The sequence below is a fragment of the Cydia pomonella genome, chromosome 20 (assembly GCF_033807575.1).
Source record: "Cydia pomonella isolate Wapato2018A chromosome 20, ilCydPomo1, whole genome shotgun sequence".
Taxonomy (NCBI): Eukaryota; Metazoa; Arthropoda; class Insecta; order Lepidoptera; family Tortricidae; genus Cydia; species Cydia pomonella.
This window is the reverse complement of record NC_084722.1, coordinates 1,894,931-2,029,729: the sequence shown is the minus strand read 5'-3', so window position 1 is coordinate 2,029,729 and position 134,799 is coordinate 1,894,931. Positions and strand designations below refer to the sequence as shown.

At 37.5% G+C, this 134,799-nt stretch overlaps 6 protein-coding genes across 24 annotated transcripts; 3 read left to right on the top strand and 3 right to left on the bottom strand.

Moving 5' to 3' along the window:
* Window positions 1–23,652: 23,652 nt before the first annotated feature.
* LOC133529425 (mitochondrial fission process protein 1) lies at window positions 23,653–27,183 on the bottom strand. Of its 2 annotated transcripts, XM_061867154.1 has the most exons (4): window positions 26,505–27,183; window positions 25,651–25,778; window positions 24,742–24,839; window positions 23,653–23,850 (listed from the first exon to the last, which is right to left on the bottom strand). In XM_061867154.1, the coding sequence occupies exons 1-4, from the start codon at window positions 26,551–26,553 to the stop codon at window positions 23,673–23,675; spliced, it is 453 nt and encodes a 150-aa protein (XP_061723138.1). In that variant the 5' UTR covers window positions 26,554–27,183; the 3' UTR covers window positions 23,653–23,672. The 2 variants fall into 2 exon arrangements, with proteins under 2 accessions (XP_061723138.1, XP_061723137.1); XM_061867153.1 differs by lacking the exon at window positions 26,505–27,183 and having other exon boundaries at window positions 25,651–25,944.
* LOC133529419 (prestin) lies at window positions 25,698–76,284 on the top strand. Of its 16 annotated transcripts, none has more exons than XM_061867132.1 (18): window positions 27,280–27,473; window positions 41,096–41,230; window positions 49,388–49,488; window positions 50,342–50,503; window positions 51,366–51,511; window positions 53,774–53,849; window positions 54,206–54,282; window positions 54,878–55,042; window positions 55,874–55,978; window positions 57,358–57,491; window positions 59,915–60,077; window positions 61,788–61,868; window positions 62,365–62,528; window positions 63,358–63,438; window positions 65,075–65,198; window positions 68,524–68,724; window positions 70,249–70,375; window positions 71,692–76,284. In XM_061867132.1, the coding sequence occupies exons 2-18, from the start codon at window positions 41,163–41,165 to the stop codon at window positions 71,838–71,840; spliced, it is 2,124 nt and encodes a 707-aa protein (XP_061723116.1). In that variant the 5' UTR covers window positions 27,280–27,473; window positions 41,096–41,162; the 3' UTR covers window positions 71,841–76,284. The 16 variants fall into 16 exon arrangements, with proteins under 16 accessions (XP_061723128.1, XP_061723116.1, XP_061723119.1 ...); XM_061867135.1 differs by having other exon boundaries at window positions 41,086–41,230; XM_061867134.1 differs by having other exon boundaries at window positions 41,067–41,230.
* A 2,315-nt stretch (window positions 76,285–78,599) lies between these two features.
* On the bottom strand, window positions 78,600–109,541 carry LOC133528764 (protein adenylyltransferase SelO-like). Its single transcript, XM_061866223.1, has 12 exons — window positions 109,169–109,541; window positions 107,760–107,923; window positions 106,313–106,393; window positions 105,256–105,419; window positions 104,141–104,316; window positions 98,166–98,265; window positions 96,136–96,296; window positions 95,362–95,483; window positions 94,550–94,679; window positions 83,464–83,590; window positions 83,252–83,364; window positions 78,600–78,836 (listed from the first exon to the last, which is right to left on the bottom strand). Exons 1-12 carry the CDS (start codon window positions 109,358–109,360, stop codon window positions 78,714–78,716), a joined length of 1,653 nt encoding a protein of 550 aa, XP_061722207.1. The 5' UTR covers window positions 109,361–109,541; the 3' UTR covers window positions 78,600–78,713.
* LOC133528766 (cytochrome P450 6B2-like) lies at window positions 86,617–91,392 on the top strand. The gene is made up of 2 exons (XM_061866224.1): window positions 86,617–88,392; window positions 90,584–91,392. The coding sequence occupies exons 1-2, from the start codon at window positions 86,955–86,957 to the stop codon at window positions 90,754–90,756; spliced, it is 1,611 nt and encodes a 536-aa protein (XP_061722208.1). The 5' UTR covers window positions 86,617–86,954; the 3' UTR covers window positions 90,757–91,392.
* Window positions 109,542–109,838: 297 nt separating the features above from the next.
* On the bottom strand, window positions 109,839–117,792 carry LOC133529421 (protein adenylyltransferase SelO-like). 3 transcript variants are annotated; one of them, XM_061867148.1, is made up of 12 exons: window positions 117,469–117,792; window positions 116,743–116,906; window positions 115,592–115,668; window positions 115,093–115,260; window positions 114,617–114,789; window positions 114,012–114,111; window positions 112,935–113,095; window positions 112,441–112,562; window positions 112,232–112,361; window positions 111,927–112,053; window positions 110,595–110,728; window positions 109,839–110,029 (listed from the first exon to the last, which is right to left on the bottom strand). In XM_061867148.1, exons 2-12 carry the CDS (start codon window positions 116,829–116,831, stop codon window positions 109,907–109,909), a joined length of 1,404 nt encoding a protein of 467 aa, XP_061723132.1. In that variant the 5' UTR covers window positions 116,832–116,906; window positions 117,469–117,792; the 3' UTR covers window positions 109,839–109,906. The 3 variants fall into 3 exon arrangements, with proteins under 3 accessions (XP_061723132.1, XP_061723133.1, XP_061723131.1); XM_061867149.1 differs by having other exon boundaries at window positions 117,473–117,792; XM_061867147.1 differs by lacking the exon at window positions 117,469–117,792 and adding an exon at window positions 116,969–117,404.
* Window positions 117,790–119,548, top strand: LOC133529422 (dolichyl pyrophosphate Man9GlcNAc2 alpha-1,3-glucosyltransferase). The gene has a single exon (XM_061867150.1). The coding sequence runs from the start codon at window positions 117,884–117,886 to the stop codon at window positions 119,483–119,485; it is 1,602 nt and encodes a 533-aa protein (XP_061723134.1). The 5' UTR covers window positions 117,790–117,883; the 3' UTR covers window positions 119,486–119,548.
* Window positions 119,549–134,799: the final 15,251 nt, after the last annotated feature.

The following is a 134,799-nucleotide window of genomic DNA, read 5'->3' as shown; positions in this document are numbered from 1 at the left end:
AAATCAAGTTTTGTATGAAAATCTTTAATTCGCTGTATTTTTTTAACTATTGTATCTTTTTTTTTATGGTAGAGGAGTCAAGCGAGCAGACGGATCACCTGATGGTAAGCGATTACCGCCGCCCATGGACACCTGTAACACCAGAGCGGTTGCAAGTGCGTTGCCGGCCTTTAAGATGGGAGTACGCTCTTTTCTTGAAGGTTTGAAGGTCGTATCGGTCCGGAAATACCGCAGGCGACAGTTCATTCCGCAGTTTAGCAGTGCGAGGCAGAAAGTTCCGAAATATCTGAGGCTACATAAACGAATTACAGGCCTAGATATACCTTATCTTATTGTAAGTACAAAGTTTCAGAGCAATCTACCTAGTCATTAAAAAAATTATAGCATTAGGTATTAGTCAAAGTCAAAGTCAAAATATTCTTTATTCAAATAGGCCTAGCAACAAGCACTTTTAAATCGTCAAATTTTACAAATATCATCTTAATCTAAATATCAGAGCAATTTATTGATGCAGTTATTATTGTTCTAAAAAAAACATTGAACTATTATAGATATGGTAAACTTAATAGTAAGAATTTCACAAAAAGATCGTCAAACATCAAAATTGTATAAAAATACTAGTCTAGAACCTTTCTAGAATAAAATCTAAATGTCAAAAAATACGGTATATATATACATTGAATTATCAATTTCATCATTAATAACATAACAATAAATAATTCATTCTTTACAATCACACTTAATCCCACGGTGTTTCATCATTCATGTAGTCTTGTGTGCTATAATAGGCTTTAGAGATAAGCTTACGTTTTACATAATTTTTAAATTTACTAACAGACAATTCAGTTATAATATTAGGAAGTTTATTGTAAAATCTTACACAATTACCCATGAATGATTTCTTAATTTTATGGAGCCTAGTGAAGGGCACTGCGAGCTTATGCTTATTTCTAGTATTAATATTATGTATTTCACAGTTTTTCTTAAAACTGGCAATGTTTTTATGTACATACAGAATATTCTCATAAATATATTGACAGTGCACTGTCATTATGTTAATGTCCTTAAACTTATCTCTAAGTGTGTCTCTATGGTACATTTTATATATTGCACGAATAGCCCTCTTCTGCAGAACAAAAATGGTATTTATCTCTGAAGCACTACCCCATAGTAAAATACCATATGACATAATGCTATGAAAGTAACTAAAGTAAACTAATCGAGCTGTTTTCACGTCTGTTAACTGACGGATCTTGCTCACTGCAAAAGCTGCAGAACTCAGTCTATTCGAGAGATTAGCAATATGGGGACCCCATTGTAGTTTAGAATCTAAAGTTATACCAAGAAAAACTGTGCTATCTACTAGTTCCAATTCCTCATCCTTGACAATGACACCTGTTTGCTCATTCCTTATGTGACTTGTAACAAACTTAATGCACTTAGTCTTTTTCTCATTTAACAATAAATTATTAACATTAAACCAATTTACTACTTTAGAAATAGCATTGTTTACATCACTGCAAGCTTGTTGCTGTCGTTTGACTTTGAAAATAAGTGAGGTATCGTCTGCAAACAATACTATGTCATGGTGGGTCTTTACAAGGTAAGGCAGGTCATTAATGTAGATAAGGAACAGAAACGGCCCCAATATTGATCCCTGCGGTACACCCATAGAGACCAATGACCCCGGTGATCGCTGTCCACTCACATCAACCCTTTGTATTCTACCGTGTAAGTAAGACTTTATTAAATTCAGTGCCGAGCCTCTTACTCCATAATAGTGCAGTTTCCTGATCAATGTTTCATGACAGACGCAATCGAAGGCCTTAGATAAGTCACAGAAGATACCTAAAGCATCCTGTGACTCCTCCCAGGCATCGAAGATCTGTTTAATTAGCTCAACACCAGCGTCGGTTGTTGAGCGACCCCGTGTAAAACCAAATTGTTTGTTGTGCTTTTGTATGTGTTTTGTTTGTGTTTTTATTACTTTTGTATGAAAAACCGAGCTTGCTTGGAACCCTTGAAATAACTACCTAAACTGCGACGTATGTCATAGTTAATCCGCTAAGGTTATACGAAGCGAAACATATTAAAATTAAATACCATTTTGTTATAAAACAAAAGACATCGTTTAATAATAAGCTGCGTGAATAAATACAGTGAAGAATGAGATTCGGTGTGGAACAAACGATGATACGGTCGTCAATCAATTCCATGACGTTACCAATAATTTAGGTTTGTAAAATGTAAACGTAGGTATCTATGTAAACACTGTATTGTAGGGGAAGGTGGGGTCATTACGAATACCTAAAGCAGTTTTGGAATAAATCAAAAAATAGTATTTGCAGGTTAACTTTAATAGCCTTTTGGGAGACGTCGTATCGTACTTTTAAATAGGTACTGCAATCAACAATATAAATTTCTCTTTATTTAGTCAACTCTTATTAACTAAAACAAACCCATTCAATTCGTTCGCCAATATCCACCAAAGTAATGACAAAAAAATGTTATGTACTACTAATTATTTTCATTTATGCAAATGGGTTATGGGTTACCTATAAGAGACAGGCTGAGCTTAGTGTAGAAGCCAGTAAAAAAAAAAAAAAAAAAAAAAAAAAAAACAAGAAAAAATGTGTGTAATTTTTAACGTAGAAAAGCCCAAGAAGAGGGCAGCACCCGTCGTGCACCTAACGAATATCGTCGCGTACCTCAACTAGCAAAAACACGCTTAGAATAGTCTCAAGACTACAATTTTTTCGCTCTTATATTGATCTTATAGCATCGTATAAGCCCGGATTTGGGCACAAATTATAAGCGTATTTATTTTAATATCGTTCTAATATCAGTCTAATTGAATGCTGCTTGCATTTACAGTAATCTTTCCAAAACTTATTTAAGCTACCTTAGGCTAATATCGCTTTTACGTAAGTATATTGTAAGCCTACATAGGCTTATATTGGTCCAACGTTAGAATCTTATGAGCCTTAATAAGCTTATTTAGATTTTTTGTAAGATCACACAGAGAGTTGAAACATTCTATTTGTGAAGTATAAGTGTACGAGTGAAATTAAATGCAGCAGCGTGACATAAATATGTTAGTGTAAGTATTTATCTAACTGTTTATGAATTATGTTTCAATATAATAACGTGCTCGTTATCATCGTGTTTGTTTATGTTTTACGGTATGTAATCACGTGGGAAAATATTATTTACTGTAAAGTAGACCCTGTTTTCCACTTCAAACTTCATGCGCCTGATCAAATATGGTATTTGTATCCGTTTATAATTATTTTATTTCTTTATTTGTACTGATAGTCAGCCATAGCTGTAGGTGTATTATTAAAGCGCACTATTAGACTATTATAAGATTATTTACACTAAATTCTGCATTCAGAATACAAATGATATGGCCATGTTGAATTAATTAGGGTTCCTTGGTTTACTTACTAAAACCCTAAATACATTTGTGTATCCTTACTAGATCACTTGACACATACTAATAAACTAAATGTTTTTTTTATTTAAGTGACAAGATTGGTGATGCAAAATGGTTGTATTTATGGATATAGACCATTACTTGATGAAGAAAGACTTCCGCATGTTAAAACATTTAACATGGCCTTGGGAAGAAACACAATATACAAGTCTTGTTATTAAGCTACTATGCCAATACATTCCAGGAGACAACTCATTAATTTGCACAATCTCTTTGTTTGTGTTAAGCAGTGTCCTTGCGTCCTTTGGTAGAACATTATTTAGTCTTCTGTTTAAAATAATCAGCAATCCATTTACTGCTGCATGAGGGATATTAAATTTTAACGCCCATTTTTGTAATTCACTTTTTAAGGCAAAATCTTTCTCATAATCTGTTTTGTCATCGGTCGAAGATTCTTTTTCACTAAAATCATTAATTTCACATACTGAAACTTTGTCCTCAACCTCTACATATTTCATGCAAGCAGAACCTACAGAACCCTCACTAATATTTTCACCAACACTACGTTGTCTTGGCAGGAGCTGTATATGTATTTGATTTACTTATGATTTTTTTGTACTTCTGAATTTTCCGCCGATGACCATCACTTCTCGAACGTTTTTTCCAGTTGTCGTAATCCATACCTATTTAAAATTACACTCTTACTTTAAATTACAAAAAAAAAAAAAATTAAATATCATACTTACAAGTGTTCCCAAAATCGATTTAAGATCAAACGATCTTATATTGATCTTGTCTTTTGTGATATAAGTATCTTTATCCTATATCACTCTAATGTCTTACTAAAGTGCTGCTGTTGATCTTATTATGCTTGTTTATAGCTTTAAATAAGATCAGAAAAGTACGTACTAACAGTGTTCTTATGCTATGTTGATATTAGTCTTACATTCTTACAATAGCATTTAGAAAGTCTAATATAAAATCAAATGAACTTAGAGAATGGGGATATAAAACTAGGTACTCTCAAGTTCAATGAGACTTCGTAAATGTTATTGTAGGACCAAGAGGCTTATAATAGTATTATACTATGTTGATATTAGTCTTACATTCTTACAATAGCATATATAAAGTCTAATATAAAATCAAATGAACTTAGAGAAAGGGGATATAAGACCAGGCACTCTCAAGTTCAATAAGACTTCGTAAATGTTATTGTAGGACCAAGAGGCTTATAATAGTATTATACTATGTTGATATTAGTCTTACATTCTTACAATAGCATTTATAAAGTCTAATATAAAATCAAATGTACTTAGAGAAAGGGGATATAAGACCAGGCACTCTCAAGTTCAATGAGACTTCGTAAATGTTCTTGTAAGAGCAAGAGGTTTATAACAGTATTATAAAATGCTCTTATATACATATATAAGACTAGGTAATAAGACTGACCTTACTAAAGCCGGTACTAGCTTGTCTAAGACTAATATAAGAGTGATGATATGTTCCAAAACAATAATAAGAGCTCTATAAGCTCATCAGTCTTATAAAGTGCGCAACCTGAGACTCTTTTGCTAGTGTACAATATACCGGCTGTTTCCTGTAACATGAGCAAATAATTAAACCATATATTGTACTCCTAAAACGATATAACTTTTGATTAACAACTTTTAAAAACTATGAAATCTTTAGATTGTATCTTTTTCATACAAATTTTATTTTCAATGTACGCTGACATCAGCGTGTTTGACGTTGCTTGTCACGCTTTAAACATAACAAAATTCGCAATACATTGCGTCTTCGAATTAACTTCAATGTGTAATAAAAATTAAAACTCATGGGAGCCTGGGGTCCGCTTGGTAACTAATCCCGAGAATTACGAAAGCGACTGCCATCTGACTTTTCAACCCAGAGGGTAAACTAGAGCTTATAGAGCCGGGGTTTGATTTGCAAGTCCCACGCTCTTACTGCTAGGCTATCAGCGCTTACTACGGGATTAACCCCGAAATCGCGAAAAAAAAAATTGCTGTTTCATACATTTTGGCTGTCTGATTTTGAAATTTTATATGTTAATTTTTTAAAGTTATTTTTTTTTTTCGCGATTTCGGGGTTGGTCCCATAGTAAAAGTTGTTCAGTATGATCTATATATTCACCCCGTAAATTATTGCAGGTGAGCATCTCTATGTTTTACCCAATACAGGTACACAACATTGTTATTGTGTTTTATTACATCAAATACATAGGTTAATATTAAAATAACCATAATAATATTCAAACACTTCCCTTCCCTCTAAGTAAAGCGGCCATCGAAGCCTATGGGGGCGTTACTCTCATAAGATTTAGTATAAACATAATTAGTTCAAGCTCAAATAAGCATTTCCTCTCGTCTCAGGTTTATGTAACGGTTTACTAATGGCTACAAGTCACAGGCGAGAGCGTTTTTATATATTGAGCGCGTAATGACCTATTGAAAGGTAATTTGGACCCATTTACTATAATTATTTTCATACTAAGACCATGAAGGAGACACATTTAGTCAGTTGGAGAAACTGATCTGATCATGAGACAACTGGTAATTATAGATGACCAATGCAAGTATGGTGTGGGTCATTCTCCAGATTTGTACCTGCGTCTAAACTCCGTCAAACTATACTAAATGTATGAACAGTTTGACGGGGTTGAGTCTGACCGCAGTTATACAATTTATAATAGAATAGAATAGAATAGAAAAACGTTTATTGCAAAACCATCTACAAACAGCACCACATAAGAAAACAAAAAAAAAGTAAGAAAGAAGATTATAACTACTCGTAACTTATACTAACATGCAATAGTTACAGTGATGATGCTGTAATAGAGGCTACAATTGGACACCACTCAGCATATGCTCTAACATATTTATGCTACAGCGCTGGTCTTCCGTGGAGCCCAGGGCAAGAAGATAGCTCAGAACAGTAAAGGCAGTGTCAGACAGTGAAATCTTTATGGGAATTAACTTTTGCCTTTTTACATTGTAAAATCGCTTATTGTTTATAAAATGAACACCAAAACTAAGTTTTTATTGAAATTTAATGCTTAAGTAATTATTGTTACAAAACTGACAGTGATTAACTTTTCTTAACCTTTTGACCACCAAAGACGTCATATGACGCGCGCGTCTACAGCCCAATATCAACTTTCATGCGTACCGACAAGGTTCAAGATTACGCGCCGCGTGCGATAGGCGTGGCGTTCAAAAGATTAACAACTCACGCTAATAGGGAGTATTACTGAAATGTTCTGCCGCCAGAGTGCAGCACTAGCACCTTAGTAAACCATAGAGTAACTTATACATACAGTGCCATAAACTGTATTTTGACAAGTTTTCACAGATAATAAAATACGACATTGATGCATCAAGGCGGTTTGTTTACAAAGGACCTACCGGGAAACGCGAAAATCTAAATTTAGTTAAATACAATACAATACTCTTTATTGAACACCTCACATAGTTGACAATAAATGTACAGAACAAACAAAGACAATTTGATAGAGGTTACAACTGGCGGGCTTATCTACGTCTTAATCGCTCGAATATGCAAGACTGATATAGAGGTTAGATAACGAAGCGGTAGCGGTAGACCCTCAGATTTTGAGGGATTGTGGTAGAGGCGCCCCCTATGCAGAGGTTCGCGTAATATTCCCCATTGGGTGCACTATTTTCTGAAAACTCCCATAACTCGCTCATCGCTCCTCGCTTGCAACTCTCCCGTATCGCCCGCTATCGCCTACTTGTAGCGATCGCTCAGTGCCGGCGCAGCCGCGATGATCGATGACCGAACGCTGCGCACACGCAGTTTGCGCGAAATTTCCGACGCGGAAGTGTTAGTGTTAAGAGGTAAGTTTCATGTTTGGCTTTAACCTTAACCTCTGCTTATGAGGTTTTTCGCACTGTCAAGGTATTAAATATGGACACTGAAAAAGTGCCAAAAATATGTATACACGACCTTATTGTCCATACATTAGTGTGTAGTGTACATATTATTGGCACTTTGTCCGTGTCGATATTTAATACCCTGACTGTGCATCGTGCGGTTTTTTGGTGCGGGAATTATTTCGTGTATTTATAACTTTGTTTCCACAACCGTTCTGGCCTAGTTTGAGACCCTGTCTGTGAAGCCGATTGCCCCGGGTTCGACTCCCAGTAAGTGTATTTATTTGCGTGATGAACACAGATATTTGTTCCTGAGTCTATATATCTATTCGCCTAGTATTCCCACAGTACAAGCTTTGCTTAGTTTGGGCAATGGGGCCAGGTCGATCTACAAGATTGTCCCCAAATAATTATTATATTTATTTGTTTATTGTAAAATAATTACCAAACTATGAATTATTTAAACATAGGAAGTAAGCTCCAAATAAAAAATAAATATTATAGGACATTATTACACAAATTGACTAAATCCCACAGTGAGCTCAATAAAGCTTGTGTTGAGGGCTAAGGATGAGGGTATGTAGACAACGATACATATAATATATAAATATTTATAAATACTTAAATACATAGAAAACACCCATGACTCAGGAACAAATATCCATGCTCATCACACGAATATATTTATTACCAGGATTTGAAGCCAAATGTGCTTAGAAATGTTAAAATAGTATCGCTTTTTACAGTTTTTGCCTAGTGTAAAACATCCCCGCACCAAAAACCCCGATGTATGTTTATAAGACCCATTGGCCTATTAAGGCAAAAAATATGTAAAATCAGGTTTTTAAGCCGATTCAGACCTTATATTGGAACCTGAAAATTTAAAATAAGTGTCTTATTTTCAAGATATTCATTTTTTAACTTGTCCTAAAATAGAATGAGCCTTAGTACCAGGTTTAAACTTTTAAAGCTTACCGTCACTAATTATTTTTTGGTACATAATTTGATGCAAATCCGATCGGTAGTTTTTTTTAAGTTTATCACGAATATACAGGTTCAAATTCTGGTAAGGGCATGTATTCGTGTGATGAGCATGGATATTTGTTCCTGAGTCATGGGTGTTTTCTATGTATTTAAGTATTTATAAATATTTATATATTATATACATCGTTGTCTAAGTACCCTCAACACAAGCCTTATTGAGCTTACTGTGGGACTTAGTCAATTTGTGTAATAATGTCCTATAATATTTATTTATTTATACAGACAGACGTGGCGGCGTTTTTGTTTTATAAGGTTTAGTACACAAATACACGGCGTTTATTCAGTCACCTGCACATTTTACGGGGTGAATATGTATAGGTCATACTGAGCAACTTTTACTATGGCACCAACCCCGAAAATGCGAAAAATTCATTTTCGTCATCGTTTCATACATTTTGACTGTCTGACCTTGTCATTTTCTATGGAAGAGTAATTTTTTTTCGCGTTTTCGAGGTTGGTCTCATAGTCAAAGTTGCTCAGTATGACCTATGCCATCTCGCGTCGTGTGGTAGGGCACAGCACAGCGGATGTCATTCCAGATCTAGAGCAGAGCCCAACTGGGGAAGTACCTCCGCCTTACAGAAAATCGCAGCCAAATAACACTAGACCCTACTCATAGTGTTGTGTTCCTGCTGGTGAGTAAGGTTGCCAGAGCTCAATGAGGGGTGGGAGGGGGTTAGGGTCGGCAACGCGCATGTAACTCCTCTGGAGTTGCAGGCGTACATAGGCTACGGAGACTGCTTATCATCAGGTGGGCCGTATGCTTGTTTGCCAGCGACGTAGTATAAGAAAAAAAAACCTATATATTCACCATGTAAATTATAGCAGGTGACCAAATAAACACCCTGTATACGCGGTAAAGTTAAATTAAAGTGTAAGGCCCTTCTGTTTCCGAAACTCATAGCCCTTTTATCCTAGTCTGGAGTTAATTATGCCATAATTAACAATACTATTTTCTTTATAGCAACTCGTAAACGTTCTCTTGATTGTTCAAAAACTGATGAGAAAGTTTCTATTTATCCACAAGAGTGACAATAATTATTTGTACAACAAGAGAGGAAAGAAATTCAACATCAAGTATAGTTAACCACATTTATTTACATTCATGAAAGAAAGGCATCATCATTATGACGAAAGCTTGTCTCACTCCCTGGAGTGAGGAAAGTCGCATTTTCGTCACTCTCCGGAGTGACGAAAGTCGAGCTGCTGAGGTGAAAAGTAAATTGATGCAAATTTTGAGTTGTATCCTTATGCTGGCATGGCTGTAGAAAATTTTAAAATATGATTTTGAATGATAAATATTGATTAACGTTAGACTTAAATCAACCGCGATATAAATCGTGATTACATATTTATTTATTTATTTATTTTAACAACAAAATTACACAGCATTACAGTATATACTAATGCATTGCGAAATTTAGGACAGAAAGTATATTTCGACGAAGGTTCGGTTTGTATCCCGGTCTATTTAAGTCTAGTGTAACCGTGAATCATTCAAAACTGTTCATTAACGTTCATTTGGATACCACCCTCCCCCCTTCTGTACCTGCCTACGCCCTACAGGTTACCCGCGACTAGGAGGCCAATATACTAACTACACTGCGCTGCCAAAGTCAAGGTAAGTTTATCAACAGCATTATGCAATTCAAGTGCAGCAAGGTTTCACATGCACATATCAGTCAAGTCTGTTTCCGGCCCGAACTTGGAATTAATCGATATAACCCTGACTTTAATTCGAATGCCCTGAATGACAAGAAACACGATTCAATGTAAAACGATAATTTATTTCTCGTAATACGTAATATCTCGTAATAAAACTTTTACTGTTGGCCAACGCCGACATCGCGAAAAAAATTGTGTTTCATACATTTTGGCTGTCTGACCTTGACATTTTCTATGGGAGAGTATTTTTTTTTTATAAGCAGCTTCCGTAGCCTATGTACGCCTGCAACTCCAGAGGAGTTACATGCGCGTTGCCGACCCTAAACCCGCCCCCCTCGTTGAGCTCTGGCAACCTTACTCACCGGCAGGAACACAACACTATGAGTAGGGTCTAGTGTTATTTGGCTGCTGTTTTCTGTAAGGTGGAGGAACTTCTCCAGTTGGGCTCTGCTCTAGATCTGGAATGACATCCACTGGCTGTACCCTACCACACAAAGCGAGATGACATTCACAATGCCCATACCTCTCTTTTGGACGTAGTTTAAGGACGTACCCGGGTCCATTAAGGACGTACCCGGGTCCAAAAGTAATTTTTTTACTACTCGAGTAATTTTTTTACACTACAGTAACTTTTTTTTTCGCGATTTCGGGGTTGGTCCCATAGTAAAAGTTGCTCAGTATGACCTATTTATAAACCCCGTAAATTATTGCAAGTGACTAAATAAACACCCTGTATTTATACAAGATTTGCTCGTATAAAGGTACAAGATTGACAAAACAGGAGAGATGACTTCGTTTAGGTACTCATTTATACCACACAAAACTAAATTTTCAAAAAAAAAAATTAACAATAAGATCTTTAAGAATTGTTATATACAGGGCGTCCCAAGACTACGGGACATCAAGGGAAAGTACCTTAAATATAAGACAGGATATTTTGCTAAAAGGAGACTTTATTTTATTTTCAAAACTGAGTAATACTTTATTCAAAGATTAAAAAAAAATAAGTTACTTTGTCTGGAAATCAAACCGACTCAAATGTAAAAAAAAATCATTTCTGATGCCAATCGAAAGAATGCATAAAAAAATAAGTCATCTCAGAAATATGATATCGCAAAAGAAATGAATAGAGTAAATTTTTTGATTAAAATTTCAAGATTCGGTTTAATTCCCAGAAAAAGTAAGCAATTTTCAATTATTTATTTTGAAATTCTTTGAATGCAATATTACTTACTTTTAAAAAATAAAATAAAGTCTTCTTTCAGCAAAATATCCTATCTACGATATTTAAGGTACTTTCCCTTGATGTCCCATAGTCTTGGGACAGTATATCACAGAAATAATAATAAATAGTACTACCGTACAGAAACGATACTTCCTACAAAATACAAGTTTGACAACGATTCAGGGCCGAATCATGTTGTCCCTTTCTAATGTATGGCGCTATCCCTTTCGTATATTTAGGGTTGTCAAAATTCAAGTAATTCTCTTCTCTAATCTGTTCTCTCTTCTGTAATCTGTGGTTGTGCAAGTGCAAGTTGTGCCAACCCTAATAAATGCTCGGAGCAATTCTAAGCCGAGAGCGCCACTGCGCCAGAAAGGTCGAGTATTACCCCACTGACGTTATACAATAAAATAAGTAAAGTAATAAAAGTGCGATCACTAAATTGACATTTTTAATACCGGTTTGGCCTAGAGGGTAGTGACCCTGCCTACGAAGCTGATGGTCCCGGGTTCAAATCCTGGTAAGGGCATTTATTCGTGTGATGAGCATGAATATTTGTTCCTGAGTCATGGGTGTTTTCTATCTATTTAAGTATTTATAAATATTTATATATTATATATATCGTTGTCTAAGTACCCTCAACACAAGCCTTATTGAGCTTACTGTGGGACTTAGTCAATTTGTGTAATAATGTCCTATAATATTTATTTATTTATTTATAATAAGTTAATAACAAAACTTCTCGGAATGGAGTGAAACATGTCGAGCGTTTTTGACTTAAAATACGTCAGTGACCCGTTTTAACATATCTAAATAAACATTCATTAAAAAAATTTACAACGTTATTTAAAAAAACTTAATTACGATAACACAGATGCATACGCACACATACATAACACACATTAGTTGTACGCTTGTCAATGTGACAAAAAATAATAATCATACGTTTTTACATATACCTACTTGTTTACTTCTAAGATGGCAACGGCTGCAGTCCAGATGTTAACAAATTGTTCACTATTCATCTTTTGTTTACCTTATCGTCATGTTAAATATAGTTTCTATTATCTTGTAATACCAATCAATGAATGAAGCAAACTACACAAGAATGGCACCGTGCGTAGTGCATGGTGGGGGTAAGTAAGACGGTCGCAGCGCATAAGGTGGTAAAAATTAGAACTAACTGCTGATAGCGTCTTTAACATTTCGTACAAGTTATATGGCTCGAAACCACTCGAAAAGAACTTTAATTTACGATTAGTCCTGAAATATTCGTTTAAATTGTATGGTGTAAGGGCCCATTGTAATCTGTATGAAATGTTTAATATAATTAACTTATTTAATTTGATAAATATGAATACTGTATCCGTGTAAATAGCTTTGTAAATACCACATATTACGCAATGTTATTGTAGAAGATAAGAATGGGTACTTTTCAATTTCAATATCAAAAGTAGGCCAAAATTTATGGCGCCATCACTCGAAACGATGCCGCCATACCTTTGCCATATAATCTTTTAGATGGCGCCACTTTTTGATAGGTATTTAACAAATTTAACACATATCAGTGAAATAATAAGGATCAAAATCAAATGGCGTTCTAAAAGTTTTAATCATCACAGATAAAATAATGACATGCATTTTGACAACCATAAATAGCCGAAAGAGATAGTTCCATACATTAGAAAGGAACAACATGATTCGTCCCTGATTCGCTGTCAAACTTCGGTTTTGTAGGAAGTTTTCTTTCTGTACGGTAGTACATTATTTAGTCGGTAGGTGGTATAGGGAGCGTGCATGAACTGTAGGAGGCAGCACAGGAGCCGTCAGATTTTTGGCGCGAGGCGTAAATCTGATGTTCTTTGTTCCGATGTAGCCCACAAGATGGCAGAACCTACTATGCACAAGAAAACACGTGACGTGTAAATGTGCCTGTTTATGGTTCCGATTCAGGCCACAAGATGGCAGACCCTCCAACGCGCACGGTCCCTATGGAAGCTTCCAAAATCAGCACGTCACAGAGATTTTTTTTTTTTAATGGCTTCGCGCTCCTAGCCCATTCAGCCAGACGAGTAAAACGGGTAGGACGGAATTTTGGAAAAGGATCAGGAAAAGGTTAATTCAAATAATTTAAAGTTTAATGTTGTGACGTGAAATAAATGAATACAATAATTTAAATATATATGGAGATGAATCATTAATATACAGGAGTGTTGTAATAGATGTGGGAAACGGAACTTTTAAATCTGACAGCTGTCTTAATAATATAGAACGGTCATATAGGTTACAATTACCAGAAAAAAAGATATGATTAAGATCAGCGGGATCAGTTCCACAAATACAGGCAGAACTGGCCACACGATTTTGTAGTTTCAGGTGTTCCGGTGTACATACGTGGCCCAATCTCATACGAATCAACATACTAGTTGCAGGCTTTAGATATGACAGTTATCGTAATGACTTGACACTTGACAGATTAAATAACCCGAAACAGGCATTCTTGTTTACCGAGCAAACTTTACTCTTTATCTCTTCATTGGGAAAATATTTTAACACATTCACTGCCGGGAACCCACCTGGTGGGCGCTCGTGAACTTTGTTCAGATGCCGGACAACCCGCTGGGCGGGTTGTTTTGTACGCAGCTATAGACCACCGGTTTCTGGGGTAGTGCGCCGTTTTTTGTCTGGCAGTGAATGTGTTAATATCTCATATGACTACTTATGTACATTTTTACCACCCAGCTCGTTAATTGTACCTAAGTCTCTCATCAGTTTTTGAAGAATAAAGGGAGCTTTTATTCTTTGAAAACTGATAAGAAAGTTGCATTTTATCCCAAATTTGATGCAAATTTTGAGCTGCTTCCTTGTGTTAGGTGGTAATTTTTTCTTATATACCACGACGGTGGAAAATAAGCATACGGCCCGCCTGATGGTAAGCAGACACTGTAGCCCAGGAGTGGCCAACAGGTCGATCGTGGCAAGGCAAAAAATATAAATACGTAGACCAGCTTCATTTAAGGTTTCAAGAAGTATGTAATTGGTAGATCGCACAGGGTTTCGGTAGTAAACAGGAGATCTTGGGTCTAATCAAATTGGCCACCCCTGCTGTAGCCTATGGACACCTACAACTCAGTGTTATCTGTACACTCCTTTTTTGAAGAACCTCATATTGTAGACCCTCGGGAAAACCTTGGCAGGAGGCGGCTCTCCTTCCACAGCCGGAGCGAATTGACTTTCAAGTGATAAATTTGAATGATAAATATTTCATAACGTTAATTTGGATTTGACTTGTTATATTCTATGGTGTTTATCCTCGCGTTGGCGTAGGGCAGGGATCGGAACCGGTTTTTTGCAAAAACATCGAAATAACCATATATTTCGGTTTATTTTATACTCAAAATGTAGGACTCAGTTGTGTTTTTAGATAACGACGGTCAGACGCCGCAGAGGGGCATACATTGTATGTAAAATTTAAGCTCTAGGGGGCCTAAAGAGAATGAGAAATTAAAAAAAATAAACACATCAACTAAAACCGTGCGCCTTTATTTCTTTAAAATATCTTTGCTATTGATATTTTCAAAGGAGTTTTAAGCGACTCCACATTCTCGTCAAACAACAAGAGACTTGCCGAATACGAGAGTGTAGAGTTAGTATTCGTCCATGTTCGTATTGTCTCGCGTATTGGACGCTCTCGGTTTCGCACGGTTTCGGCAAAATCGGTCTCGTGTAGTTTTGCCGAGAATGTGGAGCCTATATGGTCGCAATTAATAACCACAGAATTTTAACAGCACATTTATTCAGCAACAATAACAATACTATTCTTAATTTTAATATTATACCTAGGTGTATATATATATAATTAAATAAAAGGTGTATTCGCGTAATTCCAAATACACCTTAAATATAACAGAGCATTTGAATGAGATTCGTTCAAAGCATGTCAACAAAATATTGGTTTTATTATGAAATTTAATTTAATTATGGTATAACATTTTAATAAATTAATAAATAATGCCATTTTTCTCATACACTTAATTCAAAAATAGTTGTTACATTTGCTTATGAAATTTTCAATTTCAACAAATTTATTGCTTATTACTTTGTATTTAAACATACCTTGCATGGGGTCTTTCGACCCCATCCCGAGTGTACGTGTTCGAACTCTATGTACAATTCTTTCGACTCGCTATAACCGATTTTTATACTTTTTTCAATTTTTAATCACACACATCCAACCTGTCAGTGGAAAAAGGCGCGAAATGTAAGTTTTCTATGGGAAATCGACCCTACGCGCTACATTTTTTTTATATAACACCTTTTCTACTGACGAAGTGGATGTGCCCGAGTATAATTTGACAAATTCTAATTGCATTTTCTATTATGTTCTACAACATGCCTACAGAGCTCCTAGATAACTCCTAATATGACCATTAACTTACGTGTGGTCGTACATTTGCTGCAAAAATTGGCTATATCAGTCACCTGAGACGACCAGCGCTCAGCGGTACGACTGCGTTCTAAAACGGCTGGTCGAAAACGGCTAGGAGATGATGATGAACTTACAAGGAAAGGTACCCGACTGTCCGGTTCCGATTTGATTTATATTTATATATGTTATAGAGTAGTCTAAAATAACGGACACGTATTTTTTTATAGCTGCCCAAACTCAACCTGTCGGGAGAAATTGTCCTCCAAAGTACTAAAAAGTTACTAAATCTTCTAACTCCTATAGAAAGTGATGCTCAAGCAACTTGGGAAAACTTGAGTTTAAGCAGATATAAAAAAACACGTGTACATTATTTTTTCCTGTTCTCAAACATATACTCAAACAAGCCATTAACTTGCAAGTTGCTTGAGCATCACTTTCTATAGGAGTTAGAAGATTTAGTAACTTTTTAGTACTTTGGAGGACAATTTCTCCCAATAGGTTGAGTTTGGGCAGCTAACAAAAAATACGTGTCCGTTATTTTAGACTACTCTATAACATATATAAATATAAATCAAATCGGAACCGGACAGTTGGGTACCTTTCCTTGTTAGAAATTATTACAAATGTAATTAAAATAAAATCAAACAGCAACATACATTTTACAAGCGCGTCTAATCCTATGGAATTATTTAAATTATCACAGCAATGACTAATAGAGAGTAGAGGGCAATAGTTCGTCTGCAGCCGCCCAGAGACCTATAAAAAGGTCTCCCATTCCATTATATTTTGAATCTTTACTTTGACAAATCAAGATTGAATTTGGCTTGGCAAGTTTTGACATCTGGTATTAAGTGGCGTACTAGAAGAGAGGCCATGCTCAGCAGTGGGCGATAAAGGGCTGATATGATGATGATATATCTGATGGTGATGGCCACTGTACAAGAATGTAAACATTTCTAATCTTTTCAATCCTGTATAACACCATTTCAGACATAGTTGTAGAGCACCTCTCTACTCTCTTCTACGAACAATTCTAAAATAGTTCCTAACTTGCCCGTATTGGCGCTAGTACTACATTTTACAATAATTTTGAGCGATATAATAGTTAGTTTCTAATTTCTAACCCATGGCAGTGTTATAATATTTAGTTATAAATAGGTGAACCTTAGCATCAACTCATTTACTTTATTTTTTCGCAGCAGACTTATATATTAACAAAATTAAACATAGAAATAAAGAAAAATGGTAAAGTTGCCTGCTTCGGGCGAGATTCGATCTCACTTTGGGAGACTGGTCCACCGCTTTATGGAGGCAAAGACAGTGCAATGGACTAAAGATCAAGCATTTGTTTTAAGAGAAAATATTATTTGAGCCTCTTTTCAGATTTAAGAAATTTAAATAAATGTTGCCCGTCTCGCAGACGCAGGCGGAGCTTCAAATATGTGCGATAAGGACAACTGCAGCTCCATCCAAAAATCCGTTGGTTTCGTTCTCGACATTTTCCTCCTCCAAAACTTAACCAATCGGACTGAGAAATTACTAGTGGACGGAATGAGAAAGAACTTACTAGACTTAATTAGACTGGGATATGAACCGTCACCAGGGATCGGAAACCGGTTTTTTTTGTATGGGAACGAAAACGGTATTTTTTCGTTCTTTGTTAATTACTTCATTTCTAATTAGGCAATCTAATAATACGAAGTCGTTATCTGAAAACACAACTGAGTCCTACATTTAGAGTATAAAATAAACCGAAATATAACATGTTGCAGGTAGTGATATGCTATGGAGTGTGATCTGTAACTTTAATGTATTTGAGCCCGGTCCATGTTGTTCATCTAAATGCGAATATAAGTTGTTTATCTTAGTGTAATTTCATAAGTTATAAGTGTTCTTACTTATTGCTCATATCTATTTCTTGGTCTCTCTTTTTATTCATTGTAACCTTGATATATTTCATATTGTAATATCTTGTGTCACATGTGCTTTTGTATCTAGTGTGTACTTTGTAATTATATATACAGTTTCTATTTGTGAGTTCCTGTAATTGGCTCTGTACTACTATCAAAAAAGTTTAATGTATTTTTTAAAGCTGTTGGAATTCCTTGTATAAATAAATAAATAAATAAATATGGTTATTTCGATGTTTTTGCAAAAAACCGGTTCCGATCCCTGACCGTCACTACCTTTTATATTGTTTATGAGATTCCGATATTGCGACTTGCAATCCGGAGGTCGCGGGTTCAAACCCCAGCCCGTACCTTTGAGTTTTTCGGAACTTATGTACGGAATATCATTTGATATTTAGCAGTCGCTTTTCGGTGTTTGAAGTTCAAGCTAACCGTGAATCATTCAAAACTGAGAAATAAATTATCTGTTTCTGACCGTTTTTTATTTTGCATTTATTGTTGCCGATTTTGTATGCTAGGCGTCTGTTTATTTGGACGTTTTTAGCGTTGTTTGAAGTAACCTAGTTCTTATAGAACAAGAATATCAAAGACACTGGTACTGGTAATATTGAACTCATATAAAAATATTCATATAAGGGCCAAATTCCAGAGAGGAAAATGTCGAGAACGTTTGTATGGAAAAATGACCACTAACGTTTCCTCTTAAGATGCAGAATTGCAGTTGTAGATGGATACGATAGTGGAAGTATCTTATGGTGTTTTTCATAAACGCGTTACTGGCCAGAATTATCTATGAATCGTTTGTCTTTATCTGTCATTTTGACTTCTGTATTTGCCAGAAAGGGATAAACATAATTTAACAAAATCAGGCCCGTAAAGTTTTATGAATAAGGGGGTTAGTATGGTATAGTATAGTAAGCCAAGAAATAGAATGTACTGACTGAGTTAAATTTGGACTTTTTTTCTTAGACCTAGATGTAGTTAAGGCCACTTACAATTTTATTTATTATAATAAGACAAAAACGGAGGACGCGCGCGAAATAAACGTAGTCCTCATTTTCCTCTCTGGATATTCATATAATTGAAAATATTTTGACACATTTGTTGTAGAGTTTGTGAATCTGGGAACCATGTCTCAACGAGGGGGGGCGGGTTTATGGTCGGCAACGCGCATGTAACTCCTCTGGAGTTGCAGGCGTACATAGGCTACGGAGACTGCTTACCATCAGGCGGGCCGTATGCTTGTTTGCCACCGACGTAGTATAAAAAAAAAATGTTCACTAGGGACGGTAAACATGATGAAGACATTTAAAGGAGAGTGAATGCTGGAAATCGTGTGAATGGGGCACTCAACGCTTTTATGAGCAGCCAGAAGGTGACGCAAAAAGCACGGTTGGCTGTGCATAGAGGGGTGTTGATGCCTACACTTATGTATGGTAGCGAAAGATGGGTATGGCAAAAGAGGCATCAGAGTCAAGTGAATGCAGTGGAACTGAGAGCGTTGAGAAGTGTGTGTGGTGTAAAATTACAAGATAGAATTAGGAACAGTGTGATAAGGGAAAAGTGTGGACTGAACGAAGATGTAGTGACAAAAATTGAGAAAGATATGTTGAGATGGTTTGAACACTTGGAATGAATGAGTGAAAGAAGGTTAACAAAGAATTAACCACAGGTATGCCTCTACGTTTGATTTTTGAAGTGAAAACTTCTTTGGCGGCGCTGTGCACTTTTTGTGATGGGGAAAAAATGTTAAACTCGCGTCAGGTCACGTGATCGATAGATTCGTCAGATTGAAAATTCGTAAGACGGACACGTGACCTGATCGGAAAACTGTTACAATGTTATTGAAGCCAGTAGACCGCCGGCGCAACTTGAATAATAACGTTGTGCATTTTTAATTTTAAATAATTGTAATAGTTCTCTGAAGTGTTAAATTGTGTACGATAGCGCAATAAATGAATATTGTATTTTACCACATTAATGATAGTACTTTTATACTGATAATTAAAGCAATTCGTGCAAAATTATTCCCTAACCATTCCAAAATACCAAAAATGCACAACGTTAAATATTCAAGTTTTCACTTATGCCGGCACTCCCGGAGTGCAACCCGTTGTTTTTTTTAGTTAGAAGCATTTAAAAAAATGTATGAAATCAGTTTTTCGCTCCTCATTTTTAGAATAATAAAAAAATCTAAAAAAGTGAAACGTATGGGCATAGCTATAGTTATTAGTTATTATACATCGCATTATGCAAAAATATTTTCCATAATGTCAACATCCAGAGAGGCAAATGGGGATTACGTTTGTATGGAGAAACAGCCGTCCCCTTTCTTCATAACATTAAAGTCCTATATTAGAAAATTCTTTTAGAAAATAGGATTTCTTAAAAAATAAATAGCTATTATATTTTACATGGTATTGTAGCAAATAGGCGAGAGGCATTAAATTTGCGCGCTAGGAACCCTAGTGGCCACATACATGTAGCCAACGTTCGAAACAATCAAACGATTGATTGCGGGGTTTATATGAAACCCAATGTTTCAAACAATTGAATATAATAGTGTATTTAGTTTTTAGTTGACAGACAAAATTTGCGTTATTTCGAAATTGCTCGTATAAAACTGACAGGCTTTTTTTACAATTGTGTGAAGCTCATCAATGACATTCAGTGCAAATATTACTTGTTTGATAATCTGTATTGTTATTGTACAAATTATGTAGGTACTATGACAACAATCAAAGAGAATTGTTTGTAAAAGAGAGGTAGTCTAAGAAAAAAACGTACTCCTTAGTTTGGCACCCAAAACAGATGGCGTGGTAGTTTAGCTGTCAAATTCGAAGCACGAAATTGTCTTTGATTTTACACGTCTTTGCTACTATGTCATATCTATAATTATGTAGGCAATTGTGGTACAAACTACAGCCCTATTACCAACCAACCACCAACCACCAACCAACCAACCACTAACCAACCAACCAACCAACCAACCAACTAACTATTTTCCTAAATGAGAGGACTAGGTAACCTATCCTTTTTTAGGGTTCCGTAGCCAAATGGCAAAAAACGGAAACCTTATAGATTCGTCATGTCCGTCTGTCTGTCCGATTATTTGATCATCAATTCTATAACTTTCATGTACTTAATTAATTTTGGTAATTTCTATTAATCATCTTAAAGCCAACAAACGTCTAATATTGAGAAAGCGAGTTTCTAAAGATATACCTTTTGCACATCTAGCGTCTAAATGCATTTTTACAAGCTTTATTTTTTTTACTTGCAATGTACAGTCAACCAATTTGATTCCTAGGCCACTATAGAACCATGCCATAATGACTTCTACGACAGTGCTTATTGAGTGATGCGTGTCATGTATAGAGTAGTTAAAGCGACAAGGTTCTATAGTGGCCTAGGATTCTAATTGGTTGACTGTACCTATGATGTATGTACGGGTCAAATCTTGCAAGTTTAATTTGACCCAGTTCCCGACTTCCAATGAAGCTAAAAATTTGCATACATATGTAAGTTGGGTGACAATGCAATATTATGGTACTATCGAGCTGATCTGATGATGGAGACAGGAGATGGCCATAGGAACTCTATGATAAAACAACGCAAACTAATTGTGTTTGGGGTTTTTAGAAATGTCTCAATGAGTATCAGTTGCCTGTAGAGAAAAGTAGTCAGCGATAAAAGTTAGTACCAAAAATGACATTTTTACCAAAAACTTATTTCTTCATCATTACAAGCTTTTACTCGCAATTTACCTATGTACGGGTCAAATCTTGCAAATTAAATTTGACCCACTTCCCGACTTACAATGAAGCTGAAAATTTGCATACATATGTAAGTTGCAATGCAATATTGTGGTACTATAGAGCTGAACTGATGATGGAGACAGGAGGTGGTCGTAGGAACTCTGTGATAAAACAACACAACCAACGTATTTTGGGGTTTTTAGAATTGTCTCTATGAGTATCAATTGTCTGTGGAAAGAAAAGTACAGTCAGCGATAAAAGCTTGTGCCAAATATGTCATTTTTGCCAAAAACTTATTGCCTTCAAATTAAATTTAAACCTACTATCACTATCTTGTTTTAAACCTCGATGCAAAAGAGAGGTAAGTAAGTAAATATTCTTTATTGCACCTCTAAGAAAATAAATTTAAAAACAGATTTACAATGTAAAGAAAGGTAGCAACAGGCGGTCTTATCGCTGTAAGCGATCTCTTCAAGACAACCTTAATTAATTATTATTCATATTAATTATAGGTGTTATATGTTTGACGCCAATGTCTGTCTGTCTGTCCTATGGACCGAATACTATGCGGTTTTTTTTTACTTTTTAGGTTTCCGTACCCAAAGGATAAAACGGGAGCCTATTACTGAGACTCCGCTGTCCGTCCGTCCGTCTGTCACCAGGCTGTATCTCATGAACCGTGATAGCTAGACAGTTGAAATTTTCACAGATGATGTATTTCTGTTGCCGCTATAACAAATACTAAAAAGTACGGAACCCTCGGTGGGCGAGTCCGACTCGCACTTGTCCGGTTTTTTTTACTATTACCTAACCAACCTATTCTAGCGCCATCTGTTAAATAATTCGGCCGGCCAACTCCATTATTTCAGCACCTTTACTGGAGACGCCTTGTCTGCAATTTTCTGTACAAAATTCTGCCGATTATTGCGAGGGAAGGGCACTTCAAATACATGGCTATGTGTACATAACGTACAAATAGCCATGTCAGACAGACATAGTCATACATATGGCCATTGGCAGAGGTTTTCGTGAGAGGTAAGACGACTCCAGTTGTTAGATCCTCCAATGTGTATTCAAATAATTGACGTGAAGTGTCAAGCAGGCCAATTCGAAAGTACGCTGACACGGAATGACATCAGTTAGATGCCATTAAGTATGGAAGGCAGAGGCAAGGAACAGAAACTCCTTAGGCAGAATTGTTGCAAAATTGTCCAGCTGTCAGCTATAAATAATAGTTCCAAATCTCTCCAGAGTAGCGCTAGAGTAGCTAAGAACCTAGGCGTTATTGACGGAGTGAAGTGCGCTGTCTATGATTAGATTTTTTTCTCAAGTATTCTAGGTATTGTAGCGCCACCTATTTATGATTTTTTGTCGGACACTTTTTGGTATATGGAGATTTTGTTCCTTGCCTGTACCTTCTATACCATTCAGGTTCCTCCTCCCGCAAAATACCGTAAACTAAGTTACTCTGAACCATTTTTTATATTAAATATTACACTTTTCGAGCAGAAAAAATATATAACAATATACAAGATAAAATATATAAATATTTTATGAGCAATGTAATGTTTTTACCTGAAATCTGTTTTAATTTAAATAAATGAAGAAAAAAAATCTTAAAGTCACCTCTATTTCTTTCAGTTGGATTACTTATTACTACTGCAACTTTTATCGAAAATATATGAAACTTTACAATCTTTCTCACAAAACACTATAAAATTATTTGGTTTTCTTGCCTTTTTTCAAAATTATAAAACAATATGCCTAAATCCCGCCTAGGTTCCTACCATTACCCCGCTCTCCTATAATTCCCTTTAGTTACCTATAATTAGATAAACATCAGTTCTGATTGTCATATAGATTTAAGAGCATGTAAGATCTGTTGGTAATCCTAAATAAAGAAAATAAAATAGTCAGTGCGGGGCAAGTCGTGTTGCTGCGTTGCGCGCGCGAGCAAGCGAAATTCTATTCCAAACGCATAGTTTTGCGCGCTCGATCTTTCGCAGCGGGGGAGCGCTGAGGGGTATAAGCTCCGCCCACACGCGCGAGGTCGTTAGCGTCGGGTGCAGCCTTAATCAAGACGCACGATAACTAAAAGACATATCATTCTGATATCAGTATACGTTCTAATTAGCCTGAATGTCAAGTTTAACTTTGTTGATTTTTTCACGAGGTCAGCCTCTACCGCACTTCTCATTTGTTCTAAGATAAAAAATACCAAGAATATTGTGAGATTTTAAAAAAATCATAGTGATTCATATTCTCAAGTTGAAGTTACCTGACTCAATAAATGTTTAATGGTGGTGTCCGAAGATAAGTCTGTATGTGGCGTTCATGAACATGGAAACTGCCCGGTCGATGGGAGTGACTATGATGGGGATGCAGGCCAGGCCGACTGCAACAGGCGCGAACCGCTGGACTGCTGGAGGCACTGGTTTACCTTTGAGTGCTCGGCCTGTATAGAAGACGATCCTGGAAAAAATAGTTAGGTATTTGTTTTTGTTATTGTTTAACCGCTCGTGCTAACATTGATATCCGAGCAAGCGAAAGATTTCAAAATTGAACCACGAGCGTAGCAAGTGGTTCGGGAAGTGGATCTTATTTATTTATTTAATCTTTATTGCACAATACATGATGGTACAAATGGCGGACTTAATGCCTTAGGGCATTCTCTACCAGTCAACCAATGGGTCAATCCAGAAAGATCTTCAATGTTGTGCGTTGCGAGGGTTTCAAGTCTCAGTCGGTTGTCGGTTAAACAAACTTTGCCTCCGAGTGCAACACAATTTTTTTATTGCTCATATCATATATTACATTGAATACAGACCCTGTAAGGGCACAGCCATTTATTATTATACAATAAGTAAGTACTTATACTTAAAATTATCTTATTAAGTATATTGCACAGCTATGTTGGTAAACTAGTAAGACTATAAAATATATATATATATATCCTCTAAATCAGGCATGGCCAACAGGTCGATCGCGATCTACCGGTCGATCGCAACTATTAATCCAGTCGATCGTGGCAAGGCAAAAAATATAAATACGTAGGCCGGATTCATTTAAGGTTTCAAGAAGTATGTAATTGGTAGATCGCAGAGGGCTTCGTTAGTAAACATGAGCTCTTGGGTCTAATCAAGTTGGCCACCCCTGCTCTAAATTATGTATTGTACATGATGGAAAGGGCTTATACAAACCTTAAAAATGCATGTTTGGTTATTTGTCATAAAACCAGGGGTTGAGAATATAACCATGGCAATGAGTGACAAGAAAAAGTTGATTCACCCAGGATTCTTGGCCCGCAGGACGTAGTTCGGACACCTCTGACATAGATGTGACATAGACGATGGTTTCTCATACCTGTTGATGGTGACTCCGGGGATGAGGATGGAGGCCAGGGTCTGCCAGATTAGGGCGTCGCCTGTGCCAATAATCATGCTTGAGATTTTACCCTCCCTCTGAAATATAAAATTAAAATATATTATTTTTTAGTTGATAATAGAAAGTGGGTCTCTATATAGGAGGAGATAATGGGTTCAAATCCTGGTAAGGGCATCCATTTGTGTGTTCATCACAGATATTTGTTCCTGGGTTATGGATGTTTCCTACTTCCTTCTGTATTTATGTATATCTATTTATTAAATATATAATCGTCTAATAACCACAATGCAAGCCTTATTGAGCTTATTGTGAGTTTGTGTAAGATTGTCCTATTTTTTTTTATAATTACCTACAATAACCTTTTAAGTGTAACAGTGTAAACTCTATATGTGACGTTATCTATGAAAAGGGACCTTATTGTCGATGGCGCTTCCGCCGTAATAAACGATGCTCCGATAGAAATACAACGCTGCGCGACGCAGTGCGGCGTAAGCGCCATCGACAATAAGGTCCCTTTTTCTAGAGCGACACTCAAGGGACCGGACGTTTTTTGACGCTATTGAGAGTTTTCATTATATTAAAGTAAAGCTACTATAGCCAATAAATGTCGATGCTATAGGAAGTGAATCATTATATGGAGTGACGTTATATGGAATTACACTGCACCTCCGTCCGTCCGGCGGTCTTTATCAGACCAGCCATATTTGTATGATTTAGGAAGCTTATATTTTTTTTAAGCTTATATTATACTAAAATTACAGTATAATTGACCAATCTATTATTATGATTAACACTTATAAATGATGATTTGTGATAATAAGCAATAACTTGGCCAGTGAAACTGCTATTTTATCGTTTGAGATATAAAGTACAGTTTTATACACTTACCCATAACATCTTCAAACTTTTGTCAGCAGTGTCAGCGAGCACATAAGCCCCGGCCACCTTGTAGCTGAGGTTCACCGCATTCCTTGACACCAGCGGCCGGAACGCCTCGCCAACCTCATTGGCGTAGCCTGCAACATGAATCTGTTCAGTGACTTTTACATCACCAGGGACGAACAGTGAGTAATCCGCATTTGTATCTGTTATTGTTATTTTATCACGTATCATAAGCACTCTGTAATATTTTACCATAAATAATTGTGTACCATAAAATTTATTAAGTAATCTATGGCAGCTAATATTTCAAAAACTGGATGTATTGCAAATAATATAAATAAATATACATGGTACAATTCACTTCACGAATTTTAATTACTTGTAAACAAATATAGTTACAAGTCTGGTTGACATAACTGGTCACCGAAGAGCTGGCAGCTTCCTAGCACAACATATCAGTATTGCGATACAATGTAGAAATGCCGCCAGCATACTTGGTACTGTCCCCCAAGGGCTTATTTTACATTTAAGCTAGTTATAAGATTTTATGAGTCTGAAATAAATTATTATTATTTACTTATTTATTTTTTATAGTAAATCTTTTCTGCTTCGCCATAAGGTTGACTGGTAGAGAATGCCTCATGGCATTAAGTTCGCCTTTTGTACATCAAGTTTTTCTTTTGTGCAATAAAGTTTTAAATAAATAGTAATACCTCTGATTATCCATTATGTATATTGTTATTGTAAATAAAATTTGGGGAACTGGGACTACATAAAACTTTTAGGTACCTAATCTAATATTTACTGCCTACAAAAATTATTAGGTATACTTAAAAACTCTAAAGAACAGGGAAACTTACCTAAATACCGCACTTTAGTATCGCGGAAAAAGTCCCCATCGTTACCCATACTTAAATGGTATTATATCAGGACCAAATCAACTTCCGTCGTGTCGTGCTCAGGCGGCGTGCACTGGTTCAATTCATTGACCACCTTCAAGGCTGTCTCGTATACTAATTTATTTATTATTATGACCATTTACGCTATCAGATGTTAGGTAACAGTTTTCAATCCATATTTGGCTTTTAGATAGTTTCCTTTAGAGTCTTATGTAAGCAAAGATTTAATGTTGAGCATGTAATTATTTTGATACGGGTTTATGTGAAATATGTTACATATTTTGTAATTTTGAGACTAATCTTTTTGAATTTTGATAATTTAGTGCTGTCATTTTCAATCAGTGAAATGTCGTATCTGAATAAAACTATTTTAACTCATTCAGCTATAACTCCTCATTATAAAAGCAACTCTGTATGTTTACAAATAGGGTGTAGTTTTTAGTAATATTTTATCAGCAAATAAATCTAACAAGCGGCCAGCAGCCTGCGTGTCATTGTGACATTGCCATATCTTAAAAATACGTAATTTTATTGCCAAGCTATATTCATATTTTACAATATTAATATTTCTTATGAATTAAAATCTAATCTAATTATATAAATGAATATAATTCACAACCACTTTTACCCATCATGCCTAGATTTTTAAATGAATAATATATATTTCAATTTTAGTTTGAGCGAGAAAAGAGTGAGTAGGGCACCAAATCGTAGTCAAAGAGCATATAATCACTACGTTATCGTAGTAGCGCAGCGATGTTTTGCATTTGCAAAGTCAAAAACAGCTGTTTGTGCGCCCTTGACGGAGGTGCTTGTGTGACAATGACTTAGGTTATGTTATTAATTTGCAAAATATAATTAGATTACTAATGGATTTATAATAAAGACTATCAGTGCCAGTGAAAATAAGTGTTCTTATAAATTAGTTCTGTGCGTATACAATCATGGTCATTCATCCACCATTTATTTATTAAGTTAGCTATATTTCGCGTCTTAAGCCATTCGATCTTATTTATATGGTGAGTTTTCCGTATTTATTGTTTCAAGTACCACAATTACCCTATTGACCAATAACCAGCTTGTGCCAACGTTTTATACAATTTAATAGCAAGTAACTATAACATTTTGAGATTTAGTTAAAATGATAACTTTTAGCATGCTTTGCTTCTCCGCAATAATATGAATATTTATTTTACCACTTTAAACGTTTTTGTGGATATTTTAACATAAAACTTTTAACTCTTCAGTATCCCTAAACAATGTCTAGTGATGGCCAAAACGCTCAAAACTATGTAGTAAACTTAGGTACGCATCTATCGATAAAAATCCGCCGAGATCTGATACCGTGTCTTCCGTGTTAAAATTGTTGATCAGCCTACAGTAGAGCATTACTATTATGGCTAGTGTATATTAGATTCACATGGTTAGGTGGTATTCATTATGATGCTGCTACGATATTCTGCCATGATTGAGCTGCTAAAGCTTGCATTGCATTGCATTGGCGTGTGGGGTGGCTGGTGGCTCCACTAGTTTAGCATTTCTAGCGACTTCCTTCTCCCTCCACTAGCCTTCCATGCCCACCCACAAACACATGCCAGCACACACTGTCAATTTTTTTGTGCAGTCTTTTTCTTAATGCTGTATGTTACCGGAGTAACTAGCATTTTTTTTTAACTACTTTTTTGAAACTGAATCTGGCTGCCCCATGACAGGCTAGCCTAGTGTGCGGCCGCAGGATATCTTTTAAATGTTGATAAGGTTTCTTCGTTTAAATAAACAATTCTAATTCTTTTATTCTCACATTAGACTAAATTAAATCACACCATATTAGCCATAACTTGAATTACATTATGTATAACAAGTAATTTTTTACAGAAGTCCCTTACACCTAAACCTGTGACATATCAATTGCTATATTACATACCTACACTTGTAGTCGCGTAAAAGTAAAAGACTAGCTGAAGTATACATCCATTACACTTATGCAAATATATTTAATAAATATGTTATGTGGACAAATTGTGGTGATTTAACACTTTGAATTGTGTATTGGCTAATTCCTGTCAGGTGCTGTGCGCTGCACTAACAGATAACATTATTGATCTTTCATCAGTCCCTTTCCCTTGCGAAGTTGCGATAGGACATATGCAGCAAGTAGGTATACACCATGTTTTTATTGAATTCCGTTAACTTGGGGGTATCGGTAAGAACGTTAAGGGAAACTAAATGGCATAGTTAATTAAAAAAATAAAAATAAAGTTTTTTTTTTTATTAACTATGCCATGAACTATGAGATATGGGTATAGACCCGTTGACCTAGAAACTATGGAATTTGCCAAGTAATATCTTCTTTCACTACAAATACTGGTAAAAATCTCATAACTATAAATTTGTAAAGTACTTAGTCCTCGGTGGAAGACCCCGATTTTTTTCTTAAAAGACGAAAGAAGAAAACATCCTCAAATTGGAGATCCACATCTTGATCTATCAATAGTCTTCCGTCTGCCAGTGGGGCGACACTCCTCCTGTCGGGCATTCTCGGCTCCGTTCGGCTCAGCATCGCTCCGAGCAATTATTAGGTTTGGCACAACTTGACGTCCCTATGCGTGCACGATCACAGATAAAATAATGACTTGAATTTTGACAACCCTTAATAGCCGAAAGGGAAAAGCCATACATTAGAAAGGGACAGCATGATTCGTCCCTGAATCGCTGTCAGACTTCGGTTTTTTAGGAAGTGTAATTTATGTACCTAGTATTATTTATTCTGTGCGTCTGCTCAATAGTAGCAAGTTTTTAAATAATAGCCAAGATGAAACTCCAGAGACTAAACAGGAAAAAACTCTTATAATTATTTTAATGCGATGTATGATTCATATCTCAAATATTTATGCGAAATGACCGCGAATAACCCGCTTGCATTCTTTATTCATTTGTTTTTGAATGACGTATTAAGAGATAGGTATTTTAGCCAAGTCTGTGTAAGATTAGGAATGAAATTACATATTTTAAAACTGCTAAAGGCAGCCAAGGTATAATAAGTTTTTTTTTTTTTTTTTTTTTATTAGCCTATTTGTGTGTCCCACTGCTGGGCAAAGGCCTCCCCTCTAGCTTTCCAATCCTCCCTGTGCTGAGCAAGGTCCCGCCAGTCCCGCTGAAACGCATCCATAAACAACATATAATCTCAAGTTTATCTGAAATCGTTTTATGTACATATTATTTGCTTACGTATTTCTCAACATGTTAAGTGTGGATAATGTACACTGTATCTCATAAAACTAGGACTAAAAGATACGCTATAATAAACAACAGTTAGATTACTTAGGCCCATTATCTCAAGTTTATCTGATTGCAAGAGCCAGATAGTCTCAAGCCTAATAAAATCATGTATAAATCCTACTTAAGTACATCTATTCCACATTTAAATCATAGAATTGTCGGATTAACTATACTCTTAAGTAGAATCTTTAAAATTCTAAACGCGATTAAGTATATTTCTTCAGTTTAAAGAAATCCTTGACATATATCTAAGGACGAGTCTTACGGACAATAAGAAGCACTACTGCACTGCACTGCAGTTTGGCAGATTAGTAGTTTAAGGCTTTTTGTAATCTTCTTTTGATTCAAAAAAAAAAAAAAAAAAGAATGGGGCCAGTACAGCGGTGTCACGCACACGAATTCTATACAAACATGCAGTCTAACGTCACAACGCGATTGATTGATGAGTTCCCATTAAGCGCGCGATTGGTCGCAACTAGTTGCGTTAGACTGCACGATTGGTTCGAATTCGTGAGTGACACCACTGAACTAGAACCATTCTTAGTGCCAGTAAGACCTGTTCATAGATATAATATATCAGTGTTAGAATACATTTTATTATTGACGTTGACATATATATTACTTCGAAAAAAAGTGGCTGTGACATAATCGGACAGACAGACGGACATGACGAATCTATAAGGGTTCCGTTTTTTGCCATTTGGCTACGGAACCCTAAAAATTGGACCTTACGGCACTAAGAATGGTGCCAGAACAGCGGTGTCAGTGGCACCGCTATCCACGAATGCGAGCCAAGCGTGCAGTCCAACGCAACTAGTTGCGACCAATCGCGCACGTGATGCGAACTCATCAACCAATCCCGTTGGATAATTCCACCGAGACACACCAAACGAGTATGTTCCGTTGGAATTATATGAACGATCCTACCTTTTCTTTTGAAATCTTTGATAATTGAATAACGTTATTTGGTGTAGACTAGAACTTATTTAGTAGAAAGTTATCGTTTTATATCGGTCTCTAAATACAATTCAAATCGTATAGGATCTACGAAATCACTCAATAGTAGAAATAGTAACAAATGAGCTTAATTTAAAATCAAATTTGCTAGTGCTCCTAATGAATATTTTTGCGAGTTGCAGACCGGTACATACTAGATATCTGATTACAGTGGAATATGGTATGGCGACAGCGTAAACTGATATGTGATCCCTTTCAAGATAAAACACACTATTGAATTGACTTTTAACAGCGATGCATTTACACTTCTTCATTAAGTAATGCCAGAGAACAACAGCATCCCACCAATCTTTCTTTAGCTAGTCAGCCGTATGCAATATCGGACAAATGTCATTACCGGTTGTATAATCGGTTATGACCAAAAAATAAACAATAATCGATCAAAAAAATGGTTAATATGCAAAATTATCTAACGTTGCACATTTTTGGCAATTAGACACAAAGTATTTTTTACATTTCAAATATTTTTAAAGATGTGCTGATATTCCGTGAAACGGAAAACGATTATCAGGCCCGACATCGGGACTGATTTCGGGCTCGATATCGCGAAGTGTGGATGTAATTGGCGCTTTAGAGCGACAACGTAATGTACATAGTACACAACATATGGGTGATGCAGCTGATGCAACACATGACATGCGTTTGCATGTATACGTTTAACCTTGCATTCTTATAGTGAAATTTTCTATAAATTTAACAATGTTGTTATTCATATTGCTACGAATTATCAAATTGCCAATTTGGACATGTACGATTAGTGTGGTTCAGTTGCTCACGCTTCAAGCCACGTTAATTGGGTTCAAATTGCTATGTAATCTTAAATAATCACACGAGTGCAAGTTGATATACATATAAGCTGTATAGACGTATAGCAAGACGTAAAGCCTGACCAGTAATATATTAACACGCGCCATATTGCGGAATTTCATTGGAACTATTTTTTTCATACTAAACTGAACTGTCACCCTATACATGAGAATAACAGCGCCCTCCTGACAATGATCATATATTTCTGGTCGGGCTTTAGGTGAACCTTTTTAACACCTAGATGTGATAATTTACGGAAACGCTTGTGACAATGTCAACCAATGTGCTAATTTTCTGGTATAAAATCTGTAGCATAATATACCTGCTTCGAACATGAATAGATTGGATAGGTATCTGCTAGTTACCTATTGATATTTAATCCTAATTATTATATGTAATTACATTGACTTATAATTACTACCTAAAGATACTCGTAGTACTTACAGCACAAATTCGATATTATATTTGTGTCATGCACAAATTCGAACCCATCGTGCAGTCTAACGCAACTAGGTGCGACCAATCGCGCCCGTGATGCGAATTGCGAACTCATCAACCAATCGCGTTGTAGCATTCCCCCCAGGGACATCAAACGAGAATTTTCGATCAGAATTATATTAACGGAAACCCGGAACGGAAAGGAAATCGTCGATCTTCGACCCATTTGATACCATCACCTATATAAGTCCATACAATTCGTGATTTTGAGATAGGCATTGGACCCGGGTATGTCTTTAAACTACGTCCAAAAGAGAGGCATGGGCATTGTGAATGTCATCTCGCTTTGTGTGGTAGGGCACAGCACAGCGGATTTCATTCCAGATCTAAAGTAGAGCCCAACTGGGGAAGTACCTCCTTACAGAAAACAGCAGCCAAGTAACACTAGACCCTACTCATAGTGTTGTGTTCCTGCCGGTAAGGTTAGCAGAGCTCAACGAGGGTGTAACTCCTGTGGAATTGCAGGCGTCCATAGGCTACGGAGACTGCTTATCATCATGCGGGCCGTATGCTTGTTTGCCACCGAAGTAGTATTAAAAAAAAAGACATCTTTACTTTTTAAAATCTTTGTATAATTATTATTTAAATGGATAAATATTAATTATAATGGATAAATATTTAATATAATATTATACAAGGTGCTCGTGAGCATTGCGAGAGATTTTAACGGTGCATTCCTGATGGCAACAGAAGCAAAAAATGTTATATGACTTTTTGTGAAATTCGACAAAAAAAAATTTTTTGTTTTTTTTTTTCCTTTTTTTGAACACTCCTGTACATAAAACGTAATTTTTATTGATAAACACATAACCTAAAATTATCTAAAAAGTTTTTTTTTATTTGATAAGTTCGATGTCAATCAATAGGTATGTCCAGACTAGACCTTAAAGTGGCAATACCGCAGTCAAAAATGTGTTTTGTACCGACTTATGGCGAAAGAATGATTTCGAAAAACATTTAATTATCTCTGAAACTAAGCCTAATCCAGAAAATTGTATATGACATTTTAGTTTCTAAATATTACCAGGAATGCTTAGTTAAAATGTCTTGCAATGCTCACGGGCACCTTGTATATTGCAATGCAACCCAATAATTTCAATGTTGCCTTTGCATAATCAACAAAAACAATAGAATGACGGCTCCTACCGCGAAATGTGTGACGTTACAAAGATTGAACCGACTGCCGCTTTCCAATGCTCTATAATTAGTACACAAGGGCAATGTCGCTGCCATTGTGCCTAATATTATCTGCGACGTATTATAAAAAACAAACCCGGCAAACACCCATTGACGAAGAAATTGCGACACGGAAATGGAGATGAATAGGACATACTATTCGAAGACGGGAAACGAATAATGCTACCATAGCTTTCGCGTGGAAACCGCCGGACGGAAACCGTGGCTCCGGGCGCCCTGTACACTCTTGGCAACGGTCCGTCCTAAGAGAGCTACTAGCGGTCGGGTTGAGCTGGAGCGAGGCCAGAGGACGAGCTGAAGATAGGAAGGCGTGGCGCGAGCTTGTGAAGGCCCTTTGCACCTCTGGGGTGCTTTAGGACACAACATACACATTATAAAAACGAGTTTCTTAAAAATATGTCATGTAAAAGTGCCTTTGTGGCCTATTTAAATATTATGGGACATTATAGGACATTATTACACAAATTGACTAAGTCCCACAGTAAGCTCAATAAGGCTTATGTTGAGGGTACTTAGACAACGATATATATAATATATAAATATTTATAAATACTTAAATACATAGAAAACACCCATGACTCAGGAACAAATATCCATGCTCATCACACGAATAAATGCCCTTACCAGGATTTGAACCCGGGACCATCAGCTTCGTAGGCAGGGTCACTACCCACTAGGCCAAACCGGTCGTCTATTTGCTGAATAAATGGTTTCACCTAACCAGCTCGAACAAGCCTACTTTCGTCACTCCAGGGAATGAGACAAAGTAGCTTTTTAATTTAGTGAAGGCCATGAATACATGAATAATTCTAGAAGCTTTCGTTATAATGATGATGCCTTTAACATGTTCTCACTACTGAGGTGAAAAGTTGTATGTGTCATACGAGAGCAAAGTTGTTTACGTCTCGTGTTTTTGAGTCACTCACCACGCTCAAGATTCTAACTTAGAATCTTTTGCTTACTCGGGACTCTAAATCAACACTCGCAAGAAAAACCAACTTTCCTTTCTTGTTGCACAAATAACTATTGTTTGTTTGTTTGACGGTTGCTTCCCATCACTACACCTTATTATTTGTTTATTTGTTTGTTTATTTATTTAATCAGTTTACAATTGCACCTTAACAGCTAAAGCCACAGCGGCACAAATTGGGAGACAGTAATTGAGTACAAAAGTATCTACATAATCACATTATATAATACTACTTACAGGCATCTCTCGCTCTATCACTCTCTTACACTCAGTCATCAGTCGTCCGATTGCACTCACAAACAAGTCACACTCCGGGTGTGCCTCGAGCACGGAGTTGAGTAGAGCGTGCGCGCGCGCGACCGGCGCCTGTGCGTGCGCCCGCGTGCGCGCGCCGCACCTTATAAAACAGGCTGATCCTAGTGTGGGGATCAATTGCTGCTCATGTAATGCCAAATTCTTGAAATAAATATATTATTCAATAAGAGTTCAAAATATTGTTGAGGCGACGCGACGGCAACATAAAGGTTTTTGCTAATTATGTTATTATTTGTCACCAAGGTCAGACATATTGTGTGGCTATTACAGTAATATCCTAGTGAGCATACTAATTGGTCTCGTATTTTCCTTGTAGACACACTAACTGTACCCCTAGTGTAAATTTAGTCGATAGCGAAGCGGTTTTTGAACAGCGCGCCAAGCGGGACGTTTTGGAAAGTCAAAAATCTCATACAAAATGACACTTAACGCAAACGCGTACGTCACGTTTCGCTGTCGAAAATATTTACACTAGGGGTACTGATCTTACTAGAACTCTAACACGCTAAGATATTCGTACATAAATTAAAGTCGTACGTGTGACAAAAAATGAGGAGATCCGTAGACAAACTAAAGTCACCGACATAGCCCACCGGATTAGCCAGCTGAAGTGGCAATGGGCAGGCCACATTGCACGCAGGGGTCGAAAAGTGCTCGAGTGGAGACCACGGACTAGCAAGCGCAGCGTAGAACGACCATCCACAAGATGGACAGAGGACCTTATTAAGGTCGCCGGAAGACGCTGGATGTGGGTCGCTTCCGGTACATGTGGCGGTCCAAGGGGAGGCCTATGTTCAGCAGTGGACGTCTTATGGCTGAGATGATGATGATGACGTGTGACAAACAAACAAACACATTTATTCAGCAAATAGGCCACAGGGACACTTTTACATGTCAAATATTTGCAATGAATAAAAATAACAAAATACAATTATAAATATGGAATGGAATCAATGAAATCAAAGAACTGAAATGCCTTTGAGACTGTTTTTCTGTTTCACTTTTTAGGGTTCCGTAGCCAAATGGCAAAAAACGGAACCCTTATAGATTCGTCATGTCCGTCTGTCTGTCCGATTCTGTCACAGCCACTTTTTTCCGAAACTATAAGAGCTATACTGTTCAAACTTAGTAAGAGGTTTCTAATATCATTTTTTTCTAAAATGAATAGTTTGCGCGAGAGACACTTCCACAGTAGTAAAATGCGTGCCCCCCCCCCCCCCCCCTAACTTCTAAAATAACAGAATGAAAAAACTAAAAAAATATATGATATACATTGTCATGCAAACTTCCACCGAAAATTGGTTTGAACGAGATCTAGTAAGTAGTTTTTTTTTAATACGTCATAAAATATAAAAAAAAAATTCATCAAACCCATACGTGTGGGGTATCTATGGATAGGTCTTCAAAAATGATATTTAGGTTCCTAATATAATTTTTTTCTAAACTGAATAGTTTGCGCGAGAGACACTTCCAAAGTGGTAAAATGTGTGTCCAAAGTGGTAAAATGTTGAACAAGATCTAGTAAGTAGATTTTTTTTAATACGTCTTAAATGGTACGGAACCTTTCATGCGCGAGTCCGACTCGCACTTGGCCGCTTTTTTTTAGACGTTGCTAAGGTGGCATATTGTAGTTTCAATTTACGGAAGACAATTTCATAATGCATATAATTTTTATCAAATCTTGCTCAGATTAACATATAATTGCTAATCTGAGTAGAAATCTTATCGTTATGAAATAAGTCTATCATATGTCGTAATATTAATCGCCTTTCAAGTCGTTCATTACATCTTAAATAAAATTTAATGTTTGAAGTTCCGTGGTTTAAATATATTTAAAAGTAACTATTATACTTCGTTTTTTAGCATTCGAAAGACGTACTTGTCTTCAATGTACGATAACAGCATTGTGATCAAGTGGTAGCATGTCAACAAACTCAGCTAGATAATGCAAAAAAACGGACTAACTTAAACACCGGTTATTAACCTAATAAATATACCTAAAATTGATTAAGAAGACCAGTTATTAAGAAATTCTTGAAAACCTAACAATTTTTGGCCGTTTTGTGTACATATATAACTAGATGTCTGTTTGCCTAAAACACATAAGAAAAATAACGGATTTTCCAAATGTAAGAAAGTTGTTAGTGGTATTCTGTAAATTCAATATTTAAATTATAATTATATTGGCTTACTCAGAGAATCCAAATAACAAATCCTAAATAAAAACACACTATCGGAAATATTTGAACAGAACCTTAAAACTATACATCTTATTTCCTTGAAAAAGAAATGTGTACATTTTGCATATAAATCCCTGTGATCGATACGTCAATTTGCCGATTTTAAGATTGCAGAAAAGTCACATCATATTGACAGTACACGGTTACCGCTCGATAAGGCGGGACGTCACTACTCGGTCTTATTTATCGCGCGCTTTTTTTAAAGTGAAATGTTTTTTCAAGTTCGTATATATGTGACAGTTTTTTTTAGCGATACATTTATTGTTTTAGTAATTTGTATTTAGGTTTCAAATGTACGTGTGTGATTATTTAATAAAAGAAGGTCTTTGTTAAATTATGATGCTACAGTGGACACAGTTAATAATTTTCACTAAAATGCCTGTACCCCTAGTGTAACTAAATTCGATTTCCAAACGTGACGTACGCGTTTGCGTTTAGTCTCATTTTGTATTGGATTTCGAAAGAGCGCGCCAAGCGGGACGTTTTGGAACCTCAAAATCCTATACAAAATGAGACTTAACGCAAACGCGTTCGTCACGTTATGATGTCGATCAAAGTTACACTAGGGGTACAGATCAATATTTTTTATTAGGCATTCTAATTTAATACAACATTTGAAAAAGGAATTAGTGAAGTGAATGTATTAGGACTTGCAAATGCTGTGCCCTAAAATTTAAAACCTGTTCGTGAAGGCTGAGTTTAAGAGGAAATCTTTTGATCAAAAGGCGTATTTAAAAAAATCTTTACCTTATAGTAGAGGTGATCTCACTTGCAAGGTGGAAATCCCCGTACATACAGAATGGTCAATATTTATCCAAAGTATGTGGTTTTACAGATGTGATGTACGGTCAACCAATTTGATTCCTAGGCCACTATAGAACCATGTCATAATGACTTCTACGACAGTGCTTATTGAGTGATGCATGTCATGTTAGAGTAGTTAAAGCGACAAGGTTCTATAGTGGCCTAGGATTCTAATTGGTTGACTGTACATATGTGTGTAATAGGTATTATCAATTTATATTTATTTGACAAAGAAATTGTAATTTTCTTTCGATACGTATTTATAAAAAATCTTTTTTTTTATACACATACCTTATACCTACTAGAGAAGCGCTGGTGGCCTAGCGGTAAGAGCGTGCGACTTGCAATCCGGAGGTCGCGGGTTCAAACCCCGGCTCGTACCAATGAGTTTTTCGGAACTTATGTACGAAATATCATTTGATATTTACCAGTCGCTTTTCGGTGAAGGAAAAACATCGTGAGAAAACCGGACTAATCCCAACAAGGCTTAGTTTACCCTCTGGGTTGGAAGGTCAGATGGCAGTCGCTTTCGTAAAAACTAGTGCCTACGCCAAAATCTTGGGATTAGTTGTCAAGCGGACCCCAGGCACCTATGAGCCGTGGCAAAATGCCGGGACAACGCGAGGAAGAAGATACCTTATACCTACTAAATATTTATTGTACTAAAATATACTCAGCAAGCTTCGTTGCCAAAACACGGTACTCGACTGAAAAGCTCTCTATTATATCACGATTGTATAATAGTACATTACGATACGAGTGCGAAAAATAGGAAATTTGAAACGAGTGGCGATTAATTAAAACACAACCGAAGGGAGTGTTTTAAATCGACACAAGTTGTTTGAGGAAGGAGATTCCGAGGAATGACTGTAATGAGCTATAAATTTAAAGAGATGTAGTTAATATGACGGAAATATGAAACCTTCGAATTCGCAAATACAGGTCTTGTATTTTTTCCTTTTCTTAAAGAGTTGGATCTTGGTTGAATCTTGAGTGTTCTTGGTTAGTTGGTTCAACGCCTTTTTTTCTTTTTTAAGACATGAAATAATCATGATCATCCTATTTTTATTATTATTTCATTGGAAGTTTGAGATAAGCACTATTCAAATCTCGGCGAGAAACGGGGTTGCCGGCCGCGTATCCCTATCCGATCGCGCTACGCTCGTCCATCTAGGTATATCTACTTGGCCTGCAACCCTTCGTTTCTCGGCCTCTATAGTAATGTAATATTACTGTACACGCAAATGTCAGAGTAATGAAAAAAATGCCAAGCTAATAAAAAAATTCTCGTCGGGACATAATTTTATTACTTATTTAATATGCTATAAGTTTCAGAGCATTCAACTATTGGTTTTGCAATTTATTTATTATTCTTATCGTTACTTTTATCGGAAAAAACAGTTCTACTCTCTAGAGTTTAAAATACAATCACCTAGATATCCTTTCCCGATAGCTACGGTAGCTAAACATATGAACACGGTGTTTTTTAAGTCTGTTAATTCCTGAGCTTAAATTAAGTAAGTTTCTCAAAGAAACTGGTATTCTAATTAACTCCATTTTTGAGATAATCAATGTTTTTTTTTTCTGATAAGGCCCCTACGAGCGTGTACACTTGCCTTATGGCCTGTTAAGGGGGTCCCTAACGCCAATGACCTTCGATCTGAATCCCTTAGTTTTCTAATGTTTTAGTAGCTGATCATAGTATCCCATATTTACTTCAAAGTCTAAGTCGTTATCTTCGAGATATTTGGCATCAAAGTTGAAGAATTTTAGGCCAAAAAACTGGTTTTCTGGCCATAACTTTTTTGTGAATTAATTTAAAATTAAACTCTCTGACAAATTTTTAGAGACGTCAAAGACGAACCCAAATATGTAGATCTCATATATGTAAGATCCTTCATAGCAATCTAGTTACGTAAATAGTGTTTGTTTAGACAATGTTTATAAAAATTATAAAAAAGTAAGTATTAATTTCTTTCAAAATCCGGCAGACAAAAATAGAGATAAAAGGTTAAAGAACCGATAGCCGTTTGTCTTATAATTCTATCTGTAGTGCAAATAAAGGAGTAACGACTCAAAACTCGCCAAAAATCGATGAAAACCGCGGGGAGCTCTTATATCGGACGATCGATATTCGGAATTTGATCGTTTTTAATTGTTTAGTGGATTTAAATATGATGTCCGTGTTACAACAACGCTATTAATTACTTTTTTATTTAAAAAAATCAATGCCATTCAGTTTCCCCTTCTCCGAAGTGTAAATAAACGCTGCGTAAATAAATTTTGTCATTGATAAATGACAGAAAGTTGCATTGACGTCAGTAAATCTGTTAGGTACAAAATTAAATACGGAATCGACAAATCGACAATTTCTGGTATGTTGAGTATTTATTTAGAGCAATAATTATTATATTTTAGTAAATCAGGTGGCAACCAGAACCTCACAACCTTGTTTTGGTACTACTACGGTTGACTAGGGCTCTGAACATGTAGGGCTTAGGCCCTCAGCACACGGAGCGTAGCGAAAGCATCGCGTCAGCGTATCGTTAAAACGTTACGAATACGAGACGCGTAGAGTTCTGGGCACCAAGCTTCGCGTAACCGTCGCGTAAGCGTAATAATCGTTTTATAAGTGAAATCCTCACTAGTTGAAATCTTGGCGTCACTGGCGTCTGATGTCTTCGGTGGATGTATCGACGAGCTTATCAGCTTACTCTCTCGTCAGGTGAAGATTTTTATTGTTTGATTATGTCAGAACTGTCAGAAGTTTTGTTTTTTACGCCTGTATCACGCCACGCCGGTCGTAATGATGACAGAAGTCTCATACGCTACGCTACGACGACGCTAGTGCGGACTTATTTGAACTTGTACGTGCTCGTAGCGCTCTCGTTCTACGCGCGTATTACGATACGCTTACGCGTCTCTTACGCTTACTTACGGCTACTTACGCGCCGTATGCTGAGTGCCTTAGTAATTAGTGAATTTTGGTGGTTGGCTCGTTGGTTGGACGACATTCGGAAGATTGCGGGTCACTTCTGGATGAGATTGGCTCAGGGCGGCTACCGGGAAAATCGAAATTCGTCAAATGCGGGCATTTTTCTCTGTCACTCTGATTACGTCTTACTAAGAGTAAAAGAGAAAGATCTCCGCAATTTGCGAATTTCGGTTTTCGCGGTAGGCCCCCAGGACCGGGATAAGTGGCGTTCCGGCCGCGGTCACATATGTGGTCGTATTAAACATGCTATAATTAACTATATACAGTATATACCTAATCATATCAATGCTATTTTATATAAAAAAAAATTTTATATCTTTAATAAACTCAGCCTCCATTAATATTATCATTGTTTATTAAATTCATGCGTAATCTGAATCACTTAAACACGTATAACACAGAACTACTTATAAAACTCAGTGTGTGCTAGTCAACATATAGTGACTGATGTGTTTAAAAAGAAGAAAAGTACTTATTCTTGAATAAACCAAGCCAAAATGAGGAACGGCAAGCGTTCTAGCAAAGATGAAGAAAAAGAGGAATTGAATCCCGACAAAAATGGATGGTGAGTAAAACCGTGTCGTTCTTAGCTCAAAGGAACCATTGCGTAATAGTTATTAAGTTTAATGATCTTCACAAATACGCACTAAGGTCACCTTTTCATTGGAATCGCCTAATCGTAAGCGGTTGGTGTAGCCTGCGGACTCCTCCTCTAAATGAGGGCGTTGACTCTCAGTGTATTCCTATTTGTCCCCGCTCTACTTGACCGCCGCCATACATAAGGTGGGATCAAGGGCGTAGCCAGCCAGTCAACAGTGGGGGGCAAATTGATATCTTAGAGGGCTAGAAGGGCAGACGCCGCAGAGGGTATGCAATGTATGTAAAATTAGAGCTCGGGGGGGGGGCTGCCTCCCTGCCTGTACCTGCCTACATGGAGCGCCTGTTCCCATCTGTGCCCGGCGCGGCGGCTACAAATTGAAATACCCTGATCCTCTAAGTAACGATTTGCTGTGTAGTACCCTTAGAAAACGTTCTAACGTATTCGAGTTGATTTTTGAAATTTGACTAGGTATTTTCCCTTTCAATAAAACCTTCTAAGGTCGGATCGGAAACTTTCATACCCAGTCTGAGACACTTGATAGTTAATCTATAATGTCAAGTGCACCGCCCGATATGCGTATTATCTATGAGATAAGTACGCACACGTTGTCGCACTGTGATCGTCTGATCGTTCACGTGATTCTTCTCATGAACACGTGCTATTATTTGTTGTGTAAGAAAACATTGCGTTGCACGTTGTATTTGTTTCTGGTAGCTGAATTATGAAATGTTAACTTTTGATAGGTAGAACCCAAGGATATAGCCAGCCAGTGAACTAGGGGGGCAAGTTGATATTGCCGGAGGCCTAGGAGGGGGGCGGGGCAGACACCGGTTTATTCCCATAAAAATAGGCGCTACATACAAATCATTCCCATCTGTGCGCGCCTCTTGTGTGGCGGTGGTCACAGATGGGAATACATCCAGACGCCACAGAGGGGCATACATTGTATGTACAATTTGAGCTGGGGAGGATCTGCATCTGCCTACGCCCATGGTAGAAGTGTTGACCAAATCAACCCTTCGTGTAAGAAAATTTTAATATCTCGCCTTTTTCTACTGACAAAGTGGGTGTGCCAGAGTATATAAGGACTATAGTAAGAAATTATTATTCGGACAACTAAAATATTAAACACGAACTATCATTTAAGTTTAAGTACGTTATAAGTAAGAAGGTTTCTATTGTTAATTATTTATTTATGCCTTAATAAAGATACTGATTACTTATTAGGCGGTTATCATGCTGCCGCTGCCGCAGCATCTTTAATTTAAACCGCATCAATGTGATAACCGCCTTAAGTCGTTGGAACTGGAATAATTCCTATTGTTCCAAGTAGTAGTATTAATTAGTTCACTGTGTCAAGCAAATACATAAATCAAATATTAATAGCACCTATATATTTTTTATATAAGCGAATGGGCAGTTTCTGCAGCAGATATTATCTATATCCAGTTCCAACGTCCATTAAATAAGTTATCTTTTGAGAAGAATAACGACTGTCCTTATCATTTTCACTCTTTTATCGTTATATGTTTTGTCGATAAATCAGCGCACGTCACTATAGTAGACGCAAACCAAACTGACGACCGAGGTCATATCACTATCTCTCTCATCCTACCTACGACCACGCGAGTGTGAATGAGAAGTTTTACGACCCCGGTCAGTTTGGTTTGCGTCTACTCTGCTTCATTGACAGTTGGTATTATCGACAAAGTCATGATGCGATACTACGAGATCACGCTCGGCGAATGTTGACAGCTCGAGTGAAAACAGCGTGAGATTTTCACGTCGCGCGCGAATCGCGGGATATTTAAAAAAATTGTATGTGTTTACTGTGGTAAATTACCGACGTGACGTGAATGAAATTGTATGAATTAAATTAATTATATATTTATTTTTATTTATCTTTCATCTGAGGCTAGGTTTTTATAATATGCATATAAAAGTAAAATACAAAAGACATATAAACATGTCATAAAAAACCTAACCTAGGGTGCCGCCAGCAGCGGGGCAGGGCCGAAGCTGCCGGTGGTCAGGGCCGCAGAGAGAGGAACCGCCGGACTATCCGCGCCTTGTTCAAGATCACCGCCTTCTGCATCTGGCCCCTGATCCAGCCACACAGCGAGAGTCTCTCTAGGTGTTGGTCGAGACTCTTCGCTATGAAACCGTTCGCTGACAATGATATTTATTACTGAGTGAGTGATCTCTTCATACAAATCTGTACGTAAACCTAATATATGTTTTTGATGACAATTAAACCTACTCATGGGATTTCCACACACGATGCAATATTGCCAACAAAGCTTGAGAAGCAGAAATATGACTTTGAATGACGTCACATGACGCAGGTGAAGTGTTGAAACTTGCTTCGTAGCTACTTTCAACAACTTTATTTAGTATCAATCGCAAAAAGTCAAGAACGTCATAGTCAATGAATGGTGAATGTGAATTAATTATTCGTTATTTTAGCTAAATACCTTGAACGATCTTTTCGATCTTGCCAAACGACTATTATACTTGCTATCGAAAGATGCGAAAAAAACTACATGACATGTTGACAGGCCGTTTGCGTGAGCGAGACACGTATGTAGCGATGTCCCGCTCGCACACCCAAGCGGCGTGTCCATCCTTCCGCCTAACGTATAAAATAAGAAACAGAAGTTCCTTTATAAGAAATTAAAGAGAGGCAGTAAAATCCGCTAAAGAAGATTCTGAAGGGACCAGAAATGCATCTTAAGCGGTAAATCGTCAAAAATGCATGAAAACAAGTTGTAAAATGGCGGATTACACGGGAACTCGTATTAACCTTTTGACCGCCGAAGACGTCATATGACGTGCGCGGCTACAGCCCAATATCAACCTTCATGCGTACCGACAAGGTTCACGATTACGCGCCGCGTACGATAGGCGTGGCGTTCAAAAGGTTAAGTGTCCCCGGTAAGCTCGGCCGAATTTCACCTTCCCATACAAACGGAGTTTCGTTCTCATTTTAAAACTACATGTTGAATTATAATGAAACTTTGCACATAGAATGACATGAGGTATATCTAGGCCTAGGCCTCCCTGATGCACAGGATATGGAACAGCACCAACAGCATCCTGAAAGCCATTGCGGAGAGATGGGACAATCCTATCTTATTTTTCTGGGTGAGAAAACACATGCTGTCGAGTTTTATCACCCGGAAAATATTGTTATAGGATTATTTATGTTTTATTAAGTTAAATCTAAATTTATTAATTTATTGATAGTCATCATTGTTTACTAACCATTTTTCTACACGTGTAACTGTAACTACTAACAAAAATATGGATTTGAAAAAGTCTGAAATAAAATAAATTCATTCATTCATTCATAATGAGTAATGAGTTTATATGGCTCCAGTTTATAAAACAAACAAAATAGAGCAAAAACAAGTTTTGTATGAAAAATTGAAATTCGCTGTATTTTTTTTAACTATGGTATCTGAAGCTACATAAACTAATTACATGACTAGATATACCTTATCCTATTGTAAGTACAAAGTTTCAGAGCAATCTAGCTAATCGTTTTAAAATGAAAACGTAACTACGTTTGTATGGAGAACCGAGCTTGCTGGGGACCCTTAAGCAGGTTCCCATTGTGTAATTGCGTGAAACAGAGAGCCTACCGCGACGCGAACACGTTCGACGTCTTGCCTCTCTGTCGCACTTGTAAATTAGTACGTAAGTGTGACAGGGAGGCAGCGTGTAAAACCTGGTCCGCGGTAGGCCCTCAGGGCCCTGGTCAATACCCTTGTAATCGCAATAGTCGCAAAGGTTAGCAGCCGGCAATATAATATTACTAATTACTTATTTATATGTATTATATTTGTCGATACGAAATCACATGACTGGGTAAATGGAGCATATCTAGATAAAGGCAGGGATCTGCAACCCTCTGAGGATATCATCATTTTACGGACAATGGATTCTAACTTAGAATGGAAATAGGGTTGTTTCCAATTTTTTGAAACGCTCGTATTACGTTCTATAATAACTAAAAGTTGCCCTAAAATTCAACTGTTATACTAAAAACGGCTTTAAATATGTTAAATTAACTAAATATATTTTGACAGATGCTTTCGCGCCCAAAACGCTCTTTGAACATTGTGTGACGTCAGTTTACGGTTTGACACATAACTACATACGCACGTAGAAGATACGAACTGTCAACTGACATTTGTCATTTGTTGTTTATCGCCTAACTGTCAACAGTGTCAATCTGAGAGTTGTGACGTCATCAGAATCTTCAATGACGTTTCGAGTTTGGTCACGTGACGTGTGCCGAAAGATATTTTAAATTCAATATTTACAAAAATCTGGTCATTACAGGTCCCCTAAAAGTAGTTTAACATGTTCTTCCAAAAGAATTTATTGGGATACAATTCTGCCCTAAGATTTGTAGATGGAAACAACCCTATTACGCGCAATGTATATCGATCATGATGATGGCATGTGGTAAACGAGTAGACGAATCGGTTGATGGTAAGCAATTACTGGTCACTTGCAACACCAGACGGGAAATTTGTAATTTTTTTGTAGAATTACATGAATACTTATCCAAAATTAATCTCTAAGTTTGGTAAAAAATCGATTTGGTGTATAACTAGTTTTGTTACTCTGATGTGCAATTATATTACGCCACATTGTCCGTTATAAAAACCAGGCGCGGATACAAGATTTGGCTTAGGGGGGGCCATTTTGAGAAAATCATATATTTTTGCACAGAAAATAAGGTAAAAAAAAATTTACTCAATTTAGTAATGTGAGAGCCAGGGTTTTAGGGGGGGGGGCCATTGCCCCTATGGCCCCCCCCCTTGTATCCGCGCCTGATAAAAACTTAGGCATTGGTTTTTGCCAGTTTGTACGAAACAGGCTTACATGATAGGTACTAGTCAATAAAATTTACAAGTGCTGGTTTATAAACAAAATAAATTTACGATAAAAAGCTCTTGTGATATTTAAATTGTTTTTGGCTAATAATATTGTTAACTTGCGTATTTTATAATAGGTACAATTAATTTTTCAAATTCTTTATTTATATATTTGATTTTTTTGTGAAAACCAATCGCAATACAGTGAAAAAACTAACAAAAAATTTACAATGATAAATGACTATTATACTTTTTTTTATATAAGTAATTTTAAATTGTTAGTCAACGACCAAAACCGGAAAAAGCTTTCATACCTAAGTACTTAAACTAAATTATTGTTGTAATTTGTGTTGTGTTCGATACGGATCGGCAACCGGTAGCCTTAATTATTATATACTACTTATATAATATATTATTTCCTTTTATTTTAGTATATGTATAAATAGGTACTATTAATCGCATATAAAAAAATCGTTTTAATTTTTGGAATGTGTGTAGCGGTCTAAAATTGTGGGTGTAAAGTGTTCAAACCAGGGATCGGAACCGGTTTTTTGGAAAAACTTTGAAATAAACATATATTTCGGTTTATTTTATACTCCAAATATAGGACTCGGTTGTGTTTTTAGATAACGACTTCGTATTATTAGATTGCCCAATTAGAAATGAAATAATTAACAAACAACGAGAAAATACCGTTTTCGTTCCCATACAAAAAATACCGGTTTCCGATCCCTGGTTCAAACATCGGTCTTGCCGTACGGACCAGAAAAAAATGTCCTCGAAAAGAAATGGATTTTTTTTACATAAAATCTGATCAGGAATCCTTGTCACAGATGAGAGGTCGCCGGAAAAAAAATCCGACAGGAACTCCTCATTCTGGGTGTAAAAAACAATTTAGGACAAATAATAAAATGTACCGTCGAGTTAAGAAAATTCGTAACTCAGGGGAAGATTTTGTAGGACATACGGTGAAAAAGCACTTATATTATACAGCAGGCGTATTATGGATGGCTTTATCCACGTGATAAAATAACCGTCACTTTTTAACACCGCGGGATTGAAAGAGACAGACACCATTTTATCACGCTGTCACGTAAACAAAATCGGCCATCATATCCGTACACAATAGAGAAGTCTATCTATTCACCAACTTTAATAAAATAAAAATCGACCTACCTATATGTGTACAAATCGTGAAAGTTTAAATTAATATTTAATATTATTTCCGCCCATTTGAACATAACATGACCTTTATCTAAATTGTAATCGCTGGACCAACAGTTGCTCGTCCATCCGCGACGTTGCGTTATCGACTGCCTTACTGACCACTAGCACACCAAATCTGCCCCAGTTATACACCGACGGTCTCATTAATCGCTTAACTTTGCCCGCTTTACGTAAATATTAATAAATAAACAAGGACCTAAAAATGTGCCCGACTAATCTAATTTTTTCGTAAAAAATTATGTGAAATTTTAAGTGTTAAATAAAGTTAATACAATAAATAGCCAGGGTAATTCAAAATTGCAAGAAGTGAAAAATTGTGTGTGTTATTTTTGGCCAAATTAATTTAAACAGGATCGATTTATTTGCCGCGAAAAGTTGCGCTTAATTTTTGGACATAATTAAACAGTGTAAATAAATAAATAGTTCTCAATTGTAGTATAAAATATCAGTGTTTCTTAAAATAAAACCGAGTAATATTTTCTTTTATATAACTCGTTTATTAGGATAAACGAGTTTCGTTCCTTAAATTGTTGTGTTTTTTATATAAACTGATTCAGAGTGATTAGAAAATTACGTATAAGAATTGTATTTTTACGAATTTCTTGAAAAAAAAAAATAGATTTTATGTTCTTTTTTCATATCAAACCTGTTTATTTTTAATCAAGTTTGTCAATAATGCGTATGAGAAAAACGTTTATATACTTCGAATCGGACCTGAACCGTTTCGGGGAGAGAGAGCCGCTCTTACAGGATTGCGAAAATGATTGGCAAGTTACTTCAACACTAAGTTTAGCTAGCTACCTACGAGTATACACGGTGTAACACGAGGACACCGAAAGAGTTTAACCACGCACTTTTGAGGCTGAAAGCAGGAAAAAATGTAATATGAAAAAAAAAAATTTTTTTGAATGTACATAAAAAGTTGATGTTATGGTAAAACGGGCACTAAAAATTTTTTTTTTAAACCTTGTTTTTACGAAGGTTACTTGTCACTTTCTGTCATTTATCAATAAGAATATTTAGACTACGCCCCATAATGGCATCATCGTAATCAAAAAGGCGTTTCGCATTAAGTTACAATAAGGTGTTTTTTTAATTGGTATTAACTCTGAAACTAGGCGACATCCAGAAAAGTTTATATGACATTTTAGTCTCTAAATGTGTGTAATACACTGTTAAAATCTTTCGGTTTCCTCATGTTACACGGTGTATACCTGCAATAATATGTTTCTTTCTGAAGGCCGCAATAATATCTTATCTAGCTCTTATGGCTCTACAAATAAGATCGTGTCAGATATTTTTGCGGCCTTCGTTGTGTAACATATTATTGCAGGTGACTGTACATAAAGCTAACAATAAGAAGTTATTAAACAATAAAAAAAACTTATTGTCCTCGTATAGCGTGCTTACTGATACGCCGAAAAAATCTTTCAAATATTACGAAATTTTCAACATGGAAGAAAGACGAAAAATGTTTCCATGCAACTCAATTTTCTTCTTGCAAGATGAAAAGTTAATTTTTTTTTGTAAATATTTCCAGGTTTTTAAATACCTTTTCCGATTTTTTTCATTCTTAGTTTTATCTGAAATCTAAATTTCTTAGTTCGTCCGTTTATATCTCGTAACTCTTCCTCAGATCCAAATGCGCGCTACTTTCATGCTGCGCATATTCTCTGTGATTTTTCGCTGCGTAGAACACTTTGATTTGTAAGAGTGTGTGTGTGGAGAATATCATAATATTCTATACAAAAATACTATCGGAATCAGTGCCCCTAGTGTAAATTTAGTCGATAGCGAAACGTGACGTACGCGTTTGCGTTAAGTCTCATTTTGTATGGGTTTTTGAACAGCGCGCCAAGCGGGACGTTTTGGAAAGTCAAAAATCTCATACAAAATGACACTTAACGCAAACGCGTACGTAACGTTTCGCTGTCGAAAATATTTACACTAGGGGTACAGGTTTCCTGTATTCCGCTGATGATATTTTGTTTTTTTTTTGTCCCAGGGCACGAGTTCGTCCAAGCCAGCAGTTCAACGTCGTACGGCGCGTGTACCAGCAGGACGCGTTGAACGAAGACGCGGACTACCACGAGCCTGTTCGACCATGTAAGTTTCATGATCAAAATACACACACCGGTGATATTTTTAATATTTTTTTTCAAACATGCGTTGAAATATAGTTATTACGTTTGTAATAGTAGGCTGCAAAACGTCGTATTGAGCGCGGTTAAGCGAAAAGCGTCAATGACAAAGATTTCTGAAGTAAAGAAACATTCTCGTTTGGTGTGTCTCAGTGGAATGCTAGAACGCGATTGGTTGACGAGTTCGCATGACGCGTGCGATTGGTCACAACTAGTTGCGTTGGACTTGACTTGAGTGATCTGTCGATACCCCCCGTCAGGGGGGTATGAGGGGCCGCTACCGCTCCATGGCTGCGGCGGCTGTCGCGGGTCGCTTCCCCACCCCCGCGACTGGTGGGGTGGTCTTTTGGCCGTCGTTTTGGGGACGGTGTGGGTAGCTGGTGTAGGCCAGCTCTTCGCTACCGATCGTTCTCCAACCCCACGGCCCCTAACCTGGTGATACCGTTTGAGCGGGGCCAGGTTATGGAGCCGCGGAGAAGGCGACCGGCAGCTTAGCTGGCGTGTGTGGCGTGTTGGATTGGACTGCACGGTTGGCTCGCATTTGTGCACAGCGGTGTTCCTCGGCCGCGATAGACTTGCCGGCCTTGTGTTTATAAAATATCATGTCACTATTTCCCAACCTTGAAGTAATGTACTGTTGAAATAGTCCAATCTATTGGACACAGCTGCTGTAGCTGAAAACTGACAACTCTAAGTCTAAGTTTGCTAGCCAAAAAACATCCTAAGTGCTTTAAATTTAGAATTGTTTTTTTATTTTCCTTACTGATCATATCTCATCAGTAGAAAGCAAGGGGTAAAACCAGTCTTCTCTTTTTCAGGGAAATACCACGTGAGGAAATGCGTCCGCGACTGCGGCATTGCAAAATGCATCTCCGGCGTACTTCCGATCATAGATTGGCTCCCGAAGTACAAGCTCAAGGAGTACGCGCTTGGAGACTTGACTGCTGGAGCCACAACTGCCGTCATGCATATTCCTCAGGGTAATGTACACTCATCATAAGACAGACGGAATATTTATCCTTCCCATCATTAGGAATCATTATATAAGCCGCGAGCAGGTATATTGATGTCTAGTGGTGTCCATTAATTCTTAGGGACCTGCGGAATAAATTCTATGCTAAGATTTTCTCAAAAAAATCACATTATGGGGTTTCTCAAAAAAGGATTGTACAAAAATTTGAATGTGATACCTGTGTTACAAATGCAGGGAGATTTAGGGTTTAAATAAACCCTAGAGAAGATACACGCAGGTATAGCCACCGGGTATTTATACGTCCATCATACGTACTCAACTACCTAGTACCTATATGTGCCAGATTATTTGGACATACCCATAAATCTTTGTTATTACAAGTAATATATACGACCGGTCTGGCCTAGTGGGTAGTGACCCTGCCTACGAAGCTGATGGTCCCGGGTTCAAATCCTGGTAAGGGCATGTATTCGTGTGATGAGCATGGATATTTGTTCCTGAGTCATGGGTGTTTTCTATGTATTTAAGTATTTATAAATATTTATATATTATAATATCGTTGTCTAAGTACCCTCAACACAAGCCTTATTGAGCTTACTGTGGAACTTAGTCAATTTGTGTAATGATGTCCTATAATATTTATTTATTTATTATATATTTTTGAGTGGCATGTTTGTAATTAAAAATATTGTTTTCTAGGTGTGCAAATAAATTAAAGAGATACAAACCATCTGTGCAAGTATTATACAAATATTGTTGTTTGTAGCTACATGTACAGTCGGTACAGCTGTGCACGCCTGGCCAATTGAATGGCATACTATTGCTTACTTTTGTACCATCATTGACATTATGTATATAATTTATTTCAGGGATGGCGTACGCGATGCTAGCCGAAGTAGCCCCAGTCTCGGGTCTATACATGGCATTCTTCCCAGTTCTGATTTACGTCCTATTCGGGACTTCTCCGCACATCTCGCTGGGGACCTTCGCTGTCGCATGTCTTATGTCTGGGAAGGTATATTTATCAGCATATTTTTTCATTTTTTTTCATAAAAAGTAATAAATAGTGTTGATGTGACATTGACATATTTAATTCCACCAAACAATTGAAAACTAAGTGTGACAAATATCAATGGCATTTTGAATATCGATCGTCCAAGGGGGTTCTACTAAACTAAAACCATTTTGCCTTACTTATCCTTAATTTTCCATACAATTTTTTTTGACAGTTTTTTAACGGTCCATACAACATGTATAGTTAACTGCGTTACAAAACTGACAATTAATAGCGGGACACTTTTTCTTATTGCTTAAATCGATAGTACTCGTGACTCTGAGTAGAAATAACCCAAAATTTGTTAGGTATAAAAAATATACAGGGTAAACTTTTTTTACATCTTGCGTTAAGTAGCAAATGTATAAACTCATACTAAACACTAATCAATATATAAACAATCAAATGAAAAAAAATCTTTGATAATAAGAATACCGGTTTCTTTGAGAAAGTTACTTTAATTTAAGGCCAGGAATGCACTCTTGAAATTAACGGACCTTAAAAAAACACGGTGTAGGGATTAAAAAAAATTACTGTACGCCTTTTAGTCACTAAATTGTCAAACGTCAGTTTTTGACAGCTGGCCTGCTAGCATGAATTGCGTTCTCGCGCGATTCCATACATCTAGCGCGACTTCAAATGGACTCGCGCGCGAGAACGTAATTCATGCTAGACGGTCTAGAGATACAGCATGAAGTCGGAAGACGTACAACGATCTACATCAGCAGTCAAATAGACTTAATACATTTTAGTCCCTATATATCCATATATAGCCTGTCAAGCCATTTCCGTCAGTAGAAAAAAGGGGCAAATTTAAAAAATGTAGGCGTGAAGGGTTATCGTATCTTAGAAAATTTAAAATTCGCGCCTTTTTCTACTGACAAACTTGTTTGCCCGGTTATACATGGATTTTAAATTAAAAAAAAAAAACAATTAAAATTTAATCTGTTTATTTCATACCAAAAAAACATGCATTTTTCTAGCTTAAGTACTAATCTTAAATTAAAAAGATTTTTTGAGTTAAGGAGTCTAGGCGTGTAGAATTAATTATACAGCACATTTCATCTTTATAAATGGTGGTATAGTTTAATTTTCAACCTTTTCGCCGCCACGCCAATGAAGTAATACAGTATCATCAACGCCACGTCAAAAATTGCACGTATACAAACCTGACCAAAAACACGACTTGATATGAAGTCGTGGCGTGTGAGGCACCAAATGTACTGACTTTATATCAAGTCATTGGCGGCGAAAAGGTTAAACACGGATTAATTTGTTAATATGACCTCTAATTAATACTTACTTACTCCGTTGGGTCAGCAACCCAAAATGTGACTTATTGGCCTCCGACACAAGACAGGGCCACTTTTCTCGGTCCTGTGCGACCTCTCGCCAATTGGCGAGAGGTCTAATTAATAAATAAATAAATATTATAGGACATTATTACACAAATTGACTAAGTCCCACGGTAAGCTCAATCAGGCTTGTGTTGCGGGTACTTAGACAACGATATATATAATATATACATATTTATAAATACTCAAATATATAGAAAACATCCATGACTCAGGAACAAATATCCATGCTCATCACACGAATAAATGCCCTTACGAGGATTTGAACCCGGGACCATCGGCTTTATAGACAGGGTCACTAGTCACTACCTACTAGGCCAGACAGGTCGTCAAAATCTAAAAGAATATCAGGATTCAATTCTTAAAAATATGCAGTTTTCATAGTAATTAATGATGATACCTAACTTGTACTATAACTATCTGTGTTACATTTTATTTTATGTTGTTATATATTTTTATTGCCCCAGTTAAATTTAATAATTCATTATACATGATATATGTTTCTTGTTAAGTAATAAGGAATATTGCGCGAACCTGCGTAGGGGACGCCACTACCGCAATCCATCACATTCTGAGAGTCTACCGCGAAACATGAAAATAGAAATTTCGTTATCTAACCTCTCTATCACTCTTGCATATTCGAGCGATAAAGAGGCAGATAACTACATTTCGCGTTTCCCGATAGGCCCTTTGTAAACAAAACGCCTTGATGCATCAATGTCATATTTTGTTATCTGTGAAAAACCAGTTTAAGGCACAGTATGTATAAGTTACTCTATGGTTTACGATAGGTTGCTGCACTCTGGCGGCAGAATATTGCAGTAATACTCCCTATTAAAATAATAGTTTTCTTGAAAATCTCTTCCAGGTTGTGAACACGCACGCCAGGATGCCGGAAATAGATAACATTAGTAATATTACAAATGTAACGAATGTTGTGACAGGTAAGTTAAGTAATTCATATTTGTTTGTATAATAATTGTAAGGTTTGACAAAGAGAATTTGAAAAGGAAGTTGATTGACACAGAAAACTTTGTAGCCACAGTAAATTTACTGCCATCTTTCGACACATGATTAAAACTTTTAGAACGCCATTTGACTTTGATCCTTATTCTTTCACTGATATGTGTTTAATTTGTTAAATATCAAAAAGTGGCGTATTTCTGTTGCCGCTGTAACAACAAATACTAAAAACAATAAAATTAATATTTAAGAAGGGTTCCCATACAACAAACGCTTTTTTTCAATTTCTGATTGTTTAATTCTCATAATTGAACAGTATTTTATGTAAACATTACAGATTCAGGGAACGGATCTATGGAGTACACTCCAGAGCAAGTTCTCAGCGTATTATGTATAACTGTCGGTATTATGCAGGTTAGTATAGTTTGTTACACTATTCATAGAGCATAGACGGTCGCTAACTCTCCATGCTATGACAAAGTGTAATAATGTCAACATTAGTGTCAAATTTGTATGAAAATATGGCATTTATATGACACTCTTCACTTTGTTTTCTTCACGTCAGTGCGAAGTCAGGTAAGACGGACTCTAGGGCGATAGTTTTATATTATTAAGCGCTGAAAACGCGTTTAAAAGCAAAAAATTCAGAAAACTTCTACTAATATCTGTGCCGTATTTTATATAATATATCTTTAACATAATAACTTTATCCAAGCCAACGGGAATTTGAAATAGGTGCATTGTCAAAGTAAACTTTGTAGCCACAGTCAATTACTACCATCTTTCGACACATGATTAAAACTTTTAGAACGCCATTTGACTTTGATCTTTATTCTTTCACTGCTATGTGTTAGATTTGTTAAATATCAAAAAGTGCCGCCATCTACTAGAGCATAGGCCAAAGGTATGGCGGCATCTTTTCGAGTGATGGCGCCATAACCTTTGGCCTATGCTCTAGTAGGCTAGCGATAACAGCTTAATTGTACCAAAAACTTCTGTTTTTTTTCAGACTTGTATGTGGATATTTCGACTCGGAGCTGTATCCACGCTGCTCTCTGAGCCGCTGGTGTCAGGGTTCACGACCGGCGCAGCGTTCATCGTAATCGCCTCGCAGCTGAAGGACCTGTTCGGTATCAGGATACCCAAGTTGTCGGGGAACCATAAAGTTGTGCTTGTAAGTCGAAAATCCAAGTCTTTAACACTATTACTCTTTGTAGTACTTCTGACCATTTTTTGTCTTCATAATCTATACTCTGTCTCTCTCTCTCTATCTTTAGGTATTTAAATAAAAGTAAACAAACAATTTGTACATTTTCGGGTAGTTGTAACATTTATTTGTTAACCAACCAAATACAAAACCACCTTGATCTGTCACTGAACGACGTGACTTTAACCTACATTGTCAAAGAAAACTTTGTAGCCACGGTAAATTTACTGCCGCCTTTCGACATATGATTAAAACTTATAGAACGTCATTTAACTTTGATCCTTATTCTTTCACTGATATGTGCTAAAATTGTTGAATATCAAAAAGTGGCGCCATCAAATAGATCACAGGCCAAAGCTTTTAATCATGTGTCGAAAAATGGCAGAAAATTTACTGATGCTAAAAGGTTTTATTTGACAATCTACCTTTAATTCAAATTCTCTTTGATATATGTATTTATCTATATACGTATCTATATCGTCGCCTAGTAGCCATAGTACAAGATTTGCTTAGTTTGGGGCTAGGTCGATTTGTGTTAGTGTAAGGCCTGAGTGGACGCTCGAAGCGGAGCGTTCGGCGGGGCGTGCAGCGTGGCGTCGCGCTCACAAGTGACGCAAGCAGCGCGCACTGCGGCCGCTCCTATACGTTTGCATTTGTTTAACATGCACGCCGCACGCTCCGCCCCGCTGCACGCTCAACTCGAGCGTCCACTCGGGCCTTACACTAAGATTGTCCCCCTTTTTATATAGTACGTGTTATAATTTAATTGAACTAATATATATGTATTGTTTTATAAAGACAGTGATTGAAGTATCGAAAGCGCTGCCAAACACCAACGTGGCGGCCGTCACCATGTCCTTCGTCGTGTGTCTCGTCATAGCATTGAACAACGAGCTGCTCAAGGTAACTCGTTCAAAATAAGATTTTTTCTGAGGATGGTTCAATTAGAATTCCGTGTACCAAACTATAATTGCGTACTTTTGATATATAGGCTCCCAACTGATCTATAATATTCATTTCGATACATTGTAGTCAACTATAAAAAAAAATACTAGTCACTTGCCGCCGCGCTCCCATAGAGAAGACTAAACGGGCGACAGTAGTTGCGCGTTTATGTCTTTTGTACTACATTTTTGTCTACTGAGATACTTCAATTTTTATTTAATTATTTAGATTTTGTAGTAAAAAAGCTTTGACAGTATACAGGCGGATCTATGCCAACTCAAAGCCGATAACTGGCAGGAAGTGGCACAGGATCGGGACAGATGGCGTTCTCTCGTTTTGGAGGCCAAGACCCTCTTTGGGTCATTGCGCCACAATAGTTTTAGTTTAGTTTAGTAAAAAAGCTTTAGATGACTCGTAGAAAAAGTTTTGTACACTCTTATTGTACTGTAAATGTGTCCCATTGTTGGGCAAATATCTCCCCTTTTTAACTCCATTTATTTCTGTCAAGTGCTCGCTCCCGACAGAGGGGTAAGCTGTTAAAGGCGACTCCGGTTGTTAAATCCTCCAAGGGTGTGGGGGGGGGGGGGTCAGCTAAAAATGTTAATGTAACGCTGTTTTTACTCAATTCTTGGAACAAACATACTGTATTTATATGTGCAGCAAAAATTATTGATTGTAATCGAGAGGTAAATTCTAAGAAAACATCGTGCCCCTTAGTTTGACATCCAAAACATATGGCGCAGTACTGAATTGTCAAACGTCAACTTTTGATAATCAGAGTTACCACAGAATGTATGGAGCTGTACAGCGCCATCTCGTTTATAATCGTAAGAGTTGTAGCTGGCCCCGAGCGGCTAATCCTTTGTCTATTGTTAAGTAAAACCGCACGTGCTACTACTTGCATAAAAAACGGTCCGGTCACTTTAAGCGGTTATTGAATTACAATTCCTATGACAATTTAAATAAATTCAAAATGAACAAATGGAAAAATAATTTGCGATTTCTTGTGCGGTCCCTCTACGGTTACTGAGTGCCGGCGAGTCGAACGCTGCAGAACCAGTCTAAGATGTGTCCTCAAATGCGGAACAAAGGCGCGTTATCAGAGAGCGCACCTCACTGGTTTTTTGACCGTTGGACTAGCCCGCGCTCAGCTGCCAATTAGAATTATACGACCCTTTTTTGGAGGTAGTGGCACGCACGGTTTTACTTAACAATAGACAAAGGATTAGCCACTCGGGGCCAGCTTCAAATTGAACGACTATACCTGTCAAATTCGAAGCACGAAATTGTGGTAGATTTGACGCATCTTACTCAATGAATGTATCTTTGATTTGCAGCCATGGGTGGCCAAGCGCTGCCGGGTGCCGGTGCCCATCGAGCTGCTGGCTATAGTCATAGGCACGCTCGTCACCAAATTCGGCGGGTTGAAGGATAATTTCGGGATATCACTCGTTGGAAAGATACCTACTGGGTAAATATATAATAAAACTGATTTCAACTTTCACGATTTTTACACATAATTAACTTACACCATGTTTTTTTTCCGTTAATTTCAAGGGTGCATTCTTGAGCTTAAATTAAGTAACTTTCTCAAAGACCGGTATTCTAATTAACTCCATTTCGGCGGTAATCAATAATTTATTTTTATCTTATAAGGTCCTCACGAGCGTATACACTTGCCTTAGGGCCTGTTTACATATTGATAAGTGTTAAGTACGAGTGTGTACATTTAGTTTCCTTAAACGTACTTACCCATACCCCGGAGTTAACGGAATTCAATAAAAACACGGTGTATATCACGGGACTTAATTGCATATAATTTAGTTTTAATATTTACCTTCAAACACATTTTCTAGATTGCAAACAGGTAAATATATATGGGAGCAAATACCTAGGGACTCCGTGCACTCTAAATGAGGCAGTTAGCAACCTGAAACATTGCTAGGCTTCGTGGAGGAGCTGGGGTGGTTAGAGTAGCGCTACCTCGTCTCACGCAAAATAGGTACAATGGTTGTCGGTTTGCGGAAAATGCCTAGAAGCACTAAATAACTCCCCGTCGTCTGGGAGAAACTTAAGTTTACGCGATTAAGTACCGTGTTATAGTTAATATTGTATGTAACAAAAATAAAAATGCTGTTTTAAACGATTCTTAAGAGAAAGAATTTTATGAGAGACATTTGTATCACGTCGTATCAGTCTACGAACTATTTATATTTATTTATTTTTAAGTCCGTTAATTTCAAGGGTGCATTCCTGAGCTTAAATTAAGTAATTTTCTCAAACAAACCGGTATTCTAATTAACTCCATTTTGAGTGAATGAATGAAATGGAGTTAATTAAAATACCGGTTTGTTTGAGGAAATTACTTAATTTAAGCTCAGGAATGCACCCTTGAAATTAACGGACTTAAAAATAAATAAATATAATTTTGGAGATGAGATAATCAATGATTTATATTTATCTGATAAGGCCCCTACGAGCGTGTATACTTGCCTTAGGGCCTGTTTACATATTGATTAGTGTTTAGTATGAGTTTATACATTTGCTACTAAACAAGTACTATCTCGGACCATCGATACTCGAAATGTCATAGTTTAAAATTGTATGATGGATTTAAATATAATGTCTGTGTTACAACAACGCTATTAATTACTATTTACGAATAAAAAATAAATATGCCATTCTGTACCCCTAGTGTAAATATTTTCGACAGCGAAACGTGACGTACGCGTTTGCGTTAAGTGTCATTTTGTATGAGATTTTTGACTTTCCAAAACGTCCCGCTTGGCGCGCTGTTTAGAAACCCATACAAAATGAGACTTAACGCAAACGCGTACGTCATGTTTCGCTATCGACTAAATTTACACTAGGGGTACAGTTTCCTTAAATGTACTTAGCCATACCCCGCAGTTAACGGAGTTAAAAAGACACCGTTTTTAGGGTTCCGTACCCAAAGGGTCAAACGGGATCCTATTACTGAGACTTCGCTGTCTGTCCGTCCGTCTGTCACCAGGTTGTATCTCATGAACCGCGATAGTTAGCCAGTTGAAAATTCTACAGATTATGTATTTCTGTTGCCGCTATAACAACAAATACTAAAAACAGAATAAAATAAATATTTAAGGGGCCCATACAACAAACATATTTTTTTGCTGTTTTTATAAATAATGGCACGGAACCCTTTGTTTTATGAAATACCCAAATCCTATGTATTTGCTTACATGGATAACAAAAACAAAATTAGTTAAAGATTCTGTTAAAAAGGTTCTTATCAGGTAATAACACTAGACCCTACTCATAGTGTTGTGTTCCTGCCGGTGAGTAAGGTTGCCAGAGCTCAACGAGGGGAGGGGGGGGGGAAGGGCTTTAGGGTCGGCAACGCGCATGTAACTCCTCTGGAGTTGCAGGCGTACATAGGCTACGGATACTGCTGCTTTTAATACTACGTCGGTGGCAAACAAGCATACGGCCCGCCTGATGGCAAGCAGTATCCGTAGCCTATGTACGCCTGCAACTCCAGAGGAGTTACATGCGCGTTGCCGACCCTAAACCCGCCCCCCACCCCTCGTACACACACTATAAGTAGGGTCTAGTGTTATTTGGCTGCGGTTTTCTGTAAGGTGGAGGTAATTCCCCAGTTGGGCTCTGCTCTAGATCTAGAATTACATCCACTGGCTGTGCCCTACCACACAAAGCGAGATGAAATTCACAATGCCCATACCTCTCTTTTGGACGTAGTTTAAGGACGTACCCGGGTCCTGTATTACACTTACAAATTCTTAATTATATTATTTTTAAACATGGTGATTTCTATTTCTCGAATATTATACACAAGTAATTTTTATACCTATACTTTGTATCCCACAGTTTAATTTGTATTCTTCTTTGACCCAGGTTACCCACACCGTTCGTCCCGCCGTTGGAACTCATGCCATCAGTGGCGGTGGACTCCATCACCATAACCATGGTCACCTACACCATATCAATGTCCATGGCGCTTATATTCGCGGCCAGGGATAAGTACGAGGTGGATTCCAATCAAGAGCTATTGGCTTTGGTAAGTTGACCCACTAAATCTTCCAGTTTGTTTCATAATCATTTATTTATTTACAGACAACAATGGTGAATTTGAAATAGAGGTGGATTGTCAAAAAAAAATTTGTAGCCACAGTAAATTTACTGCCATCTTTCGACACATGATTAAAACTTTTAGAACGCCATTTCACTCTGATTCTTATTCTTTCACTGATTTCCGCCATAGCTTTGGCTTTTGATCTATTAGATGGCGCCACTTTTTGATATTTAACACATATCAATGAAAGAATAAGGATCAAAGTCAAAGGGCGTTCTAAAAGTTTTAATCATGTGTCGAAAGATGGCAGTAAATTTACTTTGGCTACAAAATGTTCTTTGACAATCCAGCTCTATTTCTAATTCTCTTTGCTGGCACTGGTGGTTAGGGTTAACTGGTAGAGAATCCCTTCTGGCATTAAGTTCGTCTTGTACATTTTTTACTGTGCAATAAAGTTTAAATAAATAAATGGTCTACACAATACATATTACATACAAATTATATTAACATAAGATTAAAATAGACATTACAATTAAAACTAATTTAAAATTCGTTATAAATTAAATAAAAAATACATTAAAAGTGGTCGACGCTGCACCAGTGCTCGACATGGGCACTTTATGTCAAAGTGACAAGGATTAAGTTCGAATACAGAAAAATCTTCGTTGTTCAAATTTAACCTATATTTCCATGAAATAAAGTGCCCATGTCGGTGACTAGTGCAGCGTCGAGCACTAGTACTTCTACCTTATAATTCGCTAATCAATTACTGGCACGTGAACACTTACACAGTGATTCATATATTTAGAGTCACTCCAGAGGCCCATTTCTCGAACGGTATTAGTGTAATATTACTAGTGCGTTGCCATGGTGACCCATACGACTTGACAGTTCGCGGACTAAGCCCTTCGCTCACGGAGCTACTCAAAAATGACGGAACTAATTAGTAATTACAATTACAAACAGTTTAGAAACCGTACCTCGCACACGACGCTACTCAAGTTCCAAGGTTTCAGTCAGTTCTGTTTATTTCTGTTCACAAAAGCACACGGTTGACAAGGGGAAATATAAGAAAAAAAGCAAAATGTGGAGTGGATCGAGCGAGAATGATGACGACATTGTATTACCGTACCGACATTGTATATTGTATCTTACCGTGCTAGAAATGGCCCCCCGCCGGTCTGCGATCATGGCTAGCACGCTGGTGCATCCGGCGCGCACTCTGCAGTGCATCGCCGCGCATCGCTTGCGCAGAATGGCGTAGAAACAATCGTTTCGCTAGAACTTTTTCGCTTTATTATTAATTTCTGTTATCTCTTTATTTATTTTTGATCTTAGGCTAGGTCATTTATAATATGAATATAAAAGTAAAATGTAAAAACACTTACAAAACAATACAAAATACATATTACGGCTGCCGCCAGCAGCGGGGCAGGGCCCAAGCTGCCGGTGGTCAGGGCCGCAGAGAGAGGAACCGGCGGACTATCCGCGCCGTGTCCAAGATCACCGCCTTCTGCATCTGACATTAATTTCTGTTTATTATTAGGTCGTATTGCCAGCAATAAAAGCGAAGTGGGTCAAGTGTTCAAAAGTATTAGTGTATTACCTTTTAGTCTTATTTTTTTAATTAACTACTTTTGCTGCTGACTGTACATTGCCATTTCCTTCAGTTATTTATTAATGTATTAATTTCAGGGTGCCAGCAACATAACGGGCTCGTTCTTCTGCTGCGCACCGATCTGCGCAAGTCTGTCGAGATCTTACATACAATATCAGGTAAATAATTGCTTATTAACGACCGTTCTGGCCTAGTGGGTACTATCAAGCCGATGATTCTGGGTTCAAATCCCGGTAAGGGCATTTGTGTGATGAGCACGGATATTTGTTCCTGAGTCTTAAGTGTTTCTAAGTATTTATATATTATATATATATCGTTATCTGACTACCCACAACTCAAGCCACAACAATTTCAAAAAATATGTCAAGTGTTTTGGCACCTACAATAATATACAATAGGTACATATTCAACGAACGTAGCTCAACGAGGGGCGGGAGGGGGTTAGGGTCGGCAACGCGCATTTAACTCCTCTGGAGTTGCAGGCGTACATAGGCTACGGAGACTACTTACCATCAGGCGGGCCGTATGCTTGTTTGCCACCGACGTAGTATAAAAAAAAATATTAGACATACAAATATCGCACCTATTTCTAGAAACGAACGTGTTGTCCTAGACTATAAGGTTTTGTACGTATTGTTTTTTTTTTTGTTCTAGGCGGGCGCCAAAACCAATTTGACACAAGTAGTGAGCGCGTTGTTGATATTGTGCGTCCTGCTCTTCTTAGGGCCGTTCTTTGAGGACCTGCCCCGCTGCGTGCTCGCCTCCATCATTGTGGTATCTCTCAAGGGAATGTTATTGCAAGTTTTGGATCTTAAAAGGTACGTATTTTGACCTTTGAGACTTAATACTGAAAGTAGTTAATCACGTAACTATATGATGGTAAAGTGGACAAAATGCCACGGGACCCTGGCCCGAGAGAAAGCCCCATTTCACCGAGGGGCCCCCGCGCCGCCAGTGAACACAGGCTCCATTGTCCCCATTCGATGAATTTGCCACAGGCCTCAGTTGCAGCAGTATTGTGATCCCTGTTATAACTGTTTTATCTATCTATATGGAACTCTAGAGGATTAATTTAAAATGTATTGCTCAATAGGAAATATTGCTGCAATATTCAGCCGCCAGAATGCAGCACTAGCACAAACTGTAAACCGTAGAATAATTTATATATATATTAGTATATTATTAGCCGTTTATGTCATTAGCCGTAAACAAGTTCTTTGACATATTTTTACAGATTTTGTTACGAATATATATGACATTGATGCATGCAGGTTTTTTTACTGTTTGTGCTAGTAGCGCCCCGTACGCAGAGTTTTGGGTAATATTCCCTATTACACAAAAGTCGGACTTAAAGCCAGAACATATTAATTACCAGTCAGATGTTACAATTTTGGTGCCGTGACCAGGATATCTGTACGTAGCCTTTTTTATAACGTATGTTTGACTGGAGAATGCAATTTGACATTAATTTCGTATGTAAATTACTTACATAAATAGTCCACATACATCTCCTATTTGTGGCTTCCCATACCTAAAGGGTCCATATGCATAAGGACATAAGGTTAGGTATGGAAAGTCACATTTATTCTACTATTTTTTTTTTAATTTTTAGCCTAGTTTATAAAACTATTAATATTTTTATTTCAGGTTCTGCTATCTGAGTAAATTGGACGCAGCCGTCTGGCTTATCACCTTCCTCATCACTACTCTCGTCAACATCGATTATGGGTAAATTTAAATTAAATGTATATAGTTCAGGCACGAAGTCATTACACATCTGGGTAATGTCTTCATGTTAAGAATATTTCTTTAAAAATCTCTCGACATTCTGAAATTATCTCGAAGGTGACTTTAAATTTAAATCAGAGTTCACAACATTTTATACACACGGTGTTTTTTTAAGCTCTATAAATTTCGGGGTTTTTAATTTTATTAATTAATCATATTATGTAGTAACGTTTTACAATTGTAAAACCTTAAGCCAAACCTTAAACAAAAAGCTTTTTAAAGGAGTCTCAGAGTATCAACAATGTAAATACGTACAAATATTGTACACAATGTTTTTTAAAGTCCGTTATATCACTGTTTAGGAACAGTGATTTACGTTCGTTCCTATAACACTGACATTATATTTAAAACCACATAATTGCAAACTATGACATATAAATGACATTTCGAATATCGATCGTCCGAGACAGTACTTGCGTTTAGTAGGAAATGAATAAACTCGTACTAAACACTGATCTAATCAATATGTAAATAGGCTCTAAGGCAAGTGTACACGCTCGTAGGGGCCTTATTAGACAAAAATAAATCATTGATTATCTCCAAACTGAGAAAGTTACTTAATTTAAACTCAGGATTGCATCCTGGAAATTAACGGACTTTAAAAAACTTTGTGTACAATATTTATACTTATATACAGTGTTGATACTCTGAGACTCATTTAAAAAAAAATTGTTTTATAATTATAAAAAGTTACTTACATAATATAACTCACTCACTCGAACTATTGATAACTCGGGTTTTGTAGAACATAATATAACTCACTCACTTGAACTATTGATAACTCGGGCTTTGTAGAACATTATATAACTCACTCACTCGAACTATTGATAACTCGGGTTTTGTAGAACATAATATAACTCACTCACTCGAACTATTGATAACTCGGGTTTTGTAGAACATAATATAACTCACTCACTCGAACTATTGATAACTCGGGTTTTGTAGAACATAATATAACTCACTCACTCGAACTATTGATAACTCGGGTTTTGTAGAACATAATATAACTCACTCACTCGAACTATTGATAACTCGGGTTTTGTAGAACATAATATAACTCACTCACTCGAACTATTGATAACTCGGGATTTGTAGAACATAATATAACTCACTCACTCGAACTATTGATAACTCGGGTTTTGTAGATTTGGAGGTTACTTAAAACTCAAATTCGAGACAAATAATTTTATTATCTCACTTGAAATAATCTAGGTAGGTATTCCACACGACTGTCCTTCTTCACGACAGACACTAGAATGACGCAACTGGCCCGTTTCCCAATCATCGCCCCTCGTCATCCCCTCCAATCGATAATCACCTGACAGATTTCAACCAATCACCGATCAGTTTTATCGCGCCATTTTACTATAGACAGCTGTCTATGGTAAAATGACTTACCGCGCATTTCAACGACCAATCCTCGATAAGTATTTACCCGCCATTTCAATATAGACTGATATTGTCTATGTTGAAACGGTGCTCCCATTATTTTTTTTATTAAAAAATACAATCAGATTAAGGCTTCGATACACGAATCCTAACTGTAAATAAATAATATGCTTGTCTTACATTTTAGGTTAATAGCAGGTCTATTAGCAAGTGTAGGTGCGCTGTTCATCCGATCGCAGAAACCTTATACCTGCCTGTTGGGACGAGTGCTGGAGACAGACCTGTACCTGGATATCAAGCGGTACCGAGCCGTAAGTAGATTTTCATCACACTTGCCCGTAAGCGTTGTTATTGTATGCCAGCATACTGAGATGGAATGAGCTATATTACACACACACGGGAGTAATAGATTTTTTTAATTTCATTACGCCCATGGGCATATTGGGCATAATATTTTTTCCCAATAGGTATAAATGAATTTTACTTTGAAAATCAGTATTTGAAACGTCAGTACGTTTATAAGTTTTTTTTGTGTATGATTATATTTTAGTTGATTAATTTAACAGCCGTTTAAATTTTTTAACACAATTTTCAATGCCGGATAGTTCATCATACATAGCCGTTAACCACTATACAAGTTTTCGACTGGGAGGCGATTGGTCATGGAAATATGTTCCTGGCTCGCGGTCTATTAGAATAATTCTAATAATTAAAGACACATACGTATGAGAAAAATAATCCTATAAAAGGCATGTAAGGATTGCAAAACAGCAGATGTGCAGCAATACTTACACGACTTATTGGCTGGTAAATTTATAATTTCATTTTATATAACTTTATCACGTCTTCATTTTAGATTAGATTTGAGTCACTTGGCTGAGTGAATGAGTCGTTTTCAAAGTGCTGACTTTCAATACGCTAAGTTGTTAAACGTTGAGTAATTCTAGTTCTATTAAATATCGGCCTAGGCATTTTTGGATGCCGGCGTTAAAGCAGGGGCCGGGGGACGTATAATTAGACAATTAGGTGGCTAATTTGACCAAATGGCTGCGACAAATAAACACTGTATAATGTGGAGCTTAAAATAATTATTTGTTATTGTTTCCACCAAAAGAAATGTATAGTAAACGGCTAAACGCCGCTATGATGGGACTGGCACCAGGGATTATATTTAGTTGTGCCGTTCTCGATAATGTTCTCAGTTTACTATAGTAAGAGAACATTCCCCATACAAAACTGAGAACATTCTCTTCACAACTATACCAGGGATGGTATAGACAAATCCTGTAAAATAAATATTTACCATCAGTTTTTAAACGCTGGAAACATTTTACCATAAACAAGAGCAAAAGAGCTGCTTAAATTTAATTTTTCATTGATATTTGTTAGTTTGAATATTAATGGCGCCGTACATCCCATGACTGTAAAAAATAAACATAGTTATAATTTGTAAATAATATTGAAACGATTTGCAGTTGCTCTCAATTAATACATATATATATATTTTATGTGTAAGTATAAATATATATATATTGTATTTTATTATATTGTATATTTATTAGTATATTAGGTATTGTTTTAATACTTATATAAGTATTATGTGTGTTTGTATTTAATAGTCTCCATATTTAGCTCCTTGCACTACCTGTTGACTTTTGTATGAGTTCAAAATTTCCTGCTACCTAAAGGTTGTCTGGAAGAGATCGCTTTTTAGCGATAAGACCGCCTGTTGTTACCTGGTTCTATTTTCCTTTAAAATTCATTTGTAGTTTTACATGTATGCAAAATGTATAATTGTTGGTGCAATAAAGAATATTCACTAACTTACTTACTTACATAGAAAACATAAAGGACGAATTGGACATTCAACTTTTAAGACATAAAGCGGTAGAAATATTACAGTTGTCGGTGAAATATCAAAAATACTCCAAACTTTCTCTTAAATGCCCCGTGATTGGTAACGTTAACATAGGTATTATATATACACTATGTTGTCAAAAGTAGAAAGATTCATTCATAACACTTACCTCTTTAAACGGGTACGTTTGATACAAAATAAAACACAAATTCAAACCAACCATCATTTATTATTACCCAACATTCCCCTACTCGCCATATCCAATTCCTCCTCGCTTCTGACCATGCCCAGGAAAAATCCAACCACGTACATAATCAGCCAATATATAGCTAGGCAGACCGTCCATCTATACATATCCAAAACGCTGACTTCATAGTCTAACGAGTACGGGTACTTTTTATATGGGAGCAGACGCATGGCGAATGGCTACAGATATTATTCTTATTATTTCTTTGCAATTAATTGAAGATATTAAGCTATTTATTCTTTTATATTAGTATTATTAGTCTTTGATTATTCTTGTAATGTTTCCAGGAATAAGTAGGTTATAATGTTGAGTCCTTTGTATATGTAGACATGTTGATTACGCTTGATTACCCGTTTTTTTGTTGAGTATTTCTGGGATATTTTTGTGGGATGAGATAAATGGTTAATTTCTGTTGGTTTGTTTATTTTGTTTTTGGCATGTTTTGACATTGACAACTTTGATAGATTGGATACATAGATAATAACTATAATTGTTTTAAAAAGTTTGCGTTACTAATGAAATATGACTAGAGTTTGTTTGGAAAGAGAAGAGTCGTGGAATGTATTGGGACTCTTCGCTTTCCGCACAGACGAGATGAAATTTTGAATAATGATATCAATCGATATAGCATGAAAACTTAGCGTGATCCGACATGTACGTTACGTACACATAGCCATACATGTGACGTACCCCTCCCCCGCAATAACCAGCAGACTATTTTGTACAGAAAATTACAGACAGACGTTGGTTAAATGCCCTAAGTTGGTTATCGATACATTTAGGTAGGTAAATTAAAATTACGATGCACCCACAGACCGTCTAGTATAAGTACGATGCACCCACAGACCGTCTAGCATGAGTACGATGCACCCACAGACCATCTAGCATGAGTACTATGCACCCACAGACCGTCTAGCATGAGTACGATGCACCCACAGACCGTCTAGCATGAGTACGATGGACCCACAGACCGTCTAGCATGAGTACGATGCACCCACAGACCGTTTGCATGAGTACGATGCACCCACAGACCGTCTAGCATGAGTACGATGCACCCACAGACCGTCTAGCATGAGTACGATGCACCCACAGACCGTCTAGCATGAGTACGATGCACCCACAGACCGTCTAGCATGAGTACGATGAACCCACAGACCGTCTAGCATGAGTTGCGCTCTCGCGCGCGAGTCCATACTTGCGGTCGGTCTAGATGTATGGAGTCGCGCGCGGGAATGCAACTCATGCTAGCAGGTCAGATATATGTTTATTAATATCCCATATAGGCCATTAGCTTATCGCGTCTGAATATATTATAGGAAGGTTATGATATGGATAAAGAAAATAATTGCTACTGAAACTCAGTAGATTGCTTTACGCGCGCGGCTACAGCCCAATATCAAACTTCATGCGTACCGACAAGGTTCACGATTACGCGCCGCGTGCGATAGGCGTGGCGTTCAAAAGGTTAATGTAGGTATTTCTTAATATTGAAAAGAAAATCCAAATAACCTTAAAATTTCCATCATTCCAGGCCGAGGAACTCCCCGGAATAAAGATATTCCATTACTGCGGCGGCCTCAACTTCGCCACCAAGAACCTCTTCAGGGAAACCATCTTCCGCAAGGTCGGCTATATGAAGCCCATCGAAATCATACCCGAGGACCAGTACAGCAACGATGGGACCTTGACCAAAAGCGAGAGCTATGTGTGGGACCCCACTATTGGGAAGAAGGTAGGTGACAGTCTAGTTTTCTACAAGTCAAAACAATAGTACATTGTGCAACGAGTAACGAGTAGGTAAGTGCAATTTTAGACACGAGGGTGGTAATTACCCGAGTTTGCAATATTCTTACCGCCGGAGTTATACCTACACATTGTTTTTCACACACTTGCGAAGAAAAAACTAAATTTTAAGCGAAATAATTCTTAATTACGGTGACATATCAAACATTCATCCGCCATTTTGTAATTTCTTGACAGGATAGGCATCGAGGGCACAGACCTATTCGGCATTCAGCCACGATTGAAAATTATGTAAAAATATTACAAACGGCTGATAAATTAATCAAAAAAATAATTTTAAAAACAAACATAAATATTAAATTATAGACGTCAGTATTTAAAAAGTAAAACTCATTTTTGCTAGTTGGTTTGTATGGATAAGTGGCATAATAAAAAAAAAAGCCCCCGGGGGAACAATATAGGCCTTTGACCTACAGTACACCTGCATGAAATAAGATCTTTTTCGAGCAAGTGTAATGTAAATATATTACTTTGTTAATCCGCGAAAAGATAACGTGCTATTCAATCCGTGCTAACCCGTTATACTTACTTGCGTATTTTTACATGCAATTAATGTTCCCACCCTCCCACCGCAAAAATAAAAATATAACAACCCTCCACCGAAAGTACAAAACTCGACACGTGTTTCGCCTCTCTACTAGGCATCCTCAGGAGATGTTGACGGTCTGAAGTCCGACGACTGACTCAACCCGTCAGTTCAGTCGTCAGTAATATTTTTTTGTTTTAATTAATATGGATTTTCGCAAAGTAACGCCTGATTCTATTCATCAGTTTTTTTACATTTTTCACACAAAAAGAGGCTGTCTGTCTGCCTGTGGCATCGTAGCTCCAACGGATGGGCATGACCAGACCCCGTTATCAGTGGTGAAGAAACATTGAAAATACAAGGGCTGGCACTACACATTAATATTTACACGTGTATAATTTGATATAGGTACCTAATATTTGATGAAAACAATATACCTACTTATTTCATTCATCTTACTAATATTATAAAGAGGAAAGATTTGTTTGTTTGCATTGAATAGGCTCCGAAACTACTGGACCGATTTGAAAAATTCTTTCACCGTTGGAAAGCTACGCTATCCCCGGTGAACATAGGCTATATTATATTTAAAACGGTCAGGTGAAAGTAAATAATGCGTTTTATCTTAAATTGTTTTAAGCGACATTTATACCAGTATGTCAAATGTACACGAATTAAATGAATATTGTGTGACAACCCTATGATTCTATTTCAACCACCGATAACGGGGTTTGGGCATGACAAACGTATTTTTTCACAATCCATAACTCCTGCGGGAAAAATATAGACCTCTGTAACAGTACAACTGCATTAAATTAGTGCAAGTGTGATGAAAAATAAATAACCGCATCAAAACTGCTCTAAATACTCACAGATTAACAACAATTCTAGTTGGGGTAACAATGTAATGGCCCTCTTTGTCCTCAGGTCCATTGCGTCATAATCGACGCGTCTGCGCTCTCATACGTGGACGCTCCGGGAGTGAAGACGCTCGTGGTCGTGTCCAAGGAGTTGGAAGCCAGCAACATTATGGTGCTCCTGGCGGGAGCCAATGGTAACATTTTGACATAGATTTTTACATTTTACCCTGATTCTGTATGCTTAGCAAAGCGCTAATACATAGGTCACTAGATAAGTTTTTAATAGACAAATATGAAACAAAGAGGTGGCCTATCACATATACTTTTTACAAGCTTTAATTTAACTTGCCCTGTTAGTGTATGGGACAAATCTTGCAAGTTAAATTTGACCCACTTCCCGACTTCCAATGAAGCTGAAAACAGCATATGTAAGTTGGGTGACAATGCAATATTGTGGTACCATCGAGCTAATCTGATGATGGAGACAGGAGGTGGGCATAGGAACTCTGTGATAAAACAACGCAACCTAATTGTGTTTGGAGTTTTTAGAATTGTCTCGATGAGTATTAGTTGCCTGTGGAGAAAAGTATAGTCAGCGATAAAAGCTTGTACCAAAAATGAAATTTGTGCCTAAAACTTATTTAAACTATATTTCGATAGACAATCATTGGCCGGAAGTCTTTTACTGTATTTTTTAATTTACTTATTAAAAAATCTAAACTTTGTCCCGCCCTTAGCTCACGCCGATGTTTTCAAAGTTTAATTTTTTTTGAATAAATATATTTAAAATACAGTAAATGTTTTCCGGCCAAAGATTGTCTACGGAAATATAGTTTTAAAATTATATGTGATAGCCCACCTCGTTGTTGGATATTTGTCTATTGCTATTGCTATATTTGGCGCCATCTAATACATCAAAGACCAGAGGTATGGCGGATATATATATCGTTTCGAGCGATTGGGCTACTTTTTGATATTTAACAAATTTAACATATATCAGTAAATTTAACACATGTCGTTCTAAAACTTTTAATCATGTGTCTTAAGATGGCAGTAAATTTACTCTTCTTCTTCCTCGCGTTGTCCCGGCATTTTGCCACGGCTCATGGGAGCCTGGGGTCCGCTTGACAACTAATCCCAAGATTTGGCGCAGCGCAGGCACTAGTTTTTACGAAAGCGACTACCATCTGACCTTCCAACCCAGAGGGTAAACTATAGGCCTTGTTGGGATTAGTCCGGTTTCCTCACGATGTTTTCCTTCACCGAAAAGCGACTGGTAAACATCAAATGATATTTCGTACATTAGTTCCGAATAACTCATCGGTACGAGCCGGACTTTGAACCCGCGACCTCCGGATTGCAAGCCGCACGCACCGCTAGGCCACCAGTGCTTCAAATAAATTTACTGTGATAATGTAATGGCAGTAAATTTACTGTGGCTACAAAATTTTCTTTGCCAAACCACGCTACACCTCGGTCATAATTTGTCACCCACACGAATCTATTCCAGGACCAATGCTGGAGATGATCCACCGCTACAACCACCTGGAGACCAGCAACCAGCTGCGCGTGGCCACGTTCCCCACCGTGCACGACGCCGCGGTCTACTACAGGGTGCTGGCGGCCAAGCGCGGCGCCGCGGTCACCATCAACGCGTGACCTCAACAGGTACACAGGTGACCTCAGAACAGGTAGTGTTAAGGGATCCACTGATTACCAGTTCGGATATCGGTCTGACAATTATTCACTCCCGTACACAAGTAGAGTTTATAAAAGACCCAATCCTCCTCAAAAGTTTCCTGTCCTAGTCCTATATTCTGTACCTTTAGGTATTTAAATAAAAGTAAACAAACATTTTTGGGTAGTTATAACATATTTATTTTTTATTTTATAGGTATTCAGGATAACAACAGCCGTAAATATAACTAAACATATAAATGCTTACATAAAAGAAGGCCAATGACAGTCATCCATTAAATTGCAATATGTAACAAAGTAAAATAACAAAAAAAATTAAAAACGACGAAAATGTACTATACACACAAATGCTCGAATTTATTGGTTAACCAACCAAATATAAAACCGCCTGGATCTTTCACAGAACGACCTGACTTTAACGTACATTATTTGATCATGTAATGTTTTCATCTACCCTCATCTGGCTTAACGAGCCATTTGTGGGTAGATTTTGTTTACTTTTATTTAAATACCTAAAGATACAGAGAATAGACAAGGTCTGGCAGGTCTCAAATTTTGTGTCAATAAACTTTTTTCTTCGAAGTGCCTCAATATATGTAAGCTACATGCGTTATTGAGAGCGCCAGAAACGTAAATAAACTGACGAATACATGAATAATTCAAATCTCGAATTTCGAGTAAATTATATCCGGGTAAAATGTAATTAAAATGTATTTTTTTTGAGATTCTCATAAATAAAAAATTAGAAATTGATATATTTTTATACCAGGACTAATATTTGGGTACTTGTTAGAAAATACAAGAGCTGTCCTAGAATCATGTTTTAATTGTTATGCAAAAATAAGCAATAGAATTCATGTACAATAAAATAATATAAGAAAATTAATTTGATTTTGTTAATATAGTTCGTGTCATCCACGATGACGCGCAGATTTGTCAAATCTAACCTTTAATAACACGACAATACGAGTCAAGCCACGCGTCTTCGTGAATGACACGATCTATTCTTTCTTGACAGTTCTCAAATACAAGTAGGATTGACAATATATGGTTCCAAATAAACTAGACAGGGTTATTTATGAGACGTGAGCAGGACTAACAAGGAAGGGTACCCAACTGTCCGGTTCCGATTTGATTTATATATATATGTTATAGAGTAGTCTAAAATAACGGACACGTATTTTTTTTTAGCTGCCCAAACTCAACCTATTGGGAGAAATTGTCCTCCAAAGTACTAACAAGTTACTAAATCTTTTAACTCCTATAGAAAGTGATGCTCAAGCAACTTGCTAGTTAATGGCTGGTTTGAGTATATGTTTAAAAGCAGCAAAAAATAATGAGTACATGTTTTGTATCGGCTAAAACTCACTTTTTCCTAAAAAAATCGACATTCGAAGTTTTATAATATCTTATCGCTAAAGTTACACATAAAGACGGGTGTTTTTTTAGGAAAACTTGAGTTTAAGCAGATATAACAAAACACGTGTACATTATTTTTTCCTGTTCTCAAACAGTATATGTATGCTTGAGCATCACTTTCTATAGGAGAAGATTTAGTAACTTGTTAGTACTTTGGAGGACAATTTCTCCCAATAGGTTGAGTTTGGGCAGCTAAAAAAAAATACGTGTCCGTTATTTTAGACTACTCTATAACATATATAAATATAAATCAAATCGGAACCGGACAGTTGGGTACCTTTCCTTGTAAGCCTACACAACCAGTAAATGTTAATGAATCGTTCACCTTCATATTTAAGTTAGTACAATCACGCCGTTTTTCTGTTATTTAACTTTTTGCTAAGGACAAATTTGACTATCTAAAATCATGGACACCCGTTGTACGCTTAATTAACAAAGATAAAACTTCTTTAACCTAAAAATGTCACACTTGAGTGTGATGCGATTTTTCAAAAGTAACCAGACTCCGATGACATTAAATCTGTCATAAATGAAAAAAAATTAAAAAAAAATTTGAAATGTAAAAAATAAATTAACGTTAATCTCACAAATACGAAACAGTTGCTTATAACTTACTGAACAGGCAGGCTTGATCCTGCTCACGTCTCCTGAATCAGCCTGTATTCATTTGGCGAAAAAAATACGCGAAATATTGGTGCTATAAGTCACTTACATAAAATGTACTACATTTAGATATAGGTAGTTTTGTATTTAAACTATGGATAAGCAGCTCCGTCCGGCTAGAAATTCTAGGTTATTCCCTCTAGTTACTGCGAAGTTGTTACCAGTGATAACTAGTGGGTAAAATTTCTCAGTTGTTCCCAGTGGTAGTGTGAGAAAAAAATTCCTTGTTGTTACCACAAGTAACAACTTGGCGGTAACTAGTGGAAATAACCCGTAAATTTAGATTTAAAGAGCAATATTTATTATTTATAATAAAATTATAAAATAAGAATGGCTTCAGTTCAGACACTAATCTTTGAGTCCATCCAAGCTATGTCTACACTGACTTTGAGATGACGAAGTGTGGAAGTGCCTGTATAAATGTAATATTTTTATAGGAAACTGACGTTTATTGTTGCACCGCCACACTCTGTCACTACAAAGCCTGTGCAGAGTAAGGTTTGTCTGCTCATATTGACATTATGTAAATTACTTTCAAGTTTCAACTTCCATGCCCAACATATTTTAACAAAGTAGTAAATAAAGAAAAGTCAGTATCTGAAAGTCATAAATCGTTTGGTTAATATTGAAAATGAGATTCCGCTTCTTCGCATATTTTGTACTAGTTAAAGCAGTAGGGACACTGACATATATTTGCCATAGACAATAAACTACAGTAAAAGCATACAGTTGAAATTATATAAAAACAGCAATACATGCTTAATCCAAAATAATATATCCTTTGGAATTGTAATATTTATTTAGGGATAGATACGTAGATAGATAATCCGTATTTCTGTTTGTTTGTTTAATGAATTCTTGCTTGTTTGTTTTAAATTCGTTGTTTGACGCTTTGGCGCGATAAAAAATGAAATAGAACGTTCTATCCCTCCTGCTCTTATATTTTGACCGAATCTGTTCTACAAGCATCTCTCGGCTGTGCTAGTGATAAGTTTTGACGGTTAACTTTCAAACGATGCTTCTGCATTAGCGATTTTTATGAAAATATATTATTACTGTGCTTCAGTCACCCCATTACGCTATCGCATACGAAATAAAATATATGATGGTTTTTATATGTTATAGACAAGAAAAAGGCACAAACTGTTACGCGCAAAGTAGCACAAAATATTGTAGCCACGTTTCACCGCCATAATATATAGTGCTGTACAGCCCTGTTCGTTATGCGGTAACAGTAAAGAGCGAACGTTTGACAATCTGGTTATCACAAAACTAATAGTACCACTGCTTCTGTCAGTGGTTATGACATTTTGCACTATTCTACGCGAATTTTAATAGAGGTCGATTACAATTTGGTGCCCTGACCAGGATGTTTAAAATGTCTATGTTATGTTTTTACTAGTTCAGTTCTCAGATTATTCCGAATCAGAATATATCCGAACCGCAGGTTCAATGCCAACGACGGATTTATCCGTCATAGACTACAGAGGAACATAGATCTACGTGCATATGCATTTAAAGTTCAATTTCAGTTTTCACAATTCGGTAACGTGGCTTCTGAGCGACAGCGTTTGTGTTTGACACGGCATCGAAAAGGTTAAGCCTGCCGAATGCAGAATTCGTTTTTTGTAGTTGTGATGAAGTGACTGAAGTTCAGTTGTAAACTGTTAATAGTACTTAAAGTCCGGTTTTTCCTACAGTTTGTTGATAGTACTTAAAGTACGGTTTTTCCTATTTGAGTGTACTTACTGGTATCGACTTTGGGGCAACTTTACGTTTTTCAATATTGAATAAAGTAATTTCGGACAAATTTCTTTGGGGAATATGCTACTTGGTCAAAAAACAATTGAATCGGGTACAATTTTTCTTATAAAGCGATCCGTTGTTAATGCTTTTGAGAGTAAAATACGAAAAACAGGCGCTTTTACGTTATTTTGAGTTATTTAGAGCTAATGCAACAACGATAGAGACTTATTTTTATGCAAGATGTAGCCTGTAATAGGAGAAATTAGTTAAAATATAAAATATATTTATGTGTGGGCACTTATTTCGTTTGACCTAATTTACCTCACTAATTAAGTTATTGACAGAACAAAATAATTAACAAATATTGATAAGTGAAAAGTTACACACAAAAGTAAAGTTGTCACATCGGTAACTATTTATTTTTTGGTACTCGTATATTTTAAGAGAATGTACAACGCTAGTGTTATTTGCGTCGTTAAATTTATTTTTTTAAATATTGTTAATTTTAGATACATTGTGATTGTGATACTTAGCTAATATATTGTTTGTACTTATGTAATAAATATTTTACATTACACTTTTCTTTTTTTTACTATTCTAAACACCAAATGGATACCATACTGATTATTTTGCACACAAATATTAAAGTTGGGTTTGTCTATAAATAAAACAAAAGATAGTACAACGTCATAAATATATATTTAACAACACAACTGAGTACAGTCAAGCTCATAAACATAACAGAATATAAGAATGAAAAGTGTTAATTTATGATTTGCTTGTCCATAAAAAATATTAAAATACATTTAAGAGATTTTATAATAATTTTACTTGATCATTTACATTTAAAGAGATAAAGCATTTCTAAATGAGCGATCCTTTTCCAAAATATATTACTTAAGTTATTGCAAATATAAAATCTTCTTCTTCCTCGCGTTGTCCCGGCATTTTGCCACGGCTCATGGGAGCCTGGGGTCCGCTTGACAACTAATCCCAAGATTTGGCGTAGGCACTAGTTTTTTACGAAAGCGACTGCCATCTGACCTTCCAACCCAGAGGGTAAACTAGGCCTTGTTGGGATTAGTCCGGTTTCCTCACGATGTTTTCCTTCACCGAAAAGCGACTGGTAAATATCAAATGATATTTCGTACGTAAGTTCCGAAAAACTCATTGGTACGAGCCAGGGTTTGAACCCGCGACCTCCGGATTGCAAGTCGCACGCAAATATTAAATATGACAAATTAACTATATAGGGTAATTAACTAGACAGCTATACGTTCTTATTCAACGATTCTATTCTTAATTAATTTTTAACCAGCAGAAACGTCTGCGAACGATGCTATTAAGCTTAGAATAAATTTAAAAGTGGAAATTTACTGTCTTGGGTGAGACTTGAACTCACGGCCTCTGGATGGATGGATTTGCTGCCTATGGCTGAGGTCTCGGTGGCTCAGATGGCAGAGCGCTGGAGTATCTATCCAGATGCCGTGAGTTCAAGTCTCACCCAAGACAGTAATTTTTCCACTTTTAAATTGATTCTAATCTTCTTCACCCGTCCCCTAGTTCGCCTAAGTATTATTTTATTATATAAATTATTCTTATTCCAAAATACAAATCTTAGATGTTTAATTACAAAATAACGCCCTTTTTAGGGTTCCGTAGCCAAATGGCAAAAAACGGAACCCTTATAGATTCGTCATGTCCGTCTGTCTGTCCGATTCTGTCACAGCCACTTTTTTCCGAAACTATAAAAGCTATACTGTTCAAACTTGGTAAGTAGATGTATTCTATGAACCGCATTATGATGTTTACACAAAAATAGAAAAAAAAGAATAAATTTTGGGGGTTCCCCATACTTATAACTGAAACTCAAAAAAACTTTTTTCATCAAACCCATACGTGTGGGGTATCTATGGATAGGTCTTTCAAAATGATATTGAGGTTTCTAATATCATTTTTTTCTAAACTGAATAGTTTGCGCGAGAGACACTTCCAAAGTGGTCAAAAGTGTCCCCCCCCCCCGTAACTTCTAAAATAACAGAATGAAAAATCTAAAAAAAATATATGATATACATTCCCATGCAAACTTCCACCGAAAATTGGTTTGAACGAGATCTAGTAAGTAGTTTTTTTTTTAATACGTCATAAAAATTAAAAAAAATTTTTTTTTTTTCATCAAACCCATACGTGTGGGGTATCTAGGGATAGGTCTTCAAAAATGATATTTAGGTTTCTAATATCATTTTTTTTCTAAACTGAATAGTTTGCGCGAGAGACACTTCCAAAGTGAAAAAATGTGTCCCCCCCCCCCCCCCTGTAACTTCTAAAATACCAGAATGAAAAATCTAAAAAAAATATATGATATACATTACCATGCAAACTTCCACCGAAAATTGGTTTGAACCAGATCTAGTAAGTAGTTTTTTTTAATACGTCATAAATGGTACGGAACCCTTCATGGGCGAGTCCGGCTCGCACTTGGCCGCTTTTTATTGAAAAGGTCAAGCAATTGACCACAATCTCACCTGTAATGATGGTAAGTGCCAATGCAGTCTAGGATGTAGCATGCTTACCTAAAAGATGTATGTGTACTCTCGATTTAAAAGGATCAAGATAACTATAAAGTGGACTGAGAATACATTTACAGGAAGTGAATTCCACTACTGATACAAGCTAGTGTGAAATTATAGTTAAGGCAAAGTTATGCACTAATATAATCGAATGTAGGGTAGGTGTTTGCCATTTTAATATCTCTCCCTTCCCTCTCTCCCTCTCCCTCCGCCTCACCCTTACCCTATCTCCCTCCTCTACCCCTCTCCCTTACTCTCTCCCTCTCCCTTACTCTCTCCCTCTCCCCCTCCCTCTCTCCCTCTCCTTCCTCCTCTCTTCCTCTCCCTCACTCTCTGCCTAGCCCCATCCCATTTCAGGATCGGCACTCGTCTTCAGCATACACTTCGGTTCTGAATCGTCATTTCATTTAAGTATGGGAATGTAAAAAAACAAGATTTAGCTAGAGCAGCTTAGTTTCAGTCCGTAGGACCAGCTGGGAGGTTGCGAAGAATATCCCAGCTTCTCGGCCTCGGCGTTCACTTCGAATGGTCTTCTGAACAGCTCCAGAAGAAATCGTACCTGCAATCAGAAAATACATTACTATAGGTAAAGTTAGACCAAGCTAAGTTGGCAACGATTTTCATACCCCAGACTGTGAAGGTGCTATTTAAATGCCATAATTTGATACAAGGTGCTATTTAAATGCCATAATTTGATACAGGCGATGAATAAAGATTTTCTCGAAAATACACGGAAATAAATAAATATTAGAACATTATTACACAAATTGACTAAGCCCAGCAGCAAGCTCAAGGAGGCCTGTGTTGTGGGTACTCAGACAAATATATATATAATATATAAATAGTTAAATAAATAGAAAACACCCAAGACTCGGGAACAAAATAACCGTGCTCATCACACAAATAAATGCCTTTACCGGGATTTGAACCCAGAATTATCAGCTTCATACGCAGTCACTAGTCACTACCCACTGGGCCAGAACGGTCGTCAAAAATATCAAATACTAATCTAAGAGTTCAATATACAGCGAGCAAAATTACATGAAAAACACATTAGGCATGGAATTCGTTCATAAAGTGGTCATTGCAGCTGGATGTACGTATTGTACTTGTCAAGTAATTCATATGGATATGCAACACTTTGTCATTTAAAAATAAATTGAATGCTTTTTTGGAAGAGAAGTGTTACTACACGCTAGAGGATTTTTTTAATGTAAGTATCTAATAGACGACCGGTCTGGCCTAGTGGGTAGTGACCCTGCCTATGAAGCCGACGGTCCCGGGTTCAAATCCTGGTAAGGGCATTTATTCGTGTGATGAGCATGGATATTTGTTCCTGAGTCATGGGTGTTTTCTATGTATTTAAGTATTTATAAATATTTATATATTATATATATCGTTGTATAAGTACCCTCAACACAAGCCTTATTGAGCTTACTGTTTAAAAAAAAAAGGGGTGAATTGTGATTTTTTTACATTTATTTATTGCATATCCGTTTATTTTAATTATTCCAATAAGCACTTATACATATTTTATTCAAGGTTTTTGACGTTTTGTATAATATTAACGATTGTTGTAAATATTTTTTCTGTTTATTATTAAGTTTTTTTGTAATGTTAAGTAATGTGTATATTGATTATTGATTAATTGTATAATTATGTTTCATACCCACTTAATGGTGTTACTGAATAACTGAACTGAACTGATACCCGACGAACCCGGTTGCCAGTTGCGTTGTTGTTGACGAAGCCTTTTGCAGATTTTACCGCTGTATTGTTTTGTGACGAAGCCTGTAGACTCACTCAGTCACTTTAGACTCAAAACTGCAATGGCATGCACATATAGCCACTTTAGCCGGCAAACTTAGTTCAGCAGCCTATGCAGTGAGGAGAATCGGACAGCTAACAAACGTAGAGACGGCCAGGCTGGTATACTTTAGTTACTTCCATAGTGTTATGTCGTATGGAATTCTGTTGTGGGGAAAAGCGGCAGACATTCAGACAATATTTGTACTGCAAAAGCGAGCTGTACGTTCCATCTATGGACTGGGCGCTCGAGTATCCCTAAGAGAGAAATTTAAAGATGCAAGCATTCTTACCGTTGCATCTCAATACATACTTGAGAATATTATGTATGTTCGGAAAAACATTAACGAATTCAAGCTTAACAGTGATATCCATAACTATAACACTAGAAACAAGCATAAACTTGCTGTGCCCGCCCACCGCCTCCGTAAGGTTAGTACGTCTTTCGTCGGGAACTGTACACGTTTTTATAACAAAGTTCCCACTGATATAGTGAATTTGCCTCTTAACAAATTTAAGTCACACGTTAAGAGCTCTTTGTCAAGTAAGGCGTATTATGCTGTGAATGATTTCATAGATGATAAGGATGCCTTTAAGCCAGTAGCTTGATCTTGATAGTATGATAAAAATGTCAGTAATAGTGTTTTCGTTTTCTTCCTGTGAAATAACCATACTAGCGTCCAGTAGAACTGACACAAGAGAACATCATGTTCTCGTTTGATTGTATTATTTTAGTTTTGGACACTTAGAGACCTTATACACCTCTAAGATTTTATTTTATTTTAAATTTTATTTTATTTTAAATTTCATTTTATTTTAATACCTATTTTAATGATTTGGACACTTAGAGACCTGTACATCTCTAAGTCAATTTAAATTTATAATTTAGTTTTATAGGTAGGCACTCCTTATGAATAATATGTAGTCGCGTTTATGTGGCGCTATGCCGTCTTTAATGTAACTTACAAGCACAAATGTTGTATCTCACATTTTTTTTAATTATATTTATATATACAACCCGGCAGCTTGAACATGTCATGCTCGCTTAAAAGTCTTTACTTACGGTGGCGTCGTTGATCGGGTCGCCACTTTCCCGAATGAAGGTTGAGGGAGGCGATGGCTGAGATACACGTCATACTCGTGAACGGGTGCTGTTTGTGGAGACCGGTCTGTTTAAGCTTACACGGGGTACAGGTTATGTTAAAGTATGTAACTTTACTTTTGAGTGACATTAACGTGAGACACTTCATTCGGTTCTTGTCTGTTTTAATTTTTTTGTCTTTTAATTATTTATATAAGAATTCAAGCCTTGGCGACCCTCTACATCTCTAAGGATAATTTAATATATATTTTTATATTTTATCTCTGACACGTAGAGACTTATACATCTCTAAAGAATTTTAGTATTTTATGGTTTAATTTTTTTATCATAGTTTTTTTTTGTGTAATTTGACATTTAGAGACAGTATACATCTCTAATAAAGTATTTATTATTTCATAGATTCGATATTTGTAATTGTTTTTTTTTTAAATTTATTGTTTGTAAAAATGGACATGTAAAAGTGCCCCTGTGGCCTATTTGCTGAATAAATGTTTGATATTTGATATTTGTAGCTGATTGTGAGTTTGTGTTCAACTGACGAGGCCTGCTTTGCGGATATAAAATTTTGATACCCGTTTGAGTCACACTTTATAGGCCTAAGCCTAATTAGATGTGTATGTGTATTGCATTGTATAGATAATTATTAAATACTGCGGAATGGAGTATCGAGACAAACCAATGTGGTTTAACGATACTTTTTGATCAAATATTCTGTAATTGTGATTTATCTGTAATAAAAAAAAAACACTGTTGGCCGAACGTTAATTGTGAATTACCCTTAACCATGGAAACCGCCGGACGAAAGCCGTGGCTTCGGGCGTCCTGTACACTCTTGGCAACGGTCCGTCCTAAGAGAGTTACGAGCGGTCGGGTTGAGCTGGAGCGAGGCCAGAAGACGAGCTGAAGATAGGAAGGCGTGGCGCGAGCTTGTGAAGGCCCTTTGCACCTCTGGGGTGCTTTAGGACAACAATAACCCTTAACCATTACAAATTGAACCGCAAACCGTAACGGACGGTTAAAGTTTATGGTTCAATTTGTAATGGTCAATTGCATGAACGTTTCGGCCAACGCTGCGCCTAATGCCAGCTACACACGTAACTATATATCGTAGCGATTAATCGGTGCAAAGCGATTTGCGCAGATTTATAGATCGTGTGTATGACAAATCGTTGTAGATAATCGTTCATCGGTGGCAGTTTCAATTTTTATTAAACCTTCAATTTATCTGCACAATCTGATATCGCTACTATAGTTATATAGTTATGTGTGTAGCCGGCATAATGCGCCTGCTTTCATAGATTTTCCTGACTTAGTCTTTATAGCGAATGTAAATTATACAAGGTGCCCGTGAGCATTGCGAGACATTTTAACTAAGCATTCCTGGTAATATTTAGAAACTAAAATGTCATATAACATTTTCTAGATTAGCCCTAGTTTCAGAGATAATTAAATGTATTTCGAAATCATTCTTTCGCCATAAGTCAGTACAAAACACATTTTTGACTGCGGTATTGCCACTTTGAGGTCTAGTCTGGACATACCTATTGATTGACATCGAAAAATTTTAAAAATGTATTCGAGAGGCTACCCCCAAATAAAATAAAAACTTTTAAGTTAATTTTAGGTTATGTGTTTATCAATAAAAAATACGTTTTATGTACAAGAGTGTTCAAAAAAAGGTGAAACAAATACAATTTTTTTTTTGTCGAATTTCACAAAAAGTCGTATAACATTTTTTACTTCTATTGCCATCAGGAATGCACCGTTAAAATCTCTCGCAATGCTCACGGGCACCTTGTAAGTACACGTCAGCACGAGATGTCCTTGTCCAATTATTGGCACGAAATTTTATATCGGATTTAGGCCACGAGATGGCAGACCCTCCAACGCGCAAGGTAGCGTGTCTGCACTACAGGGGGAAGCACGGGGCTCACTGGCGTGAAGTTTGGTGTCAACGTCAAGGTTTACACCATAAGGTGGCAGACCCTCCAACGCACACGATCCCTATAGTGTATTGTATTTAGTCAGTTTAATTTACTTGGTGTATATGACTATAGTATATATACCTTCGTGAAGTCGTTGTTTTCTGCGTCGGCGATGGCTTCCTGCATCATCCAGTTGCGCGGCACGTACACCGGGTTGACGGCTGTCATGCGTGAACGACGATCTTCGTCACTCACTGCAAATTAAAATCAAAATTAAAAATGCATTTATTTCAAGAAATTATCATTAAAAGAGAAGCAGTACAAAGTTTTTACAGTTGATCGATGAAACTCACCATTTTCTTCCTCGACCCTCTGCCTGTATCTCTCCACCCACTTGCCCCACCCTTTGGCTTCCCTGATCTTGTTGAGGGACCACTTGTTTTCCAGCTTGGAGTCGTCCTCTAAATCCTCCAGGTCCATCTGTGAACAAACCTCGACGTTTCACAAAAACTACCCTATAAACTGAAATAGATGTTTTTTTTTAATACCACGTCGGTGGCAACCAAGCATACGGCCCGCCTGATGGTAAGCAGTCACCGTAGCCTATGGACGCCTGCAACTTTAGAGGTGTTACATGCGCGTTGCCGACCATTTAAAAAACTGTACATTCCTTTTTTGAAGATCCCCATACAGTAGACCGTCGGGAAAACCTCGGCAGGGAGCTCATTCTACAGCCGGAGCGTCCGCGAGCGGAAATTCCTTTTAACACATTCACTGCCCGACAAAAAACGGCGCACTACCCCAGACACCGGTGGTCTATAGCTGCGTACAAAACAACCTGCCCAGCGGGTTGTCCGGCATCTGAACAAAGTTCACGAGCGCCCACCAGGCGGGTTCCTGGCAGTGAATGTGTTAAAGCGCACAGTGCGCGACCATTTAGGTTCTAGGGTGTGAGGATGAACACCCTGCCGATGGCGAGCGGTGCGATGATAGAAAAGAAAATATATTAATAAATTACATGTTTTTTACGCGTTTGCTCTGCACCAGCATTAGAGTATCAATGATTTTGATAGCATAACTCGGAACTATATAACACAAAACACAACAAAAAGCGGCCAAGTGCGAGTCGGACTCGCCCATGAAGGGTTCCGTACCATTTATGACGTATTTAAAAAAAACTACTTACTAGATCTGGTTCAAACCAATTTTCGGTGGAAGTTTGCATGGTAATGTATATCATATATTTTTTTTAGATTTTTCATTCTGTTATTTTAGAAGTTACGGGGGGGGGGGGGGGGGGACACATTTTTTCACTTTGGAAGTGTCTCTCGCGCAAACTATTCAGTTTAGAAAAAAATGATATTAGTAACCTAAATATCATTTTTAAAGACCTATCCATAGATACCCCACACGTATGGGTTTGATGAAAAAAGATTTTTTGAGTTTCAGTTCTAAGTATGGGGAACCCCCAAAATTTATTGTTTTTTTTTTTCTATATTTGTGTAAACATCATAATGCGGTTCATAGAATACATCTACTTACCAAGTTTGAACAGTATAGCTTTTATAGTTTCGGAAAAAAGTGGCTGTGACAGAATCGGACAGACAGACGGACATGACGAATCCATAAGGGTTCCGTTTTTTGCCATTTGGCTACGGAACCCTAAAAATGACTGCATCGATTCTTCTATTCCATTTATTATGCACCTCCCTGAAAGTAATCCTGGTGGCGCCCATGGCCCTGGATCTCAAGCCTACCCGGCCACGGCAGTACCCGTCCGAATTTCTTGAGAGGTCACTTCATTCATTTCTTAAACCCAAACTCGTATTTTAATGCCTTTCACTATGTAGCAGTCGCATAAACTAGTATCAAAGAGAATTTGAAATAGAGGCGGATTGTCAAAGAAAACGTTGTAGCCACAGTAAATTTACTGCCATCTTTCGACACATGATTAAAACTTTTAGAACGCCATTTGACTTAGATACTTCTTCTTTCACTGATATGTGGTAAATTTGTTAAATATCAAAAAGTGGCGCCATCTAATAGATCAAAGGTCAAAGGTATGGCGGCGTCGTTTCGAGCGATAGCGCCGATGCCCAATAAGAAGTTAGTAAGTTCTAAAAATCATGTGTCGAAAGATGGCAGTAAATTTACTGTGGCTACAATATTTTCTTTAACAATCTACCTCTACTTCAAATTATCTTTGCTAGTATTTATTATGTTTATTGCGAGCATGATCATTCATTACAATAATAGACCCAATGAATATTGAGAACAGATAAGTAGGTGACCTATTTATACGCATACAATGTTGTCGACTTAGATAAGGGAGACGAAGACAGCAATTACTCTTAATGAAAGTAATGGAACCCTATCAAAGGTCACAAACAGTATTGTGACCAAGTGACAAGGACTTTTAGGTGGTCCTACGTCTAGTCTAAAAACCGTGCTTTATATTAATGCTGATGTTATAATAGGTACTTAATAATGTTTTCTCTTTTCATGCTCACAAAATTGGCGTTTAAGTCGCGTGTGAGCGGCATAAAATTGCTTATTATGTTCTAGAGCATAAAGTAAATCATGTATTACGACCCTTATTAACTTAAATATAAAGTCCAAAATCTGCCATACTGTCTGCCCCCGCGCGCGCGCCCCCGACCGGCGCGCTCACGACAGGCGCGGGGACCGACCTGAGTACGATTTTCTTTAGTCTTGAAAAAATATGGCAAAATAACCTGGATATTTTTGTATAATTTCCTCGCTATCGAAATGAAAAGCAGAGTGTATATATAACTCGGTCATAAATGTCCATTTTTATCCGAGGCAATTTATTGGTCCGAGCGTTATGCCCTTGTTGTACGATTTACTATTTAATTTCAAACTCATTTGTATTAGTGCAATTTTGTTTTCCAGAGAGCGAAGAAAATAAGTTTATATTCAATGACCCCGTCGAATAACGTAATCACTGGCAGACTACACAGAAACCACATTGTAAAAAACCACACATATAGGTGCCAATATACTTTAAAAATGTTACGATTCGAGCAGCACAACTGAATTGTATTCTGCGCCATTTTACAGTATTACAACAGCCCAGGTAGGCCCCTAATGCTTAGCCTTTCTAAATATTTTTGCAGTACAACTTTACCGCACTAATGCGATAATTAGCACATTAAATTGAAAGAGCCATATATACTGTAAACCGTTGTACGATACATGTGCGAATAGGTAATTCACAACTCAACACTGCCTCCAGGCGTGTTTTAATTTATCGCCAGTCATATTTCTTATTTTTGATTTTTGGTACTTTTAATTTAAATGAGTACTAGTCAAAATGTAACAGGTGTGACGTGAATATATACATTTTCTTTCTTTGTTTTTACTTTTATTTATTTTAAGGAATACCAACAGCTACAAAACATTATGCAGTTTTAGGTAACAATACAAAACCAATTACATGTACTCACAGATAGAAATGGAATAACAATATAACAAACTTTGCGCGCAAGTTCACACATTGCTATCACGTCTTAATATTTAAAAAAATACAAAAAAAAAACAACAATTTTATACAACTCAAAGCTTATCTAAGTTATAGAACTGCTAACAATACTAACAGTAAAAATAAAGGTTACGTAAATGCTTAAGCATTCGGACATTTTAGAAAATTGTGGGCGCACCCGAAATAAGCGGTCACGCTCTCATAATTTTTTTTACGGGACCGCATTAGTGTGGTGACCTTGTCATATGTGCTCCATCTAGTAGTTGAGGTGATCAGTGCCGATGGGTCAACGACATTTAACCAAATATTATTAAAACACCAGTCTATACAACTTTTTGAATCATGGCCACCAACATCATAATAATATACATAACACTTGAAACGATACCGCTCAGTCGCTCTAACGCACACATAATGATCACTACGATACTACTCGCGTCTCTCATTATACTATTTGCGTATTTATATCATTTGTCAACTAAGAAATTTAACTATTGGAAGAAAAGGGGAGTTCCATACGCAAAACCTATTCCTTTACTCGGGAATTATGCAGGTTATATATTGACCAAGGAATACATAGGTTCCGAGGTGCAGAAATTATGCAAGAAATTCCCGAATGAACCTTATTTCGGAGCATTTTATGGGACGGAACCAGTACTGATACCACAGGACCCTGAAATTATCAAGCTGATATTGACGAAAGACTACGCTTATTTTAGTGGAAGAGAAATCACTGATTATTATCACAGTGAAACTATTACGGAGAACCTTTTCTTCTCAGGCGGGGACAGATGGAAAGTTTTGAAGCAGAATCTTTCTCCATTATTCTCTATAAAGAAGATGAGGAACATGTTCCATCTGATAGAGAAGTGTTCTAACATGCTGGAAGATATGATGGATCACGAATTAGCAGAGTCAGAGGTAGCTGAAGTACGTTCTTTAATGACAAGATATACTTTGGATGCAATATGTTCTGTGTCTTTTGGTGTTGACACGAATCTTATGGAGAAAGAAGAGTCTGACAAAAACAATCCTTTTAGAATCATGGGTGATATGATCTTCGAGATATCTACGTACAGAGCTTTAAAAGCGAACGCTCGCGCGATATGGCCTGGAGTTTTCTATGGTTTAGGCTTCGAGAATTTTCCATCGGAAATAAAAAGCTTCTTCAGTAAGCTAGTGAACGGAATCTGCGAGGACAGACAGCACAAACCTACATCCAGAAACGATTTCATAGATCTGATACTAGCTATGAAGATCGATGGTAAACTTACATTTGCTGGTGACAATATTTGGGGTGACAAGAAAATTGAGCTGGAAGTTGACGACGATCTGATAGTAGCTTTGGTAGTAGGTTTCTTTGCTGCTGGATTTGAAACTTCAAGCACTACTTTAAGCATGTGTTTATACGAGTTAGCGAAGAACAAGGAAGCTCAAGCGAGAACGCATGAAGAAATCGATGAATATTTGAAGAAAACTGATGGTAAAATCACTTATGAAAGCATAACTGAGATGCCTTATCTTATGGCTTGCATGGAGGAGACTATTCGCCTTTATCCAGTTCTAGGGGTGATAACAAGGGAAGTGATGGCAGACTATACGATGCCTACAGGGGTGGTGTTAGGCAAGGGTTGCAGGGTGCACCTGCCTATATACCATTTAAACCGGAATCCGGAATGGTTTGAGGACCCGGAGAGCTTCCGTCCGGAGAGGCTGATGCAGGGGAAAGTGAGGCCGTATACGTTTATGCCTTTTGGAGAGGGACAGAGGATTTGTGTGGGTAAGTCACCATTAACAATTTTCCTATTTTACAAGCTTTAATTTAGTTTCACCTGTCCCGTTGTCTGTAATCAAATCTTGCAAGTTAAATTTAACCCAGTTTCCGATGTAGCCGAAAATTTGCATACTTAAATCGGGTGACCATTGCAATATTATGGCACCATCGAGCTTATCTGATGATGGGGACAGGAGGTGACCATAGGAAATCTGTGATAAAATAACGCAACCTAATTGTGTTTAGGGTTTTTAGAATTGTCTCAATGAGTATTAGTTGCTTGTAGAAAGACAAGTACAATCAGCGATAAAAACTAGTACCAAAAATGATTTTTTTTTGTCAAAAACTTATTTGATTCGAACCTTGTCCTTGTTGTTTTAAATGAAGTGTACATTGTAATGCACATAGGGCGTTACTAGGTTAAGTTGTAATGTTGTACTAACATGCTTGTTAATACAGATTTGATTTCGTATTAAATTTTGCAACAAAAAATTTGTGTATAGGGAGTGGTCATATTATTAAAAAAAAACAATTCTACAATATTTTTGAATAAATAAAAACCGGAGTAGTGCGAGTGGGACTCGCCCACCGAGGGTTCCGTACTTTTTAATATTTGTTGTTATAGTGGCAACAGAAATACATCATCTGTGAAAATTTCAACTGTCTAGCTATCACGGTTCATGAGATACACTACTGTTAAAGTAAAAATAGTTTTTACAGTACATATGGGGCTACTTTATAGCACTAGTGCGAGAAGTAGCATATTACGTTACTGTGTCGAACATTTAAAGGGCCATATGTACTGTAAAACGTTGTACGATACATGTGCGAATAGGTAATTCGCAACTCGTGTCGATTTAAAACACTCCCTTCGGTCGTGTTTTAATTTATCGCCACTCGTTTCGTATTTCCTATTTTTCGCACTTGTATCGTAATGTACTAATTTGTGGCAAAAATATACAGATAAAAAGAGCAACAAAAAGAACCTTATACATAACATATGTTGACAGACGGACAAACAGACAGGCAGACAGACGGACGGACAGTTCGCTTAGTAATTGGTACACAACAAACATTTACATAATAAACTGTACAAACTGTATTACTGTGTGTTCTTTTTGGCCGTAGTCAGGTAAATAAACAGTAGCCTTTGTTTGATTACGATTATTCGAATATTTTTATTTATCCACGTATTAAATAACACGTAATAGGCCTTGCACAAGGTTGTTCAATCACTTCCTTGTTTTAGGTGTCCGACTGTCGGTCTAATTAATAACAAGAATATTAAGGTATCTAAATACGTACAACACGTAAGATTACTATAGATATATTTTACAGCGGTCAAGAAATAAGTTTTATAATAATATTCTACCAAATAGCAGTTTAAGTGACAGCTACATAATGAAAGGCATTAAAATACGAGTGTGGGTTTATTGAACGAGTTGAAAGCGAGTTTCATAAAAACACCAAACGAGCGTTTTAATGCCTAATTATGTATATAGATCGTTTCATTCACGAAGACGTGTGCTTTGGCTCGTATTATCACCCTATTAAAGGTTAGATTTGACAAATCTGCGCGTCATCGTGAATGCCACGATCTAGTTGCATACACTGTTTTATCATACACCTACCTATTTACAATCAGCATACTACTTACAAGTTGAGAGCAATTCCTAGCTGAGCAACTTTTCAAATCTCGAATTTCTGAAGCTGTGTTTCTGTCGCGCTGTGTTGGGCGGAAGTGCGTGCGATAAGGACAACTGCATCTCGGACTAAAATTCCCACGCAAAAATCGAGGTTTCGCTCTCGACTGTTTCCTCCTCCAAAACGCAACCAATCATTATGAAATTTTGCTGCAAGAGGATGAAATAGTCTATGCCGCTGTGTTTTGATTTTTTTGATATTTGTATACTGCGCCTTTTTTTGCAGCCATTTCAATTGTTTTTGCTATTTTCGAGGCGCTGTAAGTTTCTTCAAAATAAAATAATCCAAAAAAGCAAAACATAGCGGCACAGATATTGATTATATTGATCTTATTTGAAAAAATCATTGCTCTAGGTTAAAAATCCAGGGAGGAAACAGCCGAGAGCGTTTGTATGGAAAAATCGCAACTAGGAATTCTTCTTAAAGTTCGTTCTTTTATAGTGAATATTATAAGAAAGTAACATTATACATTTAATAATGTTGTTGTCCCCAGGATACCTCCTAGCCAAGATGCAAGTGATCTCCGGTTTAGTAACGGTTCTCCGCAAGTACCGCGTGTCGCTCGCAGACGGGACGCCGCTCAAATTAAAAATGGAGCCGAAGGCAACCGTCACGCAGCCTATTGGAGGTGTCAAACTACGATTTACGAAACGAGAGCAGAGGTAATTAGATATTTAGCAAAATTCGAAATAGTTATTTTCACGTCAGCAGCTCGAACAAGGGTAATGTGCTGCTTGAAAACAGTGAGCAAAATCGCATTTTGCTCACCGAGTGAGACAAAATAACTTCTATTTTTAGAAGGCTTACTTATCATTGCTCCCTCGTATGATTGGTATGGTAAACAATGATTTCCATATTATTCTTAATTGTGTCGTTGTTTACAACTCAACAGATTGTTTATCCTCGTGCCACCCAATGTACATTAGGATGTACACTCCGTTTTGATTGAATGTGGTAGACATTAAAAACAAAGTAGCATATCGTTTGTCTCGTAAAATATTCGAACAAATGAAAATCCACTTAATTAAAAACACGACTAGATTCAAACTTCCTTGTCTATAATTTAGTATGGTGGGCGGGACGAGGTTATAAAGACTATCTGGGCCATCCTCGTCATGTCATGAGGATGTCAAGGGATTCATGACGCTGTGGAGGGGAGCGAGGGTCTGCAATTTTAGAAATATTTAAATTTTCTGTATTTTCTCTTTTTTTGCCTCCTTTTTACAACAGCCTAAAATAGTTATTAAGTGTTACTAACCATAATATGGAATCTAATGTATTCTGAAATAAATGTTTTTTTTTTTATCTATATAATGTTTACATATTTTTTAGACCCTTTTGTGTTACCGCATACCTACTACTTGTTTACTTTCCAATTTGTTTGTTATACTAATGATGTGTCCGTTTTTAGGGTTCCGTAGTCAACTAGGAACCCTTATAGTTTCGCCATGTCCGTCTGTCTGTCTGTCTGTCTGTCCGAGGCATTGCTCAGTGGTCGTTAGTGCTAGAAAGCTGAAATTTGGCATGGATATATACATCAATAAAGCCGACAATGTCGTACAATAAAATCTAAAAAAATATATTTTTTAGGGTACCTCCCCTTTACGTAAAGTGGGAGTGAATTTTTTTTTGCTTCTGCATTATTGTGGGTTATCTTTGGAAAGGTCTTTCAAAACTAATAGGGGTCTTCAACAAACAGTTTTTTATAAAATGAATATGTTCGGAGATAATCGCTCCGAAAAAAAAATGTGTCCCCCCCTCTAACTTTTGAACCATAGGTCCAAAAAATATGAATAATGATATTATCGTATCGTATCGTATCGAAAAGTAACTACGGAACCCTACTCTGAGCATGGCCCGACATGCTCTTGGCCGGTTATTAATATTTATTTTAAATATTGTGCTAGGTACGCTTCGTGCTGCACACGGTCATAGCCCCGGCGGAAGACCAGCGCTAGCCCAGCCAGGCTAGCACCATGCTGAGTCGGGACCATTTTATGGCGTATATGTTATGTTTTGTTCTTTCTTGTTTTCCTCTTTCATTTTGCCACGAAAAACGCTCGTTTTATATACTACGTCTGTGGCAAACAAGCATACGGCCCGACTGATGGTAAACGATTACCGTAGCCTATGCACGCCTGCAACTCCAGAGGCGTTACATGCGCGTCGTCCCTAACACCCCGTAACATCGTTGAGCTCTGGCAACCTTACTCACCGGCAGGAACACACTATTATGAACAGGGTCTAGTGTTATTTGGCTGCTGTTTTCGTCAGATTTGAAGAAAATTTGGTGGATAGATAGACTTCCTTTTACCGTACAATTACACCGTAACGAAAACGTATAGTAATTTCGTAACAAGGAAAATTACATACATTCATTTGGGACAAGTTGTTATTTCGTATTTATTCCGCTTAAAATTCAAACTTCTGACAAAATTTCATCCAAATCTAACGAAAAAAAAGCGGCCATGTGCGAGTCGGCTCGCCCATGAAGGGTTCCATACCATTTATGACATATTAAAAAAACTACTTCTAACAAATTTTTGTGGTAGTTTGCATGGTATTGTACATCATATTTTTTTTTTGTTTTATTTTAGAAGTTACAGGGGGGGACACACGTTTTACCACTTTGGAAGTGTCTCTCGCGCAAACTATTCAGTTTAGAATAAAAATGATATTAGAAACCTCAATATCATTTTTGAAGACCTATCCATAGATACCCCATACGTATGTGTTTGATGAAAAAAAAATTGAGTTTCAGTTTAAGTATGGGGAACCCCCAAAATGTATTGTTTTTTCTATTTTTGTGTAAAAAATCTTAATGCGGTTCACAGAATACATCTACTTACCAAGTTACAACAGTATAGTTCTTATAGTTTCAGAAAAAAGTGACTGTGACATACGGACGGACAGACCGATAGACATGGCGAATCCATAAGGGTGCCGTTTTTTGCCATTTGGCTACGGAACCCTAAAAAGGCATTAAAATAGAGATCGGCCCTAATAACTCTTAGTTTTATTTGTATAATATTACACATGGATAAGTTCGCCTTTCTTGTATTTAATTTACTCTGTTACTGTGTTTTTCGTGTTTTTATTTCTATGTACAATGAAGTACATACATACATACATACATATTCTTCGCGGCAATATTAAAATTGCTATTTTCACATGTTAACAAACTAAAATTACGCGATAATATTATTTGCGTGATTAGTTCGACAACTGGACTGCAACAACTTTGTGACGACAATTTTATGGACATTGCATCAGCCGTTATTTTATGTAAATTGTATCAACAATATTACTATAAACCAAAGAGAATTTGATTGTAATAGAGAGGTAAAGTCTAATAAAAAACGTGCCCCTTATTTTGACAACTAAAACAGATGGCGCTGTACTACGTATATGTTTTTCGGTCACTGAACTGTCAAACGTCAACTTTGACAATCAGAGTTACCGCAAAATGTATGGAGCTGTACAGCGCCATCTTGTTTACCTGTCAAATCCGAAGCACGAAATTGTCTTTGATTGTACACATCTTACTCAAACAATGTATCTTAGCTATAAACGTCACATTTGCTGCGTATCCGGACAACCTTGCTTTCAACCTAATGCCTGTCACGATTTTTTTTTTGTTTATAGATTATAGATTATTAAAATAAGTTGATTTTATCTTAGCACGACCTTTCCTTTATCCTTTGGCTCATTTAAATAATCTAATAAGTATATTGAAAGTCAAATAGGAAGAATGAAATGTTTTTTATTTGTAACAGGGATGTTGCGAATATTCGCATCCGCATACGCAACGCGGAACTTCCGCATTATTTTCAAAATCCGCATCCTCTTCAGGACATTTTTGTAGACCCATGAAAGAGAGACAACCCCACCAATCCCACCATACATTGTGTTGTTATAGCTCAAACGGATTAGGCAGTGTTTTCGATTAAATGTCCTAGCCAGCGTGATTTTTTTCGACAACATCGTTATATTTCAACCAATTTGCACAAAACCTTAAAAGTTAAATCGCACCTAAACCTTCCTCAAGAATCACTCTATTCATAGATGAAAGTCGTATGAAAATCAAAAGTCAACTTTTGACAATCAAAATCAATTACCGCAAGATCTATGGAGCTGTACAGCGCCATCTTGTTTACCTGTCAAATTCAAAGCACGAAATTGTTTTCTTGAGCTCCGTTGCCATCTTGAAATATATAAAATATGAACTTACCTTAGCTAATGTCGGAAGTGGCAGGTGAAGTCAGGCATGGAATCCTGCATCAAATTGAGCAGATCCTCTATCAGAGCTCCGTCGCCATCTTGAATTATATGAAATATGAACTTACCTCAGCTAACTGTCATGTGTAGCTGAAGTCAGGCATGGAATCCTGCATCAAATTGAGCAGATCCTCTATCAGAGCTCCGTCGCCATCTTGAATTATATGAAATATGAACTGACCTCAGCTAACTGTCGGAAGGTACAGGTAAAGTCAGCCATGGTATCCTGCATTAGATTGAGCAGATCCTCTATCAGAGCCCCGTCGCCATCTTGAATTTGTTTCAGACCCAGTTTCAAAAGGTATGTGGACCTGGAGAAACATTGTTCTTAGTGCAGGACAAACAAATCATACTTCTCTATATAATTTATCGTAGTTTTTAGGTCTATAATAATAAATTAAGTAGGATCAAGTTTTAGGAGTGTTAACTTTCTACATTTTTACGTTGGTTTTCCTCTCTGTAGTTGTAACATTTTTCGATTATAAATATAACACGTGCGATAGAAATAGCAACAGTAAAAAAAATGTGGTTAGCGTCCTTACTTCTGTCAGGTTGACGTTGTCAGACTTTTGTCAGGTTGACGTTGTCAGACTTTTGTCAGGTTGACGTTATCAGACTTTTGTCAGGTTGAAGTTGTCAGACTTTTGTCAGGTTGACGTTGTCAGACTTTTGTCAGGTTGACGTTATTAGACTTTTGTCAGGCTGACGTTGTCAAACTTTTTAGAATATAATAGAATAGAATAGAAGAAGCTTTATTCAAAAACGCTAAATTTAAACTTAACTAATTGCACTGACATAATATCATTATAAAGCGTCACTGAAATGGTCTCCACTCAGCTTCATGTCAAGGAACCTTTAGGGACCCCGACGCTGGTCTTCCGTGGAAACCCTTCCGAGAGAGCGCAACTACAAGCTATACAAATTAAATAGAATACTACAAACTATAAAAATTATATATAATTTTACTTGTCTAGATATATTTCAGTTACTTACAGCACTTTTCTCTTGACATACTCTTCTAATGTGGCTTGAACTTCTTTTATCTTCTGCTTTTGATCCTCGGGAAGGATGGGATCTAACGCGAGAGCGAATTTCTCCAAGTTCCACAGAAGGATCTATTAAGAAAAGAAGAATTGCTATTACCCAACTAGAACATTAGAAATTATCTTTAATAGATAAAACCGACTTCACAAAACAGTTTGAAATACTATAACAGTATTTCAAACACTCGTGATATAATAGAGAGCTTTTCAATCCAGTACCGTGTTTAGGCAATTAAGCTTGCTGAAGAGAGCTTTTCAATCCAGTACCGTGTTTAGGCAATTAAGCTTGCTGAGTTGCCTAAGTAAGGTACGAGATTGAAAAGCTTGATTATATCACTACTGTATACAATACTTTTTCTACGAGTCCTGTAAAATAATACTTTTTTTACTATAAAACCTAAATAATTAATGAAAATTGGTAAGTATCTCAGTAGACAAAAATGTAGTAGAAAAGACATAAACGCGCGACTATATAGTCCCGCGTCAGTTTCGTCTTTTCTATGTCGTATGAAATCTTAATTCAACCATTACAGTCGACGAGTAGAAAAATATATAAAAAAGCAGCGGCCGAGGTCGTCAGATGTGTTAGACACCTAGCTGCCATAGTAGTGGTCTACGAACCCATACGTACCGTAGTCTATGGTCACTCCTAGGAGGCTGATATCTGTATTTATGACGCCGTGGGGAAGCCTACACCTGGAGAGCAACTAAGCACTTTACTAACCTGAGGTTGTTTGTCAAAAGCATAGCGACCAAGGTCGTCAGATGTGTTAGGCACGTAGCTGCCATAGTAGTGGTCTATGAACCCATACGGGCCATAGTCTATGGTGACCCCCAGGATGCTCACGTTGTCCGTGTTCAGGACGCCGTGGGTGAAGCCTACTCCTGTCGAAATTAAAATAAAAAAAGACTTATTATTTGGCAATCACAAATATTACTCTCTACTCTTCGAAAGAAAAAGCGCTGGTGGCCTAGCGGTAAGAGCGTGCGACTTGCAATCAAGATATCGCGGGTTCAAACCCTGGCTCGTACCAATGAATTTTTCGGAACTTATTAACGAAATATCATTAAATATTTATTTACCAGTCGCTCTTCGGTGAAGGAAAACATCGTGAGGAAACCGGAGTAATCCCAATAAGGCCTAGTTTACCCTCTGGGTAAGAAGGTCAGATGGCAGTGGCTTTCGTACAAACTAGACCCCAGGCTCCCATGAACCGTGGCAAAATGCCGGGACACGGGAACTAAGGTCAGCAAAAAATGTTATCCCTTATCAAACTCCGGGCGTTTATAAGATGAATGCAGCTGTGGTAGTTCCTATATTGGGGAGACCAAGCACACCATAGCGGAAAGGGTCAAGGAACATATCGCAGCTGATAAAAAACATCAAATAAATAAGTCTGCGGTAGCCGAACATTTGCTACAGTCGGGACCAAACCACTGGATTGAGCTCCACAATCCCAAAGTCCTCTCAACGGAACGTCTTTACTACAGCAGGAAAGTACGTGAAGCAATTGAAATAAGAAAACACAGAAATTTCAATCAAAATGAGGGACAGGGAATTTCGTCTTTGTGGAATCCAGTGATTAGCAAATGTAAGGGTGAGAAAACTTTTCAACACAACCCATCGGATGTCGTGAGTGTTGTGTGTAGGCTAAGTGACAACCCTAGCGTACAAATGAATAATCAAGATCAAGTGCGGGTAGTTCGCAAAACCCGCGCAGCAAGATGTTGATACAATTCCTCGCCAGTCTGCCTGTGACCACGAGCGTAACGTCACGTTCGAAACGTCAGGCCATATAATAAACGTAAGTTTACGCGATTAAGTCCCGTATTCGTTTTAAAACTATGAACGAAAATCGTGTTGGTTTAAATCAATATAGTTCCGTACCATTTATGACGTATTAATAAAAAATACTTACTAGATCTCGTTCAAACCCATTTTTGGTGGAAGTTTGCATGGTAATGTACGTCATATATATTTTTTAGTTTTATCATTCTCTTATTTTAGAAGTTACAGGGGGGGGGGACACCTTTTACCACTTTGGAAGTGTCTCTCGCGCAAACTATTCAGTTTAGAAAAAAAAATATATTAGAAACCTCAATATCATTTTTGAAGACCTATCCCCCACGATACCCCACACGTATAGGTTTGATTTTAAAAAAAATTTGTGTCAGTTCTAAGTATGGGGAACGAAAAAGCGAATATTCCGCTCATGGTTAACTTTATTATAGTAATCATTTTTAAGGAATAATCTTTATTTTGTTGATAAATATAAATAAAGAAATAAATATTATAGGACATTATTACACAAATTGACTAAGTCCCACAGTAAGCTCAATAAAGCTTGTGTTGAGGGTACTTAGACAACGATATATATAATATACAAATATTTATAAATACTTAAATACATAGAAAACACCCATGACTAAGGAACAAATATCCATGCTCATCACACAAATACATGCCCTTACCAGGATTTGAACCCGGGACCATCAGCTTCGTAGGCAGGGTCACTACCCACTAGGCCAAACCGGTCGTCAGACATGAAAATCCACAATATGGCGCGTGATCATATATTACTGGACAGGCTTTAATACCCTTCGAGAAATGGGCCCATGGTTCGACAAATGGGATTTATTTATGTTATTTTATTTTATTCGGGATGCCTTACTGCCTAAAATACATAAATTAATAGACTTATCTACTATATGCAAATTACAAGCTTCCACATATATAATACTTTACTATCATACCTTGCCAAGCCGCCACCATGTCTAAATTCTTGTGCGCAACCTCTGTGTAGAATTTGACGAATCTATCTTCGTCCTCACTCTCTATTGAAGGGAAATGATGCTGGAACAAGCACAAATGATCAGCTATTGCTATAGGAACATTTGATAATAAATATTATACGGACATTCTTTGACAACCGGTTTGGCCTAGTGGGTAGTGACCCTGCCTACGAAGCTGATGGTCCCGGGTTCAAATCCTGGTAAGGGCATTTATTCGTGTGATGAGCATGGATATTTGTTCCTGAGTCATGGGTGTTTTCTATGTATTTAAGTATTTATAAATATTTATATATTATATATATCGTTGTCTAAGTACCCTCAACACAAGCCTTATTGAGCTTACTGTGGGACTTAGTCAATTTGTGTAATAATGTCCTATAATATTTATTTATTTATAACAAATAAATATTATAGGGACATTCTTACACAAATTGACTAAGTACCACGGTAAGCTCAAAGCTTACCACGGTAAGCTTAAATTCATTTGTAGTTTTTTTTTTTGGCTTATACTGAGCCACTTTTACTATATGACCAACCCCGAAATAGCGAAAAAAAATTCTGACTATTTCATACATTTTAACTGGTCCATTTTCTATGGGAGGGTAAAATATTATTTCGGGATTTCGGGGTTGGTCCCATAGCAAATGTTGCTTAGTATAATCCCAAAATCCGCCTGGCAACGGGAAAGCACGTCATATTTTTTGGCCACCTTGTATATAATATACAAATACTTAAATATATAGAAAACATCCATGACTCCGGAACAAATATCTGTGCTCATCACACAAATACATGTCCCTATCGGCATTCGAACTTAGGACCATCGGCTTCATATACAGGGTCACTACCCACTAGGCCACGCCGGTCGTCAGAACTTCGTCAGATAGAATCATTTCACGCTAAAGTACACGTCCCTGCACACCTTTGGTAGAAAAGCAGCCTTAAGGACCATATTTGACGGACCAAGTGAAGTAAGGAAGCGTTTTATTTGTAAATACATCAAAATAAAATTATAGTTATGATAATCAATTTAAATGTACACGTAAATGAGCGCTGGTGGCGTTGCTGTAAAAGCGTGCGAATAGGGAGTATTACTGCAATGTTCTGCCGCCAGAGTTCAGCACTAGCAACTTTCATAAACCATAGAGTAACTTATACATACTGTGACTAAAACTGTTTTTTGACAAGTTTATAATGAATAATAATTCAGCCTATATACGTCCCACTGCTGGGCACAGGCCTCCTCTCATGTGCGAGAGGGCTCGGGCTATAGTCCCCACGCTAGCCCAATGCGGATTGAGGACGTCACATACACCTTTGAATTTCTTCTCAGATATATGCAGGTTTCCTCACGATGTTTTCCTTCGCCGAAAAGCTAGTGGTAAATATCAAATGATATTTCGTACATAAGTTCCGAAAAACTCATTGGTACGAGCCAGGATTTGAACCCGCGACCTCCGGATTGAAAGTCGGACGTCATATCCACTCGGCCACCACCGCTTTGACAAGTTTATTTTTTATTTTTATTAAAAACCTGATCGGCGATCGGCTCTAGTCACACCTGATGGAAAGTGAAGACAGGGCCTAAGATGGAGCTCACCGGTTCAGTAGTAGCCTATTCACTCTTGCTTTAAAGAGACCGAGGTCATATTCATAAAGGAATACAGATGGCGGGAGCGCATTCCACGCTTTAGCCGTCCGTACCAAAAAAGAGGAGGCAAACCGTTTGTGCGAACAAATGGAACGTTTATTACGAACGGGTGCATTCGCTCCCCACGCCTGGATGTCCGATGATGGAAAGTGGAAGGTGGGATCAGGTCGTGCAGTTCCTGTGCACACTCCCCGAAATGTATCCGATAGAACACCGATAGGCTAGCGACTCGACGGCGATGCTCAAGGCTCTGTAATTTTGACTCGATAGACGGGTCATCGCCCAGGCGCGGATCCAGCCCTCAAAAAAGGTTGTGGTCACAGCCACCCAAAAATCGGCCAAAAGCGAGTCGGAGTACGAACTCGCTCATGAACAATCATGACTCATGAACGATCATCATCCTATCTTCTTCCTCGCGTTGTCCCGGCATTTTGCCACGGCTCATGGGAGCCTGGGGTCCGCTTGACAACTAATCCCAAGATTTGGCGTAGGCACTAGTTTTTACGAAAGCGACTGCCATCTGACCTTCCAACCCAGAGGACTAGGCCTTGTTGGGATTAGTCCGGTTTCCTCACGATGTTTTCCTTCACCGAAAAGCGACTGGTAAATATCGAATGATATTTCGTACATAAGTTCCGAAAAACTCATTGGTACGTGCCGGGGTTTGAACCCGCGACCTCCGGATTGCAAGTCGCACGCTCTTACCGCTAGGCCACCAGCGCTTCATGACGATCATCATCCTATCGATCTCAATATACCGTGAAAGTGTTACATCACAAGTCTTTAAGGGATTATCGATTCGCAGACAACGTTTCGCCGAAAATCGTTTGGCAGAGGGATTTATTCGTACCTAGATGTAACTTTTAGTCGACAAACGTTTGGTAGAGCCTGGGTTCACATACCGTTCAATTCGATTTTGTGTAAATTAACAGAACAAAATTGGAAGAATTGCGGGATATTTGCTATTTTACTAAAAATAATTTAACCAAATTTCATTTCCCAACAAATCATTTCATCAAAAAAAAAAAATCCTATATACTTATTTGCCAGATTTGGATTTAATAAATTACTATTTCCCTAACAATAATTCAACAACATTCATTAAACCAAATATTTCACTTAGTTTAAAAATGTTTAACAATTTTTAGATTGTCAAACATGTTACTTTATAAACGATGTTTTATCCATAGTAATGTTTAGTCTATTTTTATTAATTTTTTACTACAACATAAAAACGAATTGTTGCCAAAAAAGCGAGCTAGGTTAGGTTCGAACTGCGACCCTGGTAATAACGAACTCTTGCTAGAAAAGCAGGTTAGGTTAGAACTGCAACCCCCAGAAAGACAAACCGTTGTCAGAAAAGTGGGTTAAGTTAGAACTGCGACCAGGCAAACTGTTGCCAGAAAAGCAGGTTTGGTTAGATCTGCAACCCCCACAAAGACCAACTGAGACGCCCCCCCCCCCCCCCCCCTCCAACCCCCACAAGAGTTAGAAGCTTGGCTCTACAAGAGATCTGTACCCCTAGTGTAAATATTTTCGACAGCGAAACGTGACGTACGCGTTTGCGTTAAGTGTCATTTTGTATGAGATTTTTGACTTTCCAAAACGTCCCGCCTGGCGCGCTGTTCAAAAACCCATACAAAATGAGACTTAACGCAAACGCGTACGTCACGTTTCGCTATCGACTAAAATTACACTAGGGGTACCGATAACTTTTTGACAGCGTAAGCCTTATGGTTTCGTCTTGGCCAATAAAAATATTTTCATAGGAAAGTAGGAAATTGAATTTGTTCTTAGAGTGATACTCGCAAAATTATAACTTTATCAAAAATTTTTTTTTGGAATTTTCCCAGGTTTTAGTTAGGTACTATTTTTCTTTTCTTATTCTCTTTTTCTTTGTATCTTAAAGATCTACAATTTAATTTATATTTATAATTCTTGTACAGTACAAGTCGCTGGTCGCAAATCTACCCACAGATGATACTTTATTTTGTGTAAATTCCAGGGAACTCCCTGTTATTGGCTATGCTTATACTTAAGTACTCAGGTTTTTTGTCTATTATTTATTGTAAACGCTGTAGAACTTCTCAATAAATAAAAATAAATACATAATAAACCTTACATGAAAATATTTTTGTAACTTACTTATGACATGCTTTTTACCGATTCCTCATACAGACTTCAACCCCTTTTTCCCCCCTTACGCAAATTATTTTATATTCTTTCCAATAAAAAAAACAATCTACATACCGAATTTCAACTAAATCGGTTCAGCGGTTATTGATACCCCATTCAAAATTCCACTCCCCTTTTCAGCCCCTTAGGGGCTAAAAATTCAAATTTTTTTATGTACCAAATTTCAGCTTCCTAGGACTTCAGGAAGGACCCTAAGGGTTTTGATGATCATCAGTGAGTGAGTGAGTGAGTCAGTGACGAAATTGTTTTTTTTAGATACGAATAAAATCTTAAGTATAAGAGCTATGCCAATCGGTTTTTTTTATGCTTAATAAGTCCACTACTGACATTATATCCCAAGAATGTTGTCTATCTGGTTCTATAAAAAAGGAGCGTACAGGTTTTTAAAGGGTCGGCAAAGCGCATGTAATATCTCTGGTGTTGTAGGCGTCCATCCGGCTACGGTGACTGCTTACCATCAGGCAGGCCGTACGCTTGTTTGCCACCGACGTGGTATAGAAAAAAAATCAAACCCAATTTATGAGGGTTCAAAGAAATGACGAAGCACTTCGAGAAAAGCTAGGTAGTGCCCTTGCGCTTCGTTTTGCGCATCTTGGCGTAGTGCCCCCAGAACATTTTTTTGCAAAAAGTTCTAATGCAGAACATTTTTATGCTATTTTTTGAGTTGAGAAATGATGTTTTGGCATAATGTTTTTGCGAATTTTGCGATAAATTGTTTGGCAAATGAGAATCAATCCAAAAACTTTTGGTAAGTCTTTTGGTTGGTGTTTTTTTCTTTCTTAGCACAAAACTTGGTAATCCATTAGTTACCCAAGAATTTCATTTGGCAGTGTAATCTATCCGTTTAAACAACTTTTACCCGACTAACTTTTTTTTTACATTTAATTTTGAATAAAGTGACAGTTAAATTATATCGGTTTAGTTAATAATTTAGCAATTGCGGTACATAGGTACATATACTACATACATATATTATCGGCGTATAAGGTAAAATATCGAAAATGGCAAGCGATTTATTGCAGTCCACGGAGCCCTGTTTAGATAGATAACTACGCTAAAAAACTCCTACGCCCAAAAATTAAAAGCTGGCATTATTTTTGGAAATTGTACTAATATTTGTTAATGTTTAAGATTTCTAAGACTCCTTAAGCTAAAAATAAATGCCCCTGTAATGTTAGTAAATGATTATTATTCTTGTTAATAAGTAGGGGTCAGCTGATATTAACATGCTCGAATTTCTAATTAATACAAAAAATCACTCTACCTATCGTGTTTCGTTCGACCAAGGGTTTCTCCGGTAATTGTGACGGTTACCAAACGATTACTCTAAAGTAAATCTGCTTATCAATGTTATGCCAAGTTGCCAACTGACTACTCTGCGTACTAAAATTCTGCCAAACAGTCCTCTGCCAAAGCGACTGCGAAACAAAACAGCGTAATTTTACTCGGCGAATCAATAGGGCACCCTATTAGGGTTGTGGGCATGCCCATCGTGCCCACAACGGTGGATCCGCCCTTGTCATCGCCAAAGAGTCTATGAGTCATATAAGTTTTCACAGATAATAAAATATGACATTGATGCATCAAGGCGGTTTCTTTACAAAGGGCCTACCGGTAAACGCGAAAATCGAAATATAGTTATCTGCGTCTTCATCGCTCGAATATACAAGAGTGATAGAGAGGCTAGATAACGGAACTTCGATTTTCTTGTTTCGCGGTAGACCCTCAGATTGTGATGGATTGTGATAGTGGCGCCCCCTACGCAGAGTTTCACGTAATATTCCCTATTGCAATCCGGCGGTCGGCGCTCGAAACGATGCCGCCATTCCTTTTGTTTAGTTAGTTTTAATGTGTATTTTTTTTAATACTATACGGTGGCAAACAAGCATACGGCCCGCCTGATGGTGAACAGTCTCCGTAGCCTATGTACTCCAGAGACTCCTGTGTTTAAAGATAGCAGTAAATTTACTGTGACTACAAAGTTTTCTTTGATAATCCACCTCTATTTCAAATTATCTTCGAATACTCTGTAACCAAGCGCATCAGGTTAAATAAAAAACAAAACTGATTAAGAATATAACTAATTTACCTTTATAATAAGCTCGAAAAGTGTCTTCATTGTGTCAGGCTCCTTCCTCTTATCGAGAATCTCAAAAGATCCAAGTCTGTACCAGGCATGGCATACTCGCATCACTATAGCTGCTCGCTCCTGCTTCGCCCGCCCGGAGTACGTCTTGTCGCGCCACACCATGTGGTCGTCGCTCACTGAAATTAAATATGAATGTGCCATTTTCATCCAAGAGGGTACTTTTTTTAATATACTACGTCGGTGGCAAACAAGCATGGGGCCCGCCTGATGATAAGCAGTCTTCGTAGCCTATGTACGCCTGCAACTCCAGAGTTACATGCGCGTTGCCGACCCTAACACTCCGCGCCCTCGTTGAGCTCTGGCAATCTTACTCAGGTACAGCGGTGGGCAAAGTACGGCCCGCGGGCCAGACCGGCTCCCGAAAGGATTTTATCCGGCCCGCTGCCGGCCCCATGAGGTAATTAGTATATGGCATTGGCCCAGGATAATCGCAAATCACAATATATTTTTGCTGCAATTCTGGCCATCCTCTTACATTTCTAAAGCTCTGACCCCCCCATGAAGAAAGTTTGCCAATCACTGATCTAGTGATATTTGGCTGCAGTTTTCTGAAAATAAAACTTTCGTGAGACATACTTTAAAATATGCCGCACACATACATGTCACCAATAGTGACGAATAATTCACGTTTAACCATTGTTTTTCAATATTTTAAATACGTACTGTCGGTGGTCAATAAAGCACTATTTCCATATAGCTTCAATTTGAAATCAACCTTATTGTCAACCGACAATGTGGTTGAAAACGTCACAAATGTAATATTATTGATGAAGAGGGGGCCTATAGCCACGAATTTAAAAGACAACAAAAGATATGACGCACGGCGCGACAATTGCGACGGAAGATATGGCAATCGCATGGGTATTTGCATTTTATCTCAATTTATTTTAAAAATATACTTATAATTTATCTTGCCAGATCCATCGGCTATACTTATCAAAAGCTATTTTACATTAAAATTATACTATGGAAGCTACAGCTCGCATTTCTCAACCGATTTTTTTTTTTTACATTTCCAAAATGGCGGAGCACATACAAGATAAAATAACTCTTACCTACCAAAGCAGCGGCTCGGGTAGTGGGTACGCCAAGTCCATGCATAGCCTCCGAGGCCAACATCTCGCGGACACTCGAGCGGAGCACCGCGCGCCCGTCGCCGAAGCGCGAGTACGGGGTTTCACCGGAGCCCTTTAGCTGGGGTTGCCAGCTTTCGCCTTTGCTAAAAAAAAAGTTTGGTAGATAAATTTATAAAAATATTTTTTTTATACAAACTTCTGCAGAACTCAAACTTCCCAAAACATGTCGAGCTGTTTTAAACTTAAAAAAGTTAAGAGTGATTTTTCTTTCGGAGCGATTATTTCTAAGAATATTCACTTTATCAAAAAATTATAGTTGAAAACAAATCGTTTTGAAAGACCTATCCAACCACCCCCCAACACCATAGGGTTGAAGCAAAAAAAAATCATCCCCACTTTACGTGTAGGGGAGGTACCCTAAAAAAATTGTTTTATTAATTTTTATTTTACAACTTTGTTGGCATGATTCAATTTCAACTTCAACATTTATTCAGCAAATAGGCGACAAGGGCACTTGACCACGTCGACATAGAATTTATATACAAACAAAAACAAGCACATCAACAATTATAAAATATAATTAACGATTGATTTATATACCCATGCCAAATTGCAGATTTCTAGCAATTACGATCACAGAGCAAAGACTCGGACGGACAGACGGACATGGTGAAACTATAAGGGTTCCTAGTTGACTATGAAACCCTAAAAATCGGCCAGGTACAATTCGGACTCGCGCACCTAGAGTTCCGTACCATGACGCAAAAAAGCTGCAAAAAAATGACATTTGTTAAATATTTATTTTATTCTGTTTTTTTAGCGGCAACAGAAATACATCATCTATGAAAATGTCAACTGTCTAGCTATCACGGTTCATGAGATACAGCCTGGTGACTGACCGACACACAGACGGTGGAGTCTTAGTAATAGGGTGCAGTTTTTACCCTTTGGATACGGAACCCTAAAAACATCCAAATTGTTGTTTGTTAGAGCTAACAAAAAACAAATTTCAAACATTTTTGATAATTTTACTTACCTGTTAACATATTCACCAAGGACATGGGCCCTGCCGTCACCCAACTGATCGGCCCAGAAGCCAAATTGGTAGCCTCCATACCTGAAATACATCACTAACAATATCATTTTTTTTAAATGACGGCTGGTCTGGCTTAGTCGGTAGTGACCTAGCTGCCTAAGAAGCCAGTGGTCCAAAAATTATTTTTCTCAAGTCCAAATTCCGGACGCAGTCCACCACGTGAAACAAGTCATCAGGCTTCTGACAGTCTACACACAGTGGTGACGGGTTAACACCAATCATACACAGAAAATTTGTTTGTAGGGATGTGTCCGGACCAGACTCGGAAAGCTGAGACTAACACTTTTCTAGAGAGGTATGATTTGATTATTTCGTTCTAAAAGAAAAATCATAACGAGCAACAGGTAGCTATTCAAATATATACATTAAAGTTAAAAGTACAGATTACTTAATAAATGCAAATGGCATTAGATTGGGCATATCCTCGGGAAGCCTGACACCCACCTATCCAAGGTGGCCCTGACCTGGAAGATGCCCGGAAAACGGAAACATGGTCGCCCTAAATCTACTTGGCGCCGTTCCGTGGAGCAAGAGTTGGGTGTATTGGGGATGGGGTGGGAGGAGGTTACCCAAGCTGCCCAAGACTGGAGTCAGTGGAAGAAAATGGTTCGAGCCCTACACCCCAGCAGGGGGTAACAGGATGAAAAGAAGATGAAGAAGATTACTTAATATGTTTGTTGCGACAATTAGTGTGACTTATAATTAACCATACTTTGTATAAGGTCTTTCAGCCCATTGTCGCAGTGAGTATAACAGCCTGGCCACGACATTGTGCAACTGGCCTAGGCTAAGGCGACAACCATAGGTAGGAATGAATGATCCGATTGCTGTGTCTCGCTCCAACCTATGGTGTAAGGTGACACCTTAGCCATAGAGAAAAAAGAAGTACATGGAGTGCTCACTGCATACATCAGTTTTGGTACCAAACCGCTTATTATTTTCGTAGTCGACATCTAGCATCGAGTAGCGGAATTATCAGTGCTACTTGACAACAGATGTTGCGACGAACGAAAAGTCAAATGCTCAACCATTTTCAGGTAAAATTATAACCAGAATAACCGGAACTCTATTTTAAACTCCTACGCTTGCTCTGGTTATAATATTAGCTAAAAATCGTTGAGCAACTTTTTGTTTGCCATGACATCTATTGTCGAGTAGCATTACTGAGAGTTCCGCTACTTGACGCTAGATGTAGACTACGAAAATAGTAGTATTTTTGATAACAAAACCGTTGTATGGACTGAGCACTCTTGGTCTTCTTAATTCTCTTTGCCTTAGCCGGACCCAGTCGCGCAATGTCATGGCCAGTGCGTAATAAACAGCCACTACTCTGTGAAAACTAGCATTAACTGTTAATAGTTTCTTAATTTTGATGAGAACCTTTTACCTATGGCTAACACTCAGCCCGCCAGGCGGCTGGTATTTCCCAGCCACAAAGTTGACAAAGTCCTTGGACTCTGCCACACTGGGATCCAGGTCAAACAGGTCTTTCAAGGCATCTCCAGATGCGCAGACCAGACGGATGTTGCCGGTTAAAGGCTCCGTTGGTACCTAGAATTATTTAATAAAAGGTAAAATCAAGATGTATGTTTTTTTGAAAATTCTTTAATTGTCTACTGATCATTATGGATTATCAATCTCGGCGGATGATTGTAAAATCAGGCAGATCATGAAATTCCTAGGCATATCGTGAAATGTGAAAATCGTTGCCTTGTTACCTAAGTCGACAGAGCCCCACTATCTGGAGGAACCTAATTAACCTATCATACCTATCTATTGGTTTACTGTGACACTCTTTACCATCGTCGTGATTTCACGACTGGCCGCCAACGTAAATATTATCACCTGTTTTATAGTAGTTCGATTTGTAGCTGGCCCCGAGCGGCTAATCCTTTGTCTATTGTTAAGTAAAATGGCATGTGCCACTATCTGCATAAAAAATGGTCCGGCCACTTTAACCGGTTATTGAATTACTACTCCTTGGGGCATTGCAATAAGGTTTAAAATGAACAAATGGAAAAATAATTTGCGATTTCTTGTGTGGTCTCTCTGCGGTTACTGAGTGCCGGCAAGTCGAACGCTACAGAACCAGTCTAAAATTTGTCTTGGAGATGCGTAACAAAGGCGCATAATAGGAGAGCACCTACACTGGTTTTTTGAGGGTTGGACTAGCCTGCGCTCAGGTGCCAATAAGAATTATACAACCCTTTTTTTGCAGGTACTGTCATGTGCCGTTTTACTTAACAATTGACAAAGGATTAGCCGCTCGGGGCCAGCTTCCAATCGAACGACTATAAACTAAAACCACATTAAGCTTTGTAGGAAATTAAACCAAATAAACCACAACATGGCTTAGGCATCACTTTGGGTGTGCTAATTATTAATTTAATAAAACACTCAGAAGTATGACTTATCTTGTTAAGTATAACATTGATTAAGCCCATCACAGACAGCAATAATATACCAATGGATATCTTATAGAAAGTCATCTTACGATATCTTTTACGTACCATTTGACAAAGTCCACATGATAGGCTATAATATATATTTTGGTACATTGCAATATATCGCTCCGTATATTATGATATATTATGGTATATTTCTAAGTGCTAGACAGACAGCGATCTATATTTTGGTATCATTGGCCAGATATTTAATTTGGCACACTGACTACTGTTACTTAGTGGAAATAGGATGATGACAATATTGAGTTAAATGGACTAATAAAACTGTTAATCTGTCAGATCTTGGTATAAAACATTAAACAAATTTTGTAAACCAATTGTTAATATTTACCTTAGAAAACACAGCATTTTTCACAGCTACGGGCTCGTTGTACGCTAGATTTTCATCAATAGGAAGCTCCGCATAATTCGGCGGATATTTAAACTTCCAATCTTTAAAGTTACTCATCAATTTCATCTTAGAAACTGCTCGCACAGTGCTGTCGTTTAGGAGAGCGGCAAACACGCAAAAGGCCCGCTTCATGAGAACATCCGGTTATAATTGAGAGCTTTTGTAATTGCGATTATATCTTGCATATCATCATGCGACGATATTTTGATATGACAGAAACTGGTACAATTTTGTAAACAAGTTATTTGTTGAAATTGAAATGTTGTGCAATGGATTTGGTTGTCAAAATTTGACAGTGACACTAGTGGATGTATAGTGTTGTCAACATACCAACATAGTGATGTTCTCAACGAGTAGAATAAGCATCCAATGGATGTCAAACTGGAACTGGTATGGTAAATACAAGGGATTAAAACGTAGTGATTATATGCTCTTTGCAAGGGATTTACAAATTAAGAGTACGTCTAAGCTAACTTAGCACTGACTTAAACAGAACAAAGTGAGTATATGTCATTTTAAACAACATATTTTCATAGAAATTTAACATTAATGGATCATTTGTGATTGCTGTTAGCTTAATCCTACTCTATGATTTGATTAATACAACAGATGTAGTTTCAACTATTAGTAATACTAAAACAAAAATACATGTATTACAGCAACGAAATGTTGTTTTCCTTAAGTAGAACAGCTTATTTTGAGGGCGTATGCCCACTGTGGCGGTTGCGATGCAAACCCTCGAGCTTCGGCTTCCGGCTGTACATCATAAGGACGACGCATGACATCCAATAGGAAACGCGCCTGAAACAAACCAGACACCTAAAGGTAAAGAAACAATAAATAAGTGTAGGAACTTTCACCAAATTTAGAATAAAAGTGAGTGTATGAAATACTTACCTACTGAAATGTGTACATTGACTAATTTCCGCTACCTAAAGGTTATCTATATGAGATCGCTTTTTAGCAATAAAACCGTCTTTTGGTTACCTCTATCTGTGTTGCTGTTTTAGTTTTGTATTATTTTCTTCTATTGAGGTGTGTCAGGAATGTATTGTATCGTATGCCCAGCAGTGTATTGTTAGCAGTGATTTTGATAGGCCAGACTATGCAAGTGTGATTTTTAACGTCAAACGTCTATCAAATGATGACGTTTAAATAACACTTGCACAGTCTGGGCAATCGAAATTGCTGCCAACTTAGCTTGGTCTAACTCTAGTCGTCTTCACCTCACTTCATGGACATAAGTAACTCTAAATACTTGCTTCTCCATGATGACAATTATTATTAAATTATAGAAACATCAACATCTTCTAATTTAATAATGTGTAATAATCGTGAAATTATGGCAATTTTTATCGGACAATACCTTTCGGAAGTCGTTCTTCTCAGCATCGCTTACTGCTTCCTGCAACATCCAGTTCCGCGGTACATAGACCGGGTTCACGCTCAGCATGCGCCTGCGACGCTCGTCTTCGAATACTCCTATCGTGCTCGCGTCAACTGAGGGTCAAAAACATAATCATGAAATTAAACTACATCGAAGTTTTGAATTTACTTAAGCTTGCTCGTGTGTGAGAAATATGTCCTTTTATGTTTTATGAAACAAAATTGAATTTCCAAACGTCAACTTTTAATTACCAGAGTTACTGTAGGTTCCGTAAGAAAACTAACTACCTAACTAACTGTTTTGGCTCAGCTATCCAAAAATAATCTTGGCCTCCAAAACGAGAGAACGCCACCTGTCCTGATCCAGCGCGGTTTCCTGCCATGAATAGGGTTGTTTCCATCTACAAATCTTAGGGCAGAATTGTATCCCAATAAATTCTTTTGGATTATAAGAACATGTTAAACTACTTTTAGGGGACCTGTAATGACCATATTTTTGTAAATATTGAATTTAAAATATCTTTTGGCACACGTCACGTGACCAAACTCGAAACATCATTGTAGATTCTGATGACGTCACAACTCTCGGATTGACACTGTTGACAGTTAGGCGATAAACAACAAATGACAAATGTCAGTTGACAGTTCGTATCTTCTACGTGTGTATGTAGTTATGTGTCAAACCGTAAACTGTGACGTCACACAATTTTCAAAGAGCGTTTTGGGCGCGAAAGCATCTGTCAAAATATATTTAGTTAATTTAACATATTTAAAGCCGTTTTTAGTATAAAAGTTGAATTTTAGGCCAACTTTTAGTTAATATAGAACGTAATACAAGCGTTTCAAAAAATTGGAAATAACCCTATTGGCATTCAGGTTCCGTAATAATGTAACTTTTTCTTACTAATGTAGGTATAGTTTTCCGATATTTCCCTGTACCTATTTGTAGTATAAGACGACAATTTTACTTGCCAAATTTCATAGTTCTAGGTCAACGGAAGGCACCCTATAAATTTTGATTCCCTCGAGAGTGTCGAAATAAACGTTTTATGCAGCATAAACGGCCGTATCTTTTGTTTACATTAACTTAGAAGTTTGATATTTTCACAGCTCCAAGGGACTGCAGACCGAAGTATTTGGTTTTAATTTCAAATCAATACCTTCACGAGTTTCTGAGATAAAAGGTCTTGACAGATAGATAGACGGACGGACAACAAAATGATCCTATAAGGGTAATTTTTTTCCTTTCCTTTAATCGCATGACGGCATTAAGCTGGCAATACTTAATTATTAATTGATTAAAGTTTCTAACCTGCTTCCTTATCCAGTCTTTCACGATATTGGTCCAACCAGCAGCCCCACGAAGCGTGTGAGGACAAGCGTTTCAGTGACCATTTCTCATTCAGTTTGGTTTCGTTTACCATTTCGTTAGGTTCCAACTGCAAAATAAAATAATATTCAAATTCAAAATCCAAACATTATAAGCAGGAGGACATTAAGTAAATCATAAAAAACCAAGTGTGCTGAAATTATTGCGATACGTGTAAAAGGGCACACAGGTGGAAGAAATAATTTCCGAAGAGGAAGGATAGGTACTAATATCTTGGTTGATCTGACCTCTGCAAGTTGCCTGAACGTAGCCGTGAAGTCGGCTCCAGTTTTCTGCATCATATCAAGTAATTTTTCGATCAGTTGCTCATCTCCCCATTTTTCTTCTTTCAAACCAATTTTCAAAAGGAATGTTTCCCTAAAAATAAACAAAACAACACTAGTACTTAAAGTAGTTAACTCCTATTCCTCTGAATATGTTAATATTAAGTTCTTACAGTATTTTATTCTTGCAGTATGTATCCAATGTTTTCAATATATGCGCCATGTGAACTTGCTGAGAAGAAGTTAACAGTGGCTTCAGTGCATTTGCCAGCTGTCCAACATTCCAAACTACTACCTAAGAGCATAACATTATTTCAATAAGCACTCTTTTCATCATCGAGCTATGGACTTATGGATATATATTTTTATACTACGTCAGTGGCAAACAAGCATTCTGCCTGCCTGATGGTAAGTAGTATCCGTAGTCTATGTACACCTGTACATGTACGTTTCCGATCCTAACACTCCACACCTTCGTTGGGCTCTGGCAATCTTACTCACTGGCAGGAACAACACTATGAGTATAGTATAGTAGGCTTAAGTCTAAACTATCCATAGATTACCTATGACAAAAGTAAAGTTTTTGGGAAATTGAGAAGATTTTTGTAACATCCAAAGATACATTCACATTTATAATATAAGCAGGAAAGGAAGCAAGAATCCATACGTCAGGTTGTTTAGCCAGTGAATATCTTCCTTCGCCATCGGAGCAGTTGGCCACGAAGCCACCGTCGTACGAGTCAACAAAGCCAAATGGACCGTAATCCAATGTGATGCCCAGGATACTCATGTTATCCGTGTTGAGGAGGCCGTGGGTGAAGCCGAAGCCTAGAAATAGTTATTTGTTTTACAAGAGGGGCCCAGGTTGTTGTTTAACCACTCGTGTCAATATTGATTCCCGAGCAAGCGAGAATCAATATTGACACGAGTAGTTAAACAACAACCTTGGCCCCTCTTGACAAAATTGACATACGAGCGTAGCGAGTGGTTCGAAAAATGGAATCTTGACCGTTGCGAGGCTTTCAAGGCACGAGAGTCAAACAAATTTTGCTCCCGAGTGAAACACGATAATTTTCACTACACCAACCCGAAAAAAATATTAGGTACCTGTAACATATCAAACAAAATCAAATCTAAATGAATCTCATTCAAAATCATGAATAATTCAAAATAATCATGTAAAAGTTACTTTTGTCAGCTAACATAAGGAAACAACTCAAAATTCGCATCAGATTACTTTGCCTCACATGTGGATAAAATGCAATTTTCTCATCAGTTTTTGAACAATCAAGAGGGTCTTTATATATAGTGTGGTGAAAAAATATTTAGGGATGATTTTATCAGAATCGAATATTTTTTTCAAACTGAAATAAACCTTCGCTTATGCAGCAGCTTTTACAGTCTTTTAGTGTGGAGCTCTCCAAAACTGATGTTACTAATTACATAGGTGTTTAAGCATGAATAAATGTCTACGAACTTACTAGAGTCTGACCAAGCTAACTCGGCAGCGGTTTTGCTAGCACAGACTGTGCAGGTGTTATTTTAAAAGTCATAATTTCACAGAAGTTTGGCGTTTTAATAACACTTGCACAGTCTGTGCTATCAAAATCGCTGCCAACTTAGCTTGGTCTAACTCTAAAAGTTATGGGTTAGTGCTTCAATCAAATGTTATCACCGTGTGTGTGTATTGGTTTTGTGTTTGGGTAGAGATATAAAGTAACAAACTGTATTTTATTAAAGTTACCTTGCCATTTTGCCACAAGATCTAACGTCCGATGAGCGACTTCCGAAAACAGCCTAATGAAACGGTTCTCATCCGAGAGTTGAATATCCGGGAAATGCTCCTAAAAATAAAACAAAACATTTTTCATTACAAACTAAGCCTTATTAGTTTTTCATCTGGATTAGAAGATCAAATCACAGTCTGTTTAGGGAATAAAACTAGTGCCTACTTCAATTCTTAAGGTTGGGTTGCCAAGCAGTCCCTGGCACTCTTAGCGAGCTGCGAACAAACCCAGAACAATACTTAGAAAGTTATGATAGTTAATAATTCTTACTTAATTTAATCAAAAAATATAAGGAATCAATACAATTGAAGGTAATTAATGCGGCAACTACCTCTACAATTCTACATTAGTTTATATGTGTTGACCAACGATTTAGGCGAACGCTTAGTGTAACAGTCGCCTAATTCTGGCCTGATCAAGCCCATGCTTATGCTTTTTATGCTAATTAGATACCAATTTAGCCTAACAATTTAGCCAAGAAGTACCTTAAATCATTTTAAACATCTGATCGAAGACATATTGAGCATAGAAATTTATAATAATAATATGAATAATAAATCACCTTTATGATAAAATCAGCGAGCTGCCTGAGCACAGCAAGCTCACCGGTCCTCGCCAGGATTTCAAGCGAGCCGAACCGGAACCAGCACTCGGCGAGCCGGAGCAAAATGGCCGCGCGCTCGCGGCCAGGGTTGCCGGTGAAATATACGTCTCGGACTACCGCTTCGTCGCTTACTACAATAAAGGTTAAAATTTTCAAGAAGTTTTCTTCTTAAGTTGTCTAGTTAGCTTAAAAACTTGTCCCTACGGCAAATATTAAGATAGCTAGAAATCCTGTAAGATGAATTGAAACGCGCTGAGATGAGACGAATATATAATTGCTAAGCTACATTTCTGAAAAGTGAAAACTGACGGACTATATTCTATCATCGTACGTCTTGTCAACAAACTTAAGCAAGTAATTTGAGGTCCCAGATGTACGAAAATGTTACGTTACAAAACATGAAAGGAAAGCGTTACCGTCAAACAATACTTTACCGACAAGCCCCGCCGCTCTTACTGTAGGTATGCCTAAGAAATGGCAAGCTTCACAAGCAATCATCTCCCTCAAAGCGGACCTGAGAACAGCTCTACCATCGTGAACTCGAGAATACGGCGTTAGCCCAGATCCTTTTAGCTGCAGCTGCCAACGTTCACCATGTCTATATACATAAACATAAACTATTATTACTAGAGTCCGTCTAAGGTTTCGACTCCAAGCTAATCCTGCACTGACTTGGCAAGTGTAGTGTGCGATTATAAGCGTCAAATTTCTATGAAAATATAAAGTTTGTAGTGGCAGTTTCACAATTTGGCGCTGCAAAGACTGCGGAGTTAGTTTATGGGAATAAATTTATAGCATTTTAAGTGATCAAAGTGGTTTGCTAAACTATATGAACCACAATATCGCTGACATGAGGTTGTATATCAATAAGAGAAAAGCTAGATTATCGAGGACAGGCACCAAATTTTCACTAGAAGAATATAGCTTCCCTATTTATGTATTCTCCGAGGATATGCGCTCTTCCATCCCCTAGCTGACCAACCCACATTCCATACTGGTGGCCTCCATATCTAGAAAATAAAACGATCTATTATAGATTTTCTTCTTAATTCATATAGCTTTTGTTTTGTTCCATTTTTGCATCCAAACTCTGTTTATTCATATACTCGGTATTAACTAATAAGCAAAAAATATGTTAATACAGCAACACGCCTATTAAAGGGAAATGCATATAGCTTATGTTACATTTTCGCATCCAAATTCTATTTCTATTTATTCATATCCACATTCACGCCCAGTGTATTAGACAGTTAAACTTTTATACAATTCACATGTTGGCTTTATGTCGACTGAATACTGATACTAAAACTGTTTTAAGACCTTATTGTAACGTATTCTGGCAAATAAACATTTCTAATTTCTAAAATTACTTATGTTCCATTTCCGCATCCAAACTTAACATAGGGAACACTTGTTGTATTGTTTAAGCGATACACGCAGAAATGGTAGAATTCGAAATTAACTTAGCAAAATGCAATATGCTTAGGTATTAGTTAGTAAAAATTTCTACAGGCGTTTCGTTGTGAACATTAGCAACTTATTTGGGTCTTGACTTCTTAAGAATGAGAGTGTCAGATAGCGATAATGATTAGGGATAGGTATTAATTCATCAACAGACATAGGTACATACCTATTGATTGATAGTAAGGTTAGTTTAAAGTTATGCAGTAAATAAATTCGAGAAACACAATAGCAGCTAGCTTAACAGTCCAGACGCGATTTATTTCTTTAGTATAAATTTTATTTTGACACTAGGAGAGACTTTACACCTCCAAATCGTATTAGTATTAGTACTCTAACATTGGGGGCCTTTTACATCTCCAGATTTAATGTATTTTTAACCATAGAGACTATACATCTCTATTGTATTGTAGTAATTATTTATTTTAAGATTATTATAATGTAATGTTTACCCAGGTATTGGCTGTTTTATTTATAAATGTTGTTATGTATTTTTCATGTTGCTATATGATGTTACTATAAATATTGTATTGACTTGTAAAAGAGCCCTTGAGGCCTACTTGCAATTTTTTTTTTTAAATTTTGAAATTTTTGAAAGCACTATGGAATGGATAAATATTTACCGATGAGCGACGGGCAAGGCGCCGTACGGTAACTTTCGACCGGCAATAAATTCAGCAAATTCCTCCCGATTAGCGATATCCGGATCCATATCCAGAATGCTGATTAGCGCATCCTCTGAGACGCACACTAGTTGGATGTTGCGCTCAAGCGGACACGGCGTAACCTACAAAACACAGTTCCTTTGCAATAAAAACTTAAATATAACACCATATAATTCATACTAACCTCAGAAAAGACAACATTCTTTATATTAGAACAAATTTGATCATTGTTTTCGTCAATCGGCAATAATATGTATTTTGGATATTGGTTGAATCTCCATTCAGTTAAATTTTTCTTTAACACTGTTAATTCTCCTTCCATCTTCATTGTTAAATTTTATATTTGGAGATGAGAAAAAGTGGGGACGAGTTGGAAAAATTAATATCGACTTTAAATTTGTCCGCCATGCACCTTTGTCATAGTCTATGGTAGGTCAATGATGGGTTGCCATGTAGATAGTCCTCTACTTCGATTAAGCCTAAATTTATTTGATCAATATTTTATATTTTTTTAATATTCTAAAATTAAAAATATCATTTCAAGCATAAATAGTAAATAATAAATTATAGTATAGCTTTTTCTTCAAGGTCATGGTCATGGCTACGCAACAGAATTACGATAATCCTACGTAATGTGATCTTTGACCGACAACAAAGGCAATTGGAAATTAGTCGGATTTTAACCTACGGAAGTCGTCCGGTGTGAAATTCGTCCGATCCAGTCAATCGTCCGCAATTCAAGTTCACTTTCTCGTGCCACTTTCTCATTTCACTTTCGAAAAAAACACTAATTACTGTATCAGTTCGAGTTTGGTATCCGCGTTGTATATTCAGGCGTGCGGTGTAATATTATTATTGTGATCAGTGGATGAGTTTTAAGTAATCATTTTTGCGATTTATGGACTTTCATTGACGAATATGGTGTATACGGAAGGATATTTGAAGGAAAAGCTGACCAAGGAATTGGACGCCGTTCACGTCGTAAGTACTGTCAAATTCTCTAGCTGTCGTGTTGTCACGAAAATCATTAAAATAAGGTTTAAACTATTATCATATTATTCTTAATAAATGAAACGTTAGATAATTCGTGTTAACCGCGATGGGTAGAGTGAGAGCGGATCCCGATAGGTTCACTGTGACGAAAGATGCACTGTTGCCGGGCGTGTTTTTCGCTCTACTTGTTCGGTGGTGTGTAGCTTCCTACCCTTACTCTGGATACAAGAAGCCGCCCATGTACGGCGATTATGAAGCTCAGAGACACTGGCAGGAGATAACCGTGCACACGCCGGCAGCGACGTGGTACTTTAACACGACCCAGAATGACCTTCAGTACTGGGGGTTGGACTATCCGCCTCTAACGGCGTATCACAGCTTGTTGATGGGGAAGGTAGCAGACTGGATCGACCCGGAATCTGTGCGTTTATTCGCATCGAGAGGCTATGAGAACGAATCGCACAAAACGTTCATGAGATGGACTGTTTTCTTGAGTGATGTTTACTTCTATGTGTCTGCTGTGTTAGTGATATGTATAGACGCTGAACGCGTGAAGTCTAAAGAGGTTGTTAATGTATTCAAACGGACTGACTTATCTACTATCTTATTCTTATTGTATCCGGGTTTGATTCTCATAGATCACGGCCATTTCCAATACAACTGTGTATCTTTAGGGTTATTTCTATGGGCCACATTTTATATTATAGCTATTGAGAATGATGTTCTAGCAACTATATTCTTTGTGCTAGCTTTAAACTATAAGCAGATGGAATTGTATCATGCATTGCCATTTTTCTTTTATTTGTTACGTAAGATATTCATAGACCTTCCGCACAGGGGTAGAACTGCTCATCTTGTGCACCGTTTCAACAAGCTAGCTATCTCAGTGATTGCTACTTTTATTATCATCTGGTATCCATTTTTTGGGTCATGGGAGAATATTTTCCAACTAATTCGTAGACTGTTTCCTCTTAACCGAGGAGTTTTTGAAGATAAAGTTTCAAATGTATGGTGTGTTGTCAATGTGTTTATTAAACTAAAGACTTACTATTCAAATGAAGAAATGGCAAAGACTTGCCTAATAACTACAGCATCAGCAGCGCTTCCGTCTTGCATAGATTTATTCTTCCGAATGAACAGAAAGAAGTTTGTCCTTTGCCTTATTAATGTATCATTAGCCTTCTTTCTATTTTCATTCCAAGTTCACGAGAAAACCATTCTACTAGCTGCCATTCCTGTTGCTATTCATTTTCCCGAAGACCCGTTCATGTGTTTCTGGTTCCTACTTGTCTCTACATTCAGCATGCTTCCTCTACTATTAAAAGACGGGTTGCTGCTGCCTTTTATCGCTACAAACATAATTTATGTTAGCTTCTATAGTATAACTTTGAAGCTAGCAATGCCTAATGCTGGTTTTTTTACTTTCTTTAACGCCAAAAAGGTTTATAAAGCAGTACAGCCCGAAAAAATGGAAAGCTCGGTCCTACTTAAACTTCTAAGTGTCAATTTCGTAGTTTCCGTCCTGGGAATGATAGTTTTAACTGCTGCCTCAGTCTATGTGGCTCCGCCGCCTCAGTTCCCAGATTTATTCCCGTTGCTTATTTCTGTATATTCTTGTTCTCATTTTTTGTTATTCTTTTTCTATTTCTATTACACACAGTTCCATTTGCCAACATGTTTGCCAACAACTGTTAAAGTTAAGAAGTAATGTAATGTAGTACTTAGATTTTAACATTCCATTTTAACTGCACAGTAAATAATTTGAGTTTTATTTAGTGTTTTATTACTGGTACATATAATTTGGTAGTATTAGGGATAAAATGATTGAACAAATGATATTGTTAGTATAGTCTCAACAACTTTGTTTGAGAAAACTTTTAATTATTGATTTGTAATTTACAATATTAGTGAAGCTTGTAATTTAGGGCTGGAAGTAGACACTCAGGATCGCAACAAATATAAGATATGAGGGATAACAGGAATACATCATCATCAATTTACAAAAAGTGCCATTACAAGTTTACCTTCTAGCTAAAACAGCAAAGTCTATTTTTGAATATAATATGTTGTAAAAAATAAGTCTCCGATGAAGCTAGAACGTTAATAAAACTTATATGACTAAATTACTTACTTACTAGATTGATTTTCGTTCAAAAATGCTTGAATAACATGGAAATATCTTTAACTTACTACCTATTAGTTAACCCCTTTTTAGATAATAATTAAAATCTTCGACATTGATTTTAGTTTTTATTATTATTTTTATAACATTTTAACTAGCTGCGTTTATAATGTTCATCAATTTCATTATCATACACATACCTACCCAATTTAGGCCAATTAAATTGTATGTTTGCAGTACATTTTGCTTCTTTACTACTTTACTACTATGTTTTGAGTTGTTTTTAAATACCACTTCGTAGTGCCCGTAAGGCATAGGTCCAACTTCACGAAGTAATTGTGTAAGTCAATGGAATAAAGCCTCTATGATCAAGATGTTAAAGTCCATGTTTAGATATTTTTGAGCACTCTGGCCGCTCCGATATGTCTAATGGCTCCTGTACGGCCAAAGTGAACCAGTATATCTTACCTTATTTTTATTACCATATAAAATATGTGTTTGCCGTCACTATCCATTGGATGCCGACTATACATACAGTCGCCATCGATATATCAGAGCGATCTTTTAGATGTTCACAAATATCTGACTGAACGTAGCCTCTTATATTATTAAGAAATTAAAGTGCATGATCAGATATTTATGACCACATTAGCCGCTCCGATATATCTGATGGGGACTGCACAGTGGGCAGGAATAAAGGCCATGCATACAGAACCCCCAGTGCACGCGCACGCGCACAGCTCACGTGCGCGCCACGAAATCATGCGTAAAATTATGCAACGGAGAAAACGGCGCGCAACCATCTGCCCGAAACTTGATTTATCGCTGTACATATGTAGTTCAGCGTGTTGTCACAGTCAGGGACTTGTACCAAACCACGTTATCAATGTTGTAATTCATTGGAAAATGATTGGCAAATCTGTAGGGAACCCTAACCACAGAATAAATAATAAGCACGTACAGAAATGACACTTCCTACAAAACCGAAGTTTGACAGCAATTCAGAGACGAATCATGTTGTCCCTTTCTAATGTAAGGCACTATCCCTTTCGGTTATTTAGGGTTGTCAAAATTCAAGTCATTATCTTATCTGTGGTCGTGCACGCTTAGGGACGTCAAGTCGTGCCAACCCAAATAATTGCTCGGAGCGATGCTGAGCCGGATGGAGCCGAGAATGCCCGAAAAGAGGAGTGTGGCCCCACTGCCCTAATTCCAGCTATGGTACAACCGCATGAAAATATGTTCAGTAGTTTTTGAGTTTATCACGAACATACATACAGACAGACGCGGCAGGGGACTTGTTTTATACGGTGTCGGTAGTGATGCTAAGTTTTTGCGCCTGGCATTCCGCACGGACAAAGTTAGAAACGAGGAACATGACTGCAGAAATTGCTCTTTTTTGGAACAGCTTACTGTTTAAAACTTTTATTTCCATTGCGTCACCATTTTTTTTTTTAAGATTTTGTAAGATGTTAAACAGAATGGAAATAACAAAAAATGTATGGAAATGTTGGGAGAGTTTCTTGACCTATTGATTGATCAAGTGTGACTTAAAGTTTAAAGTCCTGTGTCCCCTAGGTGGGGCAGAGGGCGTCCACAGTGCGCCGCCATGTCGTTCTGTCCTGGGCTGCGTGCTTCGCCTCGGGCCATGATAGCATTGCTGTCAACTCGGATGCCACTGAGCGCGGCCAGGATTCTTTAGGACTAGGTTTTTTTCTCCTATTAGGATCTAAAAAGCTCGTGGTTCTGAGTAGAATTACCATAATAAATTCCCGCATCTAAAAAGTGTCTAGTACGAACTATAAATACAATATCCCGTTTACTCTAAACCCTATCTACCCACCTACATTTGTAGATAAGCATCGCATAGTTTTGTGAATGAACCGACCCGCCAGACGAGTCTATATTTGACGCCACTTGACTTGCTCAACGTACTTAGGGCACATCCGCACTTTCCCAACTGACCGGTTTTGTGACCCGTCAAGAATGCTCACATAAGGATTCCTGAGTCGATTTCTGATCTAATGATATTTGTTTAATAGACTCCGTTTGTTTTAGTGACGACATTTTGATAACAAAACTGCAACTTAATTCATTACAATATTAAATGTGAAAAAATTTATATGAACTTGACTGTACCTTCGAAACGTCGAACTAAATATAAGTATAGGCTGTTAATTACACCGTGTCCAATAAGTTCGAATACAAACTTTTAGCACTTGCTGTATAGACATACGGATCGCTGGCTATAAAATTCTTATTTTAATTTCAAAAGTATATTGACATAAACATAGTACTATAATTTCATAAGTCACGTATTTTTAGTTTGGCTTCAATACACGATGAAGTACGTTCGTGAAGAAATTATTAGAAAATTCCTTAAAGGCGACAGGCCATGTGCTATATTCAAGGCGTTACAACGCCATGGAATTAAACGGAATCTGGTTTATACTACTATAAAAATGTATAAAGAGATCTCTTCTACAGAGGACAGGAAAAGATCCGGTCGGCCCCGCTCAGCTAGAACTGAAAAAGTGGTAAAGGCTATAAGAGAGCGAATTCGGCGGAAAAAACACCGTTCTATTAGAAAATTAGCTGCTGATCTGAAAATTTCCAGGGGATCTGTACATAATATATTGAAAAAAGATCTTGGATGTCATGCTTATAAAAAACGAAAAGTACATGGCATTTCAGATGCAACCAAGAAAAAGAGAGTAGAAAGATGTAGCACCATACTTTCTTGGCACGCAGGTGACGAATTTGTTTTCTCGGACGAGAAACTCTTTGTGTTAGAGCAGCCTCATAACGCCCAGAACGACCGGTTGTGGGCAGCACGGATAGAAGACATTCCAGAGTATGAAAAGAATGTGCCTAGGTTCCAGAGCTCACCATCAGTGATGGTTTGGGGTGCTCTTTGTAAGAGGGACAAACTGCCTCTAGTTTTTATTGATAAAGGCGTTAAAATCAATGCGGCATACTATAAATCGGAGGTTTTGGAGAAAAATGTTGCCCCAAATTTAAAAAATATGTTTGGAGACGATTATTATGTTTTCCAACAAGACGGAGCTCCGTCGCATACGGCAAACGCTGTTCAAGCTTGGTGCAAGGCTAATTTGACCGATTTTTTGCCGAAAAATGAATGGCCACCAAGTTCTCCAGGTTTAAACGTACTAGATTATTTCGTATGGTCATACATGCTCTCGAAGCTAAATAATTATAAAGTCGCAAACCTGAGCCATTTTAAAAAGGTTATCGTGCAAATTTGGGACGATATGCCGATGGATGCGGTGCGTGCCGCTTGTGACTCTTTTGAGAAACGTTTGAAACTTGTAAAAAAAGTTAAAGGTGGAGTAATTCCAAAACATTTGTTGTAAATATTGTATATAAATGTGGCTTTCATTTAATATAATTTTCATAAGATAAACTACGCGTACATTTATTTCATTAAGGATCATAACTGTATTCGAACTTATTGGACACGGTGTAAATTAAATATAATTTATTTTCAGGCAACTAAGGCCCACGGATACATATCTTACAAACTAACATACATACAAAAATAAAAATCATTTCGGCGACGCAGTTTTCTGTTGCGCCTCCTGTTCCGGTGCGGGATTCGGCAGATTCCCACGGAATGGTGATGATGATGATGTGTTAGCCTGTCGCGTCCATTCTGCCCTACTCCCTGGAAATGTAAGGGATCTGTAGGCGATTTTATTCTGTTTCAAACAATTTAAACTACAGTCCGAACACGGGATTCAAGCGAAATGAACCACCGTTTGCCCTCCACGATCTCAAAGCCAGATATCCTCCTCAAGCCCCAATGTACGGACTTCCTAATACGCGAAGTACATTTTCTTCTTACCCTGTACCCTCTCTGACTTTATGGGACTTTCCTTAAAAAAGTTCATCTATAGGCGATTAAATTGACAATTTCATGTTTCTGGTCTGGTAAACGAATTTTATATACTAGATCATACTTTTACAACGCCCTATTTGTAAAATAATCGGCCGGTTTAAGTCTTTGGTGGTGTGAATTTCCTACTTTAATCGCGTGAAAACCAATAAAATGCGTAATTTAAAATTAAATAGCCTAATAGGTCCGGTAGTTAAAAGTAAAACTCCTAAAATAACATTACCGTTTTGGTGATGTCATTTCTCGTTACTTCATTAGGAGCTCGTTACTCTTTAAACACTTATTAATACTTAAAACTGCGTCATCTTTAAGATAATGCCTCATTCAATACCACGGTCTGCTTTACATAATGCTCGTGTTATGATGGCCTTTACTTTTGACCTTTTTTTTTACGTTGGGCAAATGCCTTTGCGAATCCCGTCTCGAGGGAAGTAAGACGGGACGGAATAAAGGACGAGGATGCCAACTACCGAAACTCAATGAGTGACGCAGCATCGTGGTAAGCATTCAACCGCGACGTTCCAGCGGGCAACCGGGCTGCAGGCTCTGTGGGGCATTAAGTGGTTTTGTGCCCTCGTTCAATAATACTACCATAGTGGGTGATTCTCCAACCCCACATGGGTGTACTAGGGCGGAGTTAGCAAATGCGCATAACGTTTGTGGCCGACCTCCTGTCCTATGTCGGTGGCTTTTATACCTAGCGAAGCGAAAGTCTCCGTCAAGATAACTTGAGCAAAAATGCTTTGTATGTCCGGATGTTCTCCTCTACAGGTCGCATCACTCTGAAGGATTCTCGTGAAATTTTGTGAGCAAGTTTAAGAAATAAATAGAACTATTGTATCGATGAGGGGAGGTCTACAGCTCACAGAGCCTCTACTGTACATTGTGCTATGAAATCTGGTGCGTAAATTACAGAATTATTGTCAATAATCTCGTTAATTTGTCCAGATCGTCTGGCTACTTCGCTTGTGTCCTTAAGCTAGATTTTGAACACGAAAACAAAATATAGATCAGGATCTCTAGAACTGTCGTTTGCATAATTATTACTATTATTGGACAGCAGTTTGACATCTGATTCTCGTAGAAGTGTTGCTTAAGAAACCCAATGTTGCCAGGCTGAAAAGTGGTGCCGTTACCCCCAAAACCATGGATTCGGGACCCGAGGATTAATTTCTCTTCCTGCGACTTAGCGCGATAACTGTACTGACTGTCCACGAGTTTATATTCATAAAAGAATTCCTCAAAAAAACTGGAAAGTAAGCAACAAACTTTGAAAATAGTGAACGTTGCTTAAAACATCACCTTTTGTCACGAGGTTCCATGCCAAGGTGCTTTTTTTACACGTGTATTGGAGCAGCGAATGTGTTAAATCAAATCACATATAAGTGACAAATAAACGTCAATGAATGACCGGATCTTATCTTACGGGATTTTATGACGCAACGCTATTGCAATCACAGAATAAATAATAGTACTACCGTACAGAAATGACACTTCCTACAAAACCGAAGTTTGACAGCGATTCAGGGACGAATTATGCTGTCCCTTTCTAATTTCCCTTTATATATCTCTTTCGGCGATTTAGGGTTGTCGAAATTCAAGCCATTATCTTATCTGTGGTCGTGCACGTATAGAGACGTCAAGTTGTGCCAACCCTAATAATTTCTCGGAGCAATGCTGAGCCGAGCGGAGCCGGGAAAAGGCGAAAAGAGGAGTGTCACCCTACTGCCAATATAATAAAATAGTCACAACTAAGTAGTCGCAGCATATATACTACGCGGTTATCACACTCATTCGCACGTTGATCCGGTGTTTTATTTATAATACGTCGGTGGCAAACAGGCATACGGCCTGTCTGATGGTGAGCAGTTTCCGCAGCCTATGTACGCCCGCAAGTCTTGCAACTCCAGAGGAGTTGCATGCGCGTTGCCGACCCTAACACTCCGCACCCTCGTTGAGCTCTGGCAACCTTACTCACTGGCAGGAACACAACACTAGATGAGTAGGGTCTAGCGTTATTTGGCTACGGTTTTCTGTAAGGTGGAGGTACTTCCCCAGTTGGGCTCTGCTCTAGATCTGGAATGACATCCGTTGTGTTGTGCCCTACCACACAAAGTGAGATGACGTTCACAGTCCCCATACCTCTCTATTAGACGTAGTTTAAGGATGTACCCGGGATAAACGTGACAGCGTTATGCACATATATAGCGATGTCCAGCAGTGGCAGCATGGTTCCATTTTTATCACTTGTCACTATGCCCGTCACTTTGGCGCTTACATATTTGTTAGAACGTGACAGGCATGGTGACAAATGATAAAGAGCCGACCATCTTAGCCCTACAGCTCGCTCTGGATGTTGCTATAATACACGCATAGCGTTGTCTGAGTTGTCTCGGTCAAACATCGGAGCGACGTGCGAATCTCATCCAGTGTGATAACTGATAACAGACCGCCATAGACAATGCACAGTCTAAACCATTGAAAGTAAACCTTGAAATTTAAAATATTGTATTCTTCAACTATTGTATAGGTAAAGGCCGATACATATTAACATAACATAATGCAATGCGCCTGCGGTTACTTTCTGAAGGAGTATTGAAGACTTAATAAAAGTTACTTTTGTCTCCTGCCGTCAAGATGTCATTCATGCGGTTTCATAGGAAATATATGAATGCTTATTTGGAAGTACGAGCAAAGATTTCAAAAGCGAACGTGCGCACCGCACCAAAGAAATGTGCACAAACGCCATTTGCTGACCAATTTTCTGGCCCACTTCGTAATGTTCGTAAGGACCATCTTTACAATGTATGTAGTCGACGAGTACAAGAAGTTGAGGGGTTAATAATTTCTTTGATCTCTTATAGACCGCGGGCCAGGAGCATATCCTGTCGTCAGTTATCGCCTCCAGGCTGATACTTTGTCAGATGATAGTTTAGATGCCGTTTTAAATAATAATTAAAACTGTCAGCCGGTTGTATCGCGGTGGAAAGACCGTCAGCTATTCACATGAACATGTAAAAAATAGGCGCCTTACCGTTGTAAATTGCGTAAGCCGTTTATTTGAAACGCCTGATGGAATGCTACATACAACATTTCATGATTTTATTTTCGTTTTGCTATCATAGAAAGATAAAGCGCTTATTTTTTACATGTTCTTGCGACCAGCTGACGTTCTTACGACCGCGATAAAAAAAATTACGTGTTTCGGTGGCTCAGGTGGCTGCCATTGCTCAACCCACCAACGGAGCGGCAGCTGACGTCCACGAGGGTTCATCATACATAGCCGTAAACTTCTATACGAGTTTTCGCCCGGGAGGCGATTGGTCATGGAAATCTGTTTCTGGCTCGCGGTCTTAAACCCATATTGCCAATGTCTGTCAGTGCCCGTTGCGTCAGCTTATTGCACCGTTCTTACGTCATTTCTGAGATATTTAAAGACCCGATGTCGCAGTCTTACTGCTTATGACGTCGCTAAGATGTTGTGGGCTTCTCTGAAGAACCTATTTTCATGTCCGTTATCGATGTTACCTTAACCTTATGGATATTTTTAATATTGTATGAGAAGATAGCAACCGCGAAATACACAACACGTTCGATATCTTCTTTTATTTATTAATAGTTTGCTATTCTTTTGGCATTGTATTCTACAGTTTACTTTTTTATTGTTAAGTCTAAATATATGTACAGACTAGAGAGAGTGTTTACTAAGGCGTTGATAACTGATGATAGTGATGATCTGAAAGGCCGCTAAATATAAAAATCTGTACTCAAAAGCGGGACAAATGGCCGCCATATTGAATTTATTAATTTTTGCTCTAACCGTGATGAAAATTGATATCTGAGGATTCAAAAGACTCCTTAATAGGCATCCGTAGTCATTGTAGTAAAATAATATATAAAATGGCAGCCATCTCGAATTTCCACATTTTTTTCAATCGCGTCGATAATCAAATGAAACTTACTCTTTATAGTTTTTTGGCGAACCGCGAGTTCTTAGTTCGTGGCGAACTACTGGTAGTAGTAGTAGTAAATACTTTTGGCGCGTAGTCATCCGCTATTGGGACCGTGCGAAGTGCATGGTGGGGGTAAGAAAAGCGATCCCAGCGCATAAGGTGGTAAAAATTTGAACTAACTGCGGATAGCGTCTTTAACATTTCGTACAATTATATGGCTCGAAATGAAACTTTGATTTACGATTACTCCTGAAATATTCATTTAAATTGAATGGTGTAAGAGACCATTGTAATCTGTATGAAATGCTTAATATAACTAAAGTATTTATTTTGATAATTGTTAATAATGTATCCATGTAAATAGCTTTGTAAATGCCACATATTATGTGATCTTTTTCTATATGTTAAGAATGGATATAGTAAGTTATCCTTAAAAGATAGACATTTAAGATCGCGGACTTTTTTGTAGACCTATGAATGAGAAACAACCCCACCATACATTGTGTTGATATAGCTCAAACGGATTAGGCAGCGTTTTCGATTAAAGCTCCTAGCCAGCGTGATTTTTTCCGACAACATCGTTATATTTCAAACAATTTACACAAAACCTTAACAAGTTACATACTTAAGCCTTCCTCAAGAATCACTCTATTGATAGATGAAAGTCATATGAAAATCCGTTCAGTAGTTTTTAGTTTTGGAGTAGTTTTATAAGATGTAGTGAATTGACGTTTTCCCCTAGACTTGCGGACACTAGGTTGCGTGACAGTCGTGCACGCTCCCAATACCATTACCCCCTTATTCATAAACGACATCGTAACTTTAGTACACGTTTATGAATAAGGGGGTTAATGTTTAGCCCAAACAAACCCATGCCTCAGTTATCTAGAAATTACGTCTCACGTGTCAGATGTGGGGCTTACAGTTCCTGTTACTCCCATTTAGAACTGGGAATTAGAACAATGGTGGGCTTCCCAGGAATGTGGCGTGAGTCATATGCTAAATCTGGAGCTGCGTGCGATGTCTCAAACCGCAAGACTAGCCAATAGTATACTTTATCTTATTGGATTAAGGTTCTAGAATGGTCAGTTTATTATATCGACATTGGTAGACATGTCTGATGGATCTTGTACAGTCGAGTTCAGAGACATCTTTACAAACCACCAACCAAAAATATGTGACGTCCCACGGGTAAAGGTACCTTATGGCGGTGGGCGCTTACGACGCGTAGCAGCGTGTTCGTATAGGAGCGTCGTGAATAACAGCGTAAGCGCCAGCCGCCATAAGGTACCTTTTCTCGTGAAACGTCACATATATTTACATGCGTCTAAGACTATGACAATAAGGGCCACTTGCACCTTGTAAGCTTAATAAGACGTGTGTTGTGATTGTGGGGATTTAGACAAAGATATATATAATATATACATATTTATAAATACTTAAATATATAGAAAACACCCATGACTCAGGAATAAATATCTATGCTCATCACTCAAATAAATGCCCTTACCAGGCTTTGAACCCGGGACCATCGGCTTCATAGGCAGGGTCACTACCCACTGTCGTAGACAGGTCGTCGTTATTAAGTTTATTACTGTACCTAATTTAGAGTAATTGGGATTTTTTTCATATTAATTGACACTAATAAACGGATCTTACTTATAAGCTTATCTTTTTTATATTTTATCTCTGACACTTAGAGACTTATACATCTCTAAAGAATTTTAGTATTTTATGGTTTTATTTTTTTATCATAGTTTTTTTTGTGTAATTTGACATTTAGAGACAGTATACATCTCTAATAAAGTATTTATTATTTCATAGATTCGATATTTGTAATTGTTTTTTTTTTTAATTTATTGTTTGTAAAAATGGACATGTAAAAGTGCCCCTGTGGCCTATTTGCTGAATAAATGTTTGATATTTGAAGCTAATCTAGTCAATTAAAAACAATTTTGAACAACCTGTTAGTACTATAGACTCACAGAGGGAATTTTGGGTTTCCAAGAACAACTAGTCATGCTATGAGTGCAATGTTCAGTGTACAGACTACAGAGTAATAAGTATTCAATGCGCGAACCCTGCGAGATTTGCATATGATGTCATGTGTGCTATTCCTTGAAGTCTATGTGTGCCGTGTTGGTGTTCAATTTATTACTTCTTTTGAGAAGATAAAATACTTCAAACATGGCGTCCTCCTACTCCTTGCCAGCCTGGTACGATACTACGTTGAATTAATACTTTACTTGGTCCTTGTCATGGGCGTAGACAGCTACAGGCAGGGGGGCAGCTGCCCTCCAACCCCACCTCTGGAGCTCAAATTTTACATACAATGTATGCCCCTCTGGGGCGTCTGCACCCCCTTAGGCCTCCGGCGATATCAACTGGCCCCCCTCCTAGTTCACTGGCTGGCTACGCCCTTGGTCCTTGTACGCTGTCTTTGGTCTCCCCTTCTTCCTCTTTGCTCCAACTCTTGATATTTTTTATAAAATCGTGTCGTATTGTATCCGTCGGTGCATGTGAAACCAGGCGTGCAACCAAAATTGTGGGCATAACCTTTGAAATTTGCATTGACAAACCAGAGTCATTCCAACTATTGAGCGCCGACAAGGTTTGAACTAGGGTTTGCACGTCGGATCCGAAATGTATGGGAAGATCCGCAGATCCGGATCCAGATCCGGATAATTTCATACATTTTGAATCCGGATTGCAAACCCTAGTTTGAACTCACGAGCATCTGGGACTCACTTTTGTTATCTACGGTATCCGCGTACCCTTACGTACGCGTGTATTTCATGCATATAAGTATTCTTAAATCTAAGCTAATAGCCAAAGTGGGTTTCTGTTCTTATAATTATGAAGTTATGTTCATTGCATACGAGTAGCTTTGTAAAGGCGGATACAGGAACAGACAGAGTATCTGAATACAAACGATAAGCGTAATGAGTTACTTCCAATAATACTTACAATTATATTTACTGCGTTTTTTGCCGTTTACCTATCAACACTATTTGCATACTATATCAATTCGAGCTTCTGCCCGTGAATCAAAAGCAATGTTCTTATTTGTTTTGTACAGTCAAGTGCAAAAATATGTATCGAAAGAATCATCTCATAAATATGGTACTACGCTCTTATTACACTGGAATAAGATGCTATGGGACATATTTTTTCATAAGATGTGTACACCCATATTTTTACACTTGACTGTACTCAAATAATAGTCACGCCTAAACAAAGATATTCATCCAATCTCTCTCGCTAAATCGTAATTTCTTAAGGAAGGAGCAAGCATGTTTGCTCGCCCTTAGAGTTGGTCAAAGTCGCCTAGTCTTACTGAGATGGCATGTAGTCGAGAAATTGGGACCGGTTCCGCCGTGACGGGGTGGCCTAGGGGTTCATGGCGCTAGCCCGGTTAGCTAAGGACGCCGGTTCAAATCTTCGCCACTGGAGGGCTTGTGGTCACCTTGACATTTGTCTTCTGTCTGTCAATTCTTTAATTGTCTCCGAATGACACATTTCTATATAAATCCTCTCAATTACCTCTGGTCAACCGACTCATATTTATTTCAAAAACGTTTTAAATAAGTTTACCTTTTACATAACACGAGTCAACCGCAAGTACCGCAACGCGGCGAGAATAATAACAACAACGGTACTAATTGTAAACTCTATTTCGTTATAATAAGGTCTATTAATGGCTAGCTAGCCGATGATCATACAAAACAGGCGCCATTGTGAAGTAAAACAATGTTTGGTGCGGTTTGGTGACGCATGGGGAGTTACTTTGCGAAATTTGTTTTTTATAAATAAGCTGTTACAATTTTCAAAGAATATGTGACAATATTGCTTTTCAAGGGGACGGAGAAATGCGCTTATATTGTACAGAAAACTTACTTACCTACATACTTACTACGGTGACGCAACAACCCAAAGTGAATCCTCAATATCCTGGCCTCCGACACCAGATCACGCCATGCCTCTCGGTCTTGCGACATCTCTTGCCAGTCGCCATGGCTGGGGTTGAGCAGGTTTTGAGCTATCACTGCGTTCCAGTGACCTAGGAAGTCCTGTCGGACGTCTCTCATTTGGTTGTCCCAGTACGCTCCCTTCACGGCACGATCCTCTCCCATTCTCTCTATGTGTCCGAGCCACTGAAGCTTAGCCGCTTCGGTCTCTCCAAGGTCTTCTATCTCTATTTTCTCCCTGACCTGACTCCCCCTCCTCCCGTCTTCCGCGTTCCTCAGAATCTTCCTTTTCGTCACTAACGGCTTGTTCTCCTATTTCAAGGTAAGTGTCTAGGCATTGTCATTCGTCATGGTTGTGTTTGTCATTGGTCTGATGACAGTCGAATTTTAGTTCTTCTGCGTATCAACTTGGACACTAAGAACCCTTTGAAGAGCTGCTGTGTATCTGAGAGCGTTTTGTATTCGGATATCAATTTCTTCCTCCCTCTGGTTTATTGTTGGTTGGTGGTTGATTGTACAGAATAGGGCACTCTATCTATTCACCAAATTTCATGGAATCTGACGAAATAAAAAACGACACCAAATTATAAATCGTCCCAACTAGTTACGCTGTTACCATTTTCAAAGTACTGATGATGTAACTAAAACTGCTTCCTAAGGGAACAAAATTAAATGGTTTTAGTGTGTCCATCTTTTGACGACTCCAACTTTTGACACACAGACACAATTTTGACCCTAATGTGTGCCAAAAAATAGCAATACTAATTAGCCTAGCCTAGTTTGTAGTACTCTGCCCATTAAGTTGTTAGTCTTGGATTCTAATCCGGAAATCCCATTTATTTGTGTGATAAGTATATAAAATTCACTAATAGCATATCAGCTCTTAGGAGTCATCCATTAATTACGTTACACGGATTTCTAGTTTTTTTTTACCCGGGTTTTTATGAGAACAGTTCTTGTCAAATTAATCGGTTTAGATCAATAAAAACCGGTTTCTTCCTATATCGGTGTCCCACATGGCCCACCCTCAGGCCGGCCGGCCGTTTCGTCGCTCGTCGAATAAACCGGTTTTTTAGGTTGCAATAAAGTTCTGAAAACGATCACGTTTATAAAAGTTCGGAGGAAAGCCGAAATAAACCGGTTCCGAGCCTTGCTTCAAAGCATAAACTGTACTCTTTGCATATGAAAACATATAGACACAGGATTACTTTCAGAGCTACCGTACTGTTCTTATCTCTAGTGTTTGATTATCAGTATTTGAAAAGATTAAATGCTGGTGAACTTTAGGCCTTGCTGCTCACCACTCCAGCTCGTAAAGCCTCTCTTTATCCTTCAAAAATTAATGAGAAGTTGCATTTTATTCACAAGAGTCCAAAGTAATTTGATGCAAATTTTGAGTTGTTTCCTAAAGTTGGCTGGTGGAATTGACTTTTAAGCGATGATTTTAAACGATAAATATTTTATATCGTTACTATGGATTTGATTTTTAAAGATTATCTTAGTAAGTATTTTCTTCGCATTGATGTGGTGAATATTGTTGATGTTTCATTTGGTAGCAAGGCTCAAGATTCCACTTTTTGAATTTTGAATCCTTCGCATGCAAAGAATCGATACCTCAAAATTAACCTTTTCCACGCCGTGCCAAACCCAAAAGCTGTCATTCGGACGTCACGTCACCGAAGTGTCAAAACTGAAATTGAGCTTTATGCATATGGACGTAGGTCTGTTGTGGTCTGTGAGGGATTAATCCGTCTTCGGCGTTGGACCTGCGGTGCGGATATGATATGATATGATATGATATTTATTGGTAAATATTTACATTTACATATATCCGTCATTGGCGTGAAAAAGGTTAAAGAAACGGCCAGCATAGATACTTTTCCTCTTAACACAAGACCTTTTAATAGTTTAGAATTTGAGATGAGAGCAATATTTTTGCCGACGTGCACAAAACAAATGCATCTCTACTCTCTACCAACATAATACGATCCGTTTGATCAAAAGGTTGAATTGCAAGAATGCCGTTCAACTTGAAAACCATTAGTCCTGCCCTAAATTCTATCACACGTCCCAAATGTGGAACACACATATACTAGTACTACCTGTAGTTAAGCACGCATAGCCCGTCAGGCATTCGGACCATAGATCACCTCAACTACCTATCAACAACTATCTATATTCTGTTTTTTTATTCCGTAGACTAAAATGACATTTCATGTGGTACTAAGAAATGTCATGTCTTACATATGAAACGTCACTTTAGTCTACGGAATAAAAAAACAGACCTTAAATACCAACTCCAAATAAGTTTTCTTTCAAGCGGATGTTACGTGAGCATTTGCTAAAACAAGAGTTCGAATAATGTCCATCATTATATGTAGTATAGTTTATATGTATATTTTTATGTAATATACGTAGTTTATAAGTATAGTTGGCTTTTCTTTTAATTCATTTTTTTCTTTCTGTACCAATTATATGTCTCTGTTTGGTCCTATGTTTGACTGTTAGAGAATGCCATTTGGCATTAAGTCCGCGATTTGTACATTGTTATTCTATATTGTGGGGTTATTCCCACTAGTTACCACCAAGTTATTACCAGTGGTAACTAGTGGAAAAAAAAAAACCCACCTTTTACCACTGGTAACTACTGAGAAAAAATAAATCCCCCACTAGTTACCACCAACTTGGTATACGTATAATGAGTCATTATACATTATTAATGACCAATAGATAAGGGGTAAGAGTATATAAAAAACGGATTTACTGGCTATGCGGCGTCTGTGTACTAAGTCTGTGGTAACGTACCTAAACTAGCCAACATACGTGTGCATATATTGTGCATTAAATACGTAATCTACCTGTTTTGGGCTTGTGACGTTACGTAATATATGTCATCAGTGTTGTGCCCAAATTGGGAGGGCACGGTTTTAAACTGGTGTTTAATATACGTTAAACGTTGATATAAATGGTAAAGAGGATATTTTTGACACTATGCTTCGCTCTTGTATCACGACTAATGTCGTTTATAGTTTTGAAGATATATACCCAAATCAAGGCCCGGAA

Bases quoted from the DNA above. Each gene is read 5' to 3' on its own strand.
- LOC133529425 (XM_061867153.1), bottom strand. From the start codon at position 25,899: ATGGTAAAATATTACAGAGTGCTTATGATACGTGATAAAATAACAATA. The intron at 24,840-25,650 runs GTAAGTGTATAA...TTTATATTTCAG, and splicing joins AAAGTTTGAAGATGTTATGG to AGGGAGGGTAAAATCTCAAG. The intron at 23,851-24,741 runs GTATGAGAAACC...TATTTTTTCCAG, and splicing joins CCCGGAGTCACCATCAACAG to GATCGTCTTCTATACAGGCC.
- LOC133529419 (XM_061867132.1), top strand. From the start codon at position 41,163: ATGAGGAACGGCAAGCGTTCTAGCAAAGATGAAGAAAAAGAGGAATTG. The intron at 49,489-50,341 runs GTAAGTTTCATG...TCTCTTTTTCAG, and splicing joins CCACGAGCCTGTTCGACCAT to GGAAATACCACGTGAGGAAA. The intron at 62,529-63,357 runs GTACGTATTTTG...TTTTTATTTCAG, and splicing joins CAAGTTTTGGATCTTAAAAG to GTTCTGCTATCTGAGTAAAT.
- LOC133528766 (XM_061866224.1), top strand. From the start codon at position 86,955: ATGGCCACCAACATCATAATAATATACATAACACTTGAAACGATACCG. The intron at 88,393-90,583 runs GTAAGTCACCAT...TGTTGTCCCCAG, and splicing joins GGGACAGAGGATTTGTGTGG to GATACCTCCTAGCCAAGATG.
- LOC133528764 (XM_061866223.1), bottom strand. From the start codon at position 109,360: ATGAAGCGGGCCTTTTGCGTGTTTGCCGCTCTCCTAAACGACAGCACT. The intron at 104,317-105,255 runs GTAAGAGTTATT...ATTTAATTTCAG, and splicing joins CCGAGCCGCTGCTTTGGTAG to TGAGCGACGACCACATGGTG. The intron at 98,266-104,140 runs GTAAATTAGTTA...TGCTTGTTCCAG, and splicing joins TTTTCGAGCTTATTATAAAG to CATCATTTCCCTTCAATAGA.
- LOC133529421 (XM_061867147.1), bottom strand. From the start codon at position 117,112: ATGAAGATGGAAGGAGAATTAACAGTGTTAAAGAAAAATTTAACTGAA. The intron at 115,669-116,742 runs GTAAATATTTAT...TTTATTTTCTAG, and splicing joins GCCTTGCCCGTCGCTCATCG to ATATGGAGGCCACCAGTATG. The intron at 112,362-112,440 runs GTAAGAACTTAA...GTTTATTTTTAG, and splicing joins TACTGCAAGAATAAAATACT to GGAAACATTCCTTTTGAAAA.
- LOC133529422 (XM_061867150.1), top strand. From the start codon at position 117,884: ATGGGTAGAGTGAGAGCGGATCCCGATAGGTTCACTGTGACGAAAGAT.